This window comes from Sebastes fasciatus, chromosome 13 (genome assembly GCF_043250625.1).
Source record: "Sebastes fasciatus isolate fSebFas1 chromosome 13, fSebFas1.pri, whole genome shotgun sequence".
In the NCBI taxonomy this organism is placed as follows: Eukaryota; Metazoa; Chordata; class Actinopteri; order Perciformes; family Sebastidae; genus Sebastes; species Sebastes fasciatus.
The window spans coordinates 17,971,558-18,097,377 of record NC_133807.1 but is presented as its reverse complement, the minus strand read 5'-3'; the positions used below and the strand labels follow the sequence as shown (position 1 = coordinate 18,097,377).

The 125,820-nt window shown below is 40.4% G+C and overlaps 5 protein-coding genes across 6 annotated transcripts; 3 read left to right on the top strand and 2 right to left on the bottom strand.

The window, feature by feature from the left end:
* Positions 1-7,556: 7,556 nt before the first annotated feature.
* Positions 7,557-68,439, bottom strand: mybpc2a (myosin binding protein Ca). Its single transcript, XM_074655917.1, has 28 exons — positions 68,361-68,439; positions 49,849-49,888; positions 39,154-39,237; positions 38,863-39,011; positions 37,183-37,300; positions 36,899-36,947; positions 33,161-33,217; positions 32,914-33,083; positions 32,517-32,649; positions 28,545-28,669; positions 24,983-25,088; positions 23,974-24,143; positions 22,098-22,263; positions 21,466-21,572; positions 21,349-21,378; positions 19,820-19,956; positions 19,417-19,576; positions 18,253-18,357; positions 17,907-18,095; positions 17,633-17,767; positions 15,744-15,911; positions 15,245-15,333; positions 13,997-14,192; positions 12,829-12,968; positions 11,012-11,171; positions 9,768-9,904; positions 8,252-8,438; positions 7,557-7,941 (listed from the first exon to the last, which is right to left on the bottom strand). Exons 2-28 carry the CDS (start codon positions 49,874-49,876, stop codon positions 7,907-7,909), a joined length of 3,330 nt encoding a protein of 1,109 aa, XP_074512018.1. The 5' UTR covers positions 49,877-49,888; positions 68,361-68,439; the 3' UTR covers positions 7,557-7,906.
* A 10,212-nt stretch (positions 68,440-78,651) lies between these two features.
* Positions 78,652-85,332, top strand: emc10 (ER membrane protein complex subunit 10). Of its 2 annotated transcripts, XM_074655916.1 has the most exons (8): positions 78,652-78,804; positions 78,966-79,032; positions 80,763-80,875; positions 81,530-81,643; positions 82,126-82,310; positions 82,611-82,704; positions 84,432-84,529; positions 85,002-85,332. In XM_074655916.1, the coding sequence occupies exons 1-7, from the start codon at positions 78,712-78,714 to the stop codon at positions 84,516-84,518; spliced, it is 753 nt and encodes a 250-aa protein (XP_074512017.1). In that variant the 5' UTR covers positions 78,652-78,711; the 3' UTR covers positions 84,519-84,529; positions 85,002-85,332. The 2 variants fall into 2 exon arrangements, with proteins under 2 accessions (XP_074512017.1, XP_074512016.1); XM_074655915.1 differs by lacking the exon at positions 84,432-84,529.
* Positions 85,333-95,144: 9,812 nt separating this feature from the next.
* LOC141780614 (tripartite motif-containing protein 16-like protein) lies at positions 95,145-103,525 on the top strand. The gene is made up of 5 exons (XM_074655914.1): positions 95,145-95,263; positions 100,428-100,454; positions 100,624-100,689; positions 101,048-101,187; positions 102,730-103,525. Exons 1-5 carry the CDS (start codon positions 95,209-95,211, stop codon positions 103,123-103,125), a joined length of 684 nt encoding a protein of 227 aa, XP_074512015.1. The 5' UTR covers positions 95,145-95,208; the 3' UTR covers positions 103,126-103,525.
* Positions 103,526-103,662: 137 nt separating this feature from the next.
* akt1s1 (AKT1 substrate 1 (proline-rich)) lies at positions 103,663-109,168 on the bottom strand. Its single transcript, XM_074655912.1, has 6 exons — positions 109,010-109,168; positions 107,362-108,139; positions 106,994-107,270; positions 106,827-106,910; positions 106,563-106,735; positions 103,663-105,467 (listed from the first exon to the last, which is right to left on the bottom strand). Exons 2-6 carry the CDS (start codon positions 107,752-107,754, stop codon positions 105,330-105,332), a joined length of 1,065 nt encoding a protein of 354 aa, XP_074512013.1. The 5' UTR covers positions 107,755-108,139; positions 109,010-109,168; the 3' UTR covers positions 103,663-105,329.
* A 4,062-nt stretch (positions 109,169-113,230) lies between these two features.
* Positions 113,231-122,510, top strand: tbc1d17 (TBC1 domain family, member 17). The gene is made up of 17 exons (XM_074655911.1): positions 113,231-113,375; positions 114,710-114,805; positions 114,889-114,966; positions 115,056-115,167; positions 115,507-115,690; positions 115,840-115,951; positions 116,526-116,696; positions 116,833-116,958; positions 117,078-117,181; positions 118,233-118,327; positions 118,442-118,558; positions 119,625-119,725; positions 120,085-120,184; positions 120,562-120,659; positions 121,242-121,358; positions 121,496-121,582; positions 121,732-122,510. The coding sequence occupies exons 1-17, from the start codon at positions 113,253-113,255 to the stop codon at positions 121,891-121,893; spliced, it is 1,983 nt and encodes a 660-aa protein (XP_074512012.1). The 5' UTR covers positions 113,231-113,252; the 3' UTR covers positions 121,894-122,510.
* Positions 122,511-125,820: the final 3,310 nt, after the last annotated feature.

The following is a 125,820-nucleotide window of genomic DNA, read 5'->3' as shown; positions in this document are numbered from 1 at the left end:
CCTGTGATAGCAGTTGAGTCCCTCACACCTAAAGCACAAGGCTGTTCCCGAAATCAGAGAGGAAGCAGAAAACAAAAACCACGGTAACAGCAGAAAATTATAACAAATAGTACGAAAAAAATTACCAAAAACAATACCCTAAAATAATAATACTATTACTAAACATAATGCAGATGAAAGCACAGCCATATACACAAGTCTATTCCCCAAAGACCTGCTCAGGATTTGCTCAGTGGGGGGGAAAAAACAATTACAGTGGCATGAAATGAATAAAAGGTATATTCAGTTATCTGAGTCCTTTGAAGATGGGTGAGGACGAGTAAGCAAATCTAATTCAACAGCGAGGGCTTTCCGTTGCAGAGGAGCCTAAGAGGGGAAAAAACTCCCAAAATGCAGAGATTAGTTGGTGTCAGTTTCTTCTTCTCTGGGGAGTCTTGTGTGTGTGCGTGTGTGTGTGTGTGTGCGTGTGTTTTGTAAGGTGCGTGGGATAACGTAGACCGATCCGGTCTGTGCCAGGCAAACTTCAACAGTTGCAGGATTCCTGTGAGTTAATGATGAGGAGCCAGCAGAGGTGAGGACATTATGATCAAACACATGCAGAGAGAACAAAATGAACACATTCGGGGGGTTGACAAAATAACAGAGGCACCCTGGCAATATGTGAATATCAAGCAGCTAATAAGGAGGACCACCACCCTTTGCTGCCTTCAGAACGGCTCCAGTTCCTCTCTGGAAAGCTTTCATGCGGTTTCTTGGACTGCGTGTTGGTGGAGCTTCTTTCAAGAGGGGAAGTAACGGACGAGGGATGGGAAAATCTTCTGATAAAAGTTCAATGATGCTTTTGGTTGAGACAATGCTGCTGTTCGTGAGTTTTTGTTCCAAACATGTCGTTTCCCATAACAAAAGTATCCAAGGTCCAAAGTCATTTATTTTTCTGGGAATAGAATAGATAAAAAATGTTTTACAAGTGTCCTGCAGTGCATACGGTATACAGCTGTGGTTCCCGACCTTTTTTGTCCCCGACAGTCCTGTCAAATAATCGAGTAGGTCGCCACCAGTCATGATCCAAATATTTTCATTTGAATTTATTTTAAACTGAATGTCATTTAACGGAATGAATTATGATTTTACAATTGTGTTTTCCATCATTTTTAGCTAACTATTTCAGTTGTTAATTCATTACTAGCTGTCTATTTCATTACAGTAATTGACCCATTTAGTCATTACTTTAAAGGGACAGTGTTCAACGTATCCTCATACATGTATGATATCTTACGAAAAAGTTATTCCTCTTTCATTTGTTTTCCTACGAATGTCCAGCAACATGTGTCAATTTCTGCTCGTTACATGCATTCAGTCTTTTCAAAATAAATTTCCGTCTTCATAGGAAACAACTTGGTTAGGTTTATGCAACAAAACTACTGGTTTTACACGGGACATCCACCTTGACCTCCTCCCTACGCCGCATTCACCACTCTTTATATTTTCTGGTTCATGAATACGTGAATTAGGCCTACACATGAACTGATTTTGTGGGACATACACGAATTACAGTGCATTACTTTTTTCGTAGATATAGCTACAAACAGTGTATGAGACCAGCCTGCAGTGTGTGGAATTTGGCAGCATCTAGTGGTGTGGTTGCAACCAACTGAGTACCCCTCCGCTGTCTCCTCTCTTTCCGAGACTGCGGTGAGCCACCGGGTGCAAAACCGTGGTAACGCCGTGGTATTTTTCAGGACCTTCGCCTTACTTACTTTAGGAGCAACATAATTCCGACGGCAAGCAGGTCAGAGAACTACGGTGGCCTTCAGGTGACGTAAAAATGCGAAAGTCTCCCTCTAGAGCCAGTGTTTGGTTTGTCCGTTTTGGGCTACTGTAGAAACATGGCGGGGCAACATGACGGACTCTGTAAAGAGGACCCGCTCCCTATATGAAGGGCTCATTATGTCTATTTCATTACTGTTTCATTACTGTTTTGGGTGATCGGATTGCAATCAGATAGAGCTTGACCACATGAAAGTACAGGTGTAGATGCACCCAAATCGCATTGATGACGGGTTGTGATCTGTGATCTGATCCACAAACAACAACTACATGGACGGACATACATAACGCTAGGGGTGTCCAGGGTAGCCTACCATTTTTTGAGCTCTGTAGATTTGGTAGTAATCAATAGCAAATATTTAAAGCTTTGGCCGTGTGTGTGTGTGCTTCCTGTGTGTGTGTGTGTGTGTGTGTTGTTAATGCAAGGTGTAAAGGGGGTCTATGATATATGATCACACATTAGGTCACAGTATATTCCAACATGCATTTGCCTGGTGTGTGTATGGACGCAGCAGTGTGTTTTGTAAGTGTGGAGACATCATGATGGAGCAGTGTTTGTACCCGAGGCTGCATCTGCCATTTGAAATGGCCTCATAGTCCTTGTCTGTTACATGACCATGCAGATCAATCATCAGACATTTATAATGCCAGTGCATGACTGACCGTAGTTGCTACAGATCCACCATCATATCTCACAGTTGACAACCGATGCTGAGCTGAAGGCATCTTTGGCTTTCTCAAAGTTTAGGCAAAAGGGAAATGACAACCAACTAAAATATATTTATTTACTTTATTTTATTTCTTTACATTTTGTTCATTATGTCAGCTATCTTTCTTTTCTATTCTGAAGATTTGTAAAGCTCAATGTATCATTTCACTGAGACTCCCGCTGTCATTCAGGAGTTAAATATGTGGTCATTTTTAGGCTGTAGTTTTGTACCGTTTAGTAGCCATCCTTTTGATGGTCTGTCTTCACCACTCTTTGGTTTGTCAGTGTTTTGCATATGTTTTCATGATTTTCCAGACCGTTTCCTTTCACACTATGCAGATGGATTTACATACACAATATGTGGCTCATTCATGTGTGCCAACACATTAAACACCTACACATGCATGTGTGTGTGTGCGCACCCACACATGTTATTTATGAGAACCTTCTGTCGGCTATATTTATTCCCTTAATTTCCTGTGTTGTCACTGCTACGTAGCAACCTAAAAAAAGGTTAAACTTACTTTAACTCCTTAATCTAGTCCTAACTCTAACAGTCTTCTCCGCCCTTTACTATCATATTAATCAATTCTGAACAAAATCTCTAATTCAGCAGACATGTTCATTGCAGTGAGTCAATATACTGATAAGACATGGCTTTGAGAGCAGCCTGTAAAGACTGGGAGCAGTGAGGAACAAGGAGCTCTATCTCAAATCTACTGGTGAGGTAGTAATAGTCAGACATCTTACAAGTGTTGTACTGTGAAGGTTGGGAGCTGTCACCAGTCTTTTTTTTCATGCAGTGTCCAATTTGGTTCATTTTTGTCTAGAAAGAGGACTTTGTCCCTCATCACTTACATTAAAATTGCTTCTGTAGGGATCTACTGTACATAAGGCCAGTATGTCCTTTAACATGAGAATCCCGCACCTCCAAGTCTAATGGATATGCTCTAAAGAATATGATATTTTTGCAGTATCTGCCAACAAAAAACCCTGATGGATTGCTTCCTTCTGGTTCGGGGAGTGAAGGAGTGTCTTTGTTCATAAGTGAGGGAATGTAAGATGGAGAATTGGACTAACAGGAGTCTGGTGTGGGATCAGTAGGGATGGCCTATTGTACCAACTGTCATAATGAAGAGGGAGCTGACACGGAAGGCAAAGCTGATCTCACCTTTGGTCATGATCTCTGAGTAGTGATGAAAACAAGAAGATAGAGTTGCCTTCCTTAGAGATCTGGGCTCAGTCTTATAGGGACAATGAGGAGCTCAGATTTCCTGAAAAAAAACTTGAAGAACCTCCGCTCTTTGGAAGGAACCAACTGTGGTTCGGGCATCTGATCTGGACGCCTCACTGTGGAAGGTTTTCTTGACATGTCCAAATGAGTGGAGACTCCAGAGAATATCCAGGACACACTAAAGGGATTATGTGTCACATCTGGCCTGAGAATGCCTTGGGATACACTGGGAACACCAGGAATTTGAGGACGTGACTGGGAAGAAGGACGTCTGGGCTGAATTGCTGAGTCTGCTTCCCTCGTGACCTAGACCATGAAATTTTTGATATACTAAAAAAAAATGACAGAAAATAGGGTTGTGTCTAGGAGGTAACACACAAATTGCAAAACTCTCGCGAGATGGTTAAGGTTAGGCATTGACCTGGAATGGTTAAGGTTAGGATATGTCGTCAGGCAGCGAGTCTCATCTCTCTCGTCTCTCCTTTTGCAAGTTTTCGCAATTTGAGTGTTACCTTCTAGACACGACCGGAAAATAGTGTCCCAGTTGAAAATGGCTGAAACAAACCTAAATTCTAATCCTATGTCAACTCTGCTTAAATTTACAGTACTTGATTTCCAGTTGGGGCAGCACGGTGGTGCAGCACGGTGGTGCATTGGTCAGCACTGCGAGGGTTGCAGGTTCAAACCTGGCTTGGGGCCCTTCTGTCTGGAGTTTGCATGTTCTCCCCGTGTTAGCATGGTTTTATGCAGGTTAATTGTTGACTCCAGATGGCCTGTAGGTGTGAATGTGAGCGTGAGTGGTTTCTATGTGTCAGCACTGTGATAGTCTGGCGATCTGTCCAGGTTTTACCCCGCCTTCGCCCAATGTCAGCTGGGATTGGCTCCAGCCCCCCCGCGACCCTGAATAGGATAAGCGGTTACAGGTAATGGATGGCTGGATGATTTTCAGTTGCAAACACTGGCTTTGTTTTATTTATTTTTTGTATTTACGTCTCATTTCACATCTAGTTCGACTACAGCTTCTGTTTTTTTGTTGTATACCAAAAAATCTATGTCAATAGTACCTATTTAATCTAAAAAACTCTAATAAACACACACTTTGTTAATAAGTAATTACATACAAATACTTAATTTGGAACTTGAGCTTTGAATCCGACTTGCAAAACATTGACTTTGTCCCAAACTCTAATCCTTATGACCCTAACCAGTCCCGTGAAAAACTCCTGTGAGACCCAGTCAAAATGTCCTCACTTTGGAGGATTTTCCTTCATATAGACAGAAGCTCATCATCACAGAGTCGCCCCTCAGTGTAGACAAAGCTGTCTGTTTCTGCCAGCCACATGCAGTCATGAAGTTGTCATTATTGTGAAATGTGAGGGCAGCTCTCTCCTTTAACGCCTCCACCCCCCCAGATACATTGTGCTCATTATATGGGTCGTGGGCTCAGGGAGGGTTTGGGCTCTTTAATCAATGAACACGATGACACAGGGTATAAGTCACACTGGTATTCAATAGAGCATACCATGGCAACCAAAAAAAAACAACAGAAGATGAAGACAAAAAGTGTGGTGAAACGTACAGTACGGCGTTCAGGATGGAGCTGTAAAGGAGGTGGATGGACAGAGAAAACAGGTGGATGGTCCTATATGATGTGTGTGTGTGTGTGTGTTCTCCCTCTGTTTTAGTTCTTATACTGTAATTATATGGATGAGACTCACTGCAAGGCTCTTTCCCTCCAGTGCTCTTCCTCTCTCTCTATCCATCTCTTCCTCTCTCACTCCAAGTCTGTGATTTCATGTATAATTACTTGCATAATTATAGTTCCCTCCATCCTACTGTTTCAGGAGGTCTGTTTCTGTCTCTCTGGTATCTCTTGTCTTTCTTTTTCTTGAACACATATCCGCACACGCAGACATAACAGTGCTTGCACCCTACCGATTCTGCCTCCCTCTCGCCTGGTGGTAAGACTTGTCTTGTCACTCTCTTTTGTCTCGTCTTTGTCTGAGGCAGGCCTGTTCTAATATTGGAAAGACAGCAGAGCAGATACAGTGTGCAGGAGGAAGCCGACGGTTTACTCCTGGGCTGCCATACTTCCTCATTAATGATTCATTCAGACATCACAAACTTAAAGAGCCTTAAGGTGTGTCACAGGGAATGAGGGGAAAACAAAATGCTGTTTTTTTTATGGCTTACTACTTAAAGCTTTCTGTGTGAGAAGGGGGGAGGTAGCAGCATTGTAAACCTCCACCTTCTCATGTTTTGAAAGTTTCATAAGGCTCGCGGATGATGCCAGTAGATACAATTAGTCTGATTGCTTAGCAACTGAACATCACTTTTTGAGAGAGGGAACAGAGGGTAAAGCTCAGGTGGAGTATCGAGGTTACACGCTGTTTTTCTGAAGAATCTGTTTTTCCCAAAACTTCCATGCAAAGTAGCATGCGGTGTATCTTCAGCGCCACTTTCATGTGTCAATCAGCAGAGTAACACACCACGCTGTGTCTCGGGTTAACTGACAATAAGATTATATCAACACCACACATAATCCACACACACACACGCTAGCAGAGTCATTTACTGCTCGACAGGGTTCAAAATTTAAGCTTTGTGCTGCACTGCAGGTCTACTGTGCAACCAATCGTGGCCTACTTTCAGGTATCTGGAGGATTTTCCCTGCTCTATCTGGGCATTTATGCCCTCACCCTATTTCAACTCATCTCTAACAACATGCTGCATGTAAAGGAGGAAAAGCTGTTGTAGTCAGAAGTGCTGGATGTTTTAAAGTGGGTGCCAAGAGTCAGGAGCTTCACTCAGAGATGCGTTGGTAATGTAATAGTTCTTAATAACCTGCCACTCACGATTCCACCACAGACCCTAATGATGGTCAGTCGTGGTCTTTGTCACTGTGCTCTTACCCCCTCTGCTGGAGAGACAGGAGACCAGGACCTGATGCAGTCAGTGGTGGGACGGGCCCGGAGAGTAAAGTACCCTCACGTCTCCAGAGGAGGGGGATGTATTTATTCTGGAGCGGGCAACTCCACAAACTATCTGATGTTTTCAATCTGAACTTGGTCTTCCTGTGTCAGATGGTGGAGTTAGGGGGTGTGCGAGTGTGTAAGGGAGGGCGGGGTCACCTGGGACGGCGGTCTGGGTTGCAGCACATCGGTGAGGCTTTAATTTGGTGTGCGAGGCGAGCCGCGGTGGACTCTCCCAGCAGAGACGGTGCCGTGTTTGTTTTGCGGGTGTGTAAATTAGCGGTAATTCGTTTGCTCAGTAATGACGTGGGAGAGCTAATTAGGGCAGTGTTGATGGGTGCATTAATTAGTCTCTAGTGTGTGATGCTAATGAGACCCTGATTCAGTGTGTGTGTGTTTGTGTTTGCATGAGTGTAAGCCATGTATGTGTAAAGGCCTACCACTATGGGTCATGCCATGAGGAGTGTAGTATGAGAGCATGTGGGAATGGGACAACAGGGAGAGGGTGTCTGTGAGTCAACATGTGCGCCCTCTGTGTGTGTATTTGCATGAAGGACGCAGCAGGTCTATATCTGTGTAGAAGAGCCCCTTTAATCCTGGTGGCTCCATGATGTCCGCCATGCCTGGCTGAATAGTGATCCCTCCACTCAACCGTCACAGGGCCGACGGGCCCCTGCTCACACATCACACACCTAGCACCAGCCGGTCGGTCACACTGCAGAGGTTTCAGTGCTACAGCTGCATCACAATCATAAATTCATCCCAACCTATAAAAACGTCCCGGACTCACAACAGACAACACAGGGAGCCGTAATGGATGAAAGGCTGTTTTATAAGTGTGTTCAGTGACAGGTCCACTTCACAGATAAGACGGATCCATCTGTGTGTGGTCACAGCGGGGCAGTGCTACTACACTACTCGGTGGCTCCTCTCAGTCAGGATGTGACAAGGTGGCAGCTTGCTCTAAGAATTTATTACTGATGTGGCATTCGTCATAGCAGCGGTGAGAGGCAAGCGTATAGGAGGAAGGAGGGGGGGCAGATGGATTGGCTTTAGGGCCTCACCAGTGATCTATTCTAATCATATTTATTCATGACTATCCCATTATACATAATCCATTACTATTCCTGTTCGACTGTATCCTCTGCTGTTTCGTGCTGTCGCTCATTTCTTCGCCTCCACTCCTTTCTCTTGTACAGCTGGGGAGAAAAAGAGAAATTTAAATCAGCATGAGAGGCCAGTAGATCATCCTGTTTAAAGAAACTAGAGTCATCTGTGGCTCCGAAACTTTCACTGACAAATACAATAAGGTGATTTATTTTTAGCGGAAGCGGCTAGAGTTTCAACTGAAGTTTCACAAGAAGAGATCAGTCAGAGGACTGAGGAGATGGAGGTTTGTCATGCTGAGCTTTATTGAAGACTGTCAAAGAGAGACGTGTCCTGACCCAGGCTAAGCTCTCACTCACTACTTTGAAACTACAGTATTATGGGAAGTGAAGTTCAGCATACCTCGAACCTCCAGCTTGCACTCCACTTCATCTTGCCCGAGATCATTGATGGCCCTGCAGGAGTATCTGCCCCCGTCAAACGCGCTCGGCTTGCGGATATTCAAAGTCAACACGCCCTGGTTGTTCTGCATCAGGAACTTGGGGTCTTCACCGATGATCATCTTGTTCTTCATCCAAATGATCTTTGGCTGAAGAACAGAGTGTTGGAGGAGGAGGAGGCAAATTTGGCGGGATGTAGGAGAGGAGAGGAGGAGGGAGCGTATAAACAGAGCGAGGCATGTAGGGAGGGTGGGAGAGCAGAGGGAGGAGGGAGAGGTGAAATTAGGTCAACATTTCGGCTTGACAAATCTTTGCCGATTCGGAGGGATAAAAAAATGTGTGTTCAAAGATCTTTCTGCTACACCTCTTGTTCTAGCTTCAGACATAAAAATACACTCCTGCTGCAAAGGCATCAAAATCCTCTCTGACTGTTTGACACTCAAAACTTGTACAATCCCTCTGAAAACACAAAGCATGAGATCTATGGCATACCCTTGCAGCAAAGCTATCAAGGGCCAACACAGGTAAAGTGTATGCTGCAGCGCTGTAATGTATAGTTTACTCATTTGTAAGATACAGTAGGGACATTGCTTATATTCCACAGGTTTCTATGCTAAATGAAATATGCAGTATACTGTACTTTATCCTACCCATTTCAACAGAAACACACCCTTATGTAATCATTATTTTACTCTTATTTCATCCATTGGTTGCATGATAATATTTACAAACTAGAAATCACTCTATATTCCATGGACAAGCCTGCCACCAAAATTCATTCAAATATGTTACTTTTTAAAAGAAATATATATCTTGATAACAAACAAACAGACAAATAAATCATTAGGATCACTGTGGCAGAAATACACTTTAAAAAAGGCTTAACCAATGCTTCACGAGCCAGGACCACACCATTTACTGAGATGCGAATGAGTTGTTAAAGCTACTATGAGGAACTTTCATTTTGTGTTGATTTTGGCGGTCCCTGTGGACAATAGCGGTAGTGTTTCCAAGCACACGATAAAAGAGTAGGTTTTAGCTATGGCTGAAACATTTCCTGCCTTAGAAACTCCTAAAACCGGCTGCGTAGGCTGGAAACTGGCATTCTGGGGCTTTAAGACTGACTGGGTTGTTGGCGGGAGGTGTGGGAAGCAACAGAACTAAGGACAAGCGTTCTGAAGTGGGTGGTAGGAGGATGTTGGGGTTGCCTGAGAGAACCTAGCATCCCGGTGCCAGTAATGAAAACAGGAGGATGTTGTTGAGGAGAGGTAGAACAGCCAAACCAGTATCGCTAATGAAACAGGAGGTTGGCTGAGTAAGTGGCTCCGATGTTTTTGCCGTTGATTGTGGAATGTTTGAGGTGTGGTCCTGCTGCTGAACCTCAGCTAAGATCATCTCCAAGCTGATTAATAAATAATACAAAATAAAAAAAAATATGTTCACTGACACACACTTGTTTAGTGTACATATGTAAATACCTTGGGGTAGCCACGGACAGAACAGCTGATGGCTGCGCTGTAACCTGCAACCACACATCTGTCCACCAGGGGCGCTGTGAACTGGGGGGAATGGCTCACATCCTTCTCTTTGAAGCCTGGACGGATATAGGCCAAACCTGGAGTGTGGACATTTCTCAGATTATTTTTTATTTTCACTTTTTTACACAGCGAGTTGCAGACCAGTGTGAGCCTCAGGTCCATTAGAATTAAAACTCTTCTCCAGTACAGCATACTTTATTCACCCAACACTTTCAATTATCTTGCCTTTATTAGGCCATTTCCAGTTCCCTTATATGAGGTTGGAACAATACGGAATCTGTTCCCTGGACTTAAAAATGGATATTTAACCTTTTTACTCATTGACGGCTTAAGATGAAAGATTGTATTCTGAAAATATGGTTGTGATATTATATGTTTTGTATTTATATTTACTTGTAAATATGTGTAACCACAAAGAGTAATGGTAGTAATGTAGTAAAGTTGTTTTGTTTACTTGCTATCTTGATGATTATGAGTCAATATAGAAGGACTGTGTAAAACATCGACTGAAATGCTTCATCAGTGACCAACTGTTGTGTCTTTCCGCTGCTTTGGGATTGTTTTGTCTTCCATACCACATGCTGTTAAACTAGCAAACTGTTTCAATTATCAAGACAGGAAGCTGACTTTTGTTTCATCAGGATGTCAGGTGGGTACTAAAATCAACAATCCTCACAATTTTATAGGCCAGACTAGTGCTTGGAACACAAAAGAGATTGGCTGGTTGGCTGCCACATTTTCTGGTAGAGTAAGCAAAGGCACCAACACAACAACAGTAGCAGCATTTGGCTGGTGGCAGGTGTTAATTTCCCAGCCTAGTTGCTTTCATAATCCGCGGCCAGTATTAAATGTTATTTAACACTCTGTCAAAGAATGTTTCTGTTTAACATAATCAGCGTGAATTCATTTTCCTCTAAATTATGTTCAACTAATTAATCACAGCCGAAAATAATAGTTCTAATGTTATTACTGTGTTGAAAATCATATTAGAGTTTGTATTTTTATTAATATTTCCGTGTGTAATCTTAATCACAATACCTTCCTCTTTTCTGCACGGTGCTCATTATATACCATAATGCTCACTTTATGTTGGAGCTGAATACAGTGATGCATTAGATGTTGCTTGGCATCAACAGCAATGCTATCATGTTACAGAGTGCGCTGCTCTGCGGAGATTACATTACCTGTTTTGTCAATGATGGCGGTGTTCTTGCTGACGCCAGCCTCGTCGCTGAGGCCACAGATGTTCTCGCTGAACACTCGAAAGGAATACTCGTTCCCCATGACCAGGTCAGACACAGTGCAGCTGGGCCTGCGGTTGTGCTCATAGACCGTGAACCAATCCTGATGTGAGAGAGGCAGAGACAGAGAGACAGAGAGACAGGGAGAGAGGAGAAGCAGAGGTTCAAAAGAGGCTTATAGTCGAGGTTGAGATCTGTATACAGTAAACTCTATCCCCAGCATCCATGTTCTTGTGGTCCATCTTCCTGTCGATTCATACAACATAATGACCATGACAGTATAGGGAGGCTTTGCAGTTATGTGACTAATCTCAGAGCAGCCAGGCTCCCACCATGAAGGTCCACTGGACGCTTCTGGATGTTGGAAAATAGCAATGATGGAATAGCTCCTGTTAACAAAACTGGGACCTGTCATCTTTGACTTCACTGGACACTAGTAACAATTAGGTGCATTTAGTGGCAAAACCAAAACTAACCCAGATATATCTTTGTTATAGTATGAATGTGTAAAGTTACAGATTGCAGCTTTAAATTGAACAAACCTGTTTTTCCTGTCATTGTTTCCTGTCGTTGTTAGCTGTTTTTTTAGCTTTTCCTGTCATTGTTAGCTCAATAGACAACTTCACGCCAATTTAGGGTGCATGGCCCTGTTGCCCTATGCCCTAATGTAGAAAACAAGCAAACCGTGCTGAGCAGATAAGCGCGACACCGAACCCTCTGAAAACTAATGTGAGGAAGCATTTTGGATTTGACACCAAAGATCATGGATAAAGGCAACGCGTTCTCCCAACTCGTCAAATACCGATGCTTGCTCAGTGGCCTTCGGCGTCTGATACCGAGGCACCCTTTAACATCTGTAAGACATACATCGGGCATTCAACAAACTCCAATGTAAACCCATCCGCGTCATTATTAGACGGGCAGAGCAACGGACGTAATATAAAGAGCGAGAAAGTTGCGTAGGGAGGAGGCTGCTGTTGATGGTTGGGCTAAACAAACAGACTTTCACCCAGGAGACCGCTGTACGTGTTCCGTGTGAAACCAAGTCAACATTGACTTATTTTACTGTAGTTCTGTTACTTAACTAACATCACATACGCAAGTTATATAACAAGCATACTCATCTTAACGCAAACCACAATATTTTCTGTATGCATGTAACGAGCAAAAACGGTATGTTTCCTGTGAACACGGAAGTTTATTTTGAAAAGACACAATGCATGTAACGAGCAGAAACTGACACGCCGTCCTTGACACGTCAACAACTGAAACTAGAGGTGTTCCTAGAGTGTCATAGTTTGAAGTGTAGGGCCACTGACCGAGCAGCGGTATTTGATGAAATGGGAGTGAGAATGTGTTGATAAAGGTAACGCTGTTTGCTGACTTAAATATAATGGAACTGCCTTACTGTAACGTTCTCTTGTACATAATGTTAATCCTACAAAGCGTTAAGGATTAGGCTACGTGGAGAAACTTGATTTTTTGAGTGACAGCTCTTGTAATTGGTCAGGGATAATCAAGCAGATCTTGACCTAAAATGTATTTACTGACACAATTTACTGGTAACACACAAATTGTGAAACTCTCACGAGATGGTTAAGGTTAGGCATTGACCCTGAGTAGGTAGGGTTAGGATAAGACACTGGGCAGCGAGTCTCGTAGGAGCTTTTTGCAAGTTTTTGCAATTTCGGGGTTATCTTCTAGACACGATCTGAAACCTCCCAGTACACTCCTATATACTTCTCTCCCACCATGCGTACCTTAGTCTTCATGTCGGCCTTCTGAATAGCGTAGCCGATAATCTCGCAGTTGCCGTCGTCTTTGGGCGGCTTCCACTCCAGCGCAGCATTGAAGCCCCAGACGTCTGTGACATGCACATTAATGGGAGGACCGGGCTTCTCTGGTGGGTTTGTGAGAGGAGACGGAGATAGATTTGGTATATAGCTGGTTGAGATAACTACTGTAACTCTCTTCCCTGCCTGTGTAGACATGTGGACAAGCTTTTACAGGTAGAGAGAGGTAGATTGATAAACTGGAGCAGGAAAGTCCCACAGAGAGAATGAAATCAGCATTCTCAGCGGTAGAGATTTGGTAAAGATTGACAGATTAGCAGAGCAAAAGACAAAGGTTCAAGGAAAGGTGGAGATGCATACATTACTAGAAAAACTGTGTTGGCATAGAACTGACAAACTGAGAAATAGTAGCTTTGCCTGCCTGGATTACAGAGCAGAAGAATGCAGTGTGTTTATCATCGATCTTTCTGTGTGGCCTAGCGCAGTACAGAAATACTGTACAACATAGTAATGTACTTGTCATTAATCTTCCTCTGCGTGCTCTCCTCTGTGGAGTACAGTACAAACAGCAAGCAGCGCTCCTGTTTCTGCCCGTTAATCCTTCCTGTTCTGTCTCCTGCTCAAACAGTGCAGTGACAGATCAGCTGAGGGGGTGCTGATCAGAGGAGCTGCAGCCTCTCATTAGCTCAACCTTCTCAGCAGAGGAAGTGACAGAGTAGCCCTCAAAATCCAAGCCTAATCCCAGTCTACACGCAAATAATCCCAGCGGAGCCCCGCCAAATAATCCACCCGACACCCTGACCCGGGGAGACAAGCCGTGAGATGAGGAATGAGCTGGCGGCCACAGTGGCAGTGCAGGAGCCAGGATTATACCAGAGAGAGGAATCAACGCTTTGATGATTTGCTACTTTGAGCCACAGATCCCTGGGAGTATGAAATTAGGAATTATCATCAAATTGGAAAAAAAAACTCTTGACATGTCACAGATTTGGGCTCAAGCCATCATCCCCTTCGAAACAGGTTATTAACCATGTACCTTGTGAAGTATGAGTTAATCTTCATGAGAGGACGTGCAACAGGAGTGTGCATCTGTCTAGGTGAAGCTGAGAAGTGTTGGTGGCGTGGCGGGACTGACCTACAACCTGGATGTAGATGTCAGCGTTGTCTGACACGTTCTCAATCTGAACAGACAGGGTGTACTTTCCAGAGTGGGTTCTCTCTGCAGAGCGGATGAAGAGGATGCTGTCCACTTCGCTGGTACGAGTACCCACGGTTTTGTCCTCCATGAGAACGCCATCTCTGGACCAGGTCACGACAGGACGAGGCTTACCCTGCAGTCAGAAATCAGAATGAAGTATTGTAAGAAATATTTTTAGACTAAAAAACTTGTGAAATAACAGAATAACTTGGTGCAATAAGTTTGTAACTGTCAGTTGGCGTAGAACACTTTTCTGAACATGTGTGTGCCTTTTTTAGTCAGAAAATTCCTTTCATGTTTTGCCCGTGAAATATTCTGGGTCATCTTATTCTAGGTAAACTTGTCTCAGCTTTATTTACACCACATATTCCTTCAGCCGTTGGAACAGACTCCGTCCAGCTCTTGGATAAGATGACAGAGCTGTGGGTGCTCTTTTTCTCCCAGGAGAACATCATGTAGCCACGTCCTCTGTCTCAGAACAGCCTTTTCATCTCCTTCTTCAAAAGCAAGCAGAGCCATGGCTCACTTTTTCTTGTCTGTTTTTATTTGTAACAATGGCTTCCCCTTTGCTACTTACGGTCAGCTTCTTTTTACCAATGCCATCATTTGCAGTTTGTTGTCAAATAGCTGCAATGCTCCCAGTGCCCTTTGAGCTACAGCTCTCTCTGCTGCTGCAACGTTTACACATCTCATTTGCATTTCACAAGAAAAAATGCCCTATCAGATTGCAGCCATGGGGGAAATCTCTTATTTATTTGGTTACTTCACTTCTCGAAAACATACAAGCGAAGTGCATTTGGACTCATACATTAAAACAGGCTAGCTGCTCTTTTAAACATAACATCTCTTGTCTGTCCTTTTGGTCTTTACTTCAAATAAACCACTCCAGGGTTCCCCTGCAATGACCCATTTTGTGTGGATCATGGAGTGGCTTTTTTAGGTTTCTGTCCAAACTCTACTGCCTTTTTCTCTACTCTTCAAATAAACCAAACTTAAGAGTTTGTTTTAAATGCTTCAGAGTCTGAAATAGCCATTTAGTAAAAGGTTGATGTGGAAGCAACCTAGTAATCTTTAAGCACCTCGTATTGTTCACTCTTGGCAGAACTGGTTTTGCGCTGCTATTGCAAATCTAGAGTATATATTTTAAACTAAACAGAGCCAGAGCTTTGCCAGACTCGGACTGACCTGGAAGGGGATGACCAAGTTCACCTTCTCGCCCACAACCACGATGAATTTGGTCCTCAGTTGGCGAGGCAGGCGGATCTTTGGAGTCTCTGGGTTGTGGACACATGAGAGACGGAAAAGGGAAAGATAAGTAGAATTTGAGTGGGCGGTGTGGGAGACTGTACATTTGTAAAATGTACAGCATGTACAGCTTTTATGTGTGTATTAGTGAGATAAGGAAATACACAGTGGAATTATTCCTTCTTGGATGCGTTAAGAAATAATCCATGAGGTTTACAGTAATATTATAACAGCTAAGACCCAATGGTAAGCTTGATAATTAGATGTTGTTTTTTCACTGAGCAGTACTTGAACAGTTGCTGAACATAGTTACTGACTGGTACCAAATATGGATTTATGTATTCATATGTGGATTTATCCCAATCAAGAGCAGTGTGGTCCATATTTAAATATGACCTCTTAGTTGAATTTCTTTAAAAAATGAAGGTTCTTCTCTGACCCATGATCTCTTTGATAGTGACGGCCTGGGAAAGAGTGGCGGGGGGGCTGCGCCCGGCGATGTTGATGGCCACCACTCTGAACAGCAGCTTCTCCCCCATTGTGAGATTCTTCACCCTGTACTGGTTATTTTCCACTAGTTTCTCGTTAACTTGCACCCACTGATCACCTGTGGAAAGAGCCATCAATGAACAGATCAGAAAACCAGAGACGAGTAGCAGATCTCAGGATAATGTTGAGGAGCTAATCAGGAAACAGGTGGGACTAATTGACTGTTTGCTAAGCCCCGCCCCCCTTAGTTACTGTTGCTACACCTTTCCATTCATGCACAGCACATTATGATGTCTACAGTGATAATGGCAGTAGATTGACCGCTCAGAATTTTTTGAAATAGTGTAATGTTAGCGCCATGAATTGGTTGAAAACTCTACGGCAGACTCTTCAATTCCAGCTGACTAGTTATAAAATGGGATATGCACATGATGACTACCAAAAGACTGAGTTTTTTGCGAAGATGGAGACACACTAGATATGTAGTCGTGAATGGGGCAACATAACCTGTAACCTGACAAACAAATTAGTTGCTCTTAGGTATTGAAAGCTCTGCTCTGTTTCTATTGTACACGTTTGCTCTTGTGTTTGTCTTTGGTTTGGCTAAAAAGAGACACTACACTGCAAGCTCTTTAAGGTGAGACATACAGGCAAAAACATTGTTTTTTATGCACTGGTCAATTTTGAGATTTTGGGCTATTTTGCTTTGTCTTCTTTCAAACTAGTGGAAAGAAAACATCCAAAATACACATTTAGGTGTTTATTTACTACTTTGTCTGTGTCAGTAGATCCTAAATTAGTATTAGATGATGTCTCATTTGCATATAAAAACATATATTTTCAGAGAACTTGTAATACAAAATATAATTGCCTTAATGTAAGTAATAAACTGGAGAAGTTTTATGGTGATATCTATTAGTTACTTTTTTTTTAACCCTATTCACCTGTCTTCAAAATGTATGGAATTTTACAATTCATATCTTTAAAGGCCTTTTTTCTCCAGAAATCTCCACTTCAGTAGCACTTATTTCCCAGTTTCATTTCTATCTATATTCTGAAGGTTTTTACAGAGGAGTTTGTTCATATACCATTCATAGCCTGATTTATATACTATTTTATCTCTAAAAATAAAAGCGAAAATGTATTTTTTTTATGGCTCTATTTTCTGATTTATGGGGTGACACAAAGAGATAATGGCTAAAATTCTCTGTAAAAACCTTTGACTCTAATATGTCAACAAAATGAAACAATAATTTTGATCCTGGCTTTATCAAATGTTCTGTTCTGGAAATGTATGAGAATTAGCACATATTTACATACATTTGCATGTATGTAAATATGTACATAATGTACATTTGCATATTTAAACATACAATTTCAGAAAACGTGGTACAAAAAACAATTTTCTTATTGTAAGTAAACATGGGGAAGTTTTCATGACGGTATCTATTCTTTTTTTTTTTAACCTTTTTTAGCCTATTGATCAGAAGTGTTTCTTATTAGAGGTCCTTGACAGACCTGCTGTGCCGCCATGTTACGGTTGCTAAGCTATGATTGGGCAGTAGCTAGTTGGGGGAGGGGTTTAGCAAACGTTTCCAGGTTTATTTAGCAGCTGTATCCTCCTTTAACATGGCTTTGTCTTGTTAGCTAGCTAAAAAAGACAAAGAAAGTTACGCTAGAGGAGGATGAACATCAACCAAATGCATTCTTCACAACCTGGAAACCCAAAAGTTGTCCTTAATAATACAGGTCTATAAAGCATTAATAATCAATTGATTTAACTTTCACATTAGTTATGAACTCTTTGTATAAAGTGTCAAACATTTTGCATGTATTTACTTCCTTCTTTGCAGTACTCAATGATGTAACCGTCAATGCCGCCCGCTCCGATTTTCTCTGGAGGACGCCACTTGAGAGCACAGGTAGTGTCTGTCACATCATCCACCGTGAGACGAATAGGCTCGCCGGTGGGGGCTGAGAGAGACAGGAGCTAATTAATACGTTAATACCCAGTGTAAATGGGATGGGAGGTAGGTTAAGCTGCCTCAAAATGAGCATTGTGTGAAAAGCCTCTGTTAATTAACCATTCTACTAATGATAAATGGCAACGCACCAATGGGCATGAAGGGCGTTGAGTTGGCGCTGGGCTGAGAGACGCCAATGCCGTTGACTGCAAACACTCTCATCTCATAAAGTACACCTTCAAGCATCTTCTTAGCCTCATATGTGGTGGACTCATAGACATCAAAGTTGAGCCTGGTCCATCTGGTTGAGCCCACCTTCTTCCTCTCCATCAGGTACCCTGGAGGAACAACATAAAAAAAAAAAGTCAGTCTTCCTTAGAAAAGAGTTCAAAAACATTGTAATGTGATAAACAGAGTGGATTCTAAACGGCTGTTTTCTCCAGGGACGGGGACATCAGATGTGAACATTGGCTGCGGTGTACGTTTCTGGAGTACCTTTAATGGGAACTCCGCCGTCATAGGAAGGAGGGTCCCATGTGATCGTGCCAGAGTCCTCGCCAACTGATATGCATTTGACATTCTCAGGAGAGTTGGGCACATCTGGAGAGGCAGGTTACAGTTGGAAATGGAAAGAGAGGAAAGATGAAATGAGGGAGAAAGGAGAAAAGGCACGAGTATTACACAAGTGAGTTTTTAGACAGTACAGTACTGGATTTAAACCTTTTATTCTTAGCTTTGCATTGACCCTAATTAAATGATTTAGATTTGTCTTTCATAACACTGGTCATACCCACTTCCCTGTCAAATAACTCTGTAGTTCAGGTGTCATATGAGTCATTTTGCAGCAACAAAGATTCAGCCAGTTTCGTCAAATCATGTATACTTTTACAAGACTGCTAACCGTATAGCATGGCATAGTTTTTAAAAGCATGCTGTAGTGTTTTAGATATTTTAATATACTATATTACTATTAATTTCTCTGTGGTCTTGACTGGACTTGAAATCCATCACAGTGAATATCTTGTCTGCTTATGTGGAGCCACAATGATGGTACAATGATTACATGGTAAATCATGTATACTTTTATACTGATCACATTCTGAGCATCACAACACTGAGCATGTTGTATTATTTTATATTAAATGTGTTTTCTTTTCATTTTTGTCTGAATATCTAACTCGGAGTGGAGCCTTGAAACTCACCTGAAATCACCTGAAATCCTGCATTTGTTGGTATCAAATTTATGCTGATATGATGACAAAGTAATTTCTCATTTTTAACTGGATTAAAGCACCACAATAACCTCGCTTTACAAAAATAAAAGCAGACTGTGACAGATCATATAGCTCAAGCTTAAAGGTTCTTAAAGTTTTTTTTTTTTTTTTTTAATTAATGAAAAACAATGGCTGTCTTGAAAGTCTAAAACATTCAGATATTTAGTACACACACAGCATGTTTTGATTGTAGTACTGGGATGGACCTAAGGTTCAGATGATAGATGGTTTTAAAAGATGGCACCAACAGTGAGAATTTTCCACTCATTTTATGTCAATATTTTCGAATCATCTCAATTCAAGATCAAGGCCCGAGGTGTCAGGAAAAACAGAACAGGAGCAACAAGAGGAAATCAGAGGTGGAAAAGGAAAAAGTGAGACTGACCCACGACCTTGATAAAGAGTTCAACCTTGTCCTCTCCAAAAGGGTTAGTCACGGTGATGGAGTAGGGGCCCTCATCCGCTCTCACCGCCCCCTCAATTACAAAGCTGCTTTGGGTCTGGTCGGCCTCCACACGGACCCTTCCCTCGGCCTCGGACACCACCTACCACACAGGGCGGGACAACAAACAAAGGAGATTGTTGAAGAGAGGGGTGTCGCATGACGACGGCACAGCTGCCACAGTGACAGGGGATTCAACCTCTCCAGTTCATGTTTCACTCTTCCTTTGTGCTGTTCGGTGACTAACGGCTGGATACTCTGATTGACGCACAAAGGTAGAGAGTGTCTGACGTGTGTCTGAGTGTGTATGAGGTGAATGGTGAGAATCCTCTCTATTCATACTCACTTCGTTTCCTTTCATCCAGCACGCAGTGGGCGCCGGCTCTCCTGTCATCCCAACGTCAAGGCGAAGTTTGTTTCCAGCCACCACGGTGATGGTGTTACTGTTGCCGGCGCCAGTGTCCAGGAAGATTTTGGGAGGCTCTTTCATTCATTGAGCATTAGAGGAGAAGATGGAGAGAGAGAGAGGTCATTCAGGTGAGAAGCATAACATACAACTCGTCAGTGACCCTCGGTGCCTGAAACTGACGCACCAAGGCATCCTTTAGCGTCTCTATGAGATGCACCAGGCTTTCATCTACCTACAATGTAAACCCATCGGCATCATTATTAGACATCAGAGCAACTGACGTGGTATAAAGAGCAAGAAAGTCTGCGTAGGGTGGGAGGGGAGAAGGGATAGGTCAAACACAGCCTTTCACCCAAGAGACCGCTTTTCCTGTCCCGTATCAAACCAAGTCGACGTTGACTTATTTTACCTTACGTATTCAACCTACGGCAGTTACGTAACAAACAACGTACTTATTTTAACCCAAACCACAATCTTTTCCTAAGCCTATCCAAGTAGTGTTTTTGCATAAGTAAATCTAAAAACTAAGTAAACCTACATTGGACGTTTATTTTTAAAAGACACTATGCATGTAACAAGCAGAAAGGCACACGCCGTCCCTAACACGTCCAAAACTGACGCTAGAGGGGAACCTACAGTAGAGCATTATAGTTTGAAGTGTAGGGCCACTGATCAAGCGTATCAAGGTATTTGGCGAGTTGGGAGTGAGAACGTGTTGGTTTTGAGGGAAGACACCAATATGGTTATTTTGGCTTTGAAGCTTCTTGAAGATGACATTCTGCATGTGCTATTAGCCAGCATGTTAACTTTAATTAGTTTATCCTAGAATCTTGTTTTGAGTTTTTTTATGTGTCGTGACCTTCAAGTGCTTCAATTCAACATTTAGCTTTATCTTTTCAAAGAGGGGCAGCGCACATCAGTGTTGCATTTCATGAGCTGGTGAGGAGAAAGAAGTATAAAGAGCAACATGACAGCAGCTGAAAATCTGGTGTTAAGCTGGTCTTTATAACATATTGGAATCTGAAATTGAAACGAAACACTTAAATTACCACAACTTAGACTACCTTATGGGAGCACATTGGTTGGCGACTGAAATGTTGAAGTAAGATTTTGGTTTTCATACATTGAACTGGAAAGCTAGTTACTGTGAGCACCTTTGAGCAGCAGTACTTGTTTCCCTTAAAGACACATAGTGCAATCATGCCTTTACTTTGAATATTGTTGTTTAAAACCTATTTTTAAAACTAACTTTTCCCTAAGCCTGGTTAGTAGGGTGAAGCAGTTTTCATACAGGTTTACAGAGTTAGAGCATTAAAGCTGTAGAGTAAAATAAATAAATAAAAGTAACCTCCATCATATTGACACTAGGTGTCCTTGTATCCAACTTTAGATGAATATTGGACCTGTATCAGCTCCCTCACATAGATATAGCATATACTACATATTTTACAAAAAACAACACTTACCTTCTTTGGGAACATATTCAATCTTGACCTCTGAGGGGTAAAATAAAAGAATCAGTCTTATTCAAATATAATTAGCTCATCAAATGCTTCATATTGTGGTCTGCGTGTCGCTCTCACCCAGGAAGTTGAGTTTTGCAGAGAGAGAAATTGCGTAGCCATCAGGGACAAACGAATAATCTCCCTCGTCCGAAGGCACCACGTCATCAATCATCAGTTTGTGGGTCCTGGGGACCAGATGTTACCAGATGTTACCAAGGAGACAACACTTCTTGTGACCCACAATTATGCACAAGACTGTTGCCCTAGCAACATACTCCAGGAGGCAATATGGCAGAGTGAGAAACATACTAAATGGCTTTCACCTTGTGTGACCGCTGTTGCCTTGGCGTATCTCCTGCCATGGGCGGCTCTGATGGAGGGATTACTGAGAGAAACCCCAGGCCCTAGGGGTGTGTGTGTGTGTGTGTGTGTGTGTGTGTGTGTGTGTGTGTGTGTGTGTGTGTGTGTGTGTGTGTGTGTGTGTGTGTGTGTGTGTGTGTACAGATTGCAGCCTATCCAAAAAAATGGGTCAAATAACTCAGAAACCCCTTTGGTAATAGTTTGCCGAGCCATGTGGCAGACAGTGCTTATTGTGATAGCTATATGATTGTGTGAATCTGTGTGTGTGTCCGTGTGTGTGTGTGTGTGTGTGTGACTGCACATGACGTTTCAGACAGTGAGCTTCAAACCACAGCAGTCGGATATAATACCTTCCGATGTGCGTCATTTTGATGCGATCACTGGGCTGGACTTCTACGCCGTCCTTGAACCATTTCCCCGTCACTTTTTCATCAGACACTTCACACTTGAACACGGCCTGTTCAGCAGCCTTCACTGTCAGGTCAGCTATGCTCTGCAGAATCTGCAGCTCCTTATCTGAAGCAAAGACATCAACATAGATCAGTGACATACAGATGTTTGTTTACGCAGACTGTTCATCGTATCCTAACCAGTGTCAGGCGGCAGTGTGTAAATATGGGTTAGAAATGCGTTAACGTTATTACATGAAGGAATCCAGCAAACTTGTATTTCCTCTTTTTCAACAAAAAGGAATAGTTTGACATTTTTTGGAAATAAGCTTTTTCGCTTTCTTGCCGAGACTTAGATGTCTAAATATGTGGCTAGAGACAGTGAGTTTAGCTTAGCACAAAGAGTGGAAACAGAGGGAAACAGCTAACCTCACTCTGTCCAAAGGTAATCAAATCTGCCTACCATCATCTTTAAAGCTCACTAATTTAAAACGCTTTATCTCTTGTGTTTAAAGTAATGATCTTGAAGATTTAAATACATGTTTATAAGTCACTATCTATCATCGAATTAGGTAACACAATTGTGATTGATCCTATGGCCCACTGATGAAAGCCCTTGCATTTGCAGTGTTACAAACTGGGCATCTGTGGCGACATTACCAGGAAAAATCACAAGCAGCTTACAGTTTGTGATACGTTTTCCATCACCCAGCAGTCGTTAGTCTGCCAGAGAGGGTAGGCAGAGCTAACGCAACACACTCACTCTTCAACTTAAGTGTGTGTTGAGCGGCATACTGTTGTTTACAGTCTCTGCTAGTGTTGCAAGTGAACGGTTATTATGACCGAACAAACAAAGAGCGATGACTACAGACGATGAACGATGAACGATAAACGATAAACGATGAACGATGAACGGACGATGAACGATGAACTGACTGACGTCACACAGGCGACACTGTTTGGATCTGTGTGAAGTGAGATCCAAAAACACACCTGCAATTATCACTTATCGCCATAGGTGCAGCCAAAGAGAATGAAACGGAGATCTTCGCGATTGTAACTTTAATCCGCAAAAAAAAACAAAGTGTAAAAATGACACATTGCTGGAATATTTTTTTGCAGTAACTTGAAATCTAGTTCGCCGATCCACACTATTTGTAGTCTTTGTGCTAAGCTAACCAGCTGTTGCTTGTAGCTTCCTCTTTACCATGCAGACATGGCAAGAAACTGAATTAGCATATTGCCCAAAATGTCAAACTATTTCCTTGAAATTACTTTTATATTATATTTAATATAATGTATAGAACACATTGTGGGACATGACAATAATGAAGTGGTCCTGCATCATCTTGGGGTGAACCTTATTTAGCGATCTAGGTATGTTCATCTTGATCACCTGATGTACTGGAGTGACCACTCAGACATTTTCTCACACTCCAAAATCAATTTAGGAGACTCGTCTGGCTTGCATTAACTACTGTATGCAGCGACAGAGACAGCCTGATGTCTGAGGGCTGAGACGGGACGCAACCATCAATTTTGGTGTAAAAGAAAATGAGCATGGCGAATAGTGTGATGAACCACTGATACAAGGGATTAATGATGTAATATTAATTATGACATGAGTAATGGCTAATTTATTGCTTTCCATGCTTGTCAGGATGGAAAACATCAACATGTACTGATGTGTAAATTTTCTCTAAGTTCCTAATTGAGCAGCCATGTCTGAAATACTTGTTAACAAACTTTAAACACCAGCTGATCACCCATGAGTTACTGCTTCTGCTGCTGTTAGATGTATACGAGGATTGTAATGACTTTAACAGAGGAACCATACCTTCGACCTCCAGTTCTGCCTTCGACTCTGCGCCGCTGGTGATAGCGTAATACGTTCCAATATCCTCCTTAGTAGCTTCACTTATGATCAAAATGTGCTTCGTCCCATCCTTTTTAATGCGATACTTTGAACCTGCCGTGTCTCTGTTCAGCTCTACGTCACCTTTCATCCTGAGAAGACAAAACACACACACACACACACAGAGAGAGAGAAGGGAGGAAGAGCTGATTGACATGTCTGCAATGTTCTACATGGCTGGAGCCTTCAGGGATCACAAGGCTTTGGCACATTTTTAAAACGGTGCAGAAGGTGAACATTTTCCTCAGATATAGTTTGGGTTTTAGAATGAGTTCTGAGGGAATATTAGAATAAAAAGTGATAAGAAATGTATGAGTAAGTAATTTTTCATAGGAAAATAAGGTATGTTTACAATCATATTGATATCATTTTGTTTGCATATGTAAAATAAGTGAAGTATATCTTGAAATTCAAGGTTTTGAGACCGAGAAATTGTGTACTGTAACAATACACAACAAGCAAAACAGTCTTTGAAACGTGTCAGAAAACAAAGTTTGCCCCAATGCAAAAAATAAGCAAGTGGCTGGCTACTGTTATTTGCATACCAGCATTTGTTTCTGTTTCACTATTTGTGTTCATGTTATGTAAAAGTTTGCATCGCTAGAAACTAGATTCTAATATAACTCTCCAACATCACTGTAATTAACAACTGGGTGGGAGAAAACAGCTGGAAATGTCATGACATTATGGTAACTATACTATATACTGTATATTCATTATATATTACATGAACTGAAAATACTACTGTGTGAGTTTTGCCAACATTTACCATCAGACTTTTTATTGTTGTTTTACGAGACCTGCAAGCCTTTGTCTCAATGCACCAAGTCTAGTCATTTATAATGGGATATTTGTAATCTGGGTAATAATCTGACCTCATAGATTATTAAATGACTCGTGCATTTCCTATTTGACTGATCTACTTGCTCACCATTTGACGCTGGCTCCTTCCTCGGACACTTCCACCTCAAACTCCACCTTCTCTCCCACCACTGTGTGAACGTCATCCAGCGGCTTGGTGATGGTGACGGGAGGCTCTGCAGACAAAACGCAGAGCTTTGAGTCAAACTATAAAACTGAGTCATTAACAAACTGTATCTACGGTAAATAGTGATACTGACCAGGAACATGAGCGGAAGATGAAAGAAGTTTGGTGGATGAACAGAGCTGGAAGGTATCAGTGTGTTTTTTGTAAAGGTCAACAAATATGGTAACTAAACTAGGGCACATGCAAAGTCTTGATTTCCACTCATGTATATGCTGCCATATCAAGCAGAATAATGTGGAACTTTAGCTTACAAAAATGGGATATATAATTCAACATCATTGTTTATTGTGGGACTATATTAGTATGTTATGTTATGGTCCTAGATAATTCTGTTTAATTGATGACGCCGAACAATCTGTAATTAAAAATGAGCAAAATTATATGTTTAAGTGTTTGTTTTACATGTGTGAAGACGGTCTGATGGAAATGGAACATAGATTCATTGAACATCAATCACAGCATGATGAGCATGATATTTTTTTTTTTAAAGGAAAACACATTTTTGTTTTTGTGATATTGATTTCAACCATATAATCCAGACCTAGTAGCTACAGCTTTAGTTTTACTTGCTAGTATTTCTTGACAACACTTTTGTCTGAGTAACCATCAGATGTATTCAGGTATTTTTGTGCTCTCCCCTCCTCTGTGGATTGGTGGTGGGTGGCATCTATATTAGTGTTTTCAATAACTCCTGAAATCCTTCTGAATGCCACCAAATACAGCCGGCCTGTAGAGGTGGAAGGTACCTCTCCTGAGGTGGTGGAAGTCACATTGTGTAACCACATGGTGTGATGCTTGATGCTCTGCTAGCCGCAGCTATTTGTCATCGTCAGCATCTAGTCGCCCCTCCGGACGTCTCACTTCTCTTCAACCTCAGCTGGAGAGCCCAGAAACTCTCTGAACCACAGAAACATGTAGCTACGGTGTGATTGCGGGCCTCACAAAAGTTTCATCAAACAAGCTCGATGTCTTCAGCGTAATTTGTGGTTTCTCTGCATAAAAAACTGAAATATTTCTCCCTCAGGAATACATGGAGCAGACATAACTAGAAAAATACAAATAAACGCGCACTGCACAAATGGCCCAAATTTGCGCAAATAATGTGAGACGAAAATTCTCTTAGCTTTCTGTGTGAAAACAGCCTGGTCTCACCAAATGGCGTATAAATAACACGTCACTTTGTTAAAGCCTCTGAACACCCACACAGGTGTTATTAGTTAATCTGGCTCATTAGACCTCTGTTCAGGACTGTGTCAGCGTGTACACTACTTGAGTGACATCTTCCTGAGTCTCCTCCTGTTTCACCTTTAAGGCGGGACAAATTGCATCTTTATAATTTTTATTGGTATATGAAGATTTGTGACCCTTTAAGTCATTTTGCGTGTTATCACTACTTTTTTCTTTTCTTTTTTGCTTTTAGCGTGTCATTTTGCACCGCAGCAATAGACGCTCGAAGCAAGTGCTTCGGAAGTCAGGTGATGTAGTATACAGAGCAACAAAGTCCACATAGGAAGGTGGACGGGGTGGACCTGTGGGTCAAACAAACAGATGACTTTCACCCAGGAGACCACTGTTCATATCCCGCGTGAAACCAAAAAGTCAGACATTGACTTATTTACGTTTATATACGTAATTTAATTTACGTAACAGATTACTTTAACCCAAACTATGATCTTTTGCTACACATAACCAAGTAGTTTTGTTTAAATTCACAACGTTAACCACGTGTTTAAAACTTACAACCGTGCGTCCATACGTGACGACTTGGGAATGAGAACAAGGCGTTAAATGACACGTGAAAAACTTAAAAGTGGCATACTATTCATAGGCCTTTCAGTGAAGACTAACTTAGTTTCTACTTACCATTTATGAAGAGTGAAGCAAAGGGACTACTTAAAGTAGCAAAATCATAACTAGTTAGTATAAGAACATAATATTTCCATGAATCTACATCTTTTTGCTTCTGGAGCTTTGTGAGTGGTGAATCCACTTCACCACAACACAGCAAAAGCCAAAGTACTTTATGTCATTTTTAAAGTACTGTGACTGATAGTTTTGACTAGTTGTCATCTACTGAACTCCCCACTGGCTTCAACAATGTCAAGAGGAATCAACAACAAAAGGTACTGATGTAGATGTTTGCAAACAGCAACATGAATGATATTTTTTTATGGACACAGAGTGTGTTTGTGTCCATAAAAATCTGTGCACACACACACGGTTTACTGTAGCTGTGTGGAGTAGAGTCTGTGGTGAAGAGCTTACCCTTCTTTATGGCCTCTGATAATGTAAAAGCAGGATGGGCAGCAGCGAGCACACAAAGTAAAGCATGGGATTAATATAGAAGCAGTAGACCCAATTACATCTATTAAAACCTCCCATACACACACACACACACACTGAAAACACACAGAAGAGACCATTGACTTATACAGTAAGCACCAGAGTGAAAACACCATCGATAATAATATAATATAATATAATATAATGGCTGTCCTCGACCAAAGTAATTTGACTCACCGTCATATGATTGTGTTGACTAATCGATTAGTTGATTTAATTGACAGATCTGCAAAACTGAGTTTCTCAACAAAGAACCACACAACAGCACCACTTTAAATCTTTTTTTTTTTACCAGAGATGTGCTCATAAGTTTCTTGGAAATAAGTCATTCAGCATGAAAAAAGCATAAAAAATGACTAATCGACTAAAGAAATATTAGTCGACTAAGACCCAAACGACCGATTAGTCGACTAATTGACTTAGAAGATGCAGTCCTAAATATAATATAATAAAATATAATAAAACATAATAAAATATAATAAGATATAATATAATATAGTATAACATACTGTATTTTAATATAATAAAATATGCAGTAATATAATATAATACAGTATAATATAATGTTTGTCAATTAAAACAGAGAATTGATAGTAGTACATTATTATTATTATTATTATTATTATTATTATTATTATTATTATTATTATTATTATTATATCAACAGTGCAAGATACCTTGAATACTTGTACTTAAACATTTTGGAATAAAATATAAAATGTAGATATTCTGATTATTTACTACAAAATATTAATAATTCAATTAAAACAGCAATCAAAGTGACCTTCAAAAACTCCCATATCAGTCAGCCTCTGATGAATATGACAGCACATTAATATGTACAGCACGACAACAGTGACAATAAACAAAAACAGAGGAATTTCACTCGCACCCATTAAAAATGAGTGAGCAGACAACAGAGAGCAGCATGCGACCGTGTGGCATAAAAGCAGTGAAATAAACAGATGACAAACAGACACGAGAAGGGAGCAGAGCTGTCAGGCCCCTCAACGCTCAAATGACAGCATTTGCTAAACCGAGCAGAAAAAAACCTGTCTCCCTGCTGAAAGAAGGATTCCTCCAAAGAAAGTGACTCATATACCTTTGACAAAAACCTCCGTGAAGCACTTCTCCTCCCCGACCACGCACTCGTACGCTGCGTCATCAGACAGGTTGCACTTGTTGATAGTGAGCGTCCGCTTGTTGCCCACGCTCTCAAACACATACCTGGACGCACGGGGATGATGGGGGAAGATTATACGAGGAGGATGAAGAACAAACGAGGGGAGAGAGACAAAGAAAGAGAAAGAGAGAGAGAGAGAATAATGAATAACTGCTTTCAGCAAATATCAGATGCAGAGAGGCCTAAAGACGACGAGAGTGACTCACAGTTATAGACTGAAACAAAGAGTCCACACATTCTGGTTGAGGCCTTCAGAGCACAAGTATATGCTCCCACACACACATACACACACGCACACACACATACACACACGCACACATCAAAGGACTACCTACAGTAATGTCACAGGCTCATCATCACATGCAACTGAAGGTAGTGATGGGAAATATTCCCATGGTTACAAGTATTCACATCATCGGACCACTCAAGGTGGCGACTGCCATTCGTAGTAAGTCTAACTCAACAGATGAGACGTGTGAGGTAGTAAAACAACGTGTTTATGATGTTAAATAGCATTGAATTTGAATTAAGTTTTTCTGTAAACGGAGGATGTTTGCGGCATCCATGTTTCAGACACATATAGGTCTTCAGAAGAGAAAAATACTCCACCAATTTAGGCTGTCCTCGAACACTATTTGTAGTAATAGGCTTCGCTGCTGCCTTCAACCTGCAGTCGGAGCTCCGGCGGGAGAGCAGCGACTCCTCCTCCGACCAGGAGCAAAGCTTTGCCTCTCTGCTCAACCGGTCCCCGCTGGGAGCAAACGCCGACACTACGCTGCTGGAGGCCCAGGCCGTAATGCTGGGCCCGCTGCAGAGAAGGGAGGCACGGGAGAACCAGAACCAGGACTGAGCGGGGCAGACTGTCAGACCCTGCTGCAGTAAAATGAGAGGTTTTCTAAAGGGACTCTGGTGCTTGTAAACAGTACAGCTTTTGTCCACAGGGACCGCCAAAATTAACACAAAATTAAAGTTCCTTGTAGAAGCTTTAAGACTCCCAGACGTATTTTAACCAAAACTTTGACTTACTTAAGTACAGAAGTTGCGTAACAAATAACACCACTTCCATACGTATCTAACCCAAACCCTGATCTTTTCCTAAACCTAACCAAGTAGTTCTGTTGCCTAAACAGGCTCTGCACTGCAGGGGCTCGAGCAGGCGCACTGATCGCTCATGTTGCTGGACAACACACGAAAAAAATTGCAAAATAACTTTTCGTAAGATGTCATACAAATGTATTAGGATATGTTGACCAAGTCAGCGATGAACTCCTATAACATCTCTCACCTTCATCTTTCAAACTAGTAGTCTTCAGCCCTGTCCGATGCTGGCTCAAGTATAATTCCTAATTATCTACATTGAAGTGCAAAATTTCAAGTAAAACTGTTAACCAAATAGCAGAAGAAAGAAGAGAAATGCTACATATACATGCCTAAAGTTTATCCTCTGCCTGTTACTTGGTTTGTGTGGCTGCTTTCCTTGCAGGTACTGGACGTGGGCGTGGCAATCGGTAATCAGTAAATTGGCAAAACCTGGGCTCATCAGCAACACTAGCAACACCTGGGCGACACTGGCAACCAAACAAACCATTCTGTCTTCTGTTCTTATCTTATTAAACAAACTATTGCATGGTTCAAAAGGACAATAGAAAATACAATTTATTCTATATCATTGAGATTGAACAAATCTGCTTTTCTACTTCTAGACTGACATCCTGTCCATTTTCAACATTGAGTGGTAAACTACCGGAGCTCAACTGCACACATAAAGATCCATACAACATTACCATATTCACATTGATCCTGTAAGCAGTTTTGGCTTTCTACTTTAACCACGGCAGTGGTTTGTTTGAAATGAAAACAAAGAATGGCTCTGACACAGTAACCTAAACCATTTTATTATTCCTTAGCTCTCGATGGTCACAGAGCACAGCCTGGAAGAACCTCCTGGGAGGCTCCGCTCACAGTAACTGTCTTCATCAAAACAGGAAGAGGACTGCCGTACTTTCAATGAGCAGCATTAAGCAACTCAAAATAGCAGATGGTGGAGCCATTGAAAAAAAACAGCTGTACCCTCTTCAATAAAACAGCAAAAGAATCCTTTGAGGGAGGAGGGGAAAGAGGAGAGCTCGGCAGGCTGAAGAGACTCAAAACTAACATTCATATCTGAGTCACAAAGTTTCTTCCTAAAGATTCTTGAATTAAAACAATCGTTGTGACTCATCTCAGTGCGTTTCTAGTCCATGTGCAATGCCAAGGTGGAAAAAGTTTCCCAAACAGCTACTAAGCTGTAGTACAGTATAATCAAGTCTAATTAGAAGCCACTAATTATGCTAGTTAGTCCAACCATTTACAAGTTGTTCTCGATGACAGTCGCTAGGTAACATTAACAGCCCAACACTCCAGTGAACATGTTAAGTCACTAATACAGCTTTACACGAAACGCATGAATTGTATTGGAATGATGTTACTGCCCGCAATGATTTGACAAACTCATTTTAAGTGCATTTTTTTCACAATACATAACTAATATTACCTCTGAAGTGTGTTATTGTGATCATTTTGAAGAACACAGTTTCATTTAAGTTGAACTAATCAGTATTTTTATATTAACAATGGAAAAAATGTAGCTACGAACCCACAGATGATTATCAACCAACTCTGCAGGTTCCAGTCAGTACTACAGAGCGTCTTTTAGTTCATGGGTTTTAGTTTTGGTCACATTTTGTTTTTTACGTTCCACAACTTTACTGTTTTACTTCAATCTCACCGCTCTCATCAACCTTATTTCCATCAGCTGGGAGCTCTGATAATGCCGTTACCCGGCACCAAACCTGGCACACAGAGAAAGTTAGTGACTAGCTGGTGAACATAACGGTTGTACAGTGTAGCAGATAAGAGCCAGATATTTCCTATATGGACCAAAACAGATCTTAAAGAACAGTAAATATTGGACTTCGGGTGGCTAGAAACACAACTTTGTGTTGTCTGGATGTGTAAATTGGCAATTGTTTGTTAACGTGTTAGCCATAACAACTTCATAAGGTTGTCAAAGTTGTGTTTACAGCTTGCTGTGATGCCTCCAAGAGTCCAAAACATCAGTTAATTCAGGTTAGATTAACATTAAGTCTCTTTTTTTTTTCTGGCTGCAGCAACTACCAAAATGCCAGTGAATGGTAAACTTCCAATTCATCATCAATGAACATGGAAACCTACAGGTAACGTCAAAGACACGCATCCATTTTTGTATAATTTAAAGTAAGCTACTATAGTGCAGTGCCTGTTCGGGGCTTGGCCTTTCGGAACGGGCCGATTACTTGGCCCCTGGAAGTGCTGCTTGCAGTATTGTCGAGAAACGCTCATCACTCGTTGACTCCAGGGAAGTGAAGAAGAGTTTGGTGGAAACATTAGTATATCCAGCATCCAGCCGCAAGAGTGAACTGCAGTCAATGAGCCACGGCCTGTAAAGGTTTGCTACGGGCGAAATGCTTGACTCTGTAGAGCCCCAAAGCCCCGCCCCCACTGCTGCAGAGGGCACTATCGCTTGTTTATTCAAAGTTTATTCATATTTAACGTACTGCTTTTTGAAATTGCACCAACTTCGACACTGCACGTCCTTGGTCCCCAGCTATACACCCGCCAAGTGTGAAGTAGATCGGATGAACGGTTCTCGAGATATGCAAAGGACAGACAGACAGACAGACGGACGGTCGGACGGATCCCTTGCTTTATAGTTAGATAGCCAACACTTTTTGCATGGCTTCATGGAGCAGAAAGGGCCTCAATGTACTGTCAAAATCATCAGATTTGAAATAAACAGTCCTTCAACATCACGGTTCAGTACAATGTCACACTCACACAGACACAGACAGTATACTGTGGTAATTTGCTCACTTGGCCGATGGTTTGATTTCCTGTCCGTTTTTGAGCCATTTGACTTGAGCGTTGGGGTCAGCCACTTCCACGGTGAGCTGGATCCTCTTGCCCTTCTGCACTGAGTAGGATGCGTCCAGCTTCCTCAGGAAAGCTGACAAGAAAGTATCCAGTTAGTAGAGTTCATCCACTGCTTTAACAGCCAAATAATCCATAAGTGCCACCCAGCAGTCAGCATATGCTAACACACATTCCACCTGTTGTCCCTGCAATATAACTCCCCCCCGAGGCCTTTAAATGCTGCTGGTATTTACAGCCTGCTGCATTAAAGAGCTCTTGTTTCCTGCCTGCCGCCTCACTCCTAGTGCACAGTCTTCTGCCTCGTAACACCTCTCCTGTCTCTTCCCTCGCTCCTCACCGTCACACGTCTTGGGCTCCACCTTCTTCATCTTCTTCAGCATCGACAGCATGCCCCTCAGGTCTGTGATGCCGTACTCAAAGGCAATCTTCTCATAGTCACAGGGCTTGGCCGCCTTCAAGATCTCCCACACATCCACTTCCGCTTCCTCTACCACCTTTTTCTTCGCCCTGAGGAAGAGAACCACATTTAAAAGATCCAAATTTAAGTTATTAAGTATGTCTGTGGCTGATGAAGATAATCGTACCTTTTCTTGAGCAGGGCACTGAAGTCTAGCTCACCAGCATCCTCATCTCCATCTCCACTGGAATTAAAAGAAAAGAGATTCGGGGGGGGGATTATCTTGGTATGTTTATAAACCTGAGCTATTTACAACACTGGTAGCGAAAAAAGAGCATTAGGAAATATACATTCATTATAAAACATCCCCTTTTATTCCACATTACACAGAGCTATAAATACACACATAAATTACAAGACAATTATAAACCAAACAAAGACAACACGAGCAAATACAACAGCACCCAACGGAGTTCTAATGAGTTAGTGGCTGTAGTTAAAGCCTACCCTTTTTTCATCCTGTGTTCGGATAGATGCAAAAATAGGATGCTATGTTCCTGAGAACATAAAGCGTTTGATGAGGACTACAAGCTACCATCATGCCCTAAATTCAAGTGACAGACAGAAATCACAATAGACGAGCACATGTAAGCAGCAGACGTGACAAAAATGAGCTATAAGCAAAATACTACTGTTCAAACACAAACATTGAATATCACGGGAAACACAAGCGAATGAATGATGTGAAGCATGGCTAAGGTGATGTTATGTGGAAGTCTGAGACATATTCAACAGTGAAGTACACACTCAAGATTCAACACAAAAAAGGCACTGAATCATATGAAACTATGGCTACATAAACCCTTCATTACCCCCTTCACATGCACATTTCCAGATGATGAGGAGAATCCACGTGGTCTCGAGTCATCAGTCACTCTCTTGTGCTCAACAAGGTGACAAGTGCTGTGTGTGGCACACGCCAATAAATGTCTCCAGGCTCGAGTGCTTGTTGTTTTCCACTGTGATCAGTTTTCCTGGCATTGTTGAGGCTCATTGAACCCCTCGGAGAGCAAGATAAACGCCAATAAATTCACAGCCATTCCGAGTGCTCATGTTCGTCCTATGGATGAACGGTTCATCCAAGGATAACATCCATCCATGTTGTGCCTGCCATCCCGTAAGCGAGTACATTCTCCCCAGGTGTTAATGCTCTTGTTTTTCAGGGCACGCATGATCACCAAATGGTCGGGTGAGCATGAAAACAATGTTAGCCGTGTACGGCAGCCACAACAATAGCTTGATGTAAACCTACTTGAGCACTTTTGAAAGATTATTTAATGCTGCATCAGATAACACCATCAAACACCAAATGATAGGAAAAGGGCGCTACAGGATGTTTGTTTAAATGCATTTTTTCTGAATCTACACTAAAGTTCACTGATATAAAAAAGAGAGATTTTCCAATGCTGTTGTGTAGGACCAGAGTTCACATGAAAATGGGGACCAGGGGATTACTATAATGAGCTCTCTTTCATGGTGCGAGCATGTGCATTGAGAGCAGAGCACAACATGCTCATCTCTCTCACATTAGCTATATACGGTATATTATTAGAAACACTTCATCGAAGCTGCTGCAGAAGGAACTTGATGTGCACCATGAAAACAGACACTGAAATGCAAACGGTGTTTTCCTCCAAGTGTCAGTGACACAAACGGATGCTGATGCAGAGTGATAAACACACCGTGATTCAGAAGGATTTTCACGTGTGTTAATGTAAACCTTAAGGATTCTCTATACGTCATTCAGAGCATTAATATAGCTGCAAACAACTATTTGCTATGTAAAGATATAGAGGAGTAATGTCTACCTGAGCAGAAAAGCTGTCACTCTCCCGCTGTGTGTGTGTGTGTTGTAAGCCGAGCATTTCTGTGCTTTGTTGACATAGTTGGACCGGCCGTACGTGGATGTTAGTGCACGTGAGTCCGTCCCTTCAAAACTGTTTGCCCTTTTTGTTTCTTCCCCTCCCTCCCTTTGTGTTCATGTCCCACTGACTAGTTAATCCGCTCTGCTAACGCCGTCCCGACGGTGGGTCGGACTTATCTGTGTCGTGGTCGCGGAAGCCAGTCGCTCTGGTGAGTATGTTCTAACCCCCGTTGACACTGTTAGCTCTGTCAGCACTGTTGCCGTTGTTAAGGCCGATACGCACCGAGGGAGTGACAAATAAACGACATGAAAATGTGAAATATTCGCCTGCGAATATTATACGTCTAGGGCGTTTATTGTGAAAGGTAGGAACAGAAATAGTGTATGTCGCTTTTTTTTGGAGCGTAATATTTACATTCTGTGTGAAAGTATTCATGACAAAAACAACAGTTTGAAAAAATATATTGATGTGCAAATTAATCACACGAAAAAAATGCCCCCAATGTGTAAATGCCTTAAGATGCCGCCATTTCAGCTGAGCCATCTACATTTGCTCTTGACGTCAGAAGTGAGAGCCGTGTGGAGGCAATCCTGGCCAGACTCTGAATTTTATTAATAGCTATTTAAAGTGAACATAACAAAGTTATTCGTCAACATGAGATAACATGCTCACTCAGTCATTTGAGGCTGAAATGCTTTGACTGTTCAGACCGTCTTCAGCCCGGCGTGACAAAATACAGCCCCATACCTGGCGCCCACCTTTACCCAGCTGAACCACTGTGACCTCCATACTTGTGGCTGGAATATAACCACATCCTTTTTGCGGTTTGTGGTGTGTTACGTAGCCCCCGACATGATCGCATCTGATGTTCTGTCTTTATTTTGGCATCTGTGTGTAGCATTGTCATGACATACAGAATAAATACTGTATGTTTGCTGACATGCTTGTACACTTCAATCAAGGGTAAACATTGTATGAAAGCAAGAAACGCTGTTTCTCTCACAATGTGATAAACTCTCACATTTAAACACACATTTAAAAAAAAAACTAAAAAAACTCCAGACATAAGGAGGGAACCGGAGTGAGTAAAGAATAGAGTCAGACAGACCACATGTCTTTGCTACTGTAATACATGTTGAGCACAGATGAGGATCCCATAGGAGACAGGATTCTCCATACTCACCTATTGGAGGTTGAGCTGCATGACCTCCACACAACACAACAAGGTGTTTCTCATTCATTATAATCTCCAGCAACATATTTGAGTTTTAACCAACTTTTCGCTTTTCATTTATCTCACTAACCTCCCCCCTCGCCCTCTCCCTCCTTCATATCAGCATTCTGCAAATAAGCACACTGACATCCTGTCTAAACCACAATATGATGCTGTCTTTTTGCCTGCTGTGTTTCTCATCTTACCTGCGCCTTTCTGCTCTAACGAGGGAAGGAAATTATATTTTTAAACACAGATTACAAATATGGAGACTAAAGGTGTCAGTGTGAAGGTGTCGGCTGATTTACGATCACACAGGACACGTACAGTATACAGGCTGAGAACAGCTGAATTTAAAAAAAAAAAAAAACTCATTAAAAAAGCAACGCAGTCACAGGATACACAGATGCACTTCACACAAGCAGAGGCAGAGACAGAAATAGATGGTGAGGGGAAGAGATACATGTATAAAAAAGAGGAAAAGGTCCCTTCAGAGACTGTCACAGAGACATGTGACGAAATACATAAAATGCTAAACCATGAGGGACTCCAGGTGAAGCAAAACACCAAGGCGGCAGACGCACTGAGACGTGACAGAACGAGAGAGAAGGCAGACAGACTGACTTGTACAAAGTCGGCTACAACTGAGGGATAGACAGACACACAGGCAGAGACACTCGTTGAGACTGACAGATGCCCAGAGGCAGCGATCTACAGACGAGCATATGGGAGACAGTGTGACGGCGGGTGACATGTTGAGTAGACCCTCGCAGACACTGACACTCACGATCGCTTAAACGACTCAAAGATGTTGTCCTCCTGCTCCTCTTGTACAGCTGAAAGCAGACAGAAGGAGAAGGACTGGTGAGGGCCCGGCTGGGTTAATTCATTACACAGCGGGCTTGAGCAGCAAAGGAATAATGGACTGATGACCTCGCTGGGCCACTAAATGATAGCACCTAATGTGTATCACACTCACTGAGTTATTGGCTGCCAAAGCCAGTTACATAGTAATGGTGGAAACGCTGAATGGAAGATGACGATAATGAGATTGTCTGTCTCCACACCTACCCTGCACGGTGACTTCGAATGTGCAGATGTCGACCTTGTCTTTGGAGGTGACCTCGCAGCGGTAGCCACCTGCGTCTCCATCCACAACTTTGATGATGCTCATCTCGTAAGTGTAGATCTGACAGAGAGAGAGAGGGGGTTGATGTGCTAGGGGCACACACAGCTAAATGAACACTCACGTAGGTAGCACACATGCACAGATATGCAGTACGTGCTCACCAACACACTCATAATTTACAGAGAACACAGTTTGACCAATATCGGTCTGCTAAAGCCATCGGTCGGCTAAAGCCACCGGTATGCTAAAGCCATCGGGCCGATATTGGCTTTTATTAGTCAGCTAGTTGGTCAGTGCAGTTTGATTACATACTCATCATTCCCTCCAGTCAGTTAATTCAGAATGATTTATAATTCTACAATTTATTTTGACATTTTGGTAAATAGTAGTTGTGCAAGTTATGCACAAATGGACACACAACTACTATTTACCAAAATGTCAAATAATGTCAAATAATGTGAAATAATGATTCAAATAATGACGAAAGTGGCGTAACTTAAGGAAACGAACAGCGGTCTCCTGGATGAAAGTCCTGTGTTTTTTTGACCCACCTATTCACCCTGAACTCCTCCTTATGTGGCGAATTGATTTCATGCTGACCATCCCGAAAAAAATTTGAAATTTGTGTTTATGTACACAAATCACTACATTAAATTTCGTGACGATTTCACGAACTGCTGTGCAACTGGGCTGGAGAATCGCCTTTCACCGGCTTCACCCAGTTACTATAAATAGTTTTTCCAGTCTATTTTGTAGCTACATTTCCTTTTCTTTGTGGTAGTTTACATCATATTGAGCCTTAATCTGCATAGAGACATGTGATGTCTTGCAATTTTCCCTGTAGCCTATCAAAGACGGTCACAAGGTAACCTACACTTGACCCACGTGTGCCAGTTTGATTGACATCAAACTCAGCCCTGTGTTGACAGCCTTCGCTGCTTTCTTCACAGCCATTGGATAAAAGCCAGTTTGTCCTACAGTGGTCTGACTTTTGAAAACTAGAGCCAATCAAAATGTGGGACATCGTCTCAATATGTGGGATGCTGTCATGTCCCACTTTCCATTGTTTCCAGCAAGGAGGGTGAAAAGAGGAGATGTCACGCGTCATATCCTTGTGTGTCAAGTTATGCCATTGAGTCCTCTTACTGCTGGTACCAGTGTCCCCAATAGTAATATCCAAAATTTAGGCACAGTATGAGTCCAAGAAACCGAAGAGTGATCTAAATAACACTAGGAAAAACGAGGGGTGATAAGGGGGGCCAGCAGGGCTAACGAGGGACAGGTGAAAACATTCAGGGCGGGGCAGACAATCCTATAACATTTGCTAATTAGCTCTAAACACAAAGTACAGCTGAGGCTGATGACGATGTCATTAGTTTGCAGGTATTCTGTCATAAACCAAAGTATTTGGCAAGTTAAATCTGATAAAGATGCTGGATGTAAAGTTAGAGGATCTAAAGCTAAGCTTCATCCTCTGGGGACCATGAATATCTCTACAAAACTTCATGAAAATCCATCAAATAGTTGTTCAATCTGGACCAAAGTAGTCGAACAACTGTTAGCATGTCTAATAATCTCTGTAACAATGAATGCACAAAGGTTATATTAATGAGCATACACACCTTGGTGTTCCTGTCATAGACCTCTTTGAACTGCACGTGCTTCCCAGCTTTGCTGCCCAGGTCCAGCCACTTCCCCTTCAGCCATTTCATGGTAGGCTTCCTCGACAGGGTGGAGGAGTCAACTTTAGCCACAAACGTGACGTCCTTGCCTGCCAGGAATGAGAATGAGACACAGTAATTAATTCAAATAGATTAGCTGTCTGTACTCCAACAGGGATTTGGCACTAAGTGGGCCACTCCTTTCATTTTGGATATAAGTCAGGATTTTTATGGCGGATCATCTTGCCAGACCTTTTGTTGCTGTGACACTCTCCGGCCTCGCCACGAATATGCCGCTCTGCTCGGACAGCTGGGAATCCTCCCCTGGTACGTTCTCTGTGATGGGTGGTGAATACATGAATCACAAAGGACAAATTAAAGCTGGAAATCAACATCCGGGCACCACACAACAAACAGATTGTAGACGACAACAGGAGACAAGTCGACCAAGCAAACAACCAAACCAGCAGTCTTCTTAATCCCTGTGCTTTCACGGTGAAATCTATTTGCTGATCATTTGGGAAACTTAATAAGCATAATTTCCGTCTCAAACCACTAAATTCCACCCGCTGAGCTCAGGGATCTATTCTTTTTCTACGGTTATTAGCACTTAAAGTGAGCAACAGTCTTTCCGTGAGGCAGCGAGTAATTCCTTTGCTGTTACACTGCATAAACCATTTGGGACCCTCTGATAAATGACAGGCGACCATGGAGCCCCCTGGAACAGACTGGCCCCAGGGAATAAAGAAACTCCTCAGATCACCTCTGAAGACATCACATTAGGGTTGACTCTCTGCAATCTTCTGCCACCCTGACAGAACATAAGCTGAGGATGTACACTGTTATCTTGGCGATAAAAAACAAGCTGCTCTTTTATCCGTTCACTTGTTTCTTTTGCAAGTAAATTGATGTAACCTCTGTAAGGTGTTTGCTTGTCAGTTGATACGTTTTACAGAGACGCTAATGTATTAGTTTCTCTTACCATCAGGAGGCAACTCTGCATCAGAGGGGGGAAAGAGAAAGAGAGAGCGGGGAACACATCAGTCTGTACAGTATATCTGCACTGCGCTGTTAAACACAAGCGTTAATTGGCCCAATGATAATCTTGACTTCAGGTGAGGAACACTCACACGTTAAATCAACGTGTTCTCACACTCCAAAAAAATACATCTCTTTCTCTGAGTCTAATTAACAAATCACGTTTTTTCTTTTACAGAAAAAAACTGTTAACGAGTTATGTCTTCAGCATTCGAGTTCAAAAATCACTTTAATTGTGCTGAAGTCAGGAGGTTGACTATACATAATCTGCATAAACTTTCCTGAGTCAGACATACTGTAAGTGTTAAAGGAAGAGAGGGTTTATGGACAAGCAGCAGGTAAAGAGAAACATCGGACCACCAATCAAGAAGAGTGAGTAGGGCCCCGGGTGGACATCCATTGGACGAGAGCAGTTGCTGAGAGAATGGATCCAGGGTCACGTGTCAAATAAGTTCATGCGCATCCATAAATTCAGAGAGCCACACCGTCGGCGCTTCTTCCTTTCTCTCTCTTCCCCTCTCTCTCTGCTTTTATGGGCTCAGTTAATTTGATCTTTTAATCAAAAGTGCCCCTGAGGACAGATCCAAGTTCAGATGTTCAGGATGATTTAAAAGGTTTCAGTTAGAATGCTAAGTGGGTGAAGCTGATCCTGGAATGGCACCCAGGGGACACTTTTGAATGTTTACACTGTTGCATGGACAGTTGTTGTGTTTGGGATGAGGGTTGCACAGTGAAATTAACTCCAGACATGGTCCTGGGCTCTGGGAAGGGACGTTTGGGATTTTGGACTGCAGGGACTAATTGACTAAAATCCTCCTGCAGATTCATAGTTTGGACAACCACGCAGCCAGAAATCTTAATTTAGGTGGACCTGTGGGATATAATGTGTGCAAGAACCAAAGTGAGCTAAGGGGGCATGACCCCCTGGAGAAAAATGTGGGCCGTAAAAGCCCACATCTGGCAACATTATTCCATCATATATACTGATCTTAATTATTGCATATTTTAATTATATTACCTGCCTCATTGTAAACAAGTATTGAATTATTGTAAAGGAGAATTAGACTTCTTGTGACTTCTTTTTTAGCTAGAGATGCACCGATACCGATATCGGGCCGATACTGACTCAATTAGCTGGATCGGGTATTGGTGACAATGGGGCAGATCTATCCAATTAAATTCTATATGTATATACTATATACACTAAATACTGGAATTTTAACTCCTGTTTAGGTTTACACTTGAATTGTAATTCCTCCTAATCTCTAAGATTTTTTATTAAATTGCTGATGTACGATTTGTTATTTTAGTAATAAATAACAATTCAGTCATTTATATCGTTGTATTTATTTGTTAATTTGTTTTTTACAAAGTTAAGTAAGCTTGATGTTGCCTCACACATAAAATAATGATACCAGTCACTTCCACACTGATATCGGATCACTACTCTGTATCGGCCGATACCCAAAGCTCAGATATTGCTATCGGTATCGGGACTGAAAAAGTCAGATCCTAGCATCCCTAGTTTTAGCCCACACAGTCTGTAAATAGCTATACATATTTAAAATCACGCCCATTCTTGACGGATCCAAACTATTTATTTATTTACTGATACCTTCACTGAGGATGCCCCCTGTCTGTGCAATCAATGTCTTTTATCATCAATTACTTTACTAATATTTGCCACTGAAGACGACTATCTGCTCTCTACAGGACACAACCTCTCAGCTGAGCGCTCACACACACACAATCATATAGACTCTATATGATCGAGCATGTGGGGGCAGGACTGATAAAGGCAGACAAGCATGTTTCTCTATCATCATCATGCTCTCATTGTTTTGAAGCAGAGGCTAGTGGTCGTAAAATGTTAATCAAAACTATTTTATTAGAATAAAAAATTAATATAATAAAGCAGTCGGCCATTTGGCCGGCAGCCGGCGCTTATATATTATAGATATTATACATTTTTATGATTATTCTGGGTGTGCCAGTTTGAGATTTAGAAGGCACACCGGTGGCTGGTGGACTAGTGGCTGGGGACAATTTGTAACAACCCACATTAAAGTATACAGTTACTCTTTATTTTGCAGGTCTGGTATTCCCTCATAACTTCCTTATCATTTCTAGAAACTTTCCAGGAAACAACGATGTCATTTGGTACTAATTTTATGAAAAATAGAGACAGAGTTTAGTTTCAGACGGTCCTTCCAAGAAGAGCGCCACATGTTTCTGTCAAAGTGAGAAAGCCCTTTAGTGACTCTCGTCCATCGGGCAGAAAGGCGGAAATCAGATTAAATTATTACAGCGGCAAAATCCACATTGAGGGGAGGTTGGGGTGCATAGATGGGTCTATAAGATGTCGGACTTCAACATGGGAGACCTCAGACCTGTTTGTTTCCTGTTTCCTAGTGGTTTCTTTTTTCTTTCTTTTAATTTAACCATGACAATTCTTCATGTTGAATCGCATATACTTGCCTGTTGACAAATTGTTCAGCTTCACCTGCTATACACTGACTACAAGCATTCAGTTTAACTTGATTATTTAGTGGTTTACTAGAGCTGCACCGATTAATCGAATAATCTATTAGATGTCAACTATTTAATTGATGGCCCAACTATTTTGAATATCGATTAATGAGAGAGAAAAAAAGAAAACAATTCTCTGATTCCAGCGTCTTAAATGTGAATATTTTCTGGTTTCTTTACTCCTCTCTGACAGTAAACTAAATATCTTTGAGTTGTGGACAAAACAAGACATTTGAGGACGTCATCTTGGGCTTTGGGAAACACTGATCGACATTTTTCACCTTTTTCTGACAATCGATTAATCAAGAAAACAATCAACAGATTAATCAACAATGAAAATAATCATTAGTTGCAGACCTATTGTTTACCAATTGAACATTGTCTGTATTTTACTTATATTAAGTCTTTCTAGGAACCTTCCTAAATAATAATTAGGAAACAATTAAGACTTTATGGCCCCGTAGAATAAGAGGTTATTAATATTCTATCCCAGACTGGGTATTAAAATAGTAACATATCATTCTGTCCATAGAATATACTACTATACATAGAATATATAGTAGTGTAATTTCACAGTTATTACTTATTCAGTATATCGTCCATTTATCATCAGAGCACCGTGAGATAAAATCACACAGTCTTAAACTCCTTCAATCTCATGTTATAATTACCAGTGTGGTTACCAGCAGGCTTACACCGTAATATTCAGCAGTAGTATATTGTAGTACATCCACATATCACACATGCATATGATATTCACCCAGCATAAGTTCAGGCAGGATATATCACTCTTCATAAACCAGACCTCATCAGTTCATTTCACATTGAAACACTCTGAAACGTTCTCTCGGATGCTTTGGTGGAAGCAATCTAACCACTTCAATCACCATGTTTTTTATTGCTGTCATATAGACTTCACTGTTATATTTGTATTTTACTTCATTGTTTCATCTGACAGTTTATCTGATGTGACTTGAGTTGCTTCTAAGTTGTGTCTTTGCATTGTTTTCATCCTTTTCTTCTACGTCCCTTTATCTATTGGCTGTGATGCACTTTGTCACTTTTGTTTGCAACACATATTGTGATCATTATTATACTCATACGCAGGCTATATCTCTGCAAAAAATGATCACGTTCATAAACAATAATGAATCCATCTGCTGAGTGAAAGCATTTGATCTTAAACACCAATGATGGCCGTCACCAGAGCAGTCACAACACTGTCAGACTGTCACACTCGGTAACGGATACACATGTCCACGAACACACGGAGGGGTTGACACAAAACAAGCACGAAAACAGGAAGCACAAGCAGGCTGTGTCTTTTCCCGACCATCCCTAGGCTCACTGTTCGCTGAATGAAAAGAAACAATTGGTACATGGAAATTAGTTGCGTGGACAATAAAGGGTTAAAACATTGTACTGCTCCGTTGGTGTGTGTGTGGGGGGGCGGGGGGATTATGAATGAAAGAAGTGTTCATCAAAAATCAGATTAAAGACAATGAGCCCATTCACTACAATAAAACTAGACAACAATATCTTCAGACAGGCTGTAACTGCACACCTACACACACACACACACACACACACACACACACACACACACACACATACATATACACAGACAAACACACTAATGACAAAGCAAAGCGCTTACCTACAGCAGGCTGGACGTCTGTTAATGAGGAATAAGGGTTAAGCAGATGAATTGGCAATGCAGATATAATGTACTGTAAGTATTTCATACGCAGACTGAACATAAACACACACACTTATGACAGAATAATACTTAGTGGTGGCTCTGTGAGTTATATTGGTCATTTTAGAGACAAATCGATGTGTTTAATTTAACAGATGAGTGAAGCCACGATGAGCACACACACACACAAACACACACACACACTTAGAAACCATTTATCCAGGACAGTGTATATCCTCTACAGCCACTGAACGTGACATAATAATGTAAAGGGGAACAGCAGCAATTTTTAACAATAATTGCAGAGTAAACCAACATAACGGTTCACTACTCCCTACTCATGATCCAGGGAGTTCTATGTAGAGGACTACATAGTGAGCTCATTGGCAAAATGAAAAAACACTACTCACACTACTCTGGTCATGTCAATAGTTTTCTCTGAGTCGTTAATCACGTCATTGCTGTCGCATAATTACAGTGCGGCAGATCAACATCTGCTGGTAGACCATTCATAATAGATACTGTAATGTAAGCTATTTTGTTGATGTGTCTCTTAATGCTCTGAGTGAATTTAAGTTCCCCTTGGTAAAGGTAAGAATTAACGGCTGTTGTGAATGTGGGGGCGATACGCATATTTTCCCAAATAAACTTATACATAGTACTTTGTGGCCGTTTGTGTTGTGATGTGCTGCTCTCCTCACATTACATATTATTTTCGCGCCACAACTACATTTTTGTCTCAATCGGGCTCCTCTCTTTCCTCTCGTTCGTCTGCCTGCATGATGGTATATAATGCTCGGTTAGTGACCATTACTTTTCACGAGGCATTGTGGGATACTTTGAGTCCACTATATAGGGTATAATAATTCTCAGCATACATTCGGACAGCACTACAAAATGGCGAACTCGCTATATAGTCCACTATAAAGTGAGTATAGTGAGTGATTTTGAACACAGCCAATGACTCCCTGAAATCACTCCAAATGAAGTGGTTTTCCTGTTAAAAGTGTGTATTCAAAATGTGATAATATCTATAAAAGTTGCACCTTTTGTTACTGTTGTTTCATGCCATGCAAAGATACTGTTCTCTTGACATATGAGCAACTTGTGATCTTTAACCTACAGTATATATATTTAGAATTTAGTGGATCTTGGATATCTGTTTATTGATATTTTTATACTTGCACTCTTTCCTACTTTCCTACTTTGCACTGCAACTGCTGCAACACAATTTCCCCCTGGATAAATAAAGTTCTATCTTAGTTTATCTTTAGATTGCTGCACTGGCTGCTGTTGGTTAGTATCCGATACTTGATCTGGGACCCCAAGTCAGGCCGGATCCAAATTATATTCAGGTAATTGGGTCAGGTAGGGTCTCACAGCATTATATTATTCTATTATACTATCCTCCCTCCTAAAAGTTTAGAAGATAACCCATTAAAAGTCTGGGATTTTATGTACTCAAATGTTCAGGTAGTTTTCCACTGGTCCATTAAATTGGGCCCAAAACTTTATCTCTGCTAACTGCAGCTAATTTACACTCGCTAATTTAGAAACCCGCCAACACTATAATCTGCAGTGTAGCCGTTGCTTGGTTGTTTAGTGGCCTTGGTCGTCTGAAGACAACAGTAACATCATAAACGTTAAATGAAAAATGGCTGTATTTTTATAGCACTTTAATTCAAGGCACTTTACAACTTGCATCACATTCACTCATACACACACTGATGGCAGCATGCCACCATGCAAGGTGCTGGCCTGACCGTCAGCAGCAATTCAGAGTACAGTGTCTTTGCCTAAGGATACTTAGAGATGTGAACAGAAGGAGCTGGGGGTTGAATCGCCAACCCTGTATATCCAGCCCGTTCTCACTCCCAGGGCGTCAAATACTGACGCTTTTGCACGGCCGTCAGTGCTTGATACCACCGCACACAGCGCCCTTTAGCGCCAATATGAGATGCACCAGGCTTTCCATTAACTACAATGAAAACCTATCCACGCAATAGTAAATGCGCATGGAAAGAGACACACTGGGCGGGTGGGAGTGGAGGTGGATAGGTTCTTGAAAGACAGTGAACTCAACAGAAAAAGTATTTAGGGTACAAATCAGCTCTTTAGGGCGTCACTACATATGCAGCTATGGCAGGTCACACAAAAGGTCAGGGAGTTAAGAACAGACTAAAGTTAAGTCAGCCATGTTCTTTCAGGTCAAATGTTATTTAATCTCATTTATCTTTGGTTACAATAGATTCTTTTGGGATATTACTGTTGGCCAGTGTTCCCCTTCAAAGACAGCGACTGAGCAAACATGAGTAGCAGTATTAGTACAACTCACTGCTCCACCTCCTTGTTGCACCTGCACACACACATTTAATCACTCTCAGCGAGCCACTTAAAGTGTGTGCAATAATTCATCTCAAATGATAGCGACTGCACATACACACAAAGAAACACGTGTACAATCTTCTTGCTCTGCCCCTCTATTGCAGATGATCCATAATATGAATTGACATTTAAACTGTACACAAATAGACTCTACACATGAATGTACAACAAAGTATGTTTTCCTCTCTCAGGGGACTCATTACTTATTACTGAATGCGTGCCACTGGCAGAGGAAATCTCCATAAACATGCTTTATCCACTCTGTAGCCCATAAAAGACATGCAGCACACTACATGATTCTACCTGATCTATACATACACATATATCTCACATGTCATGTAGCTTCTCTGCTGTGGGCTACACCCACACACAATTATTTCACACATTTGACTGAATGCATTACCCTCAACTATGGATTGGGCTTGAAAGGTCAGGGTTTTCCAGCACACGGGGAAGTGAAATGAGCGGAGCAATCTGCCACTCTGAATCTATCTCAGACTTCTTTCTCACACATATAAAACAGTATCATCTGGTGACCCACAGCAGGTTGGGAAACACATTGACACTCGGTGACTAACCGATCATGAAGTGACCGCAGTGAGAAACACACAACGAAAAGTCCAGAGAACAACTAGCCAGTATTTCACTTCTTCTGTTGACTGTAGGATTATTGGAGCTGCTGTATCACCCCTCATTGTGTCATAATGCTTCAAAATGAACCGTAATTAAATAAATGCTTTATTCTATGGCTCTGTAAATTCTTAATACTCTAATTTCCAGAAGTCCACAGTAATGAGACACAGCTCCTTTAGTTTAGATGAACTTGTTGATTTTCAGAGAAAAGATTAAGATTAAATTATCACTGATGTTGCAGAAAAAATGTAACATCATGATTAAAATATGGTATAGCAGATGTGTCCTCAAGACAACGAATTAATGGGGACATATCATGAAAAACTCGCTTTTTCAGTGCTTGTGCTCATACATTTGGGTATCTGGAGTGCCTACCAACCCACAAACTGAGAAATAAGACAGTTTTTTGTGGGCTGCCTATCAGAAAACATGTGATTCAACAAGCCATTCAGATTTGGGTCCTCTTCCTATGTCACATGCAGGCTCATTAGAATATATCACCCACAGCTTGAGAACTACATTTGCAAAGGTGCGCCATATTTTTCTCTCGAGCTCATCAGAGCAGACTGGGCTTTTTCGAGAGGGGGTCTTAAAGAGACAGGCGCTAAAACGGAGGGTGAATACAGGTATATTCAGACAGACAGGATGAGGAAAATAATGTGGTGTGTGTTTTGAACATTAATGTAATGTTCTAGTAGAAACCCAAGTATGAACCTGGAAATGAGCAGGATACTGTATGTTCCCTTTAAAGCAGCAGTGGGTAGAAATGGAGCAAATATGATAACAAATAAATAAATTATACAATGGTCACTATATCCTGACAGTAATGCATGAGACGGCATCTGCCGTGCAGCTGCCGTCTATGAGCCGGCTGTCAATCACTTGCAAACTCCAACCAAACGGTCAAACTATCAAGTGATCAAGTATGAACCAATATTCTGTTACTGTAATATCTATTTCTGGCCTCAAATGATTTCAGATACTCTTGTAGTGTACTGTTTAGCTGTAAAATGAGAAGGTTTGTGACCCAGCAGCTATGTTGAAAGATGAAAGAAATGCCAAGCACCGCCCACCAGCCGGAGCACAGCCAATAGGAACGCTCTCTCTGTGAAATGACCTATGATTGGTCAAAGTCTCCCGTCATGGGCTGGATTTTTTTAAAGTCTGAAAACAGAGGCATGAGGAGGTGCAGATGTCTAGTTTTCTCTCACTTGAACACTTGAACTACAATATGTTGAAAGATTATTATGGAATTTGTGCCCAATGATGCAAAAAATCGTTCTGCCTACTGAAGATTTAGATTAAATCAGTTTTTCAAAGGCGTTAAATAAATAGGTGGTTAAACCGAGTCTGTCACAGCCATGGCTTTCCCCTGTCTCTGTCAGTGTGTGTTGGCGTGGGCGTGGCTCCCCCCTGATTACAGCTCATTCACCTCACCTGTCCAGTCTGCCTTCCATCTCCTCATCAACACCACAGTGTATCTACTCCGGTTCTACAGCCACTCATTGCCACATGTTTCAACTCTAGTGGTGGATCCTTGAGCCATTCCTGGTGATATTTCCTAGTCTAACTTATCTTTGCTGTACTTTTGTGCTTTGTCATTCACCTTTTTCTCCACCTGCCTCCCAGCCAGTCCGCCTGCATTACCTGCCCGCTCACCAGCAACCCTTCTCACTGTACATCTGCCTCGCTCCTGTTCCTCCACCATCCTCATCACCACCTTCTATACCTCCGGCTCTTCATTCCCCCATCTCCACTCTCCAAAAATCCTTCCTCCCTGTGTACTGTGTCTGCGTTTGGGTCCTCACTCACTGATCGTAACAATGTCTCAATGTGATGAGCAACTTTCTTTTAATTGCACTTTGTTATAAGTGTTGGTCAAAGCTCCAAAGCACCCATAAGGTCTAAATGAGGAGTGCTAACACTGCTAACAAGACACTTTGACAATGGAAGCTGAAGGACAAGTATGTGCAGATTTAAGCTAAAATAGGAAAGTCAAACACACACACACCACCCATACAGTGCATAGCCTACATATATGCATATATACATGTGACGCTTACCCATAAATTAGACACCTTATATTTTTTGCACCCAATTTAATTAGCACCTCTAGTGTTTAAAATAAACTCATAACACATCCTCAGTGCTAATAAAAGAATATAAAAGAAACAGTATAGTGTGTGTGTGTGTGTGTGTGTGTAGCGTCATGCATATCCCCACACTCAGTCCCATCACCACAGAAGTTCACTGCTTCTGTGTTTGTTTCATCTTAAGTCTTACCCTCCTCCTCCTCTGATGTCTCTGAATGAGGGGAAACACACACATTATGAAATATAGGAAACACAGGATTAGGATGACGGGGAGGATGATGATGATGATTATCTATAGACAGATACATCTATGGGACACACAGACACAGAAACACTGAACACAGTGTGTTTTTCTTACCCTTCGTGTCTGAAAAAGAGAGAAAGAAGAACAATTTATTAGAAATCTATTAAAAAATTAAACAATCTATATCAGAAGCTTTTATTAATATATTAGTTTTGAGTGATTATTGTAGTTTAACTGTATAATAGCTGATTACTGTATGCGTGACTCAAATAAATTGGATTTCTGGAGCGCAGCTTGTGGGCTCAGATTAGATGTCATGAAGGCACTTACCAGCAGGGGCTGCTGCAACCTCATCGCCCTTGGCTGCTGCAATTAAACAACAATTATGTAAAATAATTTGTACATCCTCATTATTTCATATCATACAACCACAGCAGCACAGTGTTTGGATAGTCACGGCTTCCAGAGCGGAGACTCTGTAAACTGTTTAAAGAGCCGCATCTTGTGATCTGAATCCTCAGGAGACAATAACTAATAATTTATATCCATAACTGAGGGCACTTGTTCATCACTCTCTTTATCTATAATATTATGCATCCTGTTATATATACATTCTGCTGTACAACGTGTACACAAATGCTGCAAGTTAATCCGAGGAAGCACAAATTTGAAAATAGAAATCAGGCACCTTTAACATCCCAAAATATACACTTTTAAATAAACCGGTTAATTTCAGTAACATAAACACACATTCACAAGTACCCGCACAGGGAAACTACATCCAGGCAACCTTGCTTTATGCACCTCTTCTTGATTTCTGTAGGGTTTGCCTCCGGCGAAAGAGAGGATATTGGATTTCAGCAGGGGAATAGTGCATGATTCAAATGAGGCTTGGTTTACAGAAACAGTGAGGCTGCTGAGATAAATATAAGTAAGTTTTTCAGAGATCATGAAGAATAATTGGGCTTAAAAAATTCTGAAAGGGGCGGCCGCAAGACAAAAATGCTTTTGATAGGATAAGTACATCAAAGTTGCAGGATCCCAGATCTAGGTTACTTTAGAAGCTCAAGGGTGTCTAATGAGATGGCAGATTAGGCATGAGTTTCTGTCTGCCAGACAAACTAAAGCACAGCTGCACAGTAATAATTCAACTTTGGCAGCATTCACTTAAAGGATAACTTTGGCATATTATTCAATCTGGACTCTATTTCCCCATGTTTTTGTGTCTAAGTCACTAATAAGAACAATGATTTTTGAAAGTGGTCCAGTATTGAGGGAGAACGCTGTAACTAGCAGCCGCGAAACGAGCTGCGAGTGCAAGTGAAAAGCATCAATGTAACATTACGTTCACTAAAAGTGTTTGTTTCTGCCACTGACTGTTCAAGTCCTTAAGTCTCAACGAGAAGTCTCGTTGTGAAATCTGAATATCCATATACTCTGGCTCAAATAAATACAGGCGGCCATCGAATTCAAAGACCTCGTCCACATTGTGATAATCATCTAAATATTCAGCCATGACATTGAAAATCTTTTAGATAACACTGAGCAATGCTTTCTGTACTCCAACACAACAAACTATGCCCGGCTGGCACTCTCGTTTCCACCATAGTATTTTCCACTATTCCACCGATGTCTTCTTGCAACACGTCACCTCGCCAGATATCAGAACGAGACTTCTCCTTGAGCGAGACTCTTTCCATGATGTCAGACACTTATAACAACAATCAGAGCCTGTCATGTCAAAAACAAACAGCAAACAAAAAAAAGCAAGCAAGTCAGAATTTTTAGATTTATGAAGTTTACTCCTCTTAAAGGGACTGTTTGTAACTTCTTACACGTATAAATCACCCGGGTCGGTGTCCCATGCAAGCTCGCATATTCGCACTCGCGTGTGGCTACGCTGTTCAGACAAGACTCCAACACAAACTACACGGAAGCACCAAAAACGCAAAGTTAAATCTAGTGAAGGGCCGGAGTCTCTGCTGTACTCTGCTCCTCTGCTCCTCTGCCTGCCTTCACTCTGCTCGCTCCACCTCACGTGCATGCGCGCACACTACACACTGCGAAAGACTTCGTAGCTCTGAGAATATCTAGTGAATATACAGTGGACGTTTGTGCAGAAATAACTGCTGCAGCTCCTCCAGAACAACAGAGGTTTTCCGTGTCTTGTGAAGTGATGGGGCTCCGTAGTGAGAAACGTTATCGTCTCCGACCGGGTGCCGGTGACTCCCTCCCACCACGGTCAGGAGGCTGAAGCAGGAAAAGCCAACACTAGGATCAGCAGTGATTCATGGAGAGACCTTTGTCTGGTCAGCTAACTTTATGATATTGTGGTTTTAGCTGACGTGTGTCGCCTCACTGTTTTGAGCGATGCTCGTTCATGTCTATTTAGAGCGAGCAAGTGCGAGCCCGATGCTGACATTCGTTGACTTAACGGCCACAAGTGTCGCTATTAACAAGTAATTTCTGATTCTTACTAACAGTCCCTTTAACATGTACACCACCTTAACCCTCTGAGACCTGCCGGATCACGGGCGGTCCTGACCTACTTCACTGTCTTTCAGAGGCTTTAGTAGGTTCATCAATTTTAGAGCTAGAGTGAAGGTACAAATATCATACGAAACTAGAAAACCTAAGGAATCCATTTGTACCAACCATGTCATGTTAGCTTGTTAAGGAGGGGAAGGAGTCTAAGTAATGCTCCAAAGTTGGGCTAAATTTTGGCAAGGAAAAATTGGCATGGTCATTTTTAAAGGGGTCCCTTGACCTCTGACCTGAGGATATGTGAATGAAAATAGGTTATATCCGTACCCACGAGTCTCCCGAGAGACATGCCCACTTGAGTGTAAATTGAAACTTAACTACGGCTTTGAGAGCACTCTGTTTGCCCATCACATGAATGATGTAACTTGCAAGCTAGGTCCACTGATTCGCCAAACCTGCTTTCTTCCAATAGTAACGAGTAACGAAGATGCTTAGGGAAAATGTATCGTAAAAGCATATATTTTCTTCGGAAATTTAGTGGAGTAAAAGTGACATTTGACAGAAATATAAAAACTCAAGTAAAGAACAGATACTCCCAAAAAATACTTGAATACTGTAACAAAGTATTATTACTTCATTACATTACACCACTGAAAAAAGTTTCAATGCGTCACTTTACCAGGGACGTTCTGTCGAGGCAGCAAAGCATATATCGAGCCACAGGAATGAGTGAGGACTTCATCTTGACAAACGCCACAACTGCAGAGCAGTCCCGTGAGCCTACTTAAGTGGGTCTAAGATATCAAGGCTCGGCCCGGCCTTGGCACCTTGCTTGTTTTCCAGGCTGGCACACTATGTCTGGCATACTGGTGGGGGGGGGGGGGCAACACTTCTATTTTGGTTAAGGTTTGTTTTTCAGGCATCAATCTGTTAATGCGTCTCTCAGCACTTCAATCCAAGAGGGGACCCGTGACGCACCAGGCTCTAAAAACTTTCTTTAGGCTCCTGCTGAAGCATCGACCCCGCCCCTCTACTGTAAATCAGAAACTCGGTCACTGAATTTCAGATTACATTGTTTTTCATGGAAGTTTTCCCTTGATGTCAGCGTGTTTACAAGATGGATTTCAGCTCTGGTTTGTCATCACATAGCAGACAGGGGGAGGGTTTGTTTTTTAGAAACAATCCTCATCCTGAGAGACAACTGGGGCGTTAAATAAATGTCATAAACTGGTTCTATAAAGCTTGTTTGGATGTAAAAGTCCCAATTGTATGAAAACCCAGTGAGGGCCTCATTTACTGTCAGTGGAGTGACTGCACATCAATAGAAGATCTCAAATGAGAGTTTTGGTTCGTCGGCATTGAAATTTGAGAGATAGTTAAGGCGCTACGAAACTCTCATTTGAGGTCTTCAACCTCAGAAATGGTATATTCGGTGTGACATTTTAAACAATCTAAATTTAAAGCTGATGCAAATTCCTGCTGTCTCAAAAATGAGTTAGAGCTCTCCTAAATAATACATGAATAAAACAAATATTTTGGTCACTAAAAACTACTATAACTGTAAACTAGAAAAACACCTTGAAGAGCTCGAGGAAATTAGACTTGCTAATTTCTGAGAGGTGGTAAAAAAACAGCCTAATTCATATTCCACCTGAAGACCTTTTTCTTTACATCCTAACATTAAAAAAATATGATGACAAAACATCACAGGCTAGCTATAACAAAAATAAGATATAAGATCTTTCTACCGTGCCGCGGGGTGCTGTCTCACAGCAAAGAGGCAAGGTGGTGAGATTCTCAACAATCACTGTGCATTTTCCTCCTTTACTTCCAGCAATATTTGGCCTGCAGTAAATTGAGTTTCCACAAAATAATTTTTAAACTGTCAGTGTCACTGCTACCTCCTCTGCAGATGATTACACATGGATTTTATATATATTATCAGGATCATCCTTTCATATCTAATTGATAAGCTCTTCACTGCTTAGTCTTGCCTATTTTTTTTCTGTTTAATAGTTTACAGTGTGAGATTCTTTATGTCCCAGGTGAAAGATTTTTTGCAGATGACCAGAGAAAAAAAAAGCTAATTATTAGGCAACACCAAAAACACAACACAGAGAAAATATTTAAAGCCGTTCAAGGCACATTTTATGTTGGCAGTTGCAAGTGGCAATGAGAGGTAAGTGTGTGAAAAAATTTTAATATCCAGAAATAACAAAGACGGGATGTGATGTAAAATGCACACTGAACCAGGCGGCAACCTCCGGGTCTGAAAAGTGAAGCCATTGCAGAAGTGCCTTAAACTTGCATTCTTTCTAACAGCCAGCAGGGGGCGACTCCTCTGGTTGCAATAAGAAGTCAGATTGTATAGAAGTCTATGAAAAATTACCCTACTTCTCACTTGATGTATTACCTCAGTAAACATTGTAAACATGAGTTTATGGTCTCGGTCGCTAGTTTCAAATCTTCTTCAATACAGCATGAAGTCCCATTTAGAGTCAAATAGACCCTAATGCAGGGTATGTTTTAGGGCAAGGCTACCTTGTGATTGACAGATCGCTACCACGGCGTTGTCCGTTCTGGGAGTTGTCTGTGTTTTCGTCTTACAACTTTAACCCTTTCACAGTGGGTTTTCAGTTCATTAAAGTTAATTGTAACATTTTGGACGTCTAAAATCGTCTTGGTCAGCATTCGGTTGTACTTAGCTCCACCCTCTTGTGTCATTTCTAGTTGCAAAAAACCAAGATGCGACATCCAAAAACCAAGATGAAAGCCGAACTACGTCCACTTCTTATAAACAGTCTATGCACTGAATACTTTTGTTTACAAAAGATGGCAAAGGAATAAAAGAGCTAAAAGTCAAACAATAGTGAGTCCATCTTCCTCTGAACAGAGCACTCCGTCTTTGGGCCTCTGTTCTCTCGTTCAGGGGCCTGAGCTAGAGATCTAGGGTTCATAATGTTTGCCATGTTCTCTGTCTTAGTTTAGCATGTTAGCATGCTAACATTTGATAATCAGCATTGAATATTACAGTACAGCTGTGGCTGATGGGAATTAGTTCTGCAGGAATATGGCCATAATTGTGACCTTCTGGTGGTGCTAGAGGAAAAGTCAGAGGATCACCAAAGTCACGAGGATTGATGCCCTGGTCACAATGGATATCTCTACCAAATTGCATGGCAATCCATCCAATAGTTTTCAAGATATTTCACTCAGAACCACAAATGTCAACCTGCTGGTGGTGCTAAAGGAAAAGTCAGGGGATCGTCAAAGTCAGTAGGATTCATCCTCTGGGGAACAAGAATGTTGCAGACCACCTGACTGATTGGCATCCATAGAGCCACGCCACTAGCGTTATTATAAATAACCAGTAGGAAATGATGGAAAGCTATGATCCTGGTCAAAAAAGGGCTGAACGTTTTGTTTTAAGTCTCATCAGTTCCATACTCAACGCTCATATTCAATTTGGGCAGATAGGGCGAATCTACAGCATCTCAATTAGTGAAAGCGTAACGTTGTTCTCTACTGGAGCTCCACTTTGTGATTTAGGTTTGATAAGATGGGTGTATTTTTTCCTGTAATTATCCCTAAGTGACCTGTTTCTCCTTCAGCCCAATTTACCGGTCCTCTGTCCGTATCACAGGCCTGTCTGTCTGTCCTGCTTCGTGGGAAAAGCTTTGAGCAAACCGTTAAGTCACAACCAGAACAACTGTGCCCCTTCAACCCTCGGCGCTAATGCTGAAGGTAATGCACAGCTGATGAACACGCTGTCTGTGCGGATCCATCTCCGCTCTCATTACCGTTCACGCTTCATCGACGGTCCTCCCTGGCCTAGATAATTTCGCTCTACAGCCGTCTGTCTCCCTGTCTTCCAGGTATCTGTTAAATGGATAATGTCTCTTGCGGTCTCCATTCCTTCTTCCTTTTCACTTAATGCAAATCCCTACTCTCAGCACTTTTTCGTCCCACCGTTTCTTTGTCCTACTTTAATCTGATTCCACTTTCTTCTAAAGAGAGGGAAAAAAGAGAGTTAAGCAAGATGTGAGCCCAAGAGGTGGAAACTAAAACGGGGAGAGAGAAGAATGAGCCGGGGCAACGGAGGTCAAGGATGCCGTGAAGCCTCACATTAAGAGCCTGAGGATTGGGTTCTTAAGTGGGGGAGATGAGACGTTTATATTTAACAAATATCATGTGAGACGCTTGTTGGAAGATGATTTTATTTACTCATTTTTCGCTGACCCTGCCACTGTTGATACTGCATTTAAATACTCACATTACTAAATGCAGTCTGCATCATAATTATAGACCGTTTTTATTTCCAAAAGCTTATCGCTGATATCATTTTATACTTCAGGGCTTTAATGCTTTCAAATATGACTCCGGCCATAAACTGATTAAGATTAAGTAATAATACCAAAGTTAAGACATAGGGGGGATTTTTGTGTGTGAAATAAGTATGTGTTGGTTTTCAAAGAGCAGAGCACTGCCGGGGTTGGGGATTTGTCTCTGACCACGGATACTAAAAGATGTATGTTTTCTTGAATATTCAAGGTGCTTAAGATATAAGCATTCACTAAATTGCATGGAATGTTCTATATGCACTAAACACCAAGGTTAGACATGTTTTATTCACAGTTTTGCACTTTAAAACAGTGTGTTTCAGTCGGATCGTTAAACTAGTCATAATTAACGCACGTAAATGTTCTTATTAAACGTACAATAGCCTAACTGATTCATTTGGCCATGTGGGGGGCAGACATTATCATTCATTTGGAGTCGTGTTTGTGTCACCTGATGAATATAATAATATATATTCTCTCTCTTTTAGCTCTGTTTTTGGTCTCCACCAAATCCGGAGCGAAATATCTGTCTCTTTAGCTGCTAAATGCTCCACTACGTTCACCAGTCTGTTGTTTGCTGATGAGCAGGTAGTGTACAGTGGGTTTTTAGAGCTATTTGACTGGAAACAGCTGCCTGCTGAGGCTTAAAGCAATGTTATGAGCAGTGAATCAGAAAAGTAAAGTTGAGGGCAAGAAAACCAAAACAATGAGCTGAAAGCCTCTACAAAGCTGCGTACATTTGTGATATAAAAATATTAATTATAGCTGCTCTAAGAATCTTCAACATTCACTGAGCTGTTATTGTAGTTGGTAAGTTTGGAAAACAACACATCCTCCATTATTTATGACATTTTTGATGCCATAATGGTGTTTGACAGAATGCGGCTTTCATGAAAAGTGCATGAATCAAAAATTTCCGCTAATCAGATTCTCTAAAATCATTTCAAATTATAGTGTGTTTGTTAAGATAGTTCTATCTGTGGCCTACCACAATAAATACCAATCACCCCAAAACCAACATTTTTAAGTGTAAAGTGTTAATTGCTACGCTTCATCTGTCATTTCACTGGACGTTCACTGGATTTTTTGTAGATGAGATTTGAGTTATGTACGCTCAAGTTTTCATAGTGAGACCTACAGAACTAGACACAAAGTCTCTAAATAGATGTTTATTAATGTTATCTAACATGCCAGAGATTATTACAACGAGAACCAACAACCTGTACGATGTTGTTTATGGACTATTTTATCACACACTGGAAAACAAACATCGGCAACACTTTATAGTGAAGATTTACATTTCTGTGCTCATCCTCTCCACAGTCTCTCTCTCTCTCTCTCTCTCTCTCTCTCTCTCTTCCCGTTTTGCTTTTGAAGGGTAACCTCTGTGGAATGTGCTTCGTTAATCTCTCTTGACATTTCCCTGTCTTCCTTTGCTGCGTACGTCTCCTGCTTGTTCAGTCGGTTAAGCCAAAGGAGTCAGGCCAAGCCAAACATTAGAATCTTGAAAATCTTTCTCTCTCATCGCTGAGCGAAGCCAAAAGGGCACGAATTCCTCATATGCATTTGTTTGAATGTGTGTTTTGATGCTGAGCAGCTGTGTCTTTAAGGGACGTCTAATGCTGCTGCTGAGGAATGCACCACTTAAGTGGTTTTGTTTCTACTGGAGCTTGATGTTGGAGGACTGCTGAATACATTAAGTCACTTAAGCGTGTCTACAACCGTAAGCTATGGCAGCGGCAGACGTGTTAACCGGAGAGTGGGGCCAGCGCCGCCTCCTCTCTGGCTGAGTACAACGCCAATTGGTGGTAACATATTCCTGCAGCTCATACTCTGTTAACGCAGCCTGGTGCCCTTTTACACAGCGCCCCAGATGCACTCCTCTACACTGCAAAAGTGTGCCATTCACAGGTGAAACTGTAAGCTCATGTTGCCAGCATGTGTGTGTGAGTGTAGCTGTAGCCTAGACAGTATACCAGCTAATCCAACAAGTAGCAGGTTGCAGGTTTAAGTTACTTCTGGGCGTGCGATCTGCTCTGGAGGCAAAATGTTTGAGTGAAACCTCAAAGTCCAAAGCCAAAGAACCACAGGACGTCTTTCATAATACACCCACGTATCACTTGTGCCGTTAATATTTCCTTTAGAGGCTGAAAGTTTATTTGTCAGCAGATGGCGGCACAGAAAAGCAGAACAAAGGGAAGCATCGACATATATTGCAAAAAAGTTTGTTTCAACCACACAAGAAAATAAATATCTGTACATCTTAAAGGAGCAGTGTGTAGGATCTGGCGGCATCTACCAGTGAGGTTGCAGTTTGCAACCAACTAAAGCTCCTCCCGTGTGTGGAGAACTACGGTGGTCAGTGTCTAGAGTGTGTGTACGTGGGAAGTGAGTGGTGAAGCAAGAGAGAGAGATAGAGCAGCGGCGAATGTGTTTGAGCGAACAAGTGAGCTAACAGAGCAGAAGATAGTTTAGCTTTGAGAATATCATCTGTAACTGAGAATATCTTTTTTATATAAGGTGATGTGAGTACAGTGATTTTTGTATGTGATGTTTGAATGTATATAATGTTTATAATTGTTTGTGATTTCTGTGTCGGACCCCAGGAAGACTAGCTGGCGTCATGGCGTCAGCTAAAGGGGATCCTAAGAAACTAAGCTAAACTAAGCGGATGTGGAAGCTGCAGAAATAAATAGTGCAGCTCCTCAAGACCAACCGAGGTTTCCCGTGTCTTGTTTCCCAGCAGCTGAGTGAAGTGACGGGGGTTAACTCTGGAGTGAGTAACTTTATCGACTCTGGCCCAAGCAGGAAAAGTTATCACAGTGGTTTGTTCGTTCTGGGCTACTGGAGAATCACGGAGACCGGCTCCGTATGTAGATATAAACTCTAAATTCGAATCTAACAAAAACAAAATGACTCTTATTTTTTTATTGATTATACGCTAAAGAAAACATACTTATTAATATCATATTCTATTTCTGCCAAAAAATGTTGCACACTGTACCTTTAAGTGTTGGCATTAAGCCAAAACCATCTCACATACACGTTAGTCCGTGCTTGCATTCTATTCTACGAGATAATTTTATCGTTTTTCACGTTAAAGTAAACTGCAACCCAATGAAAAAGAAAAGGTGTGAGGGAGAATTATTTTTAAAGGGGCACTGCACTGATGTTACATGCCAAGATCAGCGGGGTCTTACTTAGCCCATAAAAATGGTTATAAAATCTCTTCAATTTCTCTGGAGCAAGCTAGTTAGTAAAAATAACCCCACTGGTGTCACCAAGGTTATTTTGCTTGGCTTTAGAGACTATCGAGTTGCATTATGGGAAGTGTAGGGTCCAGCGTTTTAGGAGCTTAACTCATGGATTTATTAAGAGAACTGGATACAGCGTTCGAGGCGGGGCCCTGTTCATGAGAGTTGCTCAGTGACGCATGAATCAAAAAAAAATTTGACTGCTGTGCATAAAATTGCTCGGATCATCCGAAGATCTTTTGCATCCATTGGGCCCATATGCAGGCGCAGTAGCGTTTCCTTAAACTCCGCCTCCCAGCCCTTGCTCCAGCCTCGGTCTGGGTCTCATTCAAATGAACAGAGGAAGGGAAATAACTCAGAATTCGGCTATTAGTGCATTTTACAACTTTTAGGACCTAATGACTTAAAGGGACTGTTTGTAACTTTCAGAAATGCTTGTTGACACCTGTGGCCGTTAAGTCAACGCAAGTCAGCGTCGGGCTCGTGCTTGCTCGCTCTAAATAGACATGAACGAGCAACGCTCAAAACAGTGAGGCGACACACGTCAGCTAAAACCACAATATCACTCTATATTTCACCTGCTTTGCAGTAATGTTAGCTGACGAGCGCGCATGGGATCCCGACCCGGTAGATTTATACGTGTGAAAAGTTACAAACAGTCACTTTAAATAAGGAATATTCCAGTGTTCATACTGGGAAGTTGATTTACCTAAAAAAAAAAATATCAGCCGATTTACAGACGTCTCTTTCCCGATGTAAGTCTACGGAAAATAATCTTTTTGGGCCCAATCGCATCACGTGACGGACACGGAAGTTGTAGTACCACCGTTTGGCTACTACAGAAATTTGCTTCAAAGCCCGGTGCTCTTCCTGGGGGTTTGGCTTAATACCTCTTACGAGTCCCTGAAATTATGGAAGAGTAATACTAAATTGCTGGAATGCCCCTTTAAGCCTCACTGTATTGGTACAAACGATTTGGCAACAAGCTGGTTAGATTTGCTTATTTTCTATCTCCACTTTTTTTTCTCCACCTACTCAGACTGAACTCAACCAATCAGATTGCCCCAGCTTTAAGAGCAGCTCTGCTTCTGGGAGATGTTTTTAGTAACTAGGACTCCAATCCAATCCACAATTTATACGCACATTTGGCAGCGCTATTCAACAGGGAATCCCTCAATGCCTTAAAAGCACCTTAATCCCACTATAAAAAGCAACTCATTTTATTATAATGCCCCATGATGACACGCGGCCAAGCTGCTGCTACTGTACTTAAACCACACCACGGTGTGACGGAGATGTGTTTCTCTACTTGCAAATATACATCATCGAAATAAGGGAATGTTGACAGTAGAGCATAAAGAGAAGATTAATATCCAAACAATCTATTTATAAGCCCGAGTGTGTGGATGAGTATCAGTGGTATTAGTGGCACTTGGCATGGCGTCCATGCTGGGGGCTGAGCATGACTGATGGAGTTTCACCATTTTACGATGAGGATGAAGAGCAGAGCTGACGGCAGAATCAGGGTACACCTAAGCCTCTATCACTCAATCATTTGGCAAGTTGATTTGACAGTCTTGATGATCTGACTTATTATCATGCACTGAATGGAGTATCACCCCCTGTAGGAGGAGGAGGAGGTATGGAGATAAATCCTGAGTAGCGATTAAATAGTAGCTTGACATGCAGACTAGTAATGGTTGTTGTAAAACTAACACCAGAGGACAGACAGTCCAGTAATTCCAGTCAAATATTAAAAATAATAACCACCTGCAAGCGAAAGTGTCAGAGCTGCTTACTCCCCGCAGTGTACACTGCAAGAGCTCCCAGTTTTAAACACAGTGACCAGGAATGGAACGGGAGAAGTGTTTGCATATTTGGATGACCTACTTTTTGTTTTTAGCTGCTGAGCTTCAGCTAGTAAGGGGGGGAAATGGAATATTTTTAATATTTTAAATATTTTAAAGGATTTCTTTTCTCATGAACCTCCATGAGAACTAAAGTTAAGCTTTAGAGGATAAATATATAACACTCTCATCCAGCCGGTCTATTCGATCCTGTGTGGATTAAACTGATTTTGGCTGACAAAAGATCTTAACAGAAATATTATTATTACATTTATTTTCAGCCTATAATTATCATTTCTTTCCAAAAAAAAATGCAAATTAGCAGGTTCATTACAGATGACGGTGCAGTGATCGTTCAGTGTGTCATCGTAGACCATTCTTTTAGGGATTTATTGGGTTGAGGAGATAAAATGTGAGGAACTGTCAGACAAGCTTGTATCATAATTGCAGCCTCTCAAATGTGACAAATGTGACTATTTCCTGCTTCTTACAGCGTTCTATGGTGGTAAACGGAGTATCTGTGGATACTTGGACTGTTGGTTGGACATAACCAGCATTTCGAAGACATTGTATAGAGCCAACGATACATCAATTAATCCGGAACATAATCAATCAATCGATCAATTAATCAATAATAGAGTGGTGAAGGGATGACGTATTTTTGCAGGTCAACCCAAAAAGCCAATGGGATTTTTCCATTAGATTTGGATTATTGTAGAAAAATAAGCTCTGTGGCAAACAAACATTTATGATACTTACACGTTTTTTCCAGCAAGATAATCTTCACAAATAAACACCAAAAGCTAACGTTAGGCTATAAACAAACTACACCACGGTCGCATGATTTCACATCACCACCACTGAGCTAAAGGTGGACTAGTGTTCGGCGTGATGATGCTTAGTAGTCTCATTTAGCCACTTGTACAGTAAGCAACTGCCTTTTTTAAAGGTGCGGTGTAGAGGAATTTGTGGCATCTAGCGGTGAGGTTGCACATTGTAACCAACTGAAACTTCTCCCGTGTGCCAAGCGTTTAGGGGAACTACGATGGCGACGCAAAAGCACTAATGGCCCTCTCTGGACGAACAAAGGAAAACACAATGATTCTTATTTTCAGGTGCTTGTAAAAAACATACTTATAAATGTTATATTATATTTCTGCCAATAGATGCGTCTAAATGCTACACACTGTTCCTTTAAGACACGTAAAGCTTCAAAATTCACAAGTGGGGCATTCACTGACGTATTTTATATCGTACACAACGTTAAAATCTCTTAAAATTGTGTTAACCACAGACTTTATTTCAGTAAACCGTCCAAAAACCCATTAAAAAAAACCACTGACTTCGAGACGAGGGAACCGAAAGTGCTAATATGCTAACTCATTTCTGAGTTTTAGGACTCATCCCTGCAGCACATAGGAAAATATGTTAATTTTAGCCCTTGCACTTCATCAAACTGTCAAGATTTGATTGGAGGTTCAGATGAATGATCTGTTGACTTTTATGAAACTGATATATTAAGTGGCAGTTTGGTGTTGAGTTTATTGTTGCAGGAGGGCCGCATTCCTAAATGTATTCTGTTTCATGTTGGTCTCAGAAGCATGCACTGAGCTCTGTAGAGACCTCACTACAAAGAGAAAGGTCACTAATACTGTTTGTCTTACTGAAACAAGCTGATAACCCTGTAGAGGTGTTGACACCCCTGTGTTATTTCGCCAATGCGTGCTGTACCGGTCATGCATTAAGCCTGTTGTGGCTGAGGACTGAGGAATTAGACACGCAAGCCTGTGGAGGGAATGTGAGGGACGGGACGTCTGTATATAACACTGGGTTATTTGTGATGATGATAAGAATTATGGTTTGTTTGGATTCCACCAGTGATGTCTCTCTCCCCCTCCTCCCCTCTTCCTCCTCTCTGCCACACATGAGGAGGAAGATTTATGGATGAACAAGGGAGGAGGAAGGAAAGGATTTGGTAATAGGGTTGGGAGAGGAATAAAAGGAGTGCGAAACTGAAGATTAGATTTTATGGCACTGCTGTAAACTTTCCTGACGATTTTAATGAATTGTTATTATGTGAATAAAGCAGTCTCAGCATGAGAAAACAATTGCTAAATGCAACTCTAATTTAGGGATGAGGAATCTGTGGTGTTTGGTAAACAAAGGCAGCTTTAAATACCGTATTAAGCTGTCATCCACTTCAGCTTTCCATTCATTTCCTTTTGTCTTCTAGCTCGCATCAATGCAGTCTGCGCTCCAAATAGGCCAAGGCCTCTCCCAAATCACAGAGGAAGCTTTCAGAATAAGGAATACGTTCTGGCTGTGTATCCACTGTGTTTACAGAGACTTTGTTAATGATATATCAGAGCTCAGTTCACTTTTCACACACTGGTGTATAAGACCTCATAGCGCAGTCGCTTGACTCTGCATCTGTCTGTGATCCATCAAGCAGCGGGGGCGTACCTGTGGGAACTTGATGATAGCCCCGGTATGAGGTAATGCTACACTAGACCAGTGGTGAGACTGGTTGGGGGGGTGACAGGATGTTCGTCTCTTTCTAGCCTGCAGCCAGTAGAGTGACAGGAGGTTTAACCTTCCACCGAACAACTGGTACTCTCCAAAAACAAGCAGATAGACACGTAGATGCCCAGTGGGCTCGTTTTCACAAACATGTTTATGTTAGGTCTATAATGTTTCACAAAGATACTCAAACTACAAGTCAGACTTCAGAGATACGCCTAAATTCATCTGTTGCAAACTGTCTTAACTATCTTACGTGAGACAAATTTGTTGATAGACGTCAGTCGTTTTGGTCTTATCGACTAAGATTTCTTTAGTCGATTAGTTGTATTTTATGCTTTTTACATGCTGAAGGATTTATTTCCAAGAAACTTATGAGTGCATCTCAGGTAAACACAAGATTTAAAGTGGTGCTTTTGTGTGATTCTTTGCGGAGAAATTCAGTTTTACAGATCTGTCGATTAAATCTACTTATCGATAAGTCAACAAAATCATATGAGTGTTAGTCGACTAAGAATTTCTCTAGTCGAGGACAGCCCTAGTTACTAATTTGCCATACATTCTGTAATAAAATAAAAAATCAATAATGTAAGACTTTTTTTCAATCGCGTCAAACCACTCGGCTCTGTTCACTCCAGCAGAAAAGGTTGTAGTAAAAAATGTCAGCAGTGCAGCCGTGTAGCAGAGATGAGATACTGTTGCTTCATGTGGCAGGACTCAGTACTTCTGCTAACAAACAAAAATGACTGACGATGTCTTCACTGCTGTATATTTCCAACAGGTTACTGCGGCCTCTAAAAGCTTTTTCCCTTCTCATTATTCACTCCACATTGTTAGAAAACCACAAATCATGAGCCATGTTTTCCTCCTTTTTTTTCATTTGGTGCCGCTGGTCAGCAGGTGAACTAATTTGTTTTCTTCTGGGTTTCGCGTCAGCTGCGATAGAAACATTATCAACGCGCCCACTCGCTCACTGTTAATTCTCTGGACAGTGAGCAGCTCTATTCACATAAAGGCTCAATCGAACATTACACAGACTTTGTACTATAGGGAGCTGACAGGGTAAAGTCAGACATCTACTCCAGATAATGCCTGGATTAGTTCAGGGTTGCAATGCATGTGTGAAAGGGGCTATGGAAACATGGCTCTATAGTTCCTAGTTAGCCTGGAGGAAGGGTGGCTAACTTTTTAGGCCTGAAACTGTCTAACTTGCATTAGATTAGTTTAACAGAATTCAGAATTAAGACAGAAACACAACAGACCAGTTTAAAATATGTTTGTGAAACTGGCTTCAGTCTTACTTTTGCCCTTAGTGCTCTTAGATTAGTCTAAAGTTAGACAGTTAAGACTGACCCAACAAATCAGGCACCTTACTCCCAGGCTAACTCTGAGCTAAGAGCCGTTATCAGTGAAATCAGTGACACCTGTTGACCAATGTTCCCATGGCAACAGTCAACCAGTGACACCTGTTGACCAGCAGCACCGAACCACAAAAAAGAGGAGAACACGGCTCATGAATTCTGGTGCTAACATGTAATGGAGCGATTAATGAGAAGGGAAAGAGCTTTTAGAGTAACCAGTTGGAAATATACAGCAGTGAGGACAACTGTTTCTATTTGTCCAAAGACACGTCCATCAGAAGACTGTTTGTTCTGAGCCATAGTCAAAGTGTGTCTTTGTGAAACTAGCCCCTGCTCTGCCCCGTCCTAAGAGAGATGGATGGGGTGGGGGGTGTTTGGGTAGAGATGCTGGCCTCTGGCAGTGTTACTGGTAATTAAAAATTGGGTTGTTATTTCTGCACACGCTCAGCAATGGAGCAGCGCCAGCGAACCACCACCCTGGCACCCTGCAACTATAAGCATCAACACGTCTAATTATTGTGTAACTGGCTCGTTCCAAAGAGCCCACCGGTTCCTCACACAACGCAAGTCAATAATCCATTGCTGTTCGTGAGAAACAATGATCCCGCTGGGCTAACGAGGGGCTAACTAAGTGGACACACACCTCCACTCCCAGAGGTGCGTTTCCCTTCTTGGATCCAAAAGGCCATAGCTCCTATATGCTTGAGAACTATTCCTGTGGCTGTTTATTTGAGATGCGTGCTTCTTCTTGATCCCCATGGCTTCTTGAGTACCGGCGGCCTTAACCGTGGAGAGCACGGCGCCACGGGGGGGAAGTCACATGAGCTGTAACCAGCTGATAGACAGGGGCAGAGGGGTGTGATGAAGTTCAAAGGAGGGGCAACCATTTGGGATGGGTGGAAACACAAGAACAAGAGGAGCCTGAGAGAACTGGTGTTGGCAATATGATATGAGTGATGTCAGGACGCTGGATTGGCGACACATTGGTAAGAACATATAAGGAAACGTAGGAGTGGAATTACTGAGAATAAAAAGGGTAAAGTGTTCTGGAGAGGAAAGATTTCAGGTCTATCAAAAGGCTTTCATGAATGCATAACTGCACGTCCACACTGCCGAGTGTCTCCAACGTGAACTTTTAAGGAACACCTTTTGTTTTTAGCAGAACATACTTTTGATTTTATCTGGTGGAGTTTGAAATAAGCAAAAAAAAGATCTTTGAATTTCTATCAGCCCATGACAGAGAATGTGACACCTCGACTGAAATCCACAAAAAAAGGGAGTTCTGACTTTTTCCACACAATAACAGCGATATGGTGAACTTCCTGCAGACTGGCGAGGGGAGATGGATGCCAGCGGAGGAGACAGCGTAACAGAATGAGGGAGGCAATCAGGGTCAGATAGATTAGGTGTCTGAGGTGCAGAGATACGACGCAAGGTAGTTACACCTGACTTGGCAGAGGTCCCTCTAACAAATCATCCCGCTCATCTCTCTGCTTTTTATCTGCTACTTCCTCCTCTCCTCTCCTCCTGCCGTCATTCCCTCCTCTCCTCATGCATGCATTCGTTTCTCAGGTTTCGGACCTGAACAGCTGATTTACGGTGCTTTGAGGTCACCGTTGACAAAGGCAGCAGGGCATATTTCAGACTGACACAAACATTACGACGTGCACTACAGCCTGTATAGTTTAATGTCACATATTACAGTGTTGTATCTGTATGGTTAGGCTCTGCTATGCTGCTGGAATCTTACACGTGTTGACAGGACTAGTCAATGAGGAAACAAGGTGTTGTCTTTCTTTTACACAACCTTCATTTTATGATATTTTAAAACTCAAATTTTATTAATTTGAACTGTTTCATCACTTTAGGTTAACAAAAATGTAATAACTACATGTAAAAATCAGCAATAGGGGTTTGTAGCTCAAGTTTATTATAGGGTTCATTGGGTTCAATTTGCAGCATTGGGTTCATACAGTCTTGTATAAGATGTAAACACATTTTTATATCATCGTGATTACTATTTCCTCTATTTTGTTTTGTTTTTGTTTTATCTGTCTTGTCTATATTCCTGTTTCTGTCTATTCCTATGTATTGTATGTCATTACCCCTGTTTTGTGTAATGACCTTTGAACGAATAAAAAAAGAAACAGAAAAAAAAGATATAAACACAAAGAATAACTACTTGGTTTCTGTATAAAATGTAATCACAGAAAATAACATAGCAATTAATTTCCTCAGTTCTAACCTTATGTCAGACATTACTGTAGGCATGCCTACTTTTGCCCTTTCACCATTCCTGCTTTCTTCAGCTTAATGAACCCGGAGGACCTGAGAGGATCCACCACCCGCCACCCCCCCTCTCACACATTTGTGTGAGCCTCCCTTTCCAAGAATTTTTTCTTTCCATTTTGATAACCAACATTTAATCAAATAAAACAAATACCAAGCAAACACTAAAACCAAACACATTATATTTTTACTCTCTAAACATTATAAATATTTGACATTCACATGCTGCTTTCATTCTTTGCATTTCTGTCTTTATTTGTTCAAAACCTTGACAGTTTGTTCCCCTAAAAGACAGACACATAGTCTGACTGTAACATTGTCGGTGAAGAAGAAAACAGTGCAAAGACACTGAGCACGAGCTGATGAAGACACAAGCTTGTCACTTACTGCTGAATGCCAAAACTCATACCACAGATTACAGAGTAACGCTCATGTTTAACAGCTTCCATTCACATGCCAACTAATGAATTACATATTAAGAGATATAAAAAGTCAAAATAAAGCATCTTGGTATGATGTTGGTTTATTAAGAGTGGACTATAAACTAAATTAAAAACTAATGATCTTATGAAAACCTTAACGTATTTGTCCAAAATTCAAGTGTTATATTAAGAATAGGTTCAAATTATTGGTTTAAATTTCAGTTTTTACCCCTCTGCTCATTTCACTGCATCGTCAGCTTCCACTTTAGTTTTTGCTCAGTGAGTTTCTGTTATAATCGTACACAGGTTGGACCAGCTTACCTGGCTTCTGGGGCTCAGGCATGTCTCTGTCTGTTTATAGTGATTCCTCTGAAGGCGTCTTCCTCCCTCCTTGTCTGTGGATCTGCCTGCATTTCCTGCTTCATCCCTTTTTATCAACTCAACATCCCCCCATCAAACACACACACCCACCCACACACACACACACATACACACACACACACACACACACACACTACCACTGTCAGTGACTTCATCCCCCCCACCCCAACAAGTGGAACAAGGAGGGGAGAGAGTGACAGAATAGCTGTCACTTGAAACCTTGGCAGGAGCTGCAAGGCTTTGAGGAGCAGAAGGAAGACACCATGAGGGGTAAAAGTGGTCCAGAGCCATAAAGAAAAGTCCAGCCCTCGAGGAAACCTGCCAGCTGATTAACTCATTAGGCCCTGGAGCATTGACCAACTGACGGATGATAATCAGCACTGACTGACAACGTGATGGAGTGACGCAGCAGCGGCTGAAACTGCTCAGATGTTATGTGTTTAAATGACGTGTTAAATATCTTTCTAGTAGACTGCACAAGAATGACTAGGGTTGAAAGGTGGGGTCAGAGTTACTGTAGGTGTTTGTTTCTTTTTGCTGAAGGGAAGGGGGTCTGACATTTTTTGGGAGCAGAGGACGGTCTTTTATTTATCATTTTCTTGTAGGACTGAAAGATTGAATAGATACATCAACATATTTATGTCAAAAACATTTTGTGCCCAATGGATGACATGTAGAGGACAGCAATCATGAACAAAATCTCTCTAAAGAACCGTTTCTTCACTAACCAACAGTCTCCTTCAGTTTATCCTGCATTACAACAGCCCTAAAATTAAATGTATCATATAGAGTTTACCTATGTAATGCATGTTCAACCCAACTTGTTGTACTAATGGATGCAGAGAAAACATCACAGTGACAGTGGTGATAACTGCTCATTTAGTAGCTCTTTGTTTAAAAGTAGAGAGCAGATTGACAGTTACTAATTCCATTCATTCTGTGTGATTTGGACAAAAAAATTATTTAAAAATTAGGGCTGTCATGCGTTAACACAAATTTGTTTTGACGCCATTAATTTCTTTAACACATTAACGCATTTGATTTTCTGAGGTTGTAGCGGGCTCAGTTTAAAAGCTAGAGTGAAGATACTGGGACCATATGAAACTAGAAAACTAAGGAATCCACTGGTACCAACCACGTCATACTAGCTTGTTGGGAAGGAGGTTAAATAACACTCTAAACTAGCGGTAAATTTTGGCGAGGAAAAACTGGCATGGCTATTTTCAAAGGGGTCCCTTGACCTCTGACTTCAAGATATGGGAATGAAAATGGGTTCTATGGGTACCCACGAGTCTCCCCTTTACAGACATGCCCACTTTATGATAATCACATGCAGTTTTAGGTAAAGTCAAAGTCAAGTCAACACACTGACACACTGACAGCTGTTGTTGCCTGTTGGGCTGCAGTTTGCCATGTTATGATTTGAGCGTATTTTTTATGCTAAATGCAGTACCTGTGAGGGTTTTTAGACAATATTTGTCATTGTTTTGTGTTGTTAATTGTTTTCCAATAATAAATATATACATATGTTTCCATGAAGCAGCATATACGTATGTCCACTCCCATGTTGATAAGAGTATGAAATACTTGACAAATCTCCCTTTAAGGTATTTGAACAGATAAAACAAATGTGTGATTAATCTGTGACTAATGACAATTAGATATTCAAATCGACAGCCCTGTTAAATATATATTAAAATATGAAGCTCAAAATCAGGATTGAGTAGCGAAGTTATAGTTTCTATGTCCCAACCAGCTATCAATAACCCTGACGAGGGTCTTGTTTTGGGTTTTTTAAAAGTAAAAGTAAAATGAGGTCCCAACCCCAATAACTTCCATACAGTTCCTATTTGAAGAGGATGAGAAGGAAAAATACTCTGAAATGAAAATGAGAGCAAAGCAGCAGCAGCAGCAGCCTTGCGTTCCTAAAGGCTCTGACAATCCCATTTGTTCTCAGTAGCCATATAGCTGTCAACAGGGTGTATTTTATGGGACCGAAAGCCCTCTGCAGGGATGAGAGGAACAAGGTCAAAGACAGTGGAAGGAGGTCACTGACCTCATGAATTCCTCCCCAACCCATCACAGACATGACTATCAACACACACATGCTCATGCTGAGAACTTGCCATATATTTCCCACTTGTGTTGCGTAATAAGTAAACAGTATTTTTAATATTGTACACATGCGACTGTGGCCTTTACCCTCCTTTCTTTGATTCCAAATGGCAATGCCGACCAACAATGGGTATTATAGCCATCACTGTTAAATTATGCATTTAAGCAGCTTTTCACTTTCCATTCATCCGCCTGTCTGCAGCCGTCCCTTTTTTGAATTCTGTGCTCGTTTCCTTGCTGCCCAAATGCTGACATAACCTTGGCTACAACAATAAACATTCTTTGAGACTTTAATTTGGGAGAGAGAAGTTAAGTCAGAAAGAGAGGCAGAGATTGAAGAACGGCTATTTAAGGCAAGTGCAACTTGAGATTCAGATGTTCAAGGAGAACAAAATACCCTGGAGGAAGATTATGGTGGGCTGTTTGAATAGGACATAAAAGGTCCTTGAGTGTGTCAGACCTACTGTATATTCTAACTTTACATTATTAGCCATTTCTAAGCTGATTTATCTTTATTAAGTCTTTTTGATGCATTCACAGCTCATCTGTGGTGATTTCTACTTTGAATCGGTTAAAATCATGCATATATTGTGGATTTAAAGTGGATATAGGAAACTAACTATAGGTGTCCTACATGAGCCAGTGATCCGCCGTAGAGGATGACACTAAAGTTATTTAACGCTTGCATTAGTTAAGCCTCGCTGAATTAAACGTTAAGCCAACTGAAGCAGGTCCTCTCCACCTTCACAGCGGCTTTCCCATGACTGATACACAACGGTTTAGAGATGAAAGCAGCCAGTATTTTCTATCAGAATAATTTGTTTTTAGACTAAATTAAATTCAGCATTTAAAACAGATTTGTTTTTATAGATTATGGTTGTTAAAAGAAAGAAACAAATCTACATGGTGCATCGATTCTGTGCAAAAACTAAGGCAATCTTTCTCAATAATGGGCCGGATTTTGGGCCAGCTCCATGCAAAAGTAAAGTTTATTTATGTAGCACTTTTCTAGATTAGACGTCACACAGTGCTTCACAATAAAAGACAAAGAAAGATTTAAAACAGAGACACTGAGTTGCTTTTTAAAGATCTTAAATCCAAGAGAGTTCCAAAGGAGCCACGGCTTTAAGGGCACAGTCTTCGAGGAACAACCACTCTGATCATAGGACCTTATATAGACCTACTGCTGATATAAGGCTGTGGTAAATCTCTAATAATAATAATAATAATAATAATAATAACTAATATTGGCAGGTGCCAGACCGTGATCTTCAATTGGATTCTGAATTAGATGTATGGGGAGCCAGTTTAAAGGGATCAAGCTAAGACGAGTGAAGAGGGAGTTACAATAGTCTAGACGGGATGAAATAAAAAGGATGAATAATCATCTCCATCTTAGCTTCAGACACAACAGGCCTGAGGTCAGTAATATTCCTCAGCTGGAATAAAACAGGAGCAAATAAGACACTGTACATGCTCATCAAGAGACAGAGCCTGCCTGGTCACAAGTGACGCCTACAGATTAATTTAACAGCCATGACATTTTTAAAACACTTAGGCAGCTGTGTAAAATAGACAATTTTGTCACATCTTGAGGGTTAAAAGAGCTATATAATTACATATCATCTGCATAGCATTGACTGATATACCGTGAGGGAATGTATTTTGCAGTACCCTTATCTCAAGAATTTATGTTAATAGTTAATGTGAAGAGCGATCTGTGGTTTATATCGACCCATTGATATCAATCTGATTACCGATGGTGCTTAAAAATGTTCATGTAAAAAAGGTTCATTCAGATATTTCAGATGTGGAGTCTCTGTAGCAACTCTTATATGTTTAGTTGTCTCTGTGGGGTACTTATGATAAATAAGATAAGATAAAATGGGATCTATTAGACAATACTGGCTCAGTTTTAATACAACTGGGAAGGATGGGCCATTTTAGCAAAAACAAATCGTATTAATTCCTGTAATTAGTTGATTTGTCTGATCAGTTTTCGACACTACAGCATGTAAAATGTATTAACAAAGACCTCTGTCTATACGGGCTGAGGAGAAAAATTATTCTTCAGAGATTAACCTAAAACTTATTCAAACTTTCGGACGTGTTTCAAAACATGTTGTTGACTTTCTTTCTCATTTTTCATAATGCTCCATTTTTAGCAGCGCACAGGCAGACGGGGACATGACAGCGTCTTCCTTCAAAGTGAACGTCCTGCTGCTGTTTCATATAAATACACATGCTTTCATATTTGACTAAGAATAGTAAGGTGACACCGTTGTTTAGGGCGGTGACAGAGAGTAATGGGCTGTCCCAGTAAGGGGGATAGCTACTGTATAGGCCTGCATAGTTTCAAAGGCAGCGCCCGGGGGAATCACATGCCTCAGTCGCCATATGCTCCGTGCACAGCACCCCCACCTTCACACGGTTTCATACAGACAGTATTAAGATAACAATGATTATTAGAATTACAAAAGATATCCATCCACGTGCAATTTAATGTGTAAAATAAAAATAAAAAAATCTGCTTTTTGTTGCAGCTCTTCTTTTAATGTTTAATATTATTATTGTTGACAGAGTCTCAAGAGGAGATGGAGGTTGAACTTGTGCAATGGAGGAAAATGTTTTTAGAATATTTTATGTAGTTTAAGGTAGCTCTAGTAGAATCAAGCAAGAACTTTTGGACATTTGACCTCATCGAGGACATTCCTGTTATTTGTCAAATATGTTTGATATTTTTGTCAGTGAGCACGATTGTCATTCTCGCAAATGTCAGGACAAAAATGACAGTGGAGAAGGTGCAACACCCTCCAACAAAGTCATTTTGCACATTAAAGGGGACATATCATGCTCATTTTCAGGTTTATACTTGTATTTTGGGTTCTACTAGAACATGTTTACATGCTTTAATGTTAAAAAAAAACACATTATTTTTCTCATACTGTCTGTATGAATATACCTGTATTCACCCTCTGTCTGAAACGCTCCGTTTTAGTGCCTGTCTCTTTAAGACCCCCTCCTGAAAAAGCCCAGTCTGCTCTGATTGGCTTGTGAGAAAAATATGGCGCACCTTTGCAAAGGTAGTTCTCAAGCTGTGGGCGGTATATTCTAATGAGCCTGCATGTGACATAGGAAGGGGAGCCAAATCTGAATGGCTTGTTGAATCACATGTTTTCTGATCTAGACAACTCACAATAAACTGACTGGGTTGTTTTATTTCACAGTTTGTGGGTTGGCAGGCACTCCAGATACCCAAATGCACAAGTACTGAAAAGTTTTTTATGATATTAAGTCTTGACATCTTGATACTCTAAACTTTAAAGGATTAAAACTGGATTCAAAACTTCTTTTCAGCACTTTGATGCATAAATGTTGAAGTTTAAAATGATGGATGCCTTTCACTTGTAACCACAGAGGTTTTCTTGCATGTCAGCAGAACTCCTCAGCCAGGAATAAGCATTGAGAAATAAATCACATCAATCACATTTGGCAGAAACCTGCTGCTGCTTCTCTTTTCATTCTGGTTTGACACGTCTTAGTTTTGGGCCTCTTCTGGCCAAAACCCCAGATAAGTGGAGTCACAGACCTTCTGACCTTTAGTTGACTCTTTGGCTGTTAAACAGGCAGTTGGCCACTGCAAACTTTGTTAAATTACTAACTGGAGCCAGGATCCGGCGAACGCAGGCCCACAGAAGTAGAACAACGATCCATGAATTCTGGTCTGAAGGCGCCACATATTGGAGCCATGTGCTCACTGAACCTGTTGAGCTCAGGGAACGGTGCTAGCAAACAAGCCCTGAGTCGCTGCCATGTATTATACGAGGAGAAAATGTCTCTGCAACCCAGAGCTGTGCATGCTCCCCATTTGGTATTTGGTGCATTCACATTGTCAAAATGGATTGTCTAGTTCAGTGCTAAAATGCATCTAGATCTGATCCCACGTAGGAAGCTCTAAAACCCCCAAACCATTGAGAACACATTGGGTTCCAATTATTAATCCTTCATTCAGAGAAGCTCCTCAAAATAATTGTGCATTCAAATGTATTCCTCCATTGACAAACGGCAAACCAATCAAGCTTCCCAGACACACTTTGGTACAGTAGATGTGCTTACAGGTTTATGGAGTCAGAGGCAAGCGATCAAACCACCACTGCAATCCTCCTCTCCAGTTTTACAGCCAGTACTAGCCAAGTGTTTTCTCTGCTCAGTAGTGGTCACAGTTTCCCACAGATAACAAATAACATTTTGAGCAGCAAAGTCAAATCTGATCAAAAGAGGTCTGTTGTTACGTTCACTGACTTTCCTCTGGCTCTTTTGGAAGAGAGCTGTCTCTCTCTCTCTCATTGTGTTTTAGGTCTGCCACGGCCCTCTGAGTGCCTGAATCACCACCTGTACTTCATTTACTGCATTTGTAACTGTTGGAACTTTGATAGTACCTCAGCAGCGTTGAGTTTTGAAGAGGGGGGACCAGCTTTGGATGACGAAGGCTAATACAGTGTTTCCCACAGGATTTTGAGAGACTGTGGTGGGTGACCTCAGACCCTAGTGGGGTCAGGAGTCATGCTCCCCTGGAAGAAAATTCTGAACATTTTAAAGTTAAATGCATCAATCTGGTGCACTTTGAGAGCAAAATGACGAGGCTAGATCTATGAAGAATTTGGTGATCAAGTCAACAATTTAATCATAAAGGTTATATGGTTATGAATGTTAATGGCAAAAAGTCACACAGCATAAGCATGGTAAACGAGACGGGGTGTCGACATCGCCATAGACCCCTCGCACAGAGGACAGTCCGCCCCGGTTGACAGTCACGCCGGGAATCCTGTCCCTCCCCACGAGGAGAGAGGGCGCACTTCGCAGTAGTAGAACTCCACGGCCCCGGGCAACGGCAAGGTCCAGCGAGGGGTGCTGTAAAACTCAAGGTCTGGCCTTTCCATGCAGACCTCGGTCGCGGCGCACCGGACGATGCGTCCGGCGAGTGCCAGCCCACCAGTTGAGAAGTGTAAAAATATTTTTGGTTCATTATGAAACTGTAGCGGACTGGATGTCAGATCAATGTGATTTCATTTGAGTTAGGCTACACATGGTTGATTATGATTGGATAAAGATCCACACTCTGCTCCTCCGACTGCAAAATGTGGATAAATATATTGTTTTTTTACCGTGTTGCAATATAGGGCCATTTAAGGGGATACAGTGATTCGTGACCTTAAAAAGAAAGTGGGACAAGGCCGTAAAGTAGGGGGGCCAGTGGCACCCTTATAATACCTCGATACATCTCTGTAAACCCATCCTTTGTGTTTGCTGAATAATTGGTCAGAGCTGCTTGATTAATGAGTCTTGGTAACTTTTAGAAGGCTTGTGGGTTCTCTGCCATTTGTTTCGCTTCTCCTGTTTCTCCTGTTTTGTGGCTAGTTAGGGAGCTTCGTATTGTCTTTCTGTTTTGTTTTTTTGCTCAAAGTCTTTTTATTGGTATTCTGTACAAAATCCAATAAATAATTGTATAAATAAATTATATATAATATTTTATGTTACTCCCTGTGTTACCCACTGAGCAAAGGTCATAACAAGGTCGTTCTTGTAGCAGCAGTCCATCCCAGCTGAAGACACAACATGAATATAAGATGCTGATCTTAGTCTTGATAAGTGCAACTGCTCTGTGTGACTCAGTATTTACTCCTTAAAGGGACTTTTAGGTAAATAAAATGCAGGCTGAGGTAGAACATAGAATGCTGACTAAAGAATTTAAAAACACGAGCAACCCTCTTCATCACAGGACATAAATATGTATTATTCAGCTGATAAAATGGCACTTTTAGAGGCCTTTGGAGAGTGGTGGGGGTGAGAGGATGGTTGGGGGTCTTTTCTGGTCTGTTAGCAGCCTCTGCTGGCCCTGGATGTGTCAGTGCATCCAAAATCAAGGGGTGATGGATATTCACAACACTCACCTGCTTTGTAATGTCAAGGAGAGTGAAATGGTGTGTTTGACATATTGTGTTTGGGCTGACAGATATTACAGTTTTTCTCGATTGTTTACACACATTTTCTGAAAGCATGCCTCATACTCTCAGAATTCTACACACAAATCAAAAAACACACACACAATGGGCAAAACCCCTCAATTCTCCTGCAAAATGAAACTTTACATTCAAAACAATGTTATTTCTTCTCAAAATGGTATTTTGTTTTCAAATGACACACACAAACCATCATATGAATAGACATTTATAAGAACCAGTTGAACACTGATGTGCTCAATGTAAAACACTATGATGAATGGAAAACACTTCTTCTCCATTCATCATAATGACTTAGGCCTTTTTTTTGTTCAGTGTTACACTTACTACAGACAGCACATACATAAGTGTGTTGTAAAATATTTTAGAATATTGTTTTTATACTCAGAACACACAAATACACGGTAACAAATATATTTTATTTTCCCCACAAAAACAATGTACACAGTGTACATCCCAACCAACACAAAGTTGCACATACAGTGGTCTACATACAAAACAACAGAGGAATTTACTGTATACAGTTACAGTAAAAAAAAACGAAAAAAAAAACTATGCTGCATCCTCTCTTCTGTTTCGGTCTGGCCACAGCACCTCATCCACATCACAAGCAATGTTTTCCCTTTTATGCTAAAGCTCTGATTGCTAATTGTAACACTGTGTGACAGGTGTTTGCCCATGTGATGAGTCAGTGTGCATAGTAGGGCAATTGACTTTAGAATTTTGAATGACAGTGTGTTCCTTGTGAAAACGAGATTTTCTTCATGAAAATTGTGCCAAATGCAGAGAATTGTGTGTAGTGTTTTGAAAAAAGTGTGTTTTAGAACTGCAATTTGAGTGTAAAGCAGGAATTGTGCTTGTAGTTTAGCAGAATTGGTTCAGGGGGTTGGTGCATGAGTTACATGTTGTGGTCATTGTGTGTCAAGTACCAGTATTTGTGTGTAAACAATTGAGAAAAACTGTAAACCACATATATTACAGTAGATAATGCTCTAAATATAAAGGGATACTTGGCCGTCCAAAGACAAAAATAATATGTTAGGCCAAATAGATTAGTACACATTAGTTGTTTGGGCATTTAACAACTTAACGTGTCTTTTAAGTAAATTATTCATCCTGTTAACAACCTTCTGTGCCAAAATAGAGCAACACTAAGCTGACATTTAGACAACCCAAAATAGAAATCAGAGCCTTTTTAATTCGTCAAGAAGAAGAAATTGCACACGAAATTGCTGCTGACACGTTACAAGACAGCAGCACACACAGACCTGGTTCATTAGTTGCATTCTGTCAACAGACAAGGAAACAACTGTAAACACCAAAATGCTAAAAATACAAATTCAAAGACTAATAGGCTACTGTTTCTGTGCAGCAGCACTGGCAATAGAAGATGAGATGACAACATTGACATGTTCGAAAAACTGACAGAAAGTGAAAAATAAAGTAAGTTGACATATATTGAGAGGTATGCATAAACAACATGCACACAAACTAGGTCAGCACATACCTCAAATAGCTCAGGATACACAAAATAACTGTGTGGATGTGAGTTTTGGGTTGGAGTGGTGAAGCCGAATTTTAGGATAAAACACACACTTTATTGAAACTCAAGAATTATGATGCATATCTTAAAAATTCAGGTGAAGTTTTAAAGCTAAATGAATGATTAATGTTACATTTTAATCCTACTTATTTACATAAGCAAACGCTTATGAGCATTTTGAAACTCGGCTTTAAAGAAAAGAAAAGAAAAGAAAAGAGAAGAGAAGAGAAGAGAAGAGAAGAGAAGAGAAGAGAAGACAAGAGAAGAAAAGAAAAGAAAAGAGAAGAGAAGAGAAGAGAAGAGAAGAGAAGAGAAGAGAAGAGAAGACAAGAGAAGAGAAGAGAAGAGAAGACAAGAGAAGAAAAGAAAAGAAAAGAGAAGAAAGGAAAAGAAAAGAAAGGAAGAGAAAAGAAAAGAAAAGAAAAGAAAAGAAAAGAAAAGAACAGAGAAGAAAGGAAAAGAAAAGAAAAGAAAATAAAATAAAAGAATAGAATAAACAATTTACATGTCATGTATCTTAGAGACTTTTATTATGAAAGAAAAAACACTCCGGAAGTGCTCATGTTATTGTCGTCCGCTTGACTTCTTCTTCCGGTGCTTTCAATCTGTCAAAATGGCTCGTCCACTAACATTTAATATTGCTGTCGTTTCCACTGTTTTATTTGTCGTATGCACTGATTTTGTACGTTGTAATAATGGCAGAAGGGTAAGTGTGAAATTATATTAATTTAACTAATTTAACGCATTTGACTGCGGAGAGAGAGAGAGATAGCACCTGTTAGCTTAGCTTAGCTTAGCTATGCTAGTAGCATTAGCATTAGCTGTGACTCAATGAAAGCTAACTGTATTTTCTGTTTTTATCTTCAGGTCGGGGATGTCATGGAGACTGAATTCAGTGGTTTCTCTGTGCCTCTTGAACACTCATTTGAAGTTGGTGAGAAAGTGTTAATTATTATTAATGTTGTGATATTATAATAATGATGTTAAGCTGACTAAACAGCGCTAATGAAGAAACCCACACACCAAACCTCATTCAACAAACAGTCAGTTTAGTCTTTATTGATGTATATATATATATATCTATAACTTCATTTTCATGGTTCAACATAAGTGGAGAACTGTACCTTGTTCTCTGTAATTCGGCATATAGAGTAAACTGCAACAACATTTAATTTACATTTTATATATTTATATAATATATATATATAATATTTATATAATATTATATATATAATATTTATATATATAAATATAATATTATATTTATATATATAAATATAATTTTATATATATAATATATTTATATAAATATAATATATATATAATATATTATTATTTATAAATATAATATATATATATTATATTTATATATAATATATTATATTTATATATATATATATATAATATATTTATATTATATTTATAATATATATATAATATATATATATATTATATTTATATATATAAATATATATTAATTAATTATATTTACTTTACACTATACATCCTATATACCACGTTATAGACTGCACATATGTACATATTACATTTATTTATTGTACATACTACATTTATTTATTGACGGACTGTACACACTATGTTCACTCATTCACTCTGTATTTTTTATATCTATTATTGTTTTTATCATTTTTGTATACCTTTACCTCTCCTGTGTTTCACTCTGTTTGCTGATGTTGCTGCTTTGACACCTGAATTTCCCTCCGGGGATTAATAAAGGTTGATCTTATCTTATCTTATTTGATATTAATACATATCTATATTTATGTAATGACCTTTTTATTCACAGCAGACATTTTGACTTGTCATAGCAGGAAAAACAGATTTCTCAGCTGCATTAAGTGTCCCAATGAGCTATTCCAGTGAGCCAGCATCCACAATACCAGGACCTCCCATGGAGGAGCCATGTTATTGAATACACCTGTCCTTTTCCCACTGCGATCCATCCAAATGTCTGCTGTGAAAATAATAATAATAATAATAATAATAATAATAATAATAATAATAAATGTATTTATATAGCACTTCCCAAAACAGATGTTACAAAGTGCTTCACAAGACAATAAAAGCAGATAAATAAAGTAAAAGATATGGTAACTGCTAAAACAGAACATCAGACAATAAAAGCAGATAGAGTAAAACAAATATGGTAACTGCTAAAACAGAACATCACAGAACATATCAATAATAATAGAAGTGGTAAATTGTAGGACAAGTTGATAATATACAGTATGTATATATATATAGATAAATGTGTATAAATGTACACATGCGTCCAGAAACGGATGTTTACATACATATATTTATACCCAGTCTTCTACTTATAGGAATGCTATCCTAAAAATATTGCGTTTTCAAAAGTTTTTTAAAAGTGGATACAGAGATAGATGATCACATCTCTATAGGCAAGTGCATTCCAGAGTTTGGGAGCCCTGACAGCAAAAGCCCGATCGCCTCTCGTCACAAAATTGGACCTGGGAACAGCAAGAAGTAGCTGATCAGATGATCTCAGACCACGTACAGGCGTATAGGGTGTTAAGAGATCCATTATGTATTCTGGGGTCAGACCAAGTGAAAAGGGTCTATTCAGCTATTCATTCATGCTATCTGCTCTGTTCTTACTGTCTGTTGTCCTCCTTGTTTCAGATGATATAGCAAAGTTTCGAGTGCGCGGAGCACTGGTGTTGAAAGCTGGAAGGGAGCCCAGTGTCTCACTAAGTCAGAGTCAGCTATCAGAGGAAGACCGAACCAAACTGAAGGTGATATATATGATGGGGTTTAAAATATGTGAACTGACTAGTACTGTAGTTAGCTGTGTCAAAATAATGATTACCAAAATCACACAGAGGTGGTATGATTCCAGTTACGTTCTTAGCTCCCAGGAATTAATCATATTAACTGTCCCCAAAGTCCGTACTGAACTGGGGAAAAGGGCATTCAAGTATGCTGCTCCTTCTTCTTGGAATCAGTTACAAATTACCTGAATCATGAATGAGAGCTAGTCTCACTGAATGTCTGGAAGTAAGCACATCTGGCTGTATATGTTTTGGATGCTGATGAATGTGTTTTCGATACCTTATGATTCTGTAATTTGCTCTTCGTCTTTTTTTTATATTGCGATGCTTGTTTTATGTCTGTAATCGTGTCACTGTGCTGCTGCATATCTTGGCCCGGAAACTCTTGAAAAAGATATTTTTAATCTCAATGAGTCTTTACACCTGGTTAAATGAAGGTTAAATAAAAAATAAAAGGGCTTCAACAGATATTACACATTTGTAATTAGCATTTATAAGCAGATTTGAGTCATGGACATAAAATCGTGGTCAGAGAGCCAGAGGTCATACAAAAGGATTTGAGTGTGAATCAGCAAGGTATGGTGTGAATTTCTAACGTCTGTTTGTTTTGAACCTCAGGAAGTGGCTGCGGTGGACGGTCTGTACAGAATCAGAGTACCTCGTGTTTTCCTGCAGGCAGACAGACAGACCGAGCGGCAGCTGGAAGGTTACCTCACAGCATTTGTCAGAGCCGTATGTATTTCACTTATCATCACCAGGATATAATCTTCACTAAAATACTAACTTAAAATATTTTTTGACTGAACCTACTAGATTTTATTTTTTGGTTAGCCAAAGACAATAAAGTTGTATTCTATTCTATTTTACAGCCAGCTAATTTTTTGGCCTTTTTCAATGTCTTAAAATGTTAATGCATAAAAAATATATAATTGATCATATATATAATATTCAATGTTTCGACTATAATTCTATTTCAAGCCGTGTGTAACTAGATAACCCAAATCTCTCCACATAAATTAAGGATGCGTAAGAATAAAGATGAATTCAGACTTGTGTAAAATCTGAAATATCTAGCCAGAGTTAATTCAATAATTCAATAATTTTCTAAAATGAGTGTAATATTGATCTAATAGACTGATATAAATGTGGGTGATACTAACTGGCTAACAGTGGTGTAACTCTAACATGAACCTTTATTCGGCTCTGATCCTCAGTGTGCCATGGTTGAGTCCCATCTGAGCGACGTCATCTCCCTCCACACTGACGTCTCTGGGTACCTCATCGGCGTCTCCATAGTGACGTTACCCGGAGCCTGCAGGGGCACCGAGGTTGAGGATGAAGTTGATCTTGAGGTTTTCAACACCACACTGAGCGTCATGGCTCCTGTCAATGCACCGGGGTCAGTCCTAAATGATGTATTCATGTATTTTCATTTTTCTTCCTTCCAATCTTGACTGTTTATAAAGCTCGCCTGCTTACGGTGGCACATTGTTAGCATCCATATCCGTTGCTGTCTGTATTAGTGAAATCCTCTTGGGAAGCTTTTTCAGATGTCTTTGATTCAGTTCTATTTGCCTTGGCGTAGCGGCTTTACACCATTTCCCCATAGGTAGAACAAGTCTCTCTGCACTGCTCTGCCTTTCAAATACACTTTCTGTTCTGGGGTTTGTTTGAATACTAATTGCCAACTCTCTTCCAGACCTGAGACGGCTCTGTTCCTTGAACGAATGGAGATGGAAACTGAGAAGAAAGGGAAGAATCCACAAGAGCAGAAATCTTTCTTTGCTAAATATGTAAGTACTGAAAACTGCTGATAAGGCCAGCAGGCTGTGCCTAAAGATATACTCTGCCTTCAGTAATTAGGCTCTGATGATTGCAATGGCCCATATAGTTAATGGATACATGAAAGTGCTTATTAAGCTCATAAATTTTTTTTGCTCCCATCAGACCCACCATAACTTTTTCTATGCATGCAGCACATGTTAAAATATACTATGTAGATATTTTTTGCCAATATTTGTGGCAGGAAAGTAGGAATGTCTCCTAAAAAGTGGTTGCACATTTGTTAGTTTGTTCTTTCCCTTTTCACTTTGTGGTTTATCAGGGAAAGTACCCGTTCTTGTGTGTGTGTATATATCAGGGGTCTCCAACCTTTTTTCCTCTGATAGCTAATTTGACAAAATGAAAGTGGCCGAGAGCTACTCATAGCACCAAGTTTTACATCGCTAATAGCAGACTTCATTTTTGTCTTACTTTTATGGTCCTTTAATAACGTGTCAGCCACCACAGTCATCGCCCCTATTACATTCCCCCTATAGGAGAAGGTTTGTTTGTGTTTTGTTAGGATGTTTGACACTAAACAAAGCCTCTGTTGCTGCGTTGAACCTCTTTGTCAGTTTGGTAAACAGAGACTGTTGTCTTTTAAACGTTGTTTTCAACTCCTTTACCGTCTCTGCTAGTAGACTGCTACCAGCCGGTGTTGTGTTGAATACTGTTTCCCCCTACCTAAACCTGAACCAACCCTTATCCCTAACCCTAACCAAGGGGGCTGCTATCATTTTGACAGGAGGGAAACGCTATTTGACGGGGGAAACCAACTTTGACATAACACCCGAAAGTCCCATGAAAAGTTACCATGGTTACATCTCTTAACGACTGATTCACTGGCACCGCAAATGAAGACCCACACACATTTGTCATTCACATTTGGGGAAAAAAAACCTCTGTTACCCATTACTCATGTAAATAGTATATATTTTGCGTCACTCGTTTAATTGACATGTGATTGGCAAATAATAATTTTGTGTCAGAAGGGGGCGGGATGTCTGTGTATTTTAATTGGATAGGAATTGTAACAGGTTTATAAAGTGACTTTGTGTCATCAGATTTATGTACATATTCTTTGAACCTTTAGCGAGCCACTTAGAAACGGAGCTACTTGTTGGAGACCCCTGGTGTATAGGTAACCATAGTTACCACATTATCTTGTAGGAATACAGGCTGCATGTCGCTTATACAGATCGGGAGATCGCTTTCAATTTATGCTAAAATCATTTATATATTCTCACACAGTCCTGTGGTTGGTCTGCTTTGCTTTCACACAGTAAACAAACTGCACCAGAGTCCGTTCGGAACTGGCCCCAGACCCCCCTTTTTAGGTGGTCTTCGGCCCAAAAAGGGTGGTACACACCAGAGTTTGACAGCTGTCACACCAGCCCAAGCCCAGCTCTGTACAGCTCCTGCCATGCTATCATAGTCATCCAACATTATCCTGCCCACAAAGTTACATTTTAAAATTTAGTAACATGAAAATTTGTCGTCTCTCTGACATTTTGAGCTGTCGGTTGGAGTCAGCTCCGTGTTTTTGAAACATTCCCGCAGAGAAGCCGGGCTTGGTTCGTCTGAGCTCTTTTTATGATCTCTGTGCTATCCTGTGTATTTTTCTGTGTTCAGTGACCTGTGTTGACTCTGTGCTGCATCCAGTGACAGTGTGCTGACTTGGTGCTGTGCTGTGTTGCAGTGGTATTTGATTCTGGGAGGTGCAATCTTCCTCATGGTCACCAATTCAGCACAGCCCCCAGCAGGGGGAGGCAGAGAGCAGAGCTGATTCCCACTGAAGTACTGTTTTCTTACTTGTGGCTTGTTCTGTCCTTCTTCTTCCTCTGTCAATTTATCTATTTAACTTCTAAGCAACATGACCAACTAAACCAACCCCCCTTGTTTCCCTCTAGTTCCCTCATTTCCATTCTTTAAGTTTTTTTTCCAGGTTCAATGCCAAATACATTCAGACAGACTTTTCCTTAATTCAAATGACTTTATATGACGGAGCCTCCATGCTAAACCATCAAGAAATACTACATTTTAATTGTCAGTGTGAATATGTTGAGCATGTGTTTGGTGTTGATCCTGAGGTTTCTTCTTTATTCTTCACACTCACCCACTTTTAACTTCTCTTCTGTTCAGAAAATAAATAGATGCTAATCTGGGATGACCAATCTGGGACTGATCTCTGTGATCACAGTTTAAATTTGTTGCCTTTCAAACAAATATTGTTGTATTTACTTCCATTTTTCTTTCTTGTCCTCTCCAGTGGATGTACATCGTGCCGCTCGTTCTCTTCCTCATGATGTCTGGCGCTCAGGACCAATCAGGTGGAGGAGCCGGAGGTGGAGCAGCCAATGGAGGCGGCCGGTGATCAACACACAACAGCTTCTTCTTCTTCTTTTCTTTTTGGTGAACATTTCCTGAACAATAATTCTCTTGAGCAGATTTTAATTGCTGTACATAATGGTATTTAAGTAGGATAAATGTCTGTCACACACACACACACAACTTAAAATTGTACAGCATAGAAGAGATATTGTGCCCTGCAGATGACTGCATTTTTAATACTTATGTGAAAATAAAGTATTTATTACTTGTCCTGCCTTTTTTGTATGTCACTCAGTCTCAAGAGTTTTAGACTCAGCCGCAGGTCCTGTTTTACTCTGAGGCTCAAATTTAGTTGTAACACCAGAAACAGTAGGCAAGGCAAGGCAAATTAATATATATAGTACATTTCATACCCAAAGTGCTTTACAGATTAGACTAGATTACACAAGAAACGAATAATAAAAGCAAGCAAAAGCACACAGAAGAAGATTCTGAAAAAGTTGATTCGGTAATATAAAACTCTAAATGAAATAGACATACAATAGGCAGCAGTGTTAGTAATCAGAAAAAGGTCTGATAGTGAAGAAAAAACAATAATTATGAGATGCCTACATATGTAAATAGTGATTAATCATGATTTTTAGATGATAATATGCCCTTGAATGAAATTAAATAAAGTCACATGAAAGTGTTGGCAGTGTTTTATCTTTTAGTATTTAACTTAATGGTTCTTTCTCCTGCACACCTGCTACACAGAAAACACACATTTCATTGCTGTTAACAGAAAGAGGTGGCCCAACTCAAGGAGGCCTGTGATGCAAACAACTAATTCCAGTAAACAATGGCCTGTCCATGTCTGGTTTCCCTCACTGAACCACTTCTGTGTCAGTTTGCCACATTTGAACTGGAAAGCCTCCACTCAGCTGTTTAATCCTTTTCAATACAGTCAGGGGTTTAGCCTGTTGGGATAAGAGCAGCTGCTGCTATCCCCCAATAAATGTCAACTGTTGTGGTAGTAAATATTGTTTATATAAACACCATACACAGAAATATTTTCCTAATATTCCTCCAAATGCTTCATGCATGTGTATATAGACTGTTTCTAGCTTTCTGTTGTCTCTCATCCCTTCTTTATTCAGCATCCTCTGATGTATTCCAGACCTTAACAGTTTCATAAATCTCTCAAGAATCTTTCAAATAGGTTTGCTCACAGAATCAGACCTGAATGTTAAATTGATTTATACATTAATTATTTAAATGTGTTTATTTGATTTTGTATTTTAAAATGCATATCTAAACATAGAAAACACAAAACATTTCAAACATAATCATAAAAACACAGTGGACTACTAGATCACAGTCTGAGTGGGAAGTCTGTTTTTGCTTTACTTTTTTTATTGCATGTTATTTTATTTCTATTTCAAGCCATGAGCCACTCAGGACCACACCATCTGTTATTCCACCACCGTCTTTTAGGTGTTTATTCTGCACAGAAAAAGCACCGTCTTTAAAGGGCGACCTCCAGTCTGCCAGGGATCCTGACATTTGTGGGGGAGCCAATGTGAACATCTTTTTCTCCGCTCCATGCTATTGCCACCTATCTGTGTATTTATAATCATGAGTCAGGAAGAGAGATCACAGATTCAAAACAGCTTTAGGAACAGAATGTCCCAAAATCCCTGTGTCAACATCGCCTATCCTCTTCCTCACGTCAGTCAGTCAGTCTGGCTGTTTTTAGTCCCCGTGTCAAACTGTGAGGAATATCCTCTTATTTTAGGAGGCTCAGCACTGAGCTTCAACACTTCAGTGCCTTCTGGCCCCGTCCAATCACCAGCCAGGCCTTTCTCAGAACGACCCGCCGTCCCGCTCTGTGGTTGCTCTTCAATGTTCTCTTCTTGCTGTACAACATGAGAAATAAGGTGATAACAACAGCTGAGGGAAACGGGAGAGTTAGAAAGAAGCGAGCCGGACACCAAAAGTCATCAGTTTGTAAAGAGATCTGCGTCTGTCAGGTGGGGGCGGCGGGGGGGAGAGGTTAGACCGAGAGAGAGAAGCTGCATGTTTTCATGTGATATCATCAGAGTAACATGTTTTGAAAGGTTTCCTCCCAAACAGTCTTCTTCAAAAAAACTCAACAAGCTCAGCTATTTAACTTTCAGCAGAAACCCTGATGAATCATGAGAGGCCTATCAGCAGGGACGGTGATGTATGTTCGTCTACCAGGAAGCTGGGGGACATGCGACACATGATTGTGGTGATCTTTAGGAATGGAATCGTGTGTTTGCAGTTACACTGAGACCACACACACAGTACACACATATTGCTTTCAACGAGTGTACAACAGACGACAGGCTAAAAGTAGCATACACCTAAACATAATGTTATATCCAAGTAAAATGGACCTAATGACAAATTATAGTATTAGAATGACAATGCAATAGGATTTAAAAAGCTGCATGTTTTTCATCAAGTAATGTACCACTCTGCCACAGCTTCTCCTTGTGCTTGAACGCTTTGGCCTTCGACAAACCATGATAAATCTCTTTTTGACATGTCTGTTGTGCAAACCGTGCTATCTATCCACGTTTATTGATTCTATTTCTATACATCTTTGCCAGAAGTAAGTTTGAGTCATTTACACATCGATTGGAGTTGTGTATTTGGGAGATGCTCCGGCCGAAGTCTTACCGGATGATCGAACAACGTCTGACAACTCCCCACACCTTTCTGACGTGAGAATTGGGGGACTGACAATCGACGGTGCACCCAGTTCAAGTAGTGACTGGCCAGCTGTGCAAAGGTGAGAAAGTTGGTTTGATCTTCTCTCTCTAGCTCTCTTTTTCTATTTCTGTCAGTCTGAACAATCGAGTGCAACATTATGAATGCCTTCCAGGAAAAATAGTCCCTATATTTAAACAATTATCACGTCTTGCCCCTCTCTATGATGGCCGGCTTTTCACCCTGCCTTCAAGTGTGGACGCTCTATAAACCCTACGTACGAAGTAGTTATTTTTGAGCATGTCCCCACCTTAAAGTGGCAGTAGGCAGTATATATTTTTGGCATCATTAGGCAAAAAGTTCCATAATAACCTTTCAGCATATTGTAATTCAAGTGTTCTGAGAGATAACTAGACTTCTTCACCTCCTCATGGCTCTGTTTTCAGGCTTTAGAACATCTAGCCCATGACGGGAGACTTTGACCAATCACAGGTCATTTCATTGAGAGAGCGTTCCTATTGGCTGTACTCCGGTCATGTGACCAGAACTTGACGTTCCTTCACCAGATTTCACAATGGCCGTGGCGTCACAAACTTTCTCATTTTACTGAAAACATTTGAGGAGAGAAATAGGCATTAACGTAACATAATATTGATTCATATTTGATCAGCGCTGTCTAGTTTGACCGTTTGGTCGGAGTTCGCGAGTGAATGACAGCCGGCTCTCATGGACGGCAGTTGGACAACGGACCTCAGATCAGCTCTTACTGCTTGTTTTCCTCGGTGTGTGAAATCTTGCAGATGCCGTTAGGCGCACCAGAGGACACAGAGGCACGTGGTTTTTTTCATGTTTCATGTAGCACTGTCATATAGCGACCGTTTTATAAAAATAACTTTTTGTAATCATATTTGCTCCAATCTCGCCTACTTCAGCTTTAACGCCGAAACTTAACAAAACACACGGCTCGCCGCAATGATTATATTTTTCTGTGGCCAGGAGGCGTGCTCATGTGTTTCAGGCCAGAAGAATTTCTGTCAACATGTCACAGGACTCACAGGACAGCGGGTATTCTCTGGCCGCAATTCGCCACCAAAAGTTAAACCACCCCCAACTTTTAGTTTGGCAACACTTTGCTGTAGAATCAAATGACCAAAGCTGAGCTTGCCCGCTGCAGCTTTCCATAGACACTGCATGGCAGCTCGCCGCAGGCCCGCCCTTCGCCACAGCTGTGGTGTGTTTTCGACGCAAGTCAAATTACTCCGTCTCCTTTAAGCTCGGATCTAGTGTCTACCAACTCTTGAGAAAGTTATCTGCCTCTTTAGCCACTAAATGTTCCACTTTCTTCATCAGTCTGCAGAGATGGGTGTTGATTCTCAGTGGATTCAGTACTACTGAACTAACTGCAACCCTTTAACCCCACCAGGGCACATTTTAATTCACTGTTGATGTAAAAAATATTTGGCTTGACGTCATTGTGCAACCTTGGTTTAATCGCTGTAATGAAATTAGATTGTGGTTAAAGTAACCTTTGGCCTGTTCATACCAGCAGCATTTTTATTTATTTATTCATTTATTCATTTTAAACTTCATTCAACCAGTCAAGTCAATTAAAAACAAATTCTTATTTACAATGGCGGCCTGGCAAAAGACGAATCCCCTTGCGGGAAGAGCTAGGTAGGTTAGGCTTTTTCCTCCTCTCACAAAGCAGATGAAACTACTTGTCTCCTTCCTGTCATTGCATCCTTGGCTTTACTCAAGAAAATGAACATCATATGAGGCTCTGCTCCTTACTCCAGCCACACATATTTAAACTGTCCTTAGCACACATCCTGTTGTCAAAAGGGAATGCAGAAAATACAAACTAAAATGCAGAGGCCAGCAGAGGCTGTAAATCATTTCAAATGGTATGTGAATCATTTGAAATAATTGAAATACTATGTAAACCCGTAACAGTTAAGTGACAAGATGGTGCTCTCATGGTTTTAACAACATGGAGAAAGGATATTAGGTATATGATAATATAGTGAAATATTGCAGATGAAAGCATGATGGCAGACGGAGGGAGAGGTTACATACATGAAATAGGCTGCCGCTTGCATAGCAGCAGTTACTCATAAATCTCACGGCTCTCTGTCGCCTGGAGACCACCAATGTCAGCATGACACCATGTGACAGGCAGGACAACCCCCCTCTCATGACAAGTCGTGATTTAGGAGAAGTCACAAGGTTTATGTTGCACTAAAGCTGAGGGGGCCTGTTGATTTTGGCCTGTCGTTGTCACGCTGTAAATCTGGACACTTTAACCATGCACGCTTCATTAATGATGCTCTATGACTAAAATATTATGTCATAATATAATATATAGTATGTCATGAGGAATTCTACTTCTCATAGCTGCTGTGGCTTTATTAGGAGAGGAACGATCAGTGGTGGAAAGTAACTAAGTACATTTATTCAAGTATAATGTCGAGGTGCTTGTACTTTACTTTATTATCTCCATTTTCTGTTTCTGCTTCTACTCCACTACAGTTCACAAGGAAAAATTGAATTTTTTACTCCACTACATTTATTTCACAGCGTTACATTTCAGCTTAATGTTTTACATAAAGCATATACAGTATGATAAGCTTATAAAATACAACACATTGTTAAAGATTAAATTAGTAGTTCCCAACATTTTTGACTTGTGACCCCTTACAAGAAAGCACTGTCACGTTTCAGATGTCTATGAGTTGTTAAATGTTCCACCAAAGAGACATTTCCCCTCTAAACTATCATTGTTTCTTTTAAAGAGGACCTTTTGTGTTTCTATTTTTTTTTTGCATGTAAAAGGTCTGCAAAGTCCAAAGCCCAAGGAGCTCAAACAGAGTGTTTTGTGAAAATGAGCAAAACAGGTTCTCTTTAAATAAGTTTGTAGCCCAAAATCTTTTAGTTTTTTAACATTTCACTAAAAGTTTTTGCAGTATAACTTAGTTTTATTCTTCTTTTCTTTCCCATTAATCATCTCACGACCTCTCAGATTTATCTGGTGACCCTTAGAAGGGGCCCGACTCCTAGGTTGGGAACTACTGGACTAAACTAACTGTATATAAAGTAGTTAAAACTAGCTCCACCCTGAGCAGCTACAACAGTAAAGTGCATCTGGTGCATCCATATAATGTAATATATAATAATATATCCGTCACAGGGGCCAACGAGTACTTTTACTTTTTTTTTTTTAATCAAGCTTTTTATTGTTACCTTAAGAAAATGACTACAACAACCTAAACCATAACAAATCAAGCAATATGTACATATGGTAACAGATAGTAACTGAAAAGATTATCATAATAAAAAATAAATAAGAAATGTAAAAAATATAATATATAAAAACTATTATAATAATAATAATAATAATAATAATAATAAAAATAATAAATAAATATAAATTAATAAATAAATAAAAATTCTCACACCACTTTCCCAGCACCTACTTATATCTCTGTGGTCCCACCTCCAAGAGTACTTTTACTTTTGATACATTTAGCTGATAATACTTCTATATTTTTACTGGATTTTAAATACAGGAGTTGTATTTGTAATATAATATCTGTACATTGTTGTATTGGTACTTCTACTGAAGTAAAGAATCTGAATTCTTCCACCTCTGCATTATTCACAATAAGTTATTAACAGCAGTTGTTTCGGAGACTTGAGTGGAATAAACATACTGAGAGCCGCTGAACACACGAGTGAGAGGAGGTGAGAAGGAAGAAGCACCTGCTGCGTCAATCAGAGTAGAACCGAGAAAACTACCAGGAGTCCCTGAAAAGCATCCCAGCAGGCCTCCACACATTACAGCCTCACACTTATTGTATCCCCCACGCCCAATCATGCTATACATGTCACCATATAGCACCACCATGTTAACGTGTAATGAAGTAACATGATGAAAGGGCATTTAATGGTGGCCGGGGGGGTCATTGACTGTATAATGTTATGCATAGCGCCCCTTAAACACACCCAGGGGTCAGGGTACTATTTAAGCACTCTCACTGACAGCAGTAAGCAGCAGGTGTTGAAATTAGTTTTCATGCCTCACACGGAGCATATCTGGTATTATAGGAGTCGGCGATAAGCGGTAGTTAAACTTCATTAAAATTCTTCTTCTGATAGCACTCTTTCTCATGACAGGGAGTTATTTCCTATTAACTTGTATCAATTAAGACGAAACCCTCCAAACATTATCTGATTCTTTATTGCTTTTCATTTGGTGAGCATGTATTACTGACTGTTGTTGCTAATAACAAGAGACATCAGACTCTTCTCATTACCAGGGCGTCAAATACCGTTGCTTTGATATTCAATACCGCTGCACAGGGCACCATTTAACGGCAGTATAACGGCAGCTCAGAGAAAGTGCTGTGGTCTCGTATTTTAAAGAGCGAAAGAGACACACAGAGCGGGTAGGTCAAACAACACAGGGCTTTCATCCAGGAGACCACTGTTCGTCTCCCGTCCTGCGTTACGTTTCACTTTCACGTTACAATCAGCTGTTTGTTCGTGTCCAGTGTAAAAACATAGTCATTATAAGCCCAATGTTGTTGTTGTCCTAAACATAACTAAGTGATTTTGTTGCCTGAACCTAAGGAATTTTTTGATTGATTCACAACATTAGATACGTGTTTACTGCAGCTGGAAAGAGGCACCGAGGGGTTTGAGTAAGCGTCAGTATTTGACGATTCGGGATGAAAACGTGTTGCAGACATTTATTCAAGTACTTACAATGTTGACATATTTGTACTTTATTTGAGTATTTCCATTTTATGCTGCTTTATATTTCTGCTCCACCACATTTGCCTGATAGATACTAAGAATTTTACATAAACTTATTATATGACCAGTGTATAAATGATGATGCAGTGCTATAGATTTAAAGGAACAGTGTGCAACATTTAGTGGGATCTACTGGCAGAAATGGAAAATTATATTTATAACTATGTTTTCTTTAGTGTAAAAATAAAAAACGTTGTGTTTTCATTACCTTAGAATGAGCCATTTATATCTACATAGGGAGCGGGTCCTCTTCATGATGAATGAGCTGGCCGCCATGTTTCTACAGTAGCCCAGAACGGACAAACCAAACACTGGCTCTAGAGAGGGACATTTGCGTTTTCGTGTCGGCCACCGTAGTTCTCCTACACGCTTGACACACTGGAGAAGTTTCAGTTGGTTGCGATCTGCAACCTCACTGCTAGATGCCGCCAAATCCTTCACACTGGTCCTTTAACTACCAAACAATAAAGTAGGTACAATTAAACAACCATTAAAATGCTGCTTACAGTTCATATTAATATCACAAATCCTCCTCAGTTGTGTGTCACATTCTGCCACTCTGTCCCTCCCTCCAGCCACATTCCCACTGTTCCAAACCCATTCGGTGTTAATCTTTACCTGTCCACCAGATGTCATCCCAGATCCTGACACTCCCATCTGCCCTGCAATCACCTCGGTCTCCTCACATGAACTTCTCCCCACCTGCACCTCATTCCCTCGTCAGGCCCCTTCTATGTTGTTTTCAAGCTTCTGTTACATGAACCTTAGCTTTAACCTTGGCCTTGGACCTTGCACCTGCCTGCCTGTAAGCCCATATACACCTTCACATTGTACTGTCCATGATCGTCTGCATTTCCTCCTTCCTCTGCTGCTCTAATTCACCCCTGTGACAAAAGTGCTGGCACTAATCCAATAATATAAATTATATAATATAAAAGTTTGAAAGGTGCCATTCTGGTTCATGAGTAATTTTACTTTTGAGTAGATTTATTGATAATACTTTTAGATACATGTTACTGAGAGTGAGCAAAATCTCATGAACAACACCTGATAGCAGGTGTTTTGTTGTTTTATGTCTTGTCTATTTGATCCTTAAAGGTTCTCTATACGATATCTAGAGCATTAATATAGCAGCAAACAACTATTGTCTAAGATATAGAGGAGTAATGTCTACCTAAGCAGAAGTCACTCTCCCTCTGCGTGTTGTAATCAGAGCTTTTCCTCCCTTTGTTTACATCGTCGGGCCGGCCGTCGCCATGTTGAGAGCCGTGCGGAGGCAATAGATATGCTCTGAATTCCGTGTTTAGCACCTTCTAAGGCTTAAAGACCTACTAGCTTTTTCTCATGCAAATGTTAATTTAACTTATTGCAAATGTATGCATTTGTTTGACATTTGTTGATAATGTTTTTTATTGTGGTGCAGACACGATATGGATCTTGTGTGTACAAGACATTAGATCCATCCTGAGCGCACAAGATCCATATCTAATGCCAACAAGATAATAGCATGTGCACAAGTTTAAAAATGATGTTTTTGGACTGCAGGGCCTCCGCAGAAATATTTCTAAATATTATTTCACCCAAGCTGCACTGCCCCTACCCGGGCATTAGATTAAGTAAATAAATAAAATTGAAGAAGCAAAAGATTTATGTATTTAGTACTCATTGAAACCAGATTAAGTGCTTTACATGGAAAAGAAATTGAAATGTTTAACTACTTTCCAACATTTATATTTAAGAATTTATCTTTTTTCAATGTAAGTATGAAATGTGGGAGATAAAAGCCGAAATAATGACACCTTCATTACAAATGAACCTTGTGCTCAATTAAAAGTGGTTACTTGAGACGACTGGTAAATGTCAGCAACATCTGCGCGCAGAGTTACAAGCTGTTATTTTCAAGCCCTGACCACACCAGCACTTTAGTACTCTTTGCCCCAACTTCTCTGCCAGCGAGCACTTCCAGCAACTGCTGATTGATGGCATCCGAGATTGTCGACAGCTCTCGGTGAGTAGCTGGCTGCCTTCTTAAATACTGACTCCTCCCATACAGACACAAACACCTATAGCTTGTGTCAGGGTCAGTTTTAGGTGCAGTTTCAAAATCAGCGGCCGTTCGTTCTTGGGTCAGAGGTCATCATGTTGCCAAGGTGACAAAACAAAGCACAAGTATCAACTGCATGTACATGAATTCAGGCACCAACATCTCTAAATATTCCAGACATGTGGGCTCCACCTTTGACCCCCCCACATTGCTGTAAAATTATCTTTCCATAACTCAAATTAGTTTCACATGAATGTGTTTGTCAGATCTGGGGTGTGTGCCTCACGCACATGCTCAGTCCATGTGTATGCAAAAGAGCGTGCATACTTGGCAATATACTGGGCATTTGCTCGTCTCCACCTATCTGATCCCTAGAAAGGATCCAGAGTTTCATGTGACAGGACCGTCCCTTTGGGTGACCATTACATCCCACCAAAACTTTTGCTCATCCCCTCCCTCCCACACACACACACACTCGTTTCCCCCCCCCTCCGCACCTCATTTGGAAGTCAATAAGAGAGACCCTCCAGAGACTCTCAGCCACACTATCACAAGATCTCCCCGATTGATGCCAGTCAGCGCCGTGAGCACCAAGGAAATCATGCCCGTGCCCAAGAAAGCAGGTAAGAAACCATCCACACCTGAGTCTCTATGGGGGCCTGTGAGGGACATTACAGAGTGAATGCATCACTTGTTTGTCATTTAGCATTGATTACAGTTAGCCTCGCACTTATATTTCTTAGCAAAGATAGAAGTTAAAATATATTATACTTTGTTATAATTTAAGGATGTAATGTGTTTTTTTATAATTCTCTGATTGAGTAAAATTTGTGGCCTCTTAAACTAAGCTCAGTTTCTAATTTTCGTGCTTTCCAAGATTTTTATCTTCTCTTCTTCTGCACTGAAATGAATTTGAAATAATAACTCCTTTCTTACTATTAGCAGCTTTGGAGCATCAGAGTATTCATAATCACAATCATAGTAGTTTGTTATGTTCTCTCTCTTTGTGCAACACTATTTGTAAATGTTCAAATCTTTATTTTATTCAATAATTATTCCGTCTGTCACCACTTTAGAAGAAAAGTTCTTTATTGCTTTTCACACTCTTTTATCATGTGCTTCATATGCTGTTTATTTGATGCTGTTAAGCCACCTCATGCTGACCATCCCTGTAAGTCAGCACCTCACCTTGGATTCTGCCAGTTTTTCTCTGGATCATCACTCATGTCAACGACGTGCATTAATGATCCTCTCCAGGGGCGGTTATGGTTTCCTCTGCACTTGTGCCATCACTTACTGAATTCTTCTTAATGTCAAAGCCTCATCTGCGGTTTCAGAGCTTGTATATCTGTCTTGTTTCATGACGCGCCTCTCTCAGCTCTGCCACTACTGCTGGTAGTTCTTCATATCAACATCTATTGTCCCTCTCCTGCTTCTTTTGGGTATTTCTAGTGCTTCCATAACTCAGACACCCCATTACTCCCCCTCCCAACTCCCAGCCCCAATGTCACTAATCCCTCCTCTGGCAGTGGCAGTAATGAAGTGTGAAATGCTGCACAGTGATTCAAGTCCCAAAATGTAAAAAAAAAACATTACGTAACATACGGAACCCCGTCCTCTGCACTTAGATGTCTCTTTAAGGAATTTAAGGAATCAAAACTTTGTCACCATAACTGATAGATAGTAAACTAATGTGATCAGCTAACGTTGGTTGCATTAAAATACACTAAACATAATTGAATAATGTATTTAATGTGGCAATTCTGTGCAGGAGCCCCAAGGAGGATTCACACTTTATAGATCAGTCCCTTTTGTTTTTGTGCCAGCCCTTCCTCTTGAATTCTTCCTTTTCCCAGAATCCTTCATCCATCTGTCTCGCCATGTGTTTTACTTCCTTCCCATCTCCACGTCACATGTGCGCAGGGCTTCCAGCCAAGGATTCTTGACAGGAACCAGAGGGATGAGCCAGGGGCCCATGCCAACTATGTTCTTCTCTCTCCCTCCACCTCATCTCACTATCTTCTGATCTTGCAGTCTCACTGGGATGTTTTGAACCTGATCCGCACAGATAATGTAGCTCTGTCCCACTGTGAGGGGAATCTGGGAATGGAAAAAGTCTGATACGGCCGTCCAAAGCAAACAACCTCATCAAGATCCAACGTTGACCTTTTGGCAGGCTGATCCTTTAAACATGTGCTCGGGAGGACGTAACTTTTTGTATCTTCTCGTTGCTGTGATTCCACAGAGATCTTTTGTCCTTTTGAAGTTACACACTAATCCAGCTCAGTTACTTGACAGTTTTTTCTCCATCAGTTTCATCATCCAATATCCCTGACTTGATTCATGAGGTGTCTTCTTTATGGTCCCTCTGCCTTTAAATATTCCAAAGCCTCAGACCTCACTCGTGCATCCTACTCCATCTCCTCCGTGTCTTTAATGCTGTGATGTCAAATCATCAATCATTTCGACGAGGCGTTTATCTCTGCGAGGCTTTCCTGTTGATCCCGCTGAGCTTGGACAGGCATCCACCAGGATTTAACCTTCACAACGCTGACTGATCTCCAATCACCTACCACACTTACTGCCAGCCTGATATCTCACTCCAAGGTCGCCTGAGGTCAGGGTGATCACCTCATTCCCCTCAGATAGAAGCCAGAAACATTTTACACATTTGGAGATGGATATATTATACGTCTGTCTTCTCATCTATCCTCAGTAATTCTTCTTAATGCCTGGATTGAGTCAACACTATTCCCCAAGACGTTTCTTTCATCGTGTCTCACCTGCTGCGTTCCTTTTATGGACGAGATCAGGACAGAGAGACGAATGAAGTGATCTGTCACCAGCGTCTCTCTGCTCCAGCAATCTCTAAAGGCAACATGACCTTCACTCTCTGTCCTGCCAAATCTGTCCTCCTCTCCTCCTGCTCTGTCCATCTGCTGGTCAGATTGACGCCGGGCCTGCTGCTGAAGTCAGTGAGGACACGTGGACAATCTCCAAAATCTGCTCTGTAATTAGACCCTTAAGCCTCAGTAGGGTCCAATTAATATTTCTGCATGCCCAGTCAATTATCACATTTTCTGGTCTTAGTGGCTTCAGTCAGGTAATTGTGTTTGACATAATGGTCTCCTGCATAACAGTAAGGCCGTATATATATTTAGATTTTTAATTACGGCGCAGTATTTTAGACTTTTAAAGGGACAGCCGAGGATGTCTGCCTTTAAAGCTTAAAGTTGGCCCTCTCACAACACATTCGGCACACTTAGAAGAACCGCAGGCTAACACGATTCGGGGAAGGCAACGCCACCCCCTCGATCACATCCTGCAGATGTTATATACCAGACTCCCAATGTTTCCTCCTGGTTATAATGCTGCTGGTGTCCCCAGCTGAGGGTCAGGCAGGCTGAAGAGGTTATGTTTCCTCAGGCTCGCACATGTCACGGGATAAATCATCCCACCTGAAAGACGCTGACAGGAGCACCAGACATTAAATGTCAGAATATGCAGCACGTAACTGCTTCGATTGGACTATTACTGTACAATAATATGGCTTTTTACAATAATGTAAATGTCATGTAGTGATTGGTTGTGCAGGGTTATCGCAGGTCATATAGCTTTTTAAATCTGTGACTTTAAAGCTAATTTCTTTGTGCTCTTCCTGAGAGGGTGAAAACTTTATCTGATGGTATTTTATCCTGATTATCATCTGCTTCCATTCTGTTCAAACTGTAGTCATTAAATCACTAACAAAGTGAACTATAAGCAACCACAGTTATTGTTGCAAGAACAACCTTAAACCATGTGGCACTCCAGCATTTCACCCGCAAATTGCCAAACGTTGTTTAAACCCACAAACATTTATAGATATTTAAAGGGTCAGAATGTAGTATTTCTATTAGCAGAAATGAAATATACAGTAATATTAATAAGAATGTTTTCACTGTGTGTAAAACCACTTGAAAATAAGAATCGTTGTGTTTTTTAGTTTAGAATGAGCCCTTCATATCTACATAGGGAGCAGGTCTCTCTTCACGGAGTCCGCCGTGTTGCTCCGCCATGTTTAGTTGCCCAGAACGGACAAACCAAACACTGGCTCTAGAGAGAGACTTTCGTGTTTTTTATGTTACCTGAAGGCCACAGTGGTTCTCCGACACACTTGTGAAACTGCGGTAGAATGCAAAACCGTGGTACCGTCAGCCGCAGTCTGACTTTGTTGCTCCTAAAGTAGTGTTATTATGGTAAGGATGGCCTCTGAATGAGGCGAATAGCGTTACCACGGTTTTGCACTCAACGGCTCACGTTACCACAATCCTGGAAAGGGAGGAGTGAGCGGAGGTGTACTCAGTTGGTTGCAATCTGCAACCACACTACTAGATGCCATGAAATCCTACACACTGTCCCTACACAAGAGAAAAGCGTATAAAATGACAATGTAGAATCTGCTGGTATGATATAGCAATAAAACTATGTGATCTTGGGTTTAAATATTTCTCTTAATTTAATCGATACATATATTCAATGAGAGTTGAAACAAGCTGATGCAGAATCATATATATGGGATATTCTCAAACTCAGTGAGAACATGCTATTTTTAACATTAAAAACTGGTGGTTATAATAAGCCTTATATTAAGTATAGAAAGCCTGTTCTCAGGCCCACTAATGCATTTACTACACAGCATGAGCTATATGGAAATCACACTTTGAAGCGCCCTTATATGGAATCAGGAGAATTGAGGCTGTTCTGTCTAAATTTGGCAATAGCAAAGGACACAGAAAATGAGCTAATGTGGTGATGTAACATAATCTGGTAGTTGAGTAAGAGCGATGAGTTAGTTATCTGTTTGAAATGTGAGAAACAGTAACTTGAGCGTGGAAAACTTATTTATGCAGAGGGGGGACTGACCTGACCGGCCAGTATTGGATCACAGTTTTCTCCGAATGTCAGAAGACAGAATGACTCACAGACTGGAGGAGGAACCAACAACAGAGATTATAACACCAGCCCACTACATGACAAACCCAAAGCCCTCGGCGGTGTGAAGTAACAGCATCATACAGAAATACTCTGAGAATTAGACTCCCTGCTGTCAGTGGCAGGGATGTGTGTCCTCCTCAGATGGATGCTCCGGCCTCCAGATTCCTTATGTAGAAACCTAAAACCCACATAGCACACATCCTCTGTGATCTACTGTATATGTTGAGAGTCGTAGGTGATTTACTGTCGATCAACGGCAGCCTGACGGAAGCATTGATGAAGGGAGAGGCTACAGAGGAAGATGAGAAGCTAAAAAGGAGCTGACTGAAGTTTACTTGTCGGTGCCACCCTTACGAGTGTTGAGCATTAAAGAAATGTGTTAAAGAAGTTCATATGAGGCCATAAAACATATTCTATATACAGTGGTGGAAGAAGTACTCAGATCCTTTGGCCTTTGATCAAGAATGGTGTATAGACATTTTTACATTATCTTATTCACAAATTTTATTATATTTAAATTGTACAATTTTATTCTATTTTGGTTTTATTAATAAAATAACAATGAAATAGAGTAGAATTGTATTGTTATTTTATAATGACATTTTCATTGTATTTAAGTTGTAAACATTTTATTATATTTACTCATTATTTTATTAATCACTTATTTTATTGTATTTAAGTTGTATACTTTTATTCTATTTTATCGTTATTGTATTAGTCACTTATTTTATTGTATTTAAGTACTTACATTACATACATTATTATATATATTATTGCAGTGAAATGAAACTCTATGTTTTTCCTTTGCAGGAAGAAAAAACGGCAGTGCTGTAGAAGGTAATGAGCATCATGGTGTATTACTCTTGGGAGGTCTTTATTGTACATCACCAAAGAATAAAGAGAACTATTCATTACTTTAAATAGATGGTGTCATGTAAATGTGATTATCCATTCATGATAAAGTTGAATATTATTATTCCCTTTTAATTCTCTTATCTCTCCTCAGAGAATCTGCCGCCGCCATACGAGCCAAATATCCCTGAACCCACCACCAGGGCTGACTTCATGAAACGTAACGGCTTTTTCACTTTGTTTTCATTTTAAATGTCATATGTAAAAAAAAAAAAAAAAAAATGTTTTGATACTAATTGATGCCACACAATATGAAGTCAAGCTATTAGTGGAAACTAGAGTGTGGAGTCTTTAGTGTGCAAAGATAAATATAATAAATTAAACAAAAAACAATTTAGAAAGTAAATATTTAAATTCAGGTTTAAGGCAATAATTCATCTTTAAGAAATAAAAATTAAATTAAATTATTTATTTATACTAATAAATGTAATGTAAACACTTTTGTTTCCTGGGTCATTTGAACACAAGTTGAATAAGCCTAGTTAAATGTAAATATAATAATAAATTTTTCCTCTCAGATTGGCTGCCGCTTTCTCTGGATGATAAAACTGCACAGAAACTGTTGTGGATTTCAGAGGGCGGGTCCAAGGTGGCCCGCACGTCAGATGCAGTCTGCCCATATCCCAACAGACCTGAGAGATATGAACACTCTCCACAGGTAGGCCTGCCTCTGGTCATGAGGTTAGGGAGGAATCACACCTACAGTGTTGTCTAAATCGTAGACAAAACTTATCTTTCTTGTATGTGGTTTTTATTGGGTTACACTGTCCAATTACAACCAAAACAATGCTTTGTAACTCAGTCACATGGACACATGTTGCTCAGTAATTGGACAGGTTTGACAACATCTCAGGAGACTGAGATGAGGAGACTAAAACAATACGTTTAATTTAACTTTAAATGTAGCTAAACACAATGGTGCTGTAATTTCTATGCAGAATTTTACATATTACACCCTCAGTTCATTTAGTCATGTTAGGATGTACAAGCAAGAGGATATGCTGGCTGTTAGATGTTAAAATCAGTCTCCAGTGGTGGAAGAAGTAGCCAGATCCTTTACTTAAAGGGGACATATGAAAAACTCACTTTTTCGGTACTTGTGCACATACATTTGGGTATCAGGAGTGCCGACCAAACACTCAAACTGACAACCCAGTCAATTTTTTGTGGGATCAGAAAACATGTAATTCAACAAGCCATTCAGATTTGTCTCCCCTTCCTATGTCACATGCAGGCTCATTAGAATATCTCACCCACTGTTTGAGAACTACCTTTGCAAAGGTGCACCATATTTTTCTTACAAGCCAATCAGAGCAGACTGTTTTTTTTTTAGGAAGGGGTCTTAAAGAGACAGGCACTAAAACAGAGTGTTTCAGACAGCGGGTGAATACAGATATATTCAGACAGACAGTATGAGAAAAATAATGTGTTTTTTGAAAACTAAAGCATGTAAACATGTTCTAGTTGAAAACCGAAATACAAGTATGAACCTGGAAATGACCATGATATGTCCCTTTAATTTTAAGTACCAATACAATAATGTTAAAATACTCCTTTACAAACAATTACTACCCCTGTTAAATAAGTGCAGTACAATATTTCCATTTGAAATGTACTAAAGCAGAAATATTGGAGTAGAAGTATAAAACGGAAATACTCAAAGCACCTCAAAAATGTTACTTCAGTAAATGTAGTTTCTTACTTTCCACCACTGGTCTCTTTTTAAATACTTTTGAGGATTCTGTGTTGTTTACAGATTTTTAAGAATAAACTTTCACTAGATAAACTGCATTCAAATTGCAGTTCAGTTATTTTTCATAAAATATCAGACAAAACGTTTCAGTCTCTCTGGACCTTCGGCAAGAGTGTTTGACCAAAACGTCTGATCAATAAATGGGGATGCTGCTGAACAAGAGCAGTGTGCGGGATCTTCTTTTCTCAAGACTCGTGATTCTTTCCAACACACCTGCATCTGAGATTGCTGGATGTGTGAATATCTGCTTTGAAAAAACTATAAAATATCAGAAAAATGCTCATTATAAACTGTGAGTTTAATGGTACACTTATTTTATTTACATTATGTATAACTTATTTTACTTAAACTTAAACCTGCACATTAATTTCATGTTAATAAAGTAATCGATAAATCATTTTGTAAAACTTTGGACTGTAGCTGCTGTGTGCCTCCTCCATTGTTTAGGTGCTGTGTAAGGAGGGTGTGAAGAGCTATCGAGGGTACTGGGAGGTGGACTACAATGGCTGGGTGGTGATCGGGGTGGTCGGTGAGAACGCACCCAGGAAGGGCCAGGACCCTCGCGGCCCCTGCGGCCTCGGAGAGAACATCAACTCCTGGGGCGCCGGCTGGTCTGGCTCCTGCTACCAAGTCTGGCACAACAGCGAGAATGTGGACGTCCAGCTCCCCCTGACCTCCACGATAGGCATCTACTTGGACCAGCCCGCCGGCATCATCAAGTTCCTCACGGTGGACGGAGAGGAGGTGCGGCTGATTCACAAGTTCAAAGCCGACATCCAGGAGAAGGTTTTCCCCGGGTTCTGGGTTGGCACAAATTCATTCTGCCTCATTCGGAAAAAATGATCAGTGACACAGTTGAGGGTTGAGCATGAAGGGAGGGATGGGGGGAGGGAGGGTCAAGTAGTAAGTAGTAAACCTAAGAAGGTGTCGGGAAAGGAGATGGAGAGCTTATGATGTTTGGGGAACAAGTGTTGGAGTTATAAAGCAGAACGTTGTGGCATCTTTGTTTGCTTTCTCTGATTGCATGAAGAAAGGTTATTCATCTCATATTATATCCAAAGATGGCTACTTATTTAATTTACTATTGCGTATCTATTTATGTATTTTATTTAAATTAGTTTTAGGCAATGTTTTGTATGTTTTTTTTAACACGCAGGACTTTGCATGTACTTGAGTGCTTGTTTAACTTATCTTTTTTTATGTGCTGAATTTAGTCAATAAATTCAACTATTGTGTAAAAACACTGACATTGCATTATTTCTGTGTGATACCTTTAGGGCTGAGCAGAAATCAGATCACTTCTTAACTTCAGTAGAGTACTGAGGCCCTCTAGAGGCCTTTAACAATATTACATCCTCACACACAAATATACCACGAGTCTTTTTCTCTCTTGGTGTTGCTCCTTTATTTGAAACAAAAGTACTTAACGGAACATTTTTATTTGTTTTTGAAATGTCAGAGATGGACATTTGTTCCTTTCAAATCTCTTTCTCTCTCTCTCTCACAGTCACTTTCTCATTCATTCGGTCATTTCATCAAGATTACTGGAGCAAAAAAAAAAAAAAAAAAAAAATAACTCAGTATTGATTTACAATCATTCTATCAGTCAGTCATTCATTGGCAAAAGTAAAAGTACAAATAGGCATGTTATGAGGAGGTGCTGGTGTCCTCCGCTCACATTTTGAAAAGCCACAAGCTTCATGTTAATAAACCATTTCTCTGGTTTCTACCCCTTGAAGGAATAGACTGGTGTTTTTTGCGGGGTGGGGGTGGGGGGTGGGGGGGGGGGTGGACGTCAACAACTGGCCTGTTGGTCGACTTACCCAGTAGATAATAAGAGCATGCAGGGAAACATCCATGTATTCCTGGGAGATCACTGGCTCTTGTGCTTCATGTTAAAACTTCAGCATATATAATAATGGCAGGGCCGTGAGCTAGAGCTGGGAGATGCTTAGCTTAGCTTAGCATAAAGACTGGAAGCAGGGGGAAACAGCTAGCCTGGCTCTCTCTGAAGTTCACAAACACACCTGCCAACACTTTTAAAGCTCACTAGAAAACACAAAGAGACATACAGAAATGTCAAAATGTAAATTTTAAGTGGAGTTACGTGTAATGTTGGCAAACAACACCCAGGATCACACGCAGGTTGTTTCCTTGCTCTTCTCAGTTTGTCAACATTACGTGAATGCAGCTTGTAGCCAGAGACGCTGGGCGGATGGACAAGCTGTCGAGAAATAGTTACAGGATGTAACTTGTTAGTTTACATTCCTGCTTGTGTACCGAAAAAAAGTATGCAACACGTTAATTAATGAGCTTTAGAGGTGTTGGCAGGTGTATTTTTGAACTTCAGAGAGAGCCAGGCTGTTTCCCTCTGCTTCCAGTCTATGCTGAGCTAAGCTGACTGTGTCTCAGGTCTAGCTCACGCACACAGACATAAGAGATTAAAATGTTAAAACTATTCCTTTAAGCTAGTTTTATATCATGTTTCAGGAGCGTGACCAAACTGCCACTCTTTGCCATGTATCGTTTAAGGTAAAATAGCATTTAGCATGCAGCACTGAAGCCAACAATCGACCGGGTACAGATGGCTGCTCCCCAGATTCTCATCAATTCACAAGTGATTTTACCAAAAGGGCAAACCTGATCAGCACACAAGGTGCGTAACAATTAGCCAGTTAGCCTACTATACACCCTGTTTTAGTGTCCTTGTTGGTCAGTGCAGTGGGGGCTACCACACACACGTCTTGAGGTCTAATCCTAATGTAGTGTTGCGGGATGTGTAGTAGCTGGTATTGTGACATGTGTAGTGACGAGGTGGGAGGGGGGGTGTGGTGTTGAAAATGTTATTAGTGTTCATAACAACATTTCTTTCTCCTTCGAAGCATGTGCCGTTAATTTTGGTTAGTGAGAAATAAATGGAGGTACTAGCTTTTACGCTGTTTCACACCCTGCACGTCACATCTGCCAACCGACCCGGGTCTCCTCCCGCCACGACGACCTTCATCTCTCCCTCTACCCCTTTCTCTTTCTCTCTACTCGCCTCACTCTCAGTGCTTGAGGGAGAAGTCCCCTGTGTTGAGACGGGGCCGAGGCAGGGCCCCAAACATTTCCGTCCCATCGTTGGCTCCGGGGGCCAGCAGGGCCTTCATACTGGCAGCGATGTGATCCAGGTCAGCAACGCCCACCTGAAAGACAACACACATGTTAACATGACACAGGAGGGAGTACACAACCACTGGTATGGTTGATACATCCAAGCACTTTAATATATATATATATATATATATATATATATATAAATATATATATATATATATATATATATATATATATATAAATATATATATATATATATATATATATATATATATATATATATATATAAATATATAAATATATATATATATATAAATATATATATATATATATATATATATATATATATATATAAATATATATATATATATAAATATATATATATATATATATATATATATATATATAAAAGGTGGTTAAAAAGGAGAACATCTGGAGAGAAATGAAATGAACTCTGTTTGTGTGCTAACTTCTTGTCGGATTGTTTTTCATTCTCGATTTGTAAAATATTTGCCCGGTACGACCTTGCACAATTGTCACACACACTTTTACGGTCACATGAACTGACGGAGCGGTCGTGGTCATTAGTTGGCGCATTAGAATACTGACAACTGAATAGTTGCTTTGTCTTGGTCTTCAGACAGCATGAAATATGTCTGAAGACCAAGACAAACTGAAAACAAAAAAAACAACAGCTCGCTTGATTATCAATTATTTCATTTTCTAACTTTCAGGATGTCTGCTTTTGAATTCAAATCAGGGTCATGGAAACTGATTACATAGTAAACATTCTTCCAAGTTAACTTGCTCCGCAGCAGAATAAGTTACCATGGTGATCTACCCTTGTTCGAATTAAGTCAACTTCATGTTATCAAATTTGAGTTGAGCGCAAAGACAGCTGGTTAACCCACTAATCTCCTAGACAGGGCTGTCCTCGACCACAGACATTTTGAGTCGACTAAAACTCATGCAATTTTGTTGACTAATCGATTAGTTGATTTAATCAACAGATCTGTAAAATTGAGTTTCTCCACAAAGAATCAAACAAAATCACCACTTATCTTGTGTTTACCAACCGATTAGTCGACTAACCGACTAAGAGGGGGCAGCCCTACTCCCAGAACATTTTAATCTCTGCATGCAAACCAGCAGCTACGCCTTTTTGTACAATTACATGTGCTCACCCGTTCTCCACTGTTGCCTTCTCCTTGAGCTCTGCCTCCTCTGCAGCCCCACACGGGCACAGATACAGGCAGCGAGCGGGCCAGAGCCATGGGGTTGGCATGACGGGACGAGTACGCAGGCAGACCCATAGACATGCCACGCGTCGGCGGAGGAGCATCCTCGCTCAGAGAGCCTATCAGGTAGAAAAATGCATGTGAATAATGCACCAATGTGGATCTGAGCGCAGTATGTGACTACCTTCAGTCAGCACGCCAAAATCTTACCATCAGTGCTCTCCTCCTCCCCGTCGGACTCGAAGAACGGCTCGCAGTCCCTTGACAGAGAGTCCTCGTCCATGGAGAAGACACCTGAAGCAAAATGATGAGAAATCCTCAGTGTGGATGCACATCAAAGCATTTAGATACACAGATGAACTTGCGTCGCTCCTCACCAGCACTTTCATTCCCGTAGGGTCTCCTCTCATCCATGTCCTCCTCCTCCTCCTCCTCTTCCTCGTCCTCACACTCTTCTTCCAAGTCCTCAATCACAGACCTCTGTCTGCTCTGCTCGGCCTCCAGCGCACCCTTCTCCCGTTCCCTCTCTCCGTTGTCATTCTGCCCGCCGCCCTGCCCGGTCCCAGCTCCTGGGCTGTAGATCGACGGGTAGCTTTGGGAATACAGTCTGCTATTGGGACTGACTCCGCCCACCCCGCCATCTCCTGTAAAGCTCTGGAACAACAACAAAAATCCACCATGTTATGGATGTGAACTGTTTAAATTAGTATCACAGTGCAGTATGCAGCACATGCAGGCCACTCACCCCCCTGTGTACAGGGTCAGAGGTCAGGTCAACCACCAGCTTGGTTCCTCCCTCTCTCCCCGCCTGGCGTGTGTGCTTTTGGGTTGTTAGCATGGTCGTGGAGTGCAGCACGCCGATGTCATCCATATAGCGGCGCGCCGACTCGGCCAGAAACCCTTGACCCCATACATTGTAGGAGAAATCACACTCCTTAGGAAAGGCACTGCTGCTATCCCGTTTCCTCATCCCATCTCCGCCTCCAGCCAATGACCGGAACTTCTTACACGCTGTAAGTATAGCCAGGTCGCAGCCAGACTTTTGGCAATACGTTTCCGCAGCAGAAAGTAGCGCCAGCCAGCTCTCTTTGTGGTTGTCTGGGATCTCGGGCTCGGATGACTGGGTGATGGAGGCCATAATGGTGCGAAGTAGTGTTTGCAGCTTTCTAAAATGGACTGACCTGATGAAAGAACTGAGTAATGCTGATGAATGATGAAGAGTTCTGAGGTTTAAAAGCTTGGGTAGAGTTGGATTTTGGGGGGCACCAAACGTAATACAGTATTAACAGGTAACTTTGGTAGCTGCGGTGTATCTGACTTTGCTCAAAATGTTGAAAAATCACTGTGTTTCTTCTGTCCTGCTGGTGGTAGTTTTAGCACTGGTGAAGAAGCAGGGGGACAATAATGATCTATCAGGTAGAGAGGCACTGGGTGACTTAAAGATATGATGATATGTTGGGCGGTGTCCTAACACACTGGAGAGCCAGGGGAGAGAAGAGATGTTGCCAAGTTGCTGGTGATACCTGTAAAAACATTAAAAAAATAAAACAAAATCAAGGTGTAAAATTATGAAAATCAGAATCATCTTTATTTGCCAAGTACATACATGATCTTATACTGCACTAGAGCTTTTACTCTTGTGTGTTATATTCTATTTATGTTCTATCCTAGCTTTTATTTTCTAATCTTTAATGTTTTTATAACTGTTGTGTCTTAATGTTCTTTTGCACTTTGTTGCAATGTCCTTGAATGTTTATGTAAAGCACTTTGAATTGCACTGTTGCTGAAATGTGCTAAACAAATAAAGCTGCCCTGCCTTGCCTGGCCTTGCCTACATGACTCTGGTTTTATGCATCTCTCTCAATGGACTTAGACAGATTAGAAATAACAGCTAGGAACAAGAAAAATGTAAGGAATAGACAAAAAGGCATTACATATCATTGTAAAATGTTCTTCTACAGAAAAGATGTATGCATTGAGAGACATTGCACATCTAAATATGTGCAGATAAACACATAAAAGCAACCTGTTTACAGTAATCTGTCAGATTGTCGCAGCCACCTCCATGAGCTGCTTGACACCAATCTCTGCTAACTAATGCTGCTGTAGCTACTGTAAGGTTAGCTGCTGCTGTAGCTTCATAATGACTGCTCTCTATGGATCCCATTTACTGACATCTTTGCAATCCTTTCTGCATCGTTTTACATGCTAGGGACTTTTCCCTGCACGGTTCCTGCTGCAGCTGTTGTTGTTGATCTTGTTGTTGATTCAGTTGTTTGTGTGCAGCAGCCTCCTCATGATGGAACCACATTTTCACCTCCATTTTTCATTCTTTAGCAGCAGCCGAGACGAGCAAGTATAAATGACAGAAACCAGGTGAGACGTTCACTCACCTGTTCAGTTTCTTTTCTTCCACGTTGCCAGATGTTTATCAATCCTAAACTTTACTTCTTTTTGTGTCATACGTCTTCTACATTCTCCCACGGTTTCTCTCCCCTAGCTAGACTCTAAACACCAAGCAGCAAGCTCGCAGGGATTAATAACGACCTACCCGGCGAAGAATTTCAAAATAAAAGCCGTGTCAAATGATACAAAAGCTTTATGTGAAATGAGGAATATGTGGTCAAGCTTTGTTTTTATGTCCAAAGCGACGAGCAGGCATCTATAAATACATTTCAGATTTATTTCCCCAAAAGTTTCCTGGAAAGAATTATGTAGTTCAATAATTGGCAAAAATGTAAACAGTGTTCAATTGGATAGATAGATAGATAGATAGATAGATAGATAGATAGATAGATAGATAGATAGATAGTAAATTTATTGATCCCGAGGGAAATTCAAGTTTCCAGCATCACAGTTCCATAGTGACCGTTATTAGTGACCACTTTTATTAAGATCCTTTTCATTCTTATTACTGGGACCAACTTGGGGTTACTTATGGATATTTTTAAAGAGTAAATCTATATTTCTTTTATTCTGATAAATGCTGTTTAGAGTATGATGCCAAAGATGTCCTTGGTATATGATGTCAGTCTGGAAAATAGCTGAGGCATAACACCCATGGGTGTTATCCATGTCTGAATAAAAGGATTTTGATTCACAATCAGAGTGCCTCGGATATTTTCCAGACTGCCATCCTATACCAAGGACTTCCTTTCAAAGTAAGCTGGACAGTCACTGTTCTTTATTTTTATTTAACTACTTGCCCCATCCTTGAAGAGCACCTGTTTTGACAATAACCTGATATTTTCAGGTGGAACTTCATTCATTCATTCATTCTCACTGTGCAATATCATTTTCCACTTGTGCAATTTTGTTCATAGTCTGTTTATTGTCAATACTGTACTGCTCCTATTTTTATACTTCCTTCTATTTAAATAGTTCATATTTTGTTAAACTTTTTTTTAGCTCTTTTTTACTGTGTTAGATGATGCATCTTTTTTTTTGCACTATCCCCTTTTGCTGCTGTACACTGCAAATGCCCCCACTGTGGGACTAATAAAGGAATATCTTATCTTATCTTATCTTTTTTTTACTTCAACATTTCAAACACTGAGTTTCCTGACCCAGTGGCAGCACTCACATTTTTTCTTTATCATCTATGACTCAAGTATGTAGTTAATGAATCATAAAATGCACTTAGTTTAACATGTGACAACATTATTTTTGAAGGCTAATGACGTCAGCTCCCATCCGGTTTTGTTTTCATTAGCTCCGGCTAACTTGACTAAGCTCTGACGTCACCTGTTTACTTGACTTCCAATTGAACGCACGTTGAACACGTGACAGAGCTCTGTGGGCGGGCTCGTACCCGCCTTGTTCTCGTGCACGTGTACGCCCCACCTCCTTCTCCTCCTCACCTAAAGCCCACCTACCAGCTGCTGCTCACATGTCACGTGGGAATGGTATTTAAAGTGTCATGTGGCTCGAATATTGTTTTGTTTTTTTCAATATTTATGTTTCTATCATTATTGTGTTGTATTATCTCTACATATTCCTTCCTGTAGCTGTCAGACTCCACAGACAGCACTGCACCCAGTAGACCACTTACACTTACACACCAAAAACTGACAATAACCTGATATTTTCAGGTGGAATTTCATTTCATTCTCACTGTGCAATATCATTTTCCACTTGTGCAATTTTGTTAATAGTCTGTTTATTGTCAATACTGTATATACTGCCCCTATTTTTATTTTTATTTTTATACTACTTTTATACTACTACTTTCATATTTTGTTACACTTTGTTCAGCTCTTTTTTATTGTGTAATCGTATATTATCTTATCTTTTATTATTGTACTGTATTGTCTCTGTATTGCACATATTCTTCATACTTTTGTGAACTTTTGCTCTTCCCTGGTCAATATTTTGCACATTCCTGCACAAAACTGTACAGCTCTTTCGTTTTAAAACAAATGTATTGTACATATTTTTATTGTATCTTTCCTATTTTCTATATATGTTTCTTGACTTTTGCAGTGAATGCTTTTTATTTTATATTTTCTCTTAAATCAGGTACATTTTATTTTCATATCCCAATATCACAAATTTGCCTCAAGGGGCTTTATAATCTGTACTGGACATACAGACATGTAATAGATGTCGTGTGTCAGAGTAACCAACATAATGCAATTACAATATAAACAATCAGGATGATAAAATTATAGATATATATTGTAAACATATATATTATGTTTATTGTTATGCACCAAAACATCAAGGTAAATTGACAATAAACCTGATTCTGATTTTAAACCAACACCATTTCCCATATAATATATAAAATAAATATCCACACTGTATGTGATATGCTTCTGTATCTTTTAGAGTTGATTTCTTTTACTTGTTTATAAAGCTTTAAATGACTGTGCTCCTCACTACATCAGTGATTTTATTTTATTTTATGTTCCAGCCAGATCACTAAGGTCCTCCACCGCTTTTCTTTTAAATGTTCTTTATTTGTCCCATAAAAGTACCGGTGACATGAGAGTGCCTTCAGTTTTTATGCCCCTAAACTGTGGAACTCACTGCTTCTAGATATTAGAATGGCAAGCTCTCTCTGTATTTCTAATAGGAAATTAAACACCTATCTTTGTAATCTGGCTTTTAATTTGGAATAATGTTATAGCCTAGTTTTTAAGCTTTAATCACTGGTTTTTATATTATTTTTTATCCCTGGTGTTTATTTTTTTCATTGACTTTTGACTTTTATTTATTTATTTTTAACTTTTATTGTTTTATGAATTTTTAGTCTTGCAAACTTTTATTTATAATTGTTTATTTTCTGGGGGTTTTATGTGAAGCATTTAAGGCTGCATGTTTGTATGAAAGGTGCTATATGAGTTGTCAAAATAAATGTAAGTGGCTAAACGAAAGTAAACAAAATTACCAGAAACTAATATTATTACAATATCTGTCAAAAGCCATGTCTAAGTGTAGTTTACTATCATATTATGGCCTTTTTAAAAAATAAAAAAGACAAAAAATACATATTTATATTTTTAAAATTGCCCCAAAAAAAGGGAATGAGTGCAGCTCTATACATATGACAGCCAGCGAGAAATCACTTACCCAATGATCTAAGTGACTTAATTCAAAGAGGATGTGGCACAATGGACTGGAAGAGGCCCTTCTACCATTCACTTTATGAATGATTTGCATGTAAACAATAGTGCCTTAGGAACAGTGTGCACATGTGTGCATAGACTAAGCATAGACTAAGCTACTGGAGTTACCCTGCAGTATATTCATTTTTATCAGTCTCTTCTGCACTATATTCACCTAATAGTCGTGTATCACAGCTGTTACCCTGCACAGCTGTTACCCTGCACTATATTCAGTTTTAACAATTTTCTTCATCTCCTTGTATTTTTATATCTGGTATATTTTTTTGTAATTTGCATTACTAACTTTTTTACTGCCTTTTTACTAACATGTTTTTCACTATGGAACTGTGATGCTGTAAACTTGAATTTCCCTCGAGATTAATAAAGTTACTATCTATCTATCTATCTATCTATCTATCTATCTATCTATATAAAATGTATCTTTCTATGAATAATGTGTGTGTTTGTTTTTTTCCTCCCTTATTTTTTTTAATTTAATTTAGTATTTGTTTAGTTTAGTTTAGTTTAGTTTATTAGTTTATTATATCGTGGACAATACCAATTAATTGACTGTAGCAATAACAGTAAAAAGGGCAGCTTTAGCCAACATGGCTAATATCCAGCTGTAGTCCCCGGCCTGATGACAATAGGCACCCTAAAAAGAACAATACATTACAGCACATTGATTAAAAGGAAAGAGTTAAGACGGAGAAGAAACAAGATAGATCAATAAAGATAAAAGAAAACAGTAAAACATCAGTACAATCATGCAGAGACAGCACATATAATCGAAACATACAATAAACATCAGTACAATCACATTCAGGGATGCAGACAGACAGCACGTATAGACAGGCAGCATCCATGATCATGTTCGTTTGTTTTTAATTTTGTATTATTATTATTATTATTATTATTATTTTGATGAACATGTTAAAATTACTGTGAAAAAATAATACAATTTCATTATAAAGAGAAAATTAAAAGAAGACAAAAGCAGTATTCTGTCCTGCACTCTGATTGGCTCATGACGTCCCATTTGGGGGCGGGGCTTTCCATAATCAGGAAGTATGACGTAACATTTATTTTGGAAAATCGAAGTCGAGCCAGAGGTGACGGAAAAATGGAGCAAAACGTTCCTGATTATAAGGTATTTTCTATTTATTTACAACACTATTACTGTCGGCATTTAACAGTATGAATGTTGACAACCTCCCTTCCTTTTGACTGTGACATTTTGTGTGAAACGAGTCGAGATTGCTGTTCCTGTTAGCTTATTGTTAATAGCTAGCTGTCTCTAGCTCCTCAATAACATGTTGTCATCTGTTGTGTAGCAGATATCTGTATCTATCTATAACCATACAGACATTATTACAATGTGCCAGCTAAGTCAGTCGATACTGGGTCATCATAGTAAAGTGTTTTCTGTTTCCGTCTTCCCCGTCTGACCTGACAGAGCTGTAATCATGTGATCTGTCATTAACAAGCTCTTTGTTGTTGTGTGGTTTTGTTTACCTGCCATATGTTAGCTATTTGATGAGTTATTTTAGGCCTAATCATATTCTTCTTTTGTTTTATGTGACGTTAAGATGACCTGATTTAAATGTACAATATTTAGATAGTCGTTGAGCCATATAACATCACTGTAACACCAATACAAACAAACAAACAAAAACACAGATGTCATATTAAATCACTCTATTTCCTCATTCACAACATCTCTATTAAAAGGCAGGAACAGGGTTTTCACTATAGGCTCTATATACCTCTATATACACAAGACAATCTGGCCAGAGTCCATCCAAAAAGAAAATCAATCCTTTAAGCTTCACTGCTTAAATGTGCAGATGTGCTGCTTTTCTTTGTCATATATGATATTACACTGAATATCTCTGGTTGGACAAAAGCCATTTCTTAGGCTGTGGCAGAAAAAAATAATAATCACAGTTTTTTAATATTATATTTTTATCCCTGTTTTTTTTTTTTCATTGACTTTTTACTTTTATTTATTGATTTTTAACTTTTATTGTTTTATTATTTTTTAGTCTTGCAAACTTTTATTTATTATTGTTTATTTCTGGGGGTTTTATGTGAAGCACTTAAGGCTGCATGTTTGTATGAAAGGTGCTATATGACCTAACCTGCCACAAATAGCTAACCTATTTGATGAGTTACTTTAGGCCTAATCATATTCTTCTTTTTTTTATTTGATCAGTAATTTTTATTTTTTGTCTCTGGATATTTATTTATTTATTATTTTCCTTTTTCTCTACCTTTCCTTCTTTTTTGGGTTAAATTGTCATGTCATCATACTGTTGTGTTATTTTGCCTGTATAAAAGAAATAAATAGATGATGAAAATAATCAACACTTAACATGTTCCCATGACTGACACAAGCTAAAGTGAACCATCCAGTTATTTCAGCTTGCATGTTATGATTGATTTGGCTACTTAACATGTATGTGGGTCATTTTTTCTCCTCAGCTGATATTTGAGAAGGAGGGAGTGTACCTCCACACAAATGCCAAGCGGAGTAACCAGGACACAACTATCCCAGGGTTCATCCGCATTGTTGAACGGGTAAGCAAATCTGTGTGAGTCGTTAAGGTACAAATAGGGAAATCAAATAAACATTGGGATTATAAACATGCATTTGTTTTTAGGCCGGTGTGCCAGCTTTAGAGTGGAGCCCGCTAGAGGATGAGGGTCGCAGTGCCCCTGCTGTACTCTACACCAAAAAGGTCAGTGATCATCTGTTTGCTACACATGAAAACACACATGAAGTATTTTTACTATCTCAGATATAATTCCCATCAATCTTACTAATCAGGATGGAGAAGGAGGGGAGGAGGATACGAACTTTGACCCCGGGTATGAGCCAGACTGGGCAGTTATCAGCACAGTGAAGAAAGATCGAGAACACGTCCCAGTCAAAGACTCAGGTGGAGTTTACCCTTCTGTCACTTCTGGCAAACTGTAACCTTAAGGAAGGGTGTATGAGACTAAATGTTGCCTATAATATACTGCACGTCTTAATGCAAATATTTGTACATATTTCATATTTCTTAAATTCTCATTTTCTTATTTTTGATTTTAGTATTTACTTATATTTCTTTACATGTATTGTGTTTATATTGTAGTATTATGTACATAATTTACATGTCAGATACTCCTTTATTTCTATTTTCTTACATTCTTTATGTTTATACAAGAGCAACTATAACGCCCCGATTTCCTCCCACGGATCAATAAAGTGTTTCTGTTTCTGATTTCGCCTGCAGGTCAGTGGTCGTTCTCTCTGCCTCTCTCAGAGCTATACTCTCTTCGGAGGGCTCGGTTCTCTTTGGGGCGAAACTTCCTGGTGCTGACTAGCCGAGGGGGCCACCCACTGCCTGCTCTGCACTTCCACAGAGGAGGAACCAGGGAGCTGTTTAGGGCCCTGCACCGTTACATCATCTTGGACCAGTACGTATCATCATCATCCTAAATCTAGCAGCAGTTTCTGTCCTATTGTTACTGTAAACATTCATGTCATGACAGTTCTGGAAACAGCTATTTGTTGACAAATCACATGAGTATGAAAAACATCACATGGTTTCTGTTGTTATCATCAGGTCACCAGTTGACGGGCGGCTCTTCCTTGCCTACCCTCAGGACCCAGGCGCGCTCTCTCAGTCCTTCGATAAGCTGCAGCTCCTCGATGATGGAGGCGCCGATCTTGTTTCGGTAATTTACCTCTATCATAAAATCTTTATTGTTAGCTTGTTGATCAATACCAATGACTCACCGATCAAAGTCCCACTCTAGCCTATACTCTGTTTCGGAATCACAATCCTAACCTCCTCTCACACTCCTATCTTTAGCCGCTCAGTAATGAAGCATTACCAGCGTCGCAGCACATGATCGCTGTGTCCAAAACACAGTGGGAGTAGATGGACTCTATCAAGCGTGTTGCAATAGAGTGGATGACAAGTCGGCGTGATGACGTTTAGTAGTCTCATCTAGCCACTTGTTAGCAACTGCCTTTTTTAAGACACATAAAGGCTTCAAAATTCACAAGTGGGGTATTTACTGACGTATTTTATACCGTAGAACAAAACGTTAAAATCTTTTAAGCTTGTGTTAACCACAGACCTTATGTTTGGCATCTAACTATAACCCATTCAAAAAACCTACTGACTTCCAGACGAGGGATTTCTGGGTTTTAGGACTCATTCCTGTAGCGCTTTATTCTCTCTCAAAGTAGAGAACCTCTATGTTTGTTCTTGTTTGTGATCCTGTTCTCTCTCTACCTGAACAGAGATTTATCCAGGACCCATACGCCACTACATTTGGTGGATTCTCCAAAGTCACCAATTTCTTCAAGGCGGCACTTCGACCTCCAGGGTCGCCCGCCCACCTACGTAATGCTCAGGATCCTAATTTGCCCCACCAGTCCGACGACGAGCCCGGCTTCGAACTCATCAACTGTGTAAGAGAAGGAAACAAAAAGAACAATTTAGAGCACACAGTTATGTCTAATACAGAGAGATTACACGTTGTTATAATGTTAAGGGACACAAGAATCTAAATCAGTTGTTAATGTTTGCATCTGTGCTTCCATGAAGGGGGTAGAGCTTGGTCCCAGACCAAACGTAACCAGGGGACAACCGCTGAACAAATGGGACGAGTTTCTGGATCCAGAGGGGCGAGTGAAGAACCCAGAGAAGATCAGAGAGCTCGTATTCAGAGGGGTGAGACAGAAAATACAGTGACAGTATACCTCCTATGTGGAAGACACACGTTGTTTACTTTCCTCACCCCTCCATCTACCAGATTGTGCAGGTTTTCATGCCAGTCTTGTCTATTGCAGGGTGTCACACCCTCCCTGAGGAAGGAGGTGTGGAAGTTCCTCCTGGGCTTTTATCCGTGGAACAGCACTTTCAAGGAAAGAGAGGACATTCTGCGCTACAAAACGTTAGTGTTATTATTACTGCGCATGTTCTCCTAACTCTTTTTGATGGTTAAAGGAATAGTTCCACATTTTGGGAAATACGCTTCTTTCTTTTTCTTGCCAAGAGTTTGATGAGGCCAAGAAATAGTCCAACACAACAAACCTCACATAAAAACACAACTTCTCCTTTTTGCTCTTCAGATTTTGTACGAATTAAACAAACGAGATATAATGTGTTATAATAATATACGGTGAACTTTAAAGGTGTTAGTTGGAGTTTGTTACTTTAAGACAGAACCAGGATAGCTTTCCCCCCCCCTGTTTGCAGTCTTTGTGCTAAACTAAGCTAACCCGCTGTAGCTTCATATTTACCGTACAGACGGGAGAGTGGTATCAATCTTCTCATTTAATGCCAGCCTTATACCAAACAACTTTTCAATCGATTTCACTGTCACAGACTGTCCAATGTCGGAATAAAATAACGAGTTTTGCTAGAGTTGTGGCGCGCTCCCGTGATCTGGTAGGTGTTCATAACACTCCGAGCCCGAGCTGCCTTAAGTTAGCCTTTCTCTCGTCTCGACTTTCCAAATAAAATCATGTTTAATATTATCGTACGTTTTTAGTCTTGGCTCATGCAAATAGTGAAGTTCAATGACGTGAACATTGTCAACTCAACAACCAATAGGTATGCTCTCTCCAGCACCTAAACAGGAAGTAACAAGGCGGGTAGACGGTAAACATGGGGGGGACTTTGGGGAGGTACAAGAACAAGTGTCAGTTCTCTTCGTCTGCTATAAGCTGATTCTGTTTCTGCTCTATTGTTCAACAGGAGCAGGATGGCAAATAATCTCAAAAGGAATCTAGTTGTAGTCTTGCAAATCGTGACCCTGCAAGAACCCCAGTCTTTACAAAATGTTATAGTCTGTGACTAAAAGCTGTGTGACTTAAAAGTCTTTTTTCTAAGTCTTCTAATTTATATAATGGTAGGCAAGAAAGCGAATGAGCCTATTTCCCAAAATGTCAAACTATTCCTTTAAGGTAGTCCACTTCTTTAACGCCTTTGTGTGTCTGCAGGGACGAGTACTTCAGAATGAAGGTGCAGTGGAAGTCGGTCAGTGAAGAGCAGGAGATGAGGAACTCCCTCCTCAGAGGATACAGAAGCCTGATAGGTCAGCCCGGAAATCCGCCGTAACACACAAGATCTGTTCATCGTATCAGTCAGCTGCCTGTGAGAGCTGCAATAGATGTTGAAATTTTAAACTGTCTTTGTTCTGTCGTAACAGAGAGAGATGTCAGCAGGACAGACCGACACAATACGTTCTTCTCTGGGAACGATAATCCAGGACTGACTCTGCTGCACGATGTGCTGATGACATACTGCATGTACAACTTTGATCTTGGTATGTATGTCTGAACAACAGAGGTGCACCAGTACTGAAAACAATCAGATGTAACAAAAATGAAAATGATTATTTATTTATAATGAATTAGCTGCTGTAATGAGAGCATAGCATGTCTTTAGTCATTAATTTGGTCAGATTATGTGCTTACTGGGGTTTAATAATCTTAATAATTATTAAGAATATTACAGTGACACTCATTTTTGGACAATAAGAACAGGCAGCAAGATACAAAAACATTTTAAAGATGTACTAAAATGAGACACAGATTATTATTCTCAGCACGTTCATATATAAAGAACAGTGTAGGAGGTTAGGTGTGGTTAGGTGGCTCTGCACATAGAGCATTAATAACACATACAGTAATAATATGTGGAAATAATTACACCTGTGACCTTCATCCTTCCCGTCTGTATACCCCAGTGCCTGCAGTAAACAGCAGTAGACTTTTTTGTTCATTACAATCATCTTTTAGATAATTAAAGGGATGTTTTCGGTGACCATTCAGGCAGATAACATCAGGACAGCATGGGCACCCTGACCGGTCTGTGGCTACGCAGCCCCATATGCAACAATCTGCGATGCTCTGTGTGTTCTGAAACCTTTCTATTGGAACAAGCAATCATTTTTTCAGCAATTTGAGCTCCAGTAGCTCTTCTATTGGATCGGACAACACGGGCCAGCCTTCACTCCCCACGTGTATCAATGAGCCTTGGGTCTGACCCTGTCGCCGGTTCACCGGTTTTCCTTCCTTGGACCACTTTTGGTAGGTCCTGACCGCTGCAGGCCGGGAAAATCCCACAAGAGCTGCAGTTTTGGAGATGCTCTGACCCGGTCGTCTAGCCATCACCCTTGTCAAAGTCGCTCACATCCTTATGCTTGCCCATTTTTTCTGCTTCCAACAAAGTTCAAAATGTTCACTTGCTGCCTAATATATCCCCCCCACTGCCAGGTGGCATTGTAAGAGATAATCAATGTTATTCACTTCACCTGTCAGTGGTCTTAATGTTATGGCTGATCGGTGTATATCCATGTCACCCTGACACTTTTGTTTCCATCTGTCCAGGTTATGTCCAGGGGATGAGTGACCTCCTTTCTCCTCTCCTGTTCATCACCCAGAACGAGGTGGAGTCCTTCTGGTGTCTGACAGGCTTCATGGAGCTGGTGGTTAGTAGAAATGTCTCACTTTCTCTGTGACATTTGAATTTCAGGCTGTGCAGTTGTGTTACTGTGTTACAGGAACAGTAGACTACAGCTGCAAACAGAAAGTTTGACTCAAAGCTTAGATTGTTGCTGCTTCGTGCGGTCAGTTAAATGATTCCCGTGTGGTGACTTAATGCTTCATCAGCAGTTCTGATTTAAATGAAAGCAGGAAGCACACATTGTTAAATTTACAGCAGTTTCATTGTGGTTTGGATGCCTTTCGCTGTGATTTCTGTTAAGGTTTCAAACTGAATAGGTCATATAAATAGCAGTTTTTTGATGTGTGCAGCGACTTAACAAGTCTGTCCTCATTTCCTCTGCAGCACCAGAACTTTGAAGAGTCTCAGGAGGCCATGAAGCAGCAGCTCCTTCAGCTCAGTATCCTGCTGAAGGCTCTGGACCCGGAGCTATGTGACTTCCTGGGTTAGTCAGCTAATACTCACCCAGTCACACTGGATTAGATTAAAATAAAGTCCTGAGGCAGAGCTGGGAACAAGTTATTAGGATAATGCAACAAAAAGTAGGGCAAGGATATGGATTAAAAATCTATTAATTATGATGTATAAAAGTATACACACATACAGAATCTGCAGAATGGGTGTACACTATGTTGATGTGCATGATAAGATTGAAAATGTATGCTGCTAAATAAGAGGAAATTCATGAATTTCCGGGATACAGGGTATGTAAAATATGCAAGACTAAAAACTCTCGATGTTACTTATTTTCAAGGAACTCATTCCTCTTTTTTGTTGACCACTAAACTAAATTGAAACATATATATTTCTTCTGTCCATCAGACTCTCAGGACAGCGGCTCTCTGTGCTTCTGTTTCCGCTGGCTGCTCATCTGGTTCAAGAGAGAGTTTTCCTTTGAGGACATCCTTATCATGTGGGAGGTGAGTGCACCATATCTACTTATATTCATGAATATTTTTATGATACTAAAGTACAGTCAGGATCGCCTTGATGATGTTAAGCTTCATATGCAAACATGCATGATTTTTGAATGATTTAAAGGCTGTATGTTCAAAAAAAGTTATTTTCCTGTGTTCACTCGTCATTCATTGGTATATCTGTTGATCCCTTACTCTGGAAATTAGCAAGCAATAATCATGATCAAAACAAATGAACTGCTGGTAAAATAAACATAGTGTCAATATACATTGATTGCTTTTGGTATGAATGAATTCTGTAAACTTCATTTTTTGCAATTGCATTTATAGTATTAACTTAGATGTGGTGATAAAGGCTTCGAGAGTCTGGAAATTTCAGGTTCAAGTACATTGAATGTTCTTGAAAAGGGCTTGAATTTTCCTCTTAAAAATCTGTACGAACCCTGCGTTAATAACATTTGACTTTTATTGAGGTATCTTCTTGATTTATTTTTTTGAAAATAATAAATAGTGTAATTATGTATCTTATCTTAGCTAACTTCATTTACAAGTATTGTTTCGTAAAACATCCTTTTCCTTCCTCAGGTCCTCTGGAGTCGTCTGCCATGTGACAACTTCCACCTGCTGATCGCCTGTTCAATCCTGGAGTCCCAGAGAGGAGAGCTGATTGGCTCAGACCACGACTTTAACACTATTCTCAAGGTGAGTACTGTACGTGTGTGTGTGTGTGTGTGTGTGTGTGTGTGTGTGTGTGTGTGTGTGTGTTTGTGAGACAGGAAGTGAGTAACTTTGTCTGTAACTATACACTCATCTGTGTCCACATTGTGAATGCTCCTCAGCACATTAATGAGCTGACGATGAAGTTGGACCTGCAGACTGTTCTGGAAGGAGCAGAGGCCATCTACCTACAGCTGACTCAGTGCAAGGTAAGAGCTGCTTCATGGGCCAATAAGATCCAGCATAGAGTCAAGTATGAGTCTCAGTGGATATAATGAAGAGCAAACATGTACCTGTATTTTAAAAGCTAAATCTAACCCGTCAGTAACCCTGTCCTCTAACCTCCTGTCCTCCTCAGGAGATTCCCCTGAAAGTGCTGCAGGTCCTGGGTCTCTACGTCCCCTCCAGCTCCGAGGAGGACAGCCCGGACTCCCAGGCCAGCGAGACACAACGCCTCCTCTGCGAGTCCCAGGCAGGAGCTGCTGCCTCTGATTCAGCATGCGTTCCCACCTCTCCTTAAATGTGCAGATCAGCTGGTGGACTGATGTATGGACGATCTTTATATATGAAGAAAGAGATATATATAAATATAGACTGTATATGATCAAATGAGAAAGAATGCAGACTGTTTGGTGAAGACTGTTGTTACTATTTGTCAGAGGCAGGGGGCGGTGTTGAGTTTTTTTTTCCGTTTAAAGTACCCATGAGTGTTACAGTTTAAGATGTTCTAGAAACACTATAGCCTTACCTGCAGTGCTCCTTTTCTTTGTGTATGTCGCCACTTGTTTACATGTCCTATGTCTTTGCTAAAGAGTACTGCCCTCCTTTCTTACTCTCCATGCTGCCCTTTTCACAAGTTATTTAATAATCGTCTGTGCTTGTCCTCTCAGTGCGTTTTATTATGCGTCCCCTTGCCACTGCTCCTTTTAAAAAGGGAAGAAGATGAAGGATAAACTCACTGGCAGCACCTTGTTAGTACTGTACGATGCCATTCCAGCCCTATGCAAACTTTATTGCATGCCTTATAGTTTTCACACGTGTGGCGTGGTAATATTTTAAGCCTTGTAATTATCTACATGAAGTCATAACGTTTTCATCCGCTGATTATTTCCAAATAAATGGTTGAATCTTAACAAAGCAGGGTATTTATATTTTTCATTTCACTTACTATTCTGCACATCTATTCACAGCAAGGATCTGATTTATTTATTTACAAGTACAGACCAGTAGCACATATTAGAACAAACTAAATATTAGAAACGTCTCTCTGTGTAATGCAATACAATTGGACAACACCACTAATTAAAGTTGAATCAACTCCTCTTAAACTGTTTCAACAAAAACTGAACATTATAACCTTTATGAAGGAAGCTGTTATTACAGGCTTGTTGAATTAGACTGCTTTAGTTTTAGCTAGGTGTACCTAATAAACTGGCAGCTGAGTGTAAAGCCTAAGCCAGTTTGCCATACCAGTCCCTGGATGGGCCCTTATACAGATACATAAAACTCAACAAGAAAATATATAGAAATAACACACAAAAAACACAAAATAACACAAATCGCCATAAGAAAATAATCCTAACAGCACGAATAAAAAACAAACAAAACATGCAAAACACAAACAGTAACACTGGATCATTCATGACTGATGTCTCTTTAAAATCTCTTTCACCTTGATTTTAAAATGATCCCAGTAATGATCCATTTTCAGGTCTGTGGATAAGAAGTTCATCATATTGATCCTCTGAACAGAGAAAGTCGTCTGTCCAAAGGAGGTTTTCCAAAAGACCAGAAGCCCTGAGAGGTACCACCATGTCTCACTGAGGGAGCCTGGTTATTTACACATGTATGTATGAGTTAAATATGAGCAACTTCAGGCAAGGCATGTTTATTTATATAGCACATTTCAGCAACAACGCGATTCAAAGCGCTTTACATAAAATATAAAACATTAAAAGCATCAAGAAACACATTATAAAAGATGAAATAAGATTAAAAAGAAAAGAAAATTAAATAAAATGTGTAACACAAAATGGAAAATAAAACCCACTGAATAATAATAATAATATTTAAGTTATTACTAATAAACCACTTTTAAGACCAAGAGAATAGTAATAATCAAAACTTATTAAGGGTAACACTTAATGTTAACCCCCCTATAAGCAAAGTCTTTAATAATTGGGTTATAACACACTATAGTGGAAGCAGATATAAGGTCTTTTAAGTGTTTATTGATTTGATTTGACTCCTCCTGCGAAGCATCCATATCTGGTATATAAACAGATAATATATGACAACATAGCAGTTGTTATTATATAGAATTTGTCTTCATAGGAGAAGTTATAATTGTTGAAAATATTGTACATTAATAAACACTTACAGCTGCATTATAATGTGCTTTTAAAGAATTACTGCTTAGATGATAAATAAATTATGATATATGAGGAAATTATGATAAAAATTAAAAAAGAAATTGGATTTCTGAAATTGTAATTATCCCAGTGGTGTAACAGTATAAACAGTATGTGTTTATGTGGCGTGTTAACTTGTGAACTGGTTAAACTTTGTCCCCTCCCCTCTCCGCCTCTCTCCCCTACCCCCCCCCCTGTCGCCAGCAGGTGTCTGTGTGAGGTGAATGGCTGAGAGAAAATAGGACCTCTGTTCTCCTCTGTCCCGGGAAATGAGCTGGAAAATGAGGGGCGGGGAACCACACCCCCTTCTCAGGACCTCTTTTGGCTCGCCGCTGTCTCTTTCCCCCTCCGTCAGTGTTGTTTGAATACAGCTGCGACATATGAATTTAGCAGGGTGCTTAAACAGGCCCACGATCTGTCACCCTGTTCCTCTTCCTCCCTCCGTCCACCCCAACCTGACCTCCAGAGACAAACTCACTCAGCCCTTCATTCAAACTCAATCTGCTTTCAGCCTGTTTTATAGGCGAGGGCCTTGTCGACAGCTTTAAACCCCATATACTCTCACTAATGCTACAATCGACTGAGTGTTAGAGGATTAGGCTCTCTTCATGTTGTCATTATGCTGGCTGTCTTAGAAAAGCTCTTATCTGCAGTAGATGATGATGTGACTCAAACTCTGATGCCCTCTGAGCTGGAGGTTTGAGCCGTGGGTTTGTTTTTAAAAAACGCAAGTATGACACTTTGTATGTGTCTCGAGGTGTGTTTATGTGTGGTGATTTTACAGGTTTCATTATTATTTAGTCACTAGTTGTCTTTCATTTTGCTTAAATTTAACTTAAACACTCTCACAAGAGGAATGTAGATGAATATAAATGACATACAAGAGTTCATCCTCCTCTTCAGGCTGATTTACACCTTTATAAGAGAAACATTGTGCTATTAGTCAGTGAGATTATCGGTGAACAGCCGTCCTCACTGTCACACAATTTTATTAGAAGAGTCCAGAGAAAGGCAAACATAATTGACATTCATATCCGTCCCTTAAATAAAGAGTTTGAGCTGCTTCTTATTAACTCTCCAGGACCAGGTGCAATAAATTCAAACATTATTTTTTACTATGTACATTAAAATCTCTTAATATGCACCCTTTGTAGTTACCAAAAGACCCTGTCCTTGTCTTATTTTTTTTAAATGTGTTCTTATTTACTGGTTTTACCTGTTTCTACTTACAGTTTTTAATTGTATTAACTAGGGCCAAAGAAATTCTTAGTCGACTAACACGATTTTAACGACTAATCGATTAGTTGATTTAATCGACAGATCTGTAAATCTCAGTTTCACCGCAAAGAATCACACAAAAGCACCACTTTAAATCTTGTGTTTACCAGAGATGTGCTCACAAGTTTCTTGGAAAAAAAGTCATGCAACATGAAAAAAGCATGACAAATGACTAATCGGCTAAATAAATCTTAGTCCACTGAGACCAAAACAACCCATTTATTTAACTAATCGACTAAGAGGCAGCAGCCCTACTATTTACTGTTATTGTTACTCTTTCTATTTCTTTTTTAATATCTGCTATTTAATCTGTTTAACTGATGGATGAGTGTATTGTTGCCATGCTGCAAGTCAAATTTTCCGATGTGGGACAATAAAGACTGAATTGAACTATTCCAGTAAAGTAAATATTTGCACATATAAACATCAAATCAGAGCATGAGGACATGAATTCATAATTCCATGAGGTGGCACTTGTTGGAACTGGACTTTTTGTTGCAGACATGCTGAACCCAAGTGGGTTTTACTTATTTAAAAGCAGGAATTCCAGCTATGCATCAGAAACTGTGTCCATATGGCAGCTACAGTACCTGCTGTTCTGTTCTGTCAGTCTTCAGCGCTACAATCACATTCACAAATTAAAACTTTTTATTTTTGAATTCATGTAATTAAAAATTTTGCTTTTAGGGTGGATTTTCCATTCGTAAAATGCGAAATACAGTTTTCGTTAATGTTGTTGGGTGTTTAATATAGTACAC

Coding starts and splice junctions, on each gene's coding strand:
- mybpc2a (XM_074655917.1), bottom strand. CDS start 49,876: ATGAGGTTGCAGCAGCCCCTGCTGGTAA. Junction 37,301..38,862: donor TCTATGACAGGAACACCAAG/GTGTGTATGCTC, acceptor TCTCTCTGTCAG/ATCTACACTTACGAGATGAG. Junction 22,264..23,973: donor GGCAGAACTGGAGGTCGAAG/GTATGGTTCCTC, acceptor TCTTTGCTTCAG/ATAAGGAGCTGCAGATTCTG.
- akt1s1 (XM_074655912.1), bottom strand. CDS start 107,754: ATGGCCTCCATCACCCAGTCATCCGAGCCCGAGATCCCAGACAACCAC. Junction 107,271..107,361: donor CTGACCCTGTACACAGGGGG/GTGAGTGGCCTG, acceptor TTGTTGTTCCAG/AGCTTTACAGGAGATGGCGG. Junction 106,911..106,993: donor CTACGGGAATGAAAGTGCTG/GTGAGGAGCGAC, acceptor ATTTTGCTTCAG/GTGTCTTCTCCATGGACGAG.
- emc10 (XM_074655915.1), top strand. CDS start 78,712: ATGGCTCGTCCACTAACATTTAATATTGCTGTCGTTTCCACTGTTTTA. Junction 80,876..81,529: donor AAGACCGAACCAAACTGAAG/GTGATATATATG, acceptor TTTGAACCTCAG/GAAGTGGCTGCGGTGGACGG. Junction 82,705..85,001: donor AATCTTTCTTTGCTAAATAT/GTAAGTACTGAA, acceptor TGTCCTCTCCAG/TGGATGTACATCGTGCCGCT.
- LOC141780614 (XM_074655914.1), top strand. CDS start 95,209: ATGCCAGTCAGCGCCGTGAGCACCAAGGAAATCATGCCCGTGCCCAAG. Junction 95,264..100,427: donor GCCCGTGCCCAAGAAAGCAG/GTAAGAAACCAT, acceptor TTTCCTTTGCAG/GAAGAAAAAACGGCAGTGCT. Junction 101,188..102,729: donor GATATGAACACTCTCCACAG/GTAGGCCTGCCT, acceptor TCCATTGTTTAG/GTGCTGTGTAAGGAGGGTGT.
- tbc1d17 (XM_074655911.1), top strand. CDS start 113,253: ATGACGTCCCATTTGGGGGCGGGGCTTTCCATAATCAGGAAGTATGAC. Junction 118,559..119,624: donor CATGTACAACTTTGATCTTG/GTATGTATGTCT, acceptor CCATCTGTCCAG/GTTATGTCCAGGGGATGAGT. Junction 120,185..120,561: donor GGAGCTATGTGACTTCCTGG/GTTAGTCAGCTA, acceptor TCTGTCCATCAG/ACTCTCAGGACAGCGGCTCT.